This window comes from Saccostrea echinata, unplaced genomic scaffold (assembly GCF_033153115.1).
Source record: "Saccostrea echinata isolate AGI-Se365-2 ecotype Australia unplaced genomic scaffold, CSIRO_AGI_Sech_v1 ptg000018l, whole genome shotgun sequence".
Classification (NCBI taxonomy): domain Eukaryota; kingdom Metazoa; phylum Mollusca; class Bivalvia; order Ostreida; family Ostreidae; genus Saccostrea; species Saccostrea echinata.
Genome location: NW_026889767.1, coordinates 1099052 through 1243230, shown reverse-complemented (window position 1 = coordinate 1243230; position 144179 = coordinate 1099052). Strand labels below are relative to the sequence as shown.

At 32.0% G+C, this 144179-nt stretch overlaps 2 protein-coding genes and 1 pseudogene across 2 annotated transcripts; all 3 read right to left on the bottom strand.

The window, feature by feature from the left end:
* Positions 1-63204: 63204 nt before the first annotated feature.
* LOC133189425 (receptor-type tyrosine-protein phosphatase epsilon-like) lies at positions 63205-72241 on the bottom strand (annotated as a pseudogene).
* Positions 72242-75714: 3473 nt separating this feature from the next.
* On the bottom strand, positions 75715-77043 carry LOC133189372 (uncharacterized). Its single transcript, XM_061324756.1, has 3 exons — positions 76802-77043; positions 76197-76520; positions 75715-75846 (listed from the first exon to the last, which is right to left on the bottom strand). The coding sequence occupies exons 1-3, from the start codon at positions 77033-77035 to the stop codon at positions 75808-75810; spliced, it is 597 nt and encodes a 198-aa protein (XP_061180740.1). The 5' UTR covers positions 77036-77043; the 3' UTR covers positions 75715-75807.
* Positions 77044-78556: 1513 nt separating this feature from the next.
* LOC133189424 (uncharacterized) lies at positions 78557-104426 on the bottom strand. The gene is made up of 3 exons (XM_061324796.1): positions 104420-104426; positions 102184-102393; positions 78557-78825 (listed from the first exon to the last, which is right to left on the bottom strand). Exons 1-3 carry the CDS (start codon positions 104424-104426, stop codon positions 78557-78559), a joined length of 486 nt encoding a protein of 161 aa, XP_061180780.1.
* Positions 104427-144179: the final 39753 nt, after the last annotated feature.

Genomic DNA, 144179 nt, shown 5'->3' with positions numbered 1-144179 from the left:
GACGAATTGCCATGGATATAGAAGAAATAACAACAGTTCCTGGGTGTGTAAGAGACCCTTTATTTGGCGAGACGTCTTTTCACTGGTCTTTAAATGGGAGCAGGAGAGATGGTTTTTGTTTGCCAGGATCTGACTTTGATGTTATGTTTTGGAATGATAATATGGTAGTGATTCCAGAAAATGGTGCAAGGGAGCATTATCTTCCAGCTCAAAATTTGACAATTAAAGTATATCTGAAATGTGTAACGTGTCATCCCGGATTTGTTTATTTGAAAATTGTGTATAGTTCTGTTGCTAATGATATAACTGACTTCGACAACATATCTCAACGAGTTTTGAATGCTTTGAAAACACATGGCACTTTATTTCCATCCATATCCGTTGAAGGAAATGATGTGTATCTCCTCAACTTTATGGTTAATGAATTTTTACAATACATGATGACAAATTTATTGCATTTGCATGGACCGTGTCTTATGTTTTCTTTCGTTGAAACAGAACTTGACATCGCATCTTCTTTAAAAGGCAATTTTTGGCCTCCAACAGCTACAGAATGGATCACCAGATCTACTATTTGGCCTCAGATGGATGTCATTCAAAGTATTGTCAATGGAGGTTGCCATTTCGTAGCCGTAGGAAGCAGACAATCCGCACATCCGAATCGAGAGTGGAGAATATCGTTCTCAAAAGCAGAAAATATCTTGATAAAATCTTTCAACCATTGTCAATTTCTAACATACGGCTTATTAAAGCTATTTTTTAAGGAGGTTGTAACTGAAGATGGTGAACCCTCTTTATGCTCATACTTTGTTAAAACTGTGATTTTCTGGCGAGTGCAAGAAAACCCTTTAGATTGGTCACCGGAACACCTTCTTTCCTGTGTTTGGATGTGTTTTAAGAATATTATACAATGCGTATACAAAGGTAATGTCCCAAATTTTTTCATCCCCCATAATAACATGTTGAAAGGGAAGTTCAACGAATGCTCCCGACTAAGACTTTTTAACAGATTGTATGTTCTCTATGAACACGGAATAAGCTGCATATTTCTTTCTAAATCAATCAGATATGCTTTAAAGCAGGAAAAACGCATTATCTGCAGTACAAATTTAGAAGCTGTAGAATATACGGAGATTCGCAATGATTTGCATTTCTTTTCAGGAATTGATTATTTTCCATTATTTCCTTACATAACTTTTGGTGCAGACACTATATCGTTTAATACCGTGCATTGGTTTATATGCAATTACACATCACATAAATTCATTACAAGTGAATCATTTGTAGTAGCAAACAAATCTCTGACAATGTATTTGCATGATCAGATCTTCAGAAAAGTTATAAAGGACCAAGACCAGACTAACAGAAATGTGTATTTCAAATGCAAACTTGCCCCTAAATGGTTACAAATCTCAGCTCTTATTGGGGATTTGAGCATGCCTCTCTACAGAGCAATGTATATGTATATGAATAGATTATATGAAGATGCGGTTGCTTTACTTCGCCAAAGAAAATGTTTGCTGAAGAAACCGTACGTGATTTACAATGGACAAGTTGATGGTTCCGTCTATATGGAACACTTCAGTGGGAAAACATTGCAGTATAAATGTAGGAAGGCGGTAACTATGGATGTACTAATACCAAGTGATGTTCTACAGAAATACCTTGACTTTGACACATCTGCATTGCAAAATAATGGATGGTCAGTTTTACGAATTCCTCCTTTTGTTTTTCTGCATATGTTAGAAATATTATGCTATGATAAGCTTATTAATCATGACAAAAGACAGAGAGCCCTTCACGAACTCTACTTCCTTGTTCATTTTGACAATGGCATGTACGTCCCTAAACATCTTCGAGACATTTCTTGGGGTTTACTTGGGATCTGTCAGTATATATGTGGTGATTATCAAGGATCGCAAAATTCTTATGCGAAGGCTCTTGAATGTGAGGATGCTAACAACATTAGGGGTGCAATGGCACAAAGATTACAATCCATTGCAGATTATGAAAGCCGTTTACAAAATAGATAAAAGTATTAACTCCTTTTGTAGTCTTCAGTAATTCTAATGGTATCTGTCCGTAATTTCAGCTTATGTTCACAATACCTTAATCTATTTTTTTTTTTTTTTGTATGTACATTTCAAAACGTTTTAAATTATGATGATTGTTTGTTGTTACCTTATCGTTTGTTTTGTAAGCATGCAAAAATAATTAAAATGACTCTTCTGACATAAAACACTGTGCTTAGCATTTTAAAGCATTTATCAAGATGGAAAATAATAACATTTATAGCTATCAGAGGAGCGTAATTTCCGGAGATCAGTCCGTAATCTGTATTTTAAAATTTCAATCCGTGTAAGATATAGAATTTCCATAATACCATAGCAAAAAATACCTATAAACTACAGTAAATTATTGTTTACTATATTAAACGATTGTTTGTTTACAATCAATGTAGATTTTTTTAAAGTTTTGTTTGAGTTAAATGTACATTTAATTCAACTGTTAATATCACACCTCTCTAGATGTGTGTGCTTGCTTGAAAGACACTGGAAGGGATTATTGGTATTAAGATAAAACCGCCTTAAGATTCACAGACCATTATTTTTTGTTGGGTCGGACATTTTCAAGGACTGCGTCCCGATTCCAACTTTTTGAATGTTTACCCCCCCCCCCCCCCAAATGTATTTATTGACATATCTTATAATTGGCAAAATTAAGTAACAGATGGTCATGAGTTAATTGTATTACAAGTAGACCTAAAGATTATATTTTTTTCTTGTATTATTTTATGCTTCAGATTGAAGCAATTATGACAATAGATAATCGATAAGTAGAATTTGATAATGGAAATGTTCAAAGTAATTGTAAAAATGTCCAATGGTAAATTTTCATATGTGACATCATTAGTATTATGCTGTAATGACACTTATTTGTATAATAGTGGTTTATCCTTGTTGGATGCCCATTGTGATGCTCAGTAGAATTTAAATAGCTGGGCCCGGTTATTCAAAAGTTTTTTTTTTGTTTTTTTTTTAAATTTAACACAGTGGTTAAGGATAACTATGTATTAAACCTTTATCATTTGAGAAGCTAATGCAGTGGTTAAATTCTGTTGTTCAAAAGCAATTTAACACAATGTTTAGCTAACACTGTGTTAACATTGTGTTCACTGCTTAATCACTCACTAAGCACTTAATTACCAAAAAATGCACCTCTCTTCCTTTCTAAACAATCATGGCTGACAATCCTGACATCATCTGCTCAAAAAAGGAACAGGAAGGCAAGAAGCACCAATTTCTCATTAAGAGAGATAGAAATTATTAAAAATCAAGTGAAACTCCATCCTAGTACAATGTCGCAGGCAGTCCGAGTGGTTGCCACACAATACGAAAATAAGGACTAAGTTCTTTGATTAAATTACATTTTATTGGCTTTGTACAAATCTAAAAATTTCAAGATTGCTCGCTGTTTTGATTGAATGGCTTCCTGGACCAAATGGGATCTACAAAATTATTGTAAGTTACATGCATTATAATACTTGCATTTATAACATACTAACTGGATTCGTGCTCGTGCATAATATTAACTGTATACTTTATATTTTCTGCATACTGCATTTTACTGCAAATACTTTAGCATTTTACTGCAAATACTTTAGCATTTTCCTGCATACTGCATTTTACTGCAAATACTCTGGTATTTTATTGCATACTCCACAAAATATACGAACTATTTGTGTACTATACACACGTACTTTACACCATACAGTATAGCTACTACATACTTTAATATACTTGTTTACTATTAGAATAATACTTGAAATGATAGCATTGCACAGATTACTCAATCACATCATTTACATCAAAATCAAGAACTAAGGTCCTTGGCCATTTCAGGAAACTGTATAAGATAAAAAAAAAATAAATTAATAAAACATACTTACCTCAGAAGAGATGTGCAATTCTGGTCAAAGCTTTATCTTTATGAAGAATACTACCATAAATACTCGAGGAAGTCAAGTCCGTCTGCTCTACTCGATTGCTACACCCAAACTGACTACAAAACGGCACGGGATTTAAATCCGCCAAGTAAATTCTACTGAACAAATAAAATATTATGGAACACAGTTATGACATTCAAGTTAGTTATTTTCATAGCGAAAATTGTATGTTAAAATATATGGAACCATGTTTGGACGTTAATTGTGACATACCATTCTCTTTTCTGCTTGAATTTTCAGTAAGGCATTCTCGGCTATACATAATTAGCGTCTCTCATATAGTAAAGTAGATTCTCATAGGTTGTCAGATTAGCTCATCAATACTGAAATTTATACAGCTTTTCAATCACGGGTGGAATACACATGGGGTGAAAGTTGGTCAGACCTCAACTAGTGACACAAGGAACCAATGCCATCGTTTCTTACAGTAAAGAGGTGTGGCGCAAGGTTATCATGACTTGATGTTGGACGCTAAGTGTACTGTTCCTTTTTGTGGCTCTTTCTAAATGATTTTTGATGTTTTGATGATTTCCCCAAATAACATATATGCCATATTGACAAAATATATACCTTTTTTCTCAATTCATTATCAGACCAACTGTCTTAATTGGTATGTAGTCAAAAATACGCTGTTTTCTGAGTCCAGGCGTATGAATAAGGAAATTAGCGACCATATTTAATCACCGCGTTATCTTCTCAATCCACCTACCGTAGATGAATTTAATTTAACACAGATTTAACACCTTGCTAACACATGCACACCTTTGAACAACTCTTAATCATATGGTTACTTTAACACACTAGTTAATACAGAGATAACACTGTGTTAAATGTAACCCACTTTCGAACAACTGGGCCGAGGTCAGTAGCTATATACATGCAAGGTGAAGTCAAGTTTGTCTTAGATAGCGCACTTTATCCTTGTCCAGCGGGAGTAGTTCCACATTTATGTCCATGGATGGTTAGATAGGTGGTGACTGAATCTCCAGTCAGGGTAAGTGCAATTTAATTACATTACTAACACTGAAAGGTAATTCACTGTATTTTTATATATTGAACTTGCTCTATTTGTATCCTCAGATAGTCATTATATTCGAATTGTATACGGGAATTGTTACTGATTGCCTAACAGTGAGTTTAGGCTTAAAAGTAATTATGTTGCCTCTTAACTTAATATGTTATGGCTTACATTATTTTGCTTTGCAGTATCAAACGATGTGATTCATACTAGTAAAAACTGTATATTTTAACACTCAAATGTAAAGCACTTACCTGTTCTTACAGGATGACCTACACCATTCAGTCAAAGGAATCGTCACTGGAAGGTGTAAAAAGGTGAAATGCCAGAACTCTCCTATTCAGTTACCTTTCATTAGACTTTCAATCACCTTTATGTTAGCTGAATGACAGAGGTATTTCCTGTGTAGGACGACCCGTTTTGGGCCCTGTTGTATTGTGTCTGAAACATTTGTTGACGGTTCCTGTATAACTACAATAGAGTGCTTGCTGAGTGGCGCATTGCCTCTGTCCGTGGTGGCAACCTACAGTGTAGATGACTGCACGAGGGCATGGCACGCTTTGCGGAGGCTTGATGTAAATAACTTGATTTCCTGATTTTCAAATCAGCACTGGTGAACGATTTAGACGCTTTGGAATGTCGACGACGTTATGGCGATGTACAATGGGCGTGTTATCCACATTCACTGCAAATTTCGTTCGTTAAGCTGAGAAAGGACGTAGAAGGATGTAGGGCACAGGGGCTCCAAAATGGACGAAAATAGATATTTTTGTAACGTACTGTAGTAATTTGTTTACTATACACTTACACACCATACTAAAATTTGATTATAGTTTAAGTCTTGGTTGACCCATTCAAATGTTACAGAGTAGAAGCTGTTTTATTATAGATAAAATTGACAGTAAAGAGGAAACTGTTAAGGTCTGTTTCTTTCAAGAAGATTGGATCCTGCTATCAAAAGTAATACGGATTTTTTATCAAGTATATTTTTAGAATTTATACACATAGCTCAATTAAAAATCAAAACAAAAACTGGGGTCAATGCGCTTCCTTTTGCGCTACAGAGAATTTAGTTTGACCTTTTTGCACTGTAAATACATCTTAGACATAAACCAATTTTTAAAGTTTTTACCTCCAATATTTTTTATTCAAATTATTAAAATGTGTGATTCTTTTTACATAGAATATTTATCACACTGTAATAATGACTTTATGAGTTTGTACAAGCCAGACGTCATAATTTTTTTATCTCACATGTTGAATACTATCATAAAGTTAATCAAAAAAAAAAAAAAAAAAAAAAAAAAAAGATCGTCCGGGATTTGAACCCGGATCTCTCGCTTCCTAAGCCAGCATCATACCCCTAGACCACGGAGGCACTTGTTTACACAGCATATTAAATGCAAAGAGTAAGTCACATATAATTTTTATATTCACATTCGATATTGTCAAAATTTTACACAATTCATGTTGTCTATTTAGCCTTTGCTAAACAGTTCTAATAGATGTAATTAGAATATAAAGTCCGCCGACAACCTGAATTATACGTAATAACTCTCCACATGCCCCTGTGCTAAAAATAGTACCAATCGACTCTTAATACAATGAATTTTAAAAAAAAGGGGGAGGGGTTACTTTGAGAGGGGCAAGAGAGGGCCTAGAGAGTTATGGTGTAAAATTTCATTGCAAAAGCTCAAAAGCTTCTTGGGATATTGCCCGGAAATGAAAGTGTTACACACAGACGGAATGTATGAATTTACGAACTTGAAATTTGACCTTTTGACCTCAAACTCTATAGGGGTCTTTTTTGGGCCACAGGGTGTTGCTATGTAAAATTTCATTGCAAAAGCTCAAAGGATTCTCGAGATGTCGCGCGGAAACGAAAGTATTAAAACAGACAGAATTTATGAATTTATGACCTTGACGTTTGATCTGTTGACCTCAAAATCAACAGGGTTCTTCTTTAGGCCATAGGGAGTTGCTGTGCTAAATTCCATTGCGAAAGCTTAAAGGGTTCTCGAGATATCGAGCGGAAACGAAAATGTTACAGACAGACCGAAATACAGACGGACGGACGGACGGACAGAGAGACCCAAATTAATATCCCCCACTTTCAGTGAGAGCGGGGGAAAATTACTCCGCATGTTCAATTATTTGACCTTTTTGTAATCAAAAACTTTCATTTTTCTGGCATTAAAAATTTAACAAGCTAAAAAAAAATCATTTGAAAGTAATGACATTTTACTGAATTTAAGAAGAATTGCTAAACGTATCTTATATATTCAGAAAAGAAAATTAAAAGTGGGGGTCTGTGATGTTAATTTTTAGATATTACTACAATAGTGCTAATTTTAAGCTTAAATTAGAGCTATTTTTTTCTTGATTTTTCACAATATATTTGCTATATTTATCAAATATGATGATAGAATTCATGACAGTTTATTTGATATATAATTTAGTACCAGTATAAAACAGTTCACTGCACAAAATAACTCTGTGTGCAGACTGCATGTAAAAAATAGGAATCCAAACTTAACATACTTTAAATACTTCGAAAGAGAAAAAAATGATCATTTTCTTTTAAAAAACCTTCCGCCACAAAATATAGTTCCTCACTTAATGCTTTTGGTATGGAATTTAATCATGGAGTTTCAACTGACAATACTTTAATTGACGTTTTAAAATCCAAATTTATAGTAAGAATGAAAACATTATGCGGAATTTTTGAAATATAGGTTAAGATAAAAATCTCCCCAAAAGCTCTGAAGCGAACCCCGTTAAATACACGTTTCATGAAAGAAATGCTTCCACACCTTTCTGATTGATTTTCGTGATTTCAAAAATGAAAGGGACTGGCGCTAAATCACATGCTTCTAAATCTTCGCTTTTGTGATAATTTATGGCGTTGATTCGATCTCAGTAGCGACAATTTTTTTCCAATGCGGCATACTATTAAATAGGCTGGTATAAATACATGTTATATCTATTTTACTTCAATGACAAACATTTATTAACGTTTAATGGCCATCGATTTTATCGCACGCAGAGGATCTTTCCACGATAAATAAATATTGAACAGCTATTGAATGAATAGCAAGGTATGCTGGCCTCGTAAATGTTGAAATTTGACTTTAAACACATGGTTCAGGTCAAAAGACTATGAGATATTAAATGGACTATGACAAACAAATTGAGAATATGTTTTTAATAACAATGATACGAAATTATTTGTTTTGAATTTTCTTCAATAAACACAATATGCATGGATAGTTAAAGAAACTTGCATCTGCAAAAATCGGGATTATTTCATACATATTCAATTTATTTTTATGTCAAGGCAATCATTTTACAGTACATGTATGATTGTCAAAAGGTTGAAGACATTTTTTTTTTTACTTTGGAGTATATTTCTATTTTATAAGTATGTGAGGAAATAAATGCATTCTTTTAAAGAAATTTAAAGTTGCTCCGTTGTAATAGCTGAAAGTAACTCAGTCCTTACGTAAAAGAGATAAAAATATAACTAAAGTTTTCAGAAAAGTCGTTGGACGATTATCGGAAAATGAAAAAAAAAAACTTGTACATGTATTAGACAGTAAAGCTTCCCTTATGAGAGAGTGGCCTCTTTGTAGTAACGTTATATTTTTGAAAGAAGTCACAATGAATCTGTCTTTGGATCCAAAATTCCTAACAAATAATTTTGTTTCTACAGGTTGTGATAAAGGTTTTTACGGCCAAAACCGTTCGCCATGTGGAGGTTTTAAACACTCCGATATTGTAACTGGCTATCGTATATTAATTCCTATTTTAAGTCCATTAACAAAAGTGGGCTTTGAAAATGTAAAGTCACACATTTCCCTTTTCAACATATATCTATTTGTTCTTTCTCTCTGCCCAGTATCATATACAAAGGTTTGGAATATAGCCTTTTGCAATGCGCTGCATAGTGTTAGGGCATTAGCAAAATACAAGGGTCACAATACTTCAGAGCTTGAACATATTGTTTGCCTACATTTCATAAAGAAATCAAATTTTAAAAAGGCATAGATAACTTTTCAACTTTAGGACATGCTGAGGTTTTTGCATTTAATTTTTTTTTTCAATTTTGTTAAATTTGCAAAATTAAAGATCATAAACTTTCATATCTAGTATTATTTTCGCAAAGTATTTGGTATTGCTAATTTATAACCATTCGAGGAAAAAAAATGGAAAAATCAACTTTTCCAAAAAAAAAAAATATATATTAACTGTAAGATGATGAAAGCTTTTATACCCCTAATGCAGTTTTAACTGGGTATAAATCTTGAAAACAATGGTTGTATGTTTTAAATTTCAAGTGGAATGCAAAACGACGTACAAATTTTACTTCTTCCAGAAATCTAATCATAACGGGCTTCATTGTTCCCGGGAATGTAATGTTAAGTGTAAAAGAAGACGTATGACAATGTCATTGGATTCTGTACTTTCGGGTGTAAGAGAGAATTTAATTCAGAAACGTGTGAAAAGAGTTGCAGTTCATCATGTCCCTCAGCCTTCAACAGACACTGTGGGGAATGTGAGGGGGATGTCAGGTTGGTAAATATGGGAACTATTGTAATAAAACCTGCTGCAAAAAATTGTAAAAATTGATGGCGTAAAAACAACGGTTTATGCCATTCCGAATGCATCGTCGAAAAAATTGGATCTGATTGTCTCAGTATGTGTGGTGATGGGCGTTTTTCCGATTGTCATCAGGCTGATGGGAGTTGTACTCTAAAACAGGGATGGCAGGGTCAAAACTGTGATGGTAAGTCTTTGAAATGAAACCTTACACTTTAAAAAAAATATTCATAGATTATTTTATGTGCTTTTAAGAATGTTGTTATAGAGCTAATGAAAATTTAGAATGATTTGTTATTGACCAAATATTTTGCACCACTTTATCAACATGTAGAATGCAGTCAAACTCATTATGGACAAGTGTATGACAAACAATGGAGTCTAACCTGTTAAAATGGAACCTGTTTTTTTTTTTAAACAAGGGTCGTGTAAGGATGGTTTCAAAAGCTACATTAAGGATGGCAAACTTATTCAAGTTAAAAAGTAGTGTTGTTTCTTTATGTTTAGCCTGACAATAAAACATGTATATAAGTGAGAGTAAGTTTAATTTAGATATATTTTTTTTTAAATCCACACCGTTCTGAGTACTTTCTGAAAACATTTTCTTCATCTTGAGTTAATGTTACAAAATACCAGGAAGTTTAAAAAAAAAAAATTAAAAAAAAATCTTTATGAAGTTATCTAGTATTATATGAATATTTAAAGAAATAGAAATGATTTATAGTTAAAGATACTTTAACTGAGCTTCATTGTTTTGGCCTTGACAATATAGGTTCATATTTCATTCTCAAACTGTACATTGGTTTATGTTTGTATGCTGTTGATCTATGTTTGGGTCTTAGGTTTGACCCGGCGCGGCGAACGAGAATCGAACCGGGCCTTCCCATCACGAAGCGAGCGCCATACTATTAGGCTACCGTGACCAGTTCTGTACATTTGTAAAATATGTACAATGATATAGGACAATGTATTTAGAGGTCTAGGTCAATACGTCTCTTTATTTAATCCTTTTATAGATTTTTTTTTTTCTTTTCTATCCTCGATCTTCATTAAGCTTCGTTTTTGTTTTTTCCTATAGAATTTACATTTGCTATAAATTAAGTCGCATATGCATGACATTTTACGGGATTAATAAGTGCAATTTCCTTCTTTCCTATATTTTTTTTCTCAATTAAATTTTTTATCGACTTAGGTCTGTCGCGGCCGAGATTCGAACTCACGACCTCCCGATCACGGAGCGAGCGCTCTACCGACTGAGCTACCGTGAACGGTTGAGAGAGAGAGAGAGAGGGAGGAGTCTAACTAACCAACGATAGACTACTTATGCAAATCTACTCTCTTTTCCTTTGTTTATTATTTTTTCATCATATGTCCTTGAAATAAAAACAAAGGAATGTGTATATGTTGAACATTCATACCTATATATAAAAATATATATTTTATGTAAAATAAACAAATAGTTGTTTTATTCATGTGGAATTTATTATGTGCATTACATTTGCTTCAAAAAGGTATATATATATATATATATATATATATATATATATATATATATATATATATATATATATATATATATATATATATATATATATATATATATATATATATATATATATATATATCTTAATATGCTATCGACATATTCAGTTGTTTAAGTGTCCTGATCTCTGAACACTAAATAGCTCTAGCTGCAAGGTAGAATTAAGCATTTAAAGCGATCTGCCCTTGGACCTACGATAGACTTAACTTGAATATACAGTTAATACGAGAATTTGTAATAAAAAAAAGTATTCTTAACATTAAATAAGACTAGGATAATGTAATTGAATACAGTATTTTCAATCATTGCCAATATATGTAAACAAGTCAGCAGTGCTTACTGTTCAGTAATGTTCCTCCATTGTTTTTGAACAATTTTCTGGGGAAAAAAGCCGGTATTTACTAGTTAAGATGAACACCTCTGTATGATTAAATGTGCTCAAATTCAAAAAAAAAAAAAAAAAAAAAAAAACTCTATGTTGTTTATAACCTACTTAATATATCATAAAACGTGCTACATGTGAACGAATTTCTTTTGTTTTATGTATTACGGTCGTAGGCAACGTACAGAATGTAATTTTCCAATTGATAATTTGCTAAGGTATTCGAAATAAAAAATCATAGTACCATGAGATTTTCTTAGACCCAAAAAAAAAATCGACCAACATAACCAGGAATTTAATTAAAATAAATCGCGGAAATAATGGTGGTCGTCATTAAAAAACAAGAAAGGATGTTTGCACAAAGGAAATAGTGTAAAACTGAGAACTTAATTTGTGGAATTTTGTTCCGTATTTATTCTGAAAACACCCAAGGACAATTTTGTAGAAAGGTTTCAGTTTGTATTAAACTCATTTGGATAATTGATGAGAGACGAGGCACTGACAAACAGACTTTATGAAGTCTGCTTGTTAAGGATTAAGGTAAATTGATTGTGATAGTAGTGTATATAGTTTGCCAAAACATTCTGTCTTTCCATATTTGGTTTACAGTTATTTATTTAAATTGATTAATTGAAAAATGTCGAACGATGAAGTTTACCTCAATATTGCAGAAGACATCGTTAAAAAGACAAAATCATAATAAAATCGGTTCATTTTTACATTTCTCGAGATCACCCCTGGCACAATGCTTTGAGTGTTTGCTCATAGGTTTTGGAGTAAGGTGCTTATCCTTACGTCGCGGGTTCATACCACTGTAAGATGCAAGAAGGCTTTCTCTCTGTAGGTGCTGGCGGCATGAAAAAGATCCAATACTACTCTTGTTTTATCAACTTGTTTGTCAAATGCTTGCATCGTTTTAAAAAACTGTTCGTACGTAGTACGTATCCTTGAATATCGAATCACTCTATTTGCACGTCATAAGGCTATATTGATATTTAAGTGAAGGACGTTGACAATCTAAAAGCTACAGTCATCACGTTTATCATCAAGTTTTGTTGCAAGGTTACCTTCAATGTCTTTTTCTAGTAAAATATCCAGATGTGTTTGACTCTGTGTTATCTTTTATTACGAGTTCACTGAGTCGACATTTTATAACCCGTTCATGTTAACAGGAATGTTAGGATTTTACACAAGTACTTATGGTTTAAATAATGTTTGGCAACTACATTATAACAGACTATGACGTAGCTAAACTAAGTGGATTGAGTGGATCAATCTATTTTCATGAGTCCTAAATGTTGACAGAAATGTTCAAACATTTTGATATTTTTACAGAAAATGAAGAATTTAAATGAATTGTTTAAACTTTATACAAGTACTGATATTTAGCTACATTATAAGAGGTTATGACGCAGTTAAACTGAGTCGTGAGGCCATATGTCCATCCTCCTATTTAATTCTAACATTTCACTCCTTTATTTAATTACGAACATATATATATATATATATATATATATATATATATATATATATATATATATATATATATATATATATATATATATATATATATATTTCTCTCAAAAGTATATTCTTTATGGATTGCTTAAATGCACTTTAAATAAGACTTAATACATCATCACTTCTTAAATATGAAAACTTGAAAAATGACCCCCCCCCCTCCCCCCCAAAAAATCGTTTTGTCCTTCAATAGAATACATATTAAATTTCTCAATTATAATTACCCGGTACCGTATATCTGGTATTTTGTACAATTGCCAAATATTGTAAAATACCAGAAATCCGCCAAAAAAATTCTTAAATTTCATACATATTTTATGAACGCATAATTATTTTTAATTTTTTCAACCGCTGTCAAATGTGCATGTGTGAAATTATTTTCTTTAGTTAGCCAGCAAATCTATAACTAATAACTGTTTATTAGACGCAGATTTATAGCTCGCTGGTCTGATAATATAACGATAAACGACCAGAGAGCTACATTGTCATCATATTAAAATGTACATTTGCTGCGCACAGAAAGTGAACTGTTTCTCGATTTATTTAAACTACATCTCAAAATATGAATAACGATGTGTTCCGTAAATATTCTTTTACTATTTCAACAACAATACATTTCCCATAACTGTTGTTAATTTATGTAACCCTTTTGGGCGTGAAATTGAGACCATCTCAAATTTTGCCTGCCACTTTTTTACTGCCATTTTGTAGGACAACACAAATCGACCCAATGCGCTTTGCAAATGTCAACCACAAGAATAATTGCTACTGGTTTAAAGAATATTTTTTTAGGAAATCGAGCTTTCGTGCAGTTGAGGTAAGAATTTGATAAAAAATAATTCAAGAACCGATACCAACTTTTTGTGCGCAATAAATACACAGTAAATCAACCTATAGGGAACACGCTTTATAATGAATTGGCGCTTAAGAAGAAGTAATTTCAATTCCCGCAGGCTTTGAAATATATTGCGAACTTAACACATGTAACATTCCAAAAAGTCTTCTTTTTTTTTTAAAAGAATTCTTAAAAAATATAAAGAAAATGTGTAATGTTGCTACCGCAGTGTAAAATATACATGCAGTCTCAAATACAGGTTGACTTAGCATCATGCAGTGCCGATTTATGCAACGCGAGTCAACGTTATCTGGTCCGTAAGAAATAATTGGGGGTTGGAGCGTTTGTATTTACTCTGGTTGAATTACTTGTCAGAAAAAATATATATCAATAATAAACAGAAACTGGAAAAGAGTTCCTCATAGTGCTACGCAGAATTTTCCGTATGCTCGCTGCGCCGCCTTGACGTAAAATCCATTTTTTCGTCCTTATTAGATTTCTATACCGCGGTTATTTTTTTTAATGATCTCCGTATTTCTGATCGAAATTCTAACAAACCTGCACAAATTGAAGTCAATTTGTAATTGGAAAATTATATGCATAAATTGAATTATTTTCCCTCTTACTATGGGTTCATTGGGAGTTTGAACGTTTGTGTTACATATTTTCAATACCTAATTTTGTCAATACGCCGAGTACCCCTACCATTGACACATTAATATACATGTACCCTTGAAATGAAGAAATAGCAAATTGGTAAAATATTTCTTGCTTTTATTAATTCTTAGTGTTTATCAAACGTATATGCAAATTATCAACGAAGGACGTTTATTAGAAAGAAGATTATACACAATTTTTCAATAATTTCCAAACAGCCCTCGTATTCACCCTGAACACTGTCAAGCCAGCTGTCTTAGAAATACATAAAACTCTGCAGTATTCTACCAAAGTCATTTACTGTAAATGTTTTTGCGGTTTAGTTAAATCTCAACAATTCAATACAAAGAAATTAATTTTACTAACATTCAGATGTTAATTTACAAAATAATTCCTTGTTATACTGTGTATCGTTAGTTAGAAAATATGGATTCAAAAAGAATGAATGTTTCAGATGTAGGTGTAGGATTTATTTCTAATTGCAGGAATATGGCATCATTATCCATTCTTTCTAGATCCGTGTGTAAGGGCCTGTGTAATATTATTGGCAGTGACCGGGAGGTACGAACAAGACGAATTGCCATGGATATAGAAGAAATAACAACAGTTCCTGGGTGTGTAAGAGACCCTTTATTTGGCGAGACGTCTTTTCACTGGTCTTTAAATGGGAGCAGGAGAGATGGTTTTAGTTTGCCAGGATCTGACTTTGATGTTATGTTTTGGAATGATAATATGGTAGTGATTCCAGAAAATGGTGCAAGGGAGCATTATCTTCCAGCTCAAAATATGACAAGTAAAGTATATCTGAAATGTGTAACGTGTCATCCCGGATTTGTTTATTTGAAAGTAGTGTATTGTTCTCTTGCTAATTATATAATTGACTTCGACAACATATCTCCACGACTTTTGAATGGTTTGAAAACACATTTCATTCTATTTCCATCCATATCCGTTGAAGGAAATGATGTGTATCTCCTCAACTTTTTTGTTATTGAAGATTTAAAATACATGATGACAAATTTATTGCATTTGCATGGACCGTGTCTTATGTTTCCTTTCGTTAAAACAGAACTTGACATCGCATCTTCTTTAAAAGGCAATTTTTGGCCTCCAACAGCTACAGAATGGATCACCAGATCTACTATTTGGCCTCAGATGGATGTCATTCAAAGTATTGTCAATGGAGGTTGCCATTTCGTAGCCGTAGGAAGCAGACAATCCGCACATCAGAATCGAGAGTGGAGAACATCGTTCTCAAAAGTAGAAAATATCTTGATAAAATCTTTCAACCATTGTCAATTTCTAACATACGGCTTATTAAAGCTATTTTTTAAGGAGGTTGTAACTGAAGATGGTGAACCCTCTTTCTGCTCATACTTTGTTAAAACTGTGATTTTCTGGCGAGTGCAAGAAAACCCTTTAGATTGGTCACCGGAAAACCTTCTTTCCTGTGTTTGGTTGTGTTTTAAGAATATTATACAATGCGTATACAAAGGTAATGTCCCAAATTTTTTCATCCCCCATAATAACATGTTGAAAAGGAAGTTCAACGAATGCTCCCGACTAAGACTTTTTAACAGATTGTATGTTCTCTATGAACACGGAATAAGCTGCATATTTCTTTCTAAATCAATCAGATATGCTTTAAAGCAGGAAAAACGCATTATATGCAGTACAAATTTAGAAGCTGTAGAATATACGGAGATTCGCAATGATTTGCATTTCTTTTCAGGAATTGATTATTTTCCATTATTTCCTTACATAACTTTTGGTGCAGACACTATAGCGTTTAATACCGTGCATTGGTTTATATGCAATTACACATCACATAAATTCATTACAAGTGAATCATTTGTAGTAGCAAACAAATCTCTGACAATGTATTTGCATGATCAGATCTTCAGAAAAGTTATAAAGGACCAAGACCAGACTAACAGAAATGTGTATTTCAAATGCAAACTTGCCCCTAAATGGTTACAAATCTCAGCTCTTATGGGGGATTTGAGCATGCCTCTCTACAGAGCAATGTATATGTATATGAATAGATTATATGAAGATGCAGTTGCTTTACTTCGCCAAAGAAAATGTTTGCTGAAGAAACCGTACGTGATTTACAATGGACAAGTTGATGGTTCCGTCTATATGGAACACTTCAGTGGGAAAACATTGCAGTATAAATGTAGGAAGGCGGTAACTATGGATGTGCTAATACCAAGTGATGTTCTACAGACATTCCTTGACTTTGACACATCTGCATTGCAAAATAATGGATGGTCAGTTTTACGAATTCCTCCTTTTGTTTTTTTGCATATGTTAGAAATATTATGCTATGATAAGCTTATTAATCATGACAAAAGACAGAGAGCCCTTCACGAACTCTACGTCCTTGTTCATTTTGACAATGGCATGTACGTCCCTAAACATCTTCGAGACATTTCTTGGGGTTTACTTGGGATCTGTCAGTATATATGTGGTGATTATCAAGGATCGCAAAATTCTTATGCAAAGGCTCTTGAATGTGAGGATGCTAACAACATTAGGGGTGCAATGGCACAAAGATTACAATTCATTGCAGATTATGAAAGCCGTTTACAAAATAGATAAAAGTATTAACTCCTTTTGTAGTCTTCAGTAATTTTAATGGTATCTGTCTGTAATTTCAGCTTATGTTCACAATACCTTAATCTATTTTTTTTGTATGTACATTTCAAAACGATTTAAATTATGATGATTGTTTGTTGTTACCTTATCATTTGTTTTGTAAGCATGTAAAAATAATTAAAATGACTCTTCTGACATAAAACACTGTACTTAGCATTTTAAAGCATTTATCAAGATAGAAAATAATAACATTTATAGCTATCATAGGAGCGTAATTTCCGAGATCAGTCCGTAATCTGTATTTTGAAATTTAAATCCGTGTTAGATATAGAATTTCCATAATACCTTAGCAAAAAATACCTATAAACTACAGTAAATTATTGTTTACTATATTAAACGATTGTTTGTTTACAATCAATGTAGATTTTTAAAAGTTTTGTTTGAGTTAAATGTACATTTAATTCAACTGTTAATATCACACCTCTCTAGATGTGTGTGCTTGCTTGAAAGACACTGGAAGGGATTATTGGTATTAAGATAAAACCGCCTTAAGATTCACAGACCATTATTTTTTGTTGGGTCGGACATTTTCAAGGACTGCGTCCCGATTCCAACTTTTTGAATGTTTACCCCCCAAAAATGTATTTATTGACATATCTTATAATTGGCAAAATTTAGTAACAGATGGTCATGAGTTAATTGTATTACAAGTAGACCTAAAGATTATATTTTTGCATACTGCATTTTTCTGCAAATACTCTGGTATTTTATTGCATACTCCACAAAATATACGAACTATGTGTCTTATACACACGTACTTTACACCGTACATTATAGCTACTACATACTTTAATATACTTGTTTACTATTAGAATAATACTTGAAATGATAGCATTGCACAGATTACTCAATCACATCATTTACATCAAAATCAAGAACTAAGGTCCTTGGCCATTTCAGGAAACTGTATAAAATAAAAAAAAAATAAATTAATAAAACATACTTACCTCAGAAGAGATGTGAAATTCTGGTCAAAGCTTTATCTTTATGAAGAATACTACCATAAATACTCGAGGAAGTCAAGTCCGTCTGCTCTACTCAATTGCTACACCCAAACTGACTACAAAACGGCACGGGATTTAAACCCGCCAAGTAAATTCTACTGAACAAATAAAATATTATGGAACACAGTTATGACATTCAAGTTAGTTATTTTCATAGCGAAAATTGTATGTTAAAATATATGGAACCATGTTTGGACGTTAATTGTGACATACAATTCTCTTTTCTGCTTGAACTTTCAGTAAGGCATTCTCGGCTATACATAATTAGCGTCTCTCATATAGTAAAGTAGATTCTCATAGGTTGTCAGATTAGCTCATCAATACTGAAATTTATACAGCTTTTCAATCACGGGTGAAATACACATGGGATAAAAATTGGTCAGACCTCAACTAGTGACACATTGACCCAATGCCATCGTTTCTTACAGTAAAGAGGTGTGGCGCAAGGTTATCATGACTTGATGTTAGACGCAAAGTGTACTGTTCCTTTTTGTGGCTCTTTCTAAATGATTTTTGATGTTTTGATGATTTCCCCAAATAACATATAAGCCACATTGACAAAATATATACCCTTTTTCTTAATTCATTATCAGACCAACTGTCTTAATTAGTATGTAGTCAAAAATACGCTGTTTTCTGAGTCCAGGCGTGTAAATAATGAAATTAGCAACCATATTTTATCACTGCGTTATCTTCTCAATCCACCTACCGTAGATGGATTTAATTTAACACAGATTTAACACCTTGCTAACACAAGCACACCTTCGAACAACATTTAATCATATGCTTACTTTAACACACTAGTTAATACAGAGATAACACTGTGTTAAATTTAAACCCCTTTTGAACAACTGAGCCCGGGTCAGTAGCTATATACATGTAAGGTGAAGTCAGGTTTGTCTTAGATAGCGCATTTTATCCTTGACCAGCGGGAGTAGTTCCACATTCATGTTCATGGATGGTTATATAGCTGGTGACTGAAGGCAGGGTAAGTGCAATTTAATTACATTGCTAACATTGTACAGTAATTTACTATATTTTAATAGCTTGAACTTGCTCTATTTGTATCGTCAGACTGTCATTACGAGGGACGATCAGAAAATTCTGCAAGTATATCAATAAAATAAAAAGAACAATATGTATCAAAATGTAAACTAGTTTAATCCTTCAAAGTAACCCCCTTTTACATTCACACACTTTTGCAAAGTGCATACCCATGATTTGAAAGCCCCTAGGTAGTCTTCCCTTGGAATACTGTCTAAGCACTGATAAACAGCACTACCAACTGCACTGCGCGAAGTATATCGGCGTCCAGAAAACATTTTTTAAGTCTAGGAAATAGAAAAAAAAGTCTCAGGGACTAAGGTCGGGAGAATATGGGGGATGGGGAAGCTGAACAACCTTTTCATCCTTCAAAAAACTCTGAACTATTTTACTCTTATGAGCTGGGGCATTATCATGAATGAGCTTGATGTTCTTCAAACCTGACTTTGGTCTTTTCTTTTCATAAACTTTTTAATTTTTTTTCAGTACATTATTTATTTTTGTAAAAACGTCGAGAGATAACTCGACCTTGCGGAGTTGGATTTGCACAACTGGGCCACTAGAATTAAGGAAAATAGCATACAAAATTTTCTACGCACTCTGACACCTTTTTGCAATTGCAGGACGCTCACTATTCTTTTTAACCCACATCATATCGTTAATTTTTTCTTTGCGGTTCAAAAAAGTATATCCAATTTTCATCACCTGTTAGCAGGTCAGCAAACTTTCTTCTGTCACAGTTTTTATATATTTTTAAAAGTTTTCTGGCAAATTTTTAAGGCGTTGACTTTTGTTCTGGTGTCAAGAGATGCGGTATCCATCGTGCACATATTTTACGCAGGCCATTTTCTTAACTGCAACCACGTTTCCATCAGTAACGGCTGTCTTTGGTCGCCCTGGCCTTGAGAAATCTTTAACGACCTCTACGCCATTCTTGATCTTTTTCAACCAGCGACAAACTGTGCTTAATTAAGCGGCAGAATCTCCATAAATCTGACAAATTTCATTTAAAATTACTTTTGAAGGTATATCAAGAATGCCTCTCACTTTTATATAGGTCCTTATTTCAGCCTTCACTGTAGTTTTCAGTTCACTGGGAGAAAATGGTCAGTATGTACGACTACCTCTTTTTTCTTTTGTATATAACTTTTGAAACAGTGAATAAAACGATGAGAAACTTTAGACAGATACAGGTAATGAATGTATCTACCCGTGCATGACATTGATATTTGTCATCTACTAAGGAAACCTATGGAATAACATTACTTGCATTATTTTCTAATCGCCCCTCGTATATTCGAATTGTATACGGGAATTGTTTTTGATTGGTTAACAGTGAGTATAGGCTTAAAAGTAATTATGTTGGCTCTTTACTTAATATGTTATGGTATAGCGTACATTATTTTGCTTTGCAGTATCAAACGACGTGATTCATACTAGTAAGAACTGTATATTTTAACATTCAAATGTTAAAGCACTTACCTGTTCTTACAGGATGACCTAAAGCATTCAGTCAAAGGAATCGTCACTGGAAGGTGTGAAAAGGTGAAATGTCAGAACTCTGCTATTCAGTCAATTTTTTTAGACTTTCAATCACCTTTATGTTAGCTGAATGGCAGAGATATTTCCCGTTTCGGGCCCTGTTGTATTGTGTCTGAAAGATTTGTTGACGGTTCCTGTATAACTACAATAGAGTGCTTGCTTAGTGACGCATTGCCTCTGTCCGAGGTGGCAACCTACAGTGTAGATGACTACACGAGGGCATGGTACGCTTTGCGGAGGGTGGATGTAAATAACTTGATTTCCTGATTTTCAAATCAGGACTGGTGAACGCTTTAGACGCTTTGGAATGTCGACGACGTTATGGCGATGTGCAATGGGCGTGGTATCCACATACACTGCAAATTTCGTTTGTTAAACTGAGAAAGGACGTAGAACGATGTAGGCACAGGGGCTCCAAGATGGACGAAAATAGATATTTTTGTGATCACATAACGTACTGTAGTAATTTGTTTACTATACACTTACACACCATACTAAAATTAGATTATAGTTCAAGTCTTGGTTGACCCATTCAAAGATTACAGGGTAGAAGCTGTTTTATAGATAAAATTGACAGTAAAGAGGAACCTGTTAAGGTCTGTTTCTTTTAGGGAGGTTGGATCCTGCTATCAAAAGTAATAAGGATTTTTTATCAAGTATATTTTTAGAACTTATACACATAGCTCAATTAAAAATCAAAGCAAAAATTGGGGTCATTTCGCTTCCTTTTGCGCTACAGAGTATTTAGTTTGACCTTTTTGCACTGTAAATACATCTTAGACATAAACCAATTTTTAAAGTTTTTCCTCCAATATTTTTTATTCAAATAAATTATGGGAACAAGGACAGTCTTATTTCATCTTGAATAGACACATTAAAATTTGTGACAACGAAACAAATTTCAAACAAGCTAATTGAGATAATTTGTGCCTCTCGCTTAGGGAAAAAAAGAAGAAGAGAAATTTCGGAACCCCCCCCCTCCCCCGATCTGTAGAATTATTAAATGTATACTTGTATATTGAAGCAAATAAAAATGCAAATATGGATATAAAGATTTGATTGCTTAATCTTTAAAATGTGTATAGAAGATTCTTTTTATATAGAATATTCATCACACTGTAATAATGATTTTATGAGTTTGTACAAGCCAGACGTCATAACTTTTTCATCTCACAAGTTGAATACTATCATAAAGTTTATCCAAAAAAAAAAAAAAAGATCGTCCGGGATTTGAACCCGGGTCTCTCGCTTGCTAAGCAAGCATCAAACCCCTAGACCAAGGAGGCACTTGATTACACAGCAGATTAAATGCAAACAGTAGGTCACATATAATGTTTATATACACATTCGATATTGTCAAAATTTTACACAATACATGTTGTCTATTTAGCCTTTGCTAAACAGTTCTAATAGGTGTAATTAGAATATAAAGTCGGCCGACAACCTGAATTATACGTAATAACTCTCCACGTGCCCCTGTGCTAAAATAGTGCCAAGCGACTCTTAATACAATGAATAATTAAAAAAAAAAGAGGTGGGATACTTTGAGTGGGTCGAGAGAGGGCCTAGGGAGTTATGGTATGAAATTTCATTACAAAAGCTCAAAAGCTTCTTGAGATATCGCCCGGAAACACAAGTGATACACACAGACGGAATGTATGAATTTACGACCTTGAACTTTGACCTTTTGACCTCAAAATCTATAGCGGTCTTTTTTAGGCCACAGGGTGTTGTTATGTAAAATTTCATTGCAAAAGCTCAAAGGATTCTCGAGATATCGAGCGGAAACGAAAGTATTAAAACAGACAGAATTTATGAATTTATGAACTTGACGTTTGATCTTTTGACCTCAAAAACAATAGGATTCTTCTTTAGGCCATATGGAGTTGCTGTGCAAAATTTCATTGCGAAAGCTCAAAGGGTTCTCGAGATATCGAGCGGAAGAGAAAATGTTACAGACAGACAGAAATACAGATGGACGGACGGACGCACACAGACCCAAATTAATATCTCCCACTTTCAGTGAAAGCGGGGGAAAATTGCTCCGCATGTTCAATTATTTGACCTTTTTGCACTCAAAAACTTTCATTTTTCTGGCATTAAAAATTTAACACGCAAAATAAAAATCATTTGAAAGTAATGACATTTTACTGAATTTAAGAAGAATGGTTAAAAAGTATCTTATATATTCAGAAAAGAAAATTAAAAGTGGGGGTCTACAATGTTAATTTTTAGATATTACTAAAATAGTGCTAATTTTAAGCTTAAATTAGAGCTATTTTTTCTTGATTTTTCACAATATATTTGCTATATTTATCAAATATGATGATAGAATTCATGACAGTTTATTTGATATATAATTTAGGACCAGTATAAAACAGTTCCCTGCACAAAATAACTCTGTGTGCAGACTGCATGTAAAAAATAGGAATCAAAACTTAACATACTTTAAATACTTCGAAAGAGAAAAAAAATGATCATTTTCTTCTTAAAAAAAAAACCTTCCGCCACAAAATATAGTTCCTCACTTAATGCTTTTGGTATGGAATTTAATTATGAAGTTTCAACTGACAATACTTTATTGACATTGTAAAATCCAAATTTATCGTAAGAATGAAAACATTATGCGGAATTTTTGAAATATAGGTTAAGATAAAAATCTGCTCAAAAGCTCTGGAGCGAACCCCGTTAAATACACGTTTCATGAAAGAAATGCTTCCATAACTTTCTGATTGATTTTCGTAATTTTAAAAATGAGAGGGATGGGCGCTAAATCACATGCTTCTAAATCTTCGCTTTTGTGATAATTTATGTCGATGATTGGATCTCAGTAGCGACATTTTTTCCCAATGTTGCATAATATGTAATAACGTTTTATGGCTATCGATTTTATTGCACGCAGAGGATCTTACCACGATAAATAAATATTGAACAGCTATTGAATGAATAGCAAGGTATGCAGGCCTAGTAAATGTTGAAATTTGACTTTGAACACATGGTTCAGGTCAAAAGACTATGAGATATTAAATTGACTATGACGAAAACAATTGAGAATATTTTTTAATAACAATAATACGAAATTATTTGTTTTGAATTTTCTTCAATAAACACAATATGCATGGATAGTTAAAGAAACTTGCATCAGCAAAAAAAGGGATTATTTCATACATATTAAACTTATTTTTATGTCAAGGCAATCATTTTTATAGTACATGTATGATTGTCAAAAGGTTGAAGACATTTTTTTCACTTTGGAGTATATTCTATTTTATAAGTATTTGAGGAAATAAATGCATTCTTTTGAAGAAGTTTAAAGTTGTTCCGTTGTAATAGCTGAAAGTAACTCAGTCCTTACGTAAAAAGGATAAAAATATAACTTAACTTTTCAGAAAAGTCGTCGGACGATTATCGGAAAATAAAAAAAAAAAAAAAAAAAAAAAAAAAAAAAAACTTGTACATGTATTAGACAGTAAAGCTTCCCTTATGAGAAAGTGGCCTCTTTGTAGTAACGTTATATTTTTCAAAGAAGTCACAATGATTCTATCTCTGGATCCAAAATTCCTAACAAATAATTTTGTTTCTACAGGTTGTGATATAGGTTCTTACGGCCAAAACCGTTCGCCATGTGGAGGTTTTAAACACTCCGATATTGTAACTGGGTGTCGTACGTAATTCATATTTTAAGTCCATTAACAAAAGTGCGCTTTGAAAATGTAAAGTCACACATTTCCCTTTTCAACATATATCTATTTGTTTTTTCTCTCTGCCCAGTATCATATACAAAGGTTTGGAATATAACCTTTTGCAATGCGCTGCATAGTGTTAGGGCTTCAGCAAAATACAAGGGTCACAATACTTCAGAACTTGAACATATTGTTTGCCTACATTTCATAAAGAAATCAAATTTTAAAAAGGCATAGATAACTTTTCAACTTTAGGACATGCTGAGGTTTTTGCATGTAATTTTTTTTCAATTTTGTTAAATTTGCAAAATTAAAGATCATAAACTTTCATATCTAGTATTATTTTCGCAAAGTATTTGGTATTGCTAATTTATAACCATTCGAGGGAAAAAAAGATTGGAAAAATCAACTTTTCCAAAAAAAAAATATATATATATTAACTGTAAGATGATGAAAGCTTTTATACCCCTAATGCAGTTTTAACAGGGTATAAATTTTGAAAACAATGGTTGTATGTTTTAAATTTCAAGTGGAATGCAAAACGACGTACAAATTTTACTTGTTCCAGAAATCCAATCATAACGGGCTTGATTGTTCCCAGGAATGTAATGTTAACTGTAAAAGAAGACGTATGACAATGTCATTGGATTCTGTACTTTCGGGTGTAAGAGAGAATTTTATTCAGAAACGTATGAAAAGAGTTGCAGTTCATCATGTCCCTGAGCCTTCAACAGACACTGTGGGGAATGTGAGGGGTAATGTCCGGTAGGTAAATATGGGAACAATTGTAATAAAACCTGCTACAATAATTGTAAAAATTGATGGGGTAAAAACAACGGTTTATGCCATTCCGAATGCATCGTCGAAAAATTTGGATCTGATTGTCTCAGTATGTGTGGTGATGGGCGTTTTTCCGATTGTCATCAGGCTGATGGGAGTTGTACTCTAAAACAGGGATGGAAGGGTCAAAACTGTAATGGTAACTCTTTGAAATGAAACCTTACACTTTAAAAAAATATATTCATAGATTATTTTATGTGCTTTTAAGAATGTTGTTATAGAGCTAATGAAAATTTAGAAAGATTTGTTATTGACCAAATATTTTGCACTACTTTATCAACATGTAGAATGCAGTCAAACTCATTATGGACAAGTGTATGACAAACAATGGAGTCTAACCTGTTAAAATGGAACCTGTTTTTTTTTAAACAAGGGTCGTGTAAGGATGGTTTCAAAAGCTACATTAAGGATGGCAAACTTATTCAAGTTAAAAAGTAGTGTTGTTTCTTTATGTTTAGCCTGACAATAAAACATGTATATAAGTGAGAGTAAGTTTAATTCAAATATTAAGATTTTTTTTGAAATCCACACCGTTCTGAGTACTTTCTGAAAACATTTTCTTCATCTTGAGTTAATGTTACAAAATACCAGGAAGTTTAAAAAAAAATTAAAAAAAAATCTTTATGAAGTTATCTAGTATTATATGAATATTTAAAGAAATAGAAATGATTTATAGTTAAAGATACTTTAACTGAGCTTCATTGTTTTGGCCTTGACAATATAGGTTCATATTTCATTCTCAAACTGTACATTGGTTTATGTTTGTATGCTGTTGATCTATGTTTGGGTCTTAGGTTTGACCCGGCGCGGCGAACGAGAATCGAACCGGGCCTTCCCATCACGAAGCGAGCGCCATACTACTAGGCTACCGTGACCAGTTCTGTACATTTGTAAAATATGTACAATGATATAGGACAATGTATTTAGAGGTCTAGGTCAATACGTCTCTATATTTAATCCTTTTATACATTTTTTTTCTTTTCTATCCTCGATCTTCATTAAGCTTCGTTTTTGTTTTCTCCTATAGAATTTACATTTGTTATAAATTAAGTCGCATATGCATGACATTTTACGGGATTAATAAGTGCAATTTCCTTTTTTCCTATATTTTTTTCCTCAATTAATTTTTTTTTATTTTTTATCGCGGCCGAGATTCGAACTCACGACCTCCCGATCACAGAGCGAGCCCTCTACCGACTGAGCTACCGTGAACGGTTGAGAGAGAGAGAGAGAGGGAGGAGTCTAACTAACCAACGATAGACTACTTATGCAAATCTAATCTCTTTTCCTTTGTTTATTATTTTTTCATCATATGTCCTTGAAATAAAAACAAAGGAATGTGTATATGTTGATCATTCATACCTATATATAAAAATATATATTTTATGTAAAATAAACAAATAGTTGTTTTATTCATGTGGAATTTATTATGTGCATTACATTTGCTTCAAAAAGGTATATATATATATATATATATATATATATATATATATATATATATATATATATATATATATATATATTATATACATATATATATATATATATATATATATATATATATATATCTTAATATGCTATCGACATATTCAGTTGTTTAAGTGTCCTGAACTCTGAACACTAAATAGCTCTAGCTGCAAGTTAGAATTAAGCAGTTAAAGCGATCTGCCCTTGGACCTACGATAGACTTAACGTGAATATACAGTTAATACGAGAATTTGTAATAAAAAAAAGTATTCTTAACATTAAATAAGACTAGGATAATGTAATTGAATAGAGTATTTTCAATCATTGCCAATATATGTAAACAAGTCAGCAGTGCTTACTGTTCAGTAATGTTCCTCCATTGTTTTTGAACAATTTTCTGGGGAAAAAAGCCGGTATCTTATTTTGAAATTTACTAGTTAAGATGAACACCTCTGTATAATTAAATGTGCTCAAATTCAAAAAAAAAAAAAAAAAAAAAAAAAAAAAAAAAAAAAAAAAAAACTCTATGTTGTTTATAACCTACTTAATATATCATAAAACGTGCTACATGTGAACTAATTTCTTTTGTTTTATGTATTACGGTCGTAGACAACGTACAGAATGTAATTTTCCAATTGATAATTTGCTAAGGTATTCGAAATAAAAAATCATAGTACCATGAGATGTTCTTAGACCAAAAAAAATCGACCAACATAACCAGGAATTTAATTAAAATAAATCGCGGAAATAATGGTGGTCGTCATTAAAAAACAAGAAAGGATGTTTGCACAAAGGAAATAGTGTAAAACTGAGAACTTAATTTGTGGAATTTTGTTCCGTATTTATTCTGAAAACACCCAAGGACAATTTTGTAGAAAGGTTTCAGTTTGTATTAAACTCATTTGGATAATTGATGAGAGACGAGGCACTGACAAACAGACTTTATGAAGTCTGCTTGTTAAGGATTAAGGTAAACAGAATCAGCCTGTCATCTATCCAGCATGGTGACATATTTCTGCTCCCTACATGCAAGATAAATAATGTCAACATGGAAAAAAACATATCAGCATGCAAGATAATTATGTCTACATGCAAAAGAATTATCTTAACATGAAAGCTACTAATCTTTTCAGATAATTTGATTCTAAAATGGGAAATTCACTTACAAACGTCAGTATCTCACATCGTACAAGACTAAGATAATGTAATTGAATACAGTATTTTCAATCATTGTCAATGTATGTAAACAAGACAGCAGTGTTTACTGTTCACTAATGTTCCTCCATTGTCTTTGAACAGTTTTCTGGGGAAAAAAGCCGGTATCTTATTTTGAAATTTACTAGTTAAGATGAACACCTCTGTATAATTAAATGTGCTCAAATTCAAAAAAAAAAAAAAAAAAAAAAAAAAAAAAAAAAAAAAAAAAAAACTCTATGTTGTTTATAACCTACTTAATATATCATAAAACGTGCTACATGTGAACTAATTTCTTTTGTTTTATGTATTACGGTCGTAGACAACGTACAGAATGTAATTTTCCAATTGATAATTTGCTAAGGTATTCGAAATAAAAAATCATAGTACCATGAGATGTTCTTAGACCAAAAAAAATCGACCAACATAACCAGGAATTTAATTAAAATAAATCGCGGAAATAATGGTGGTCGTCATTAAAAAACAAGAAAGGATGTTTGCACAAAGGAAATAGTGTAAAACTGAGAACTTAATTTGTGGAATTTTGTTCCGTATTTATTCTGAAAACACCCAAGGACAATTTTGTAGAAAGGTTTCAGTTTGTATTAAACTCATTTGGATAATTGATGAGAGACGAGGCACTGACAAACAGACTTTATGAAGTCTGCTTGTTAAGGATTAAGGTAAACAGAATCAGCCTGTCATCTATCCAGCATGGTGACATATTTCTGCTCCCTACATGCAAGATAAATAATGTCAACATGGAAAAAAACATATCAGCATGCAAGATAATTATGTCTACATGCAAAAGAATTATCTTAACATGAAAGCTACTAATCTTTTCAGATAATTTGATTCTAAAATGGGAAATTCACTTACAAACGTCAGTATCTCACATCGTACAAGACTAAGATAATGTAATTGAATACAGTATTTTCAATCATTGTCAATGTATGTAAACAAGACAGCAGTGTTTACTGTTCACTAATGTTCCTCCATTGTCTTTGAACAGTTTTCTGGGGAAAAAGGCAGGTATCTTATTTTGAAATTAAATAGTTATTATGAACACTTTTGTATGATTAAATGTTCTCAAATCCCCCCCCCCCAAAAAAAAATATCTATGTTGTTGTTTATAACCTACTTAACATATCCTAAAACGTGTTACCTGTGATCTACTTTCTTCTGTAATATGTATTACGGTCGTAGGCAACATGCAAAATGTAATTTTAAATTGATAATTTGCTATGTTATTCGAAATAAAAAAATCATAGTACCATGAGATTTCTTCGATAAAAAAAATCGACCAACATTACCTGGAATTTAATTAAGATAAATCGCGGAAGTAATGGTGGTCGTCATTAAAAAAAACAAGAAAGGATGTTTGCATATAGGAAATAGTGTAAAAATGAGAAATTAAATGGGAAAATTAATTATGTAGAATTTTGTTCCGCCTTTATTCTGAAAATACCCAAGGACAATTTTGAAAAAAAAGGTTTTAGTTTGTATTAGAGCTCATTTGGATAATCGATGAGAGACGAGGCACTGGCAAACAGACTTTATGAACTCTGCTTATTAAGGATTAAGGTAAAAAGAATCAGTCTGTCATCTATCCAGCATGGTGACATATTTATGCTCCCTATTTGCAAGATTAATTATGTCAAAATGCAAGAAAAGCATATCAGCATTCAAGATAATCATGTCTGCATGCAAAAGAATTATCTTAACATGAAAGCTACTAATCTTTTCAGATAATTTGATTCTAAAATGGGAAATTCCCTTACAAACGTCAGTATCTTACATCATACATGCAGAATACAACATAATTATGTTGACATGCGACTTTATTAGGTCAACATACGAGTATAATGTGTTTACATTTAAGATATCTATGTCAATATGTGAGATAATTACTGTATGATGATATGCAACATATTTAAGTCACAATGCAACAAAATTTCGCTTACATGAGACATTTTTAGGTCAACATATAACATTAAGATAAGAAATCGTCATTTTTAGGGGACTCTTGGCATAATTAAGGTGCATATTAACATAATTATCTCACATTTTGACAAAAAAGTTGATGTCAACATTATTATCTTCCTGGTCGAAATAATAATCTTAAATGTTGACATATTGCATGTTCAAATAAATAAATTGCACGACATCGTAATTATGTTGCATCTATGATGTCAGACACTGGCGTTAGTAATTAAATTTAACCACATGAAAAGCAGATTCTCAAAAAAAAATTGTAACCTGCAAGTCAGCATTATTTTCTTGCATGTAAACATCATCTTCGATGTTGACGTACTTTTCCTGCAAGCTGACATAATTTATCTTTTATGTAGGTAGCTGCAGAATTGTACCTCTCCAGAAAAAAATTGACAGACCAGAGAGCTACAGAGCTTTTTAAAGAGAAAAAAATGTGTATTTATTTCGCACAATAACTTGCGCTCGATTTTGGATTTATTTCTCCGAATTTTAAAACTGCCATATCAAAATATTACTAATACTAATATTCAAAAATTATTATCATCATGAGCATTATTATTACTATTATTATTTTTAAAAGTTTGTAAAAGTTTAAATTGTGTAATAGATCGGGACACTGACCTAGTATACAATTTTTAAAATGTAATTTCAAAAGTTATGCATACTAACCTGTTATGAAAAAGGAAGTGTATGATATTATAAAGAAAAAAAAATAACAATGAAATCAAGTAGAAAATTTAATCATTCTCATATCAAGATTTATTATTAACTTATTGATGTGTCGCATTAAACTGTTGTTTTCCTATCACATGACTGTTTATGCTTTAAATTGTAGTGTTAATGTATAAATCTGAGTGCGTATCTCCTTTTAAAAATACCATTTTCACTTCTTCAATCTTCTGAAAAGGCTTATCCAGTTACTATAATCAACACAAAGAAAATGAAAATGTATTTGGTTGAGAGGGTTGAGGGGGGGGGGGGGTCGGGTGGAGGGTTGATATCAAAGTGAACAAAGGAACACTAACTGCAGTAAAGATTTTTTCGATAATAACTATATGAAACATAATAAAATTTAAATTTGTGTTTAAGGTGTGATATCTTTAGTGATGAAAAGTGTTCAAAGATGTTGATGTTTCAATATAATTTTCTTCAAATTTAGAGGCCCATTTGTTTTTACTGCTTTGCAATGAAAGATATGGACATTAAGCAGCGCAGTAAAATATGACCACAGATTTAAAAAGAAATGTAAGGGAAGATGATGACGGTCATAAAAGGAAACTATAGAGAATGCGTATGAAAACTAAAAAAAAAAAAGAAGAAATATAAGGAAATAATATTAAAAGAAACAGTTAAATCTAAAACATATTTACGCTTCCTGCAATAAAAGAAGGGGAAAATGTCGGAAGAAAAGACTTTTAAATTTACAGTGGGAGAAAAAAAAATGGATTAATTACAGTCTGATGATAAAATGCTAAAAAAATAACAGTTTTATAAAATGTTTATAAAAAAAAATATGCTAACCCTAACAATTTACTAAAGTTAACTATAGTTTACTTTATTTAATTCTTTGACTCTTTTATTTACTATGAGACTTTTTTATTGCTTTTTTAAAGGTTTAAAGCCTTAATATTTCTAAAAATTTATATTAGTAATGTAGATTTTTGAAATAATATGTAAATCACTAGTTATATTCCCTTTTAATATAAGAAAATTGTGATGTGAAAAAAGATAAAATATATCGAATTGATTCGTATTAAAAATACTTTGATTAACAAATTTCAATATAGCGAACCCTTGTTAAAATAAAAAAAAAGTGATAAATTGTTTCTATATTTTTGTAGCTTCTGGAAAGTGCTACTGCTTGAAATAGTATTTGCATTTTAGTACTTGATATTTCAAGTATATGGGGTCAAGTTTAAATATATATGACCTTTACCAAGGATTGTATGTATTTATTAAATAATGCTCTCGATTTCAGGAAAGCAGCAGCACTTATCAAGCTAAGAAAAAAAAAATCTTTATGCATATTCAAAAAATGGTCAGGATTCATTATGCGTATGCTCTCGCGGAAAGGCGATTTAATGCCCACTCTGTACACAAAACACAATAAAATCAATTCATAAAATTCTCTAAATAATGATTGAATAATTGCACTAAACAAAGGTTTCACAGTGGAATTTATGGACTATCTAACATCTGAAAGTGATTTTCGGTTTATTAATAAACTTCATTTTTCACTGTGAAAAAACTATTTGATTTGCCTTTCATTGCAAATAAATTGCTCCATATTTTGCCACGATGACGTCATGTCTACAAGTGCATTGCAATCAGTGACATGTTAATACCTTGCTGAATGGATTCAACTAGCGAGAAAAATGGTTTTGATGTAGATCATTGCTTTTAATAGGGCAGGGATTTAGATCAGATAGTGAAAATGCACAAATTCTTTGGATTTCTTCTCTGTCCTTGAATATTTAGTAGACAAACTAATTACACGGTTAAGATAAACAAGGAATGCCTCTTCCGAAATGATGAAATTCAAATCTCCTGGGTAAGGGTTTTTTGGTGCATGTGCGGACATCTGTGGAATATAAATTGTGTAAATGCATTATTTCTTTATAAATCTATCCTGGGTATTAAATAATATATGCATGGTTATTATGAGCACGGGTGTCTGTTTTAAAACTGTGAATATCTACGTTCATGGAGTAGGGGTTCCGGTGTTTGGAGGGGGCTTTATTGATTTTATAGTGAAAATGCATTAATTTTTTTTTCCGAAAACTTCGAAAATTTTTATTCTCTGCTCCTGGGTATTTAGTAAGTAAATGAACTTCATAGTCATAATAAACAAGTTTGCCTCCTCCAAAATTGAGAATTTCATGACCCCTTGAATAAAAAATCAAGGAAACAATTAAGGTATTCATTAAAATAAAGAAAGGATGTTTGCAAAAGGAAATAATGTAAAAATGAGAAATTAAAATGACAATTTAATTATGTAGAATTCTGTTCCGCCTTTATTCTGGAAAAAAAACAAACAAACAAAAAACAAGGACAATTTTGCAGTTTGTATTAAAAGCTCATTTTGATAAGTGATGAGAGACGGGGGCACTGGCATATGGAGTTTCTGAACACTGCTTATTAAGGATTAAGGTAAATTGAAACAGCTGATCATCTACCCCGCATGGTGACATATTTCTGTTCCCTACATTCAATATAATTATGTCTGCATGCAAAAGAATTATATTAACATGCAAGCTACTAATCTCTTTAGAGAGTTCGACATGCGACTTAATTATGTCAATATTCGAGTTTATTGTGTTTACCTGCAAGATATTTATGTCAATATGCGATGTTGATATCTGCTTAGTTAAGTCAGCATGCAGCCAAATCATGTAACATGCGACCTTATCAAGTTAACATGCAACATCTAAATGAAAATCGGAGCGCAATTTGTTGTGGACATTAACAATACAGTTTTCTTAATAGGTGGCACTGTACCTCTGCGGTCTGTCAATGTTTTTTTGTTTTTTTTTTGTACTCGGGGAGGTACTGTTCTGTGGATGGTATGTAGGGGGCAAGAATATGCCACTATAACTCCGTAGGTTTAAGATTTAAAATTCAAATTGAAAAAATAAACTTTTTGATTGCTAAGCATTAAAAATGAACTTTTAAGGGTAACGCAAAAAAAAAAATTAAACATGAGATCTTTAAAATACCTTTGAACATTACAGACATCTCATCTGATGCACAAATTTTAGTTTACATTTTTATAATAATAATAATAATAATAATAACAATTAGTAGACTAATTGTTCACAGAACAATTGGGGGTCTTTCCACCTTCTTTAAATTTTTATTTTTTTTTATATATTTACCTCTATATAGATAAATATCGAAAGAAAAAAGAAACTGGAAATGACTTGAAATATAGGAAAAATTAAAATTTTTAAAAATATTAAGTGACCTTGACCTTTGACCTTGAACAAATATTCAAGGTCAAAGGTCATGAGTCACATTGCACTTGACCCAATGGTTCTGTGACTTTTAGTTTTAAAGTTATCAGGTTTAATAGTAAGCGCAAAGACGTTAAAGGGCGATAACTCATATAAGAGGTCATCAGATCCTTTCGCACTGAATAGATTGAAGTTGTGTCTAAAGACCCTTAAGACATTAGTGAAGGTTTCATGTCTCTACAGTTAACGGTTTCGAAGGAGCAGCGATACGCAGCACATTTAAGGCAACGATAAGGAGGCGGGGCCTAATTTTTACTGAATATGCTTACTATGACATCACACAAAAATACATGTTCTTCAAATTACCACAAAATGAAATGATACGCTATCTTAAACTGTTAGATAGCTTTAAACTACATCAATACTTACTATTGCGTGTATTTTTGTTCTTGGTTAAATCCCACACAGCAATATATAAACAATTCACTGATCACAATGCACTTGTCAATGTGACGTCATATCGTCAAATTTGAGGCAGTTTGTATGCAGTGAGAGGCGGATCAAGTTATATTTTATACAATGAAAAATGTGTTTTGTAATTAGATAAAATATTATTTGCAGATATCTAAGAGGCCATTAACTTGGATGCAATGTCTAGTTTATGATTTTATTCATATACTTACCGTACATTCTCTAGACAAGTGTTTGATTGTTTGTTGTTTAACGTCCCTCTCGAGAATTTTTCGCTCATATGGAGACGCCACCACTTGCTGGTGGAGGGCTGCAAATTTTGTCCTATACTCGGCACTTACGGCCATTGAGCAGTGAGGGTTTTTTTTCGTGCCAGCACCTACTGCGACACGGGACCTCGGTTTATACGGTCTCATCCGAAAGACCGGTCTCCACGTCCCACAGTGGGATTCGAACTCGCGACGTAAGGATCAACTCCTTACTTCGCGACTCTAGAGCACACGCTCTAACCACTGCGCCACGCGGTCGACTCTAGACAAGTGAAACTGACGTACATTTGTATGCAGATTCATTGAAGGGTAATAGAAGGGTCGTAATAAGACGATATATTGCAAGGGTATATCCTCAATGAATTACGACAAACTTTTACACATAAACGGAAGAAGTATGAAGGTATTTGAAAAGTGCTGCGAACCTGATGAAATATTGCAAATGAATTAATTATATCTACATTTAATGTACTTGACCAGCAAAATATTCAACACACGGTCTAACAAATGTAATTTTAGCAATTATATAGTAAAATTTATATAGGTTCGCAGCACTTTTGACAAACTACAAAGAGTGTTGAAAAAAATTATACATTAAACTTAGATTTTTAACTTGGTTATGCACTTGCGATATTTTAATTTCTAGATGACCTCAATACTTCAGGTATGTTTGCTAAAATCACGTGACTGTCACATTACGTGTCAAATCTAAATAAGAAATATAAATGTCCTCAACTTGTAGTTTTCAGCCACATTACATTTGTACGTTAATAATAAAGGCCTAAAAAGAATCGCCTATCCTTGTAAAGAATGTGTTTTCTGTCTAAAAAATTCGCCGATATTTCCATTTGGCACCTTAACTGTACTGCGTAACAAGGTTTTTAGTGAAAGGGGTAATAACTTTTGAAGGGGACAATCTTAGGGGACAAGTATAAAACCTTTGAAATAGTTTTAAAAGGACATATTAAAGATGCAAAGATATAAAGTGTAGGCTGAAAGACAGAAGAGATATAATAAGAGCTTAATTTCTCAAAATTTTTAATTTTTTGTAAACATCAAAAACTTTCAGGGGCAATGACTCATTTCGCAATGAATAGATTGAAAAGTCCTATCAAGTAGTCGAAAACACCGGTGAAGCTTCTGTATTTCTACGGTTTACGGTTTCGAAGGAGTTGCGATAACAATCTTTTATTGCAAAAGGGGATGTAACTCCTTGAGGGGTCAAAGTTCGTATATGCAGGGTCAACTGCAAACATCTTTTAAGGAGTACATTGTTATGGACTATAAATCTTTTCGATAAATCTTGAAACTCAAAATCACACGGCGGAATAATAATAAGAAACAGAAGAAAATCAATAGGTCTTTCCACAGACCTAATAATAAGAATAATAAAGGTCTTCCTCTACAGAAGACCTTCTTGTTATTCTTAGGTTTGTTTTTTTACTTTATAATTATGTTCCCCAAACGAAATTTGTGGATATTTTGTTTTTAAATATTATTATTGTTTTTACATCTTATTATTATTATTATATCACCCCGAACGAGATCGAACAAAAGCAGGAACAAAACAATAAATTTCTAAAGATTGATGTGTTATATGTAAAGGCTTGTTTATTAACGGATCGAAATAGAGTTAATGTGGTTTTGTATTACGGCATGGAAATATTCCCTCGCTATAACCAAATCCTTGAAAAAAGAACAAAGAGTACGTGCAAACAAATTTATTATAGTGCTAAAAAAGTGCAAAGAACATCTGCACACCTGCACACACACAACACGCACACCTACAGCACGCATACAAAAAAACCAAACAAAATAATAATAAACACAAATAATAATAAAAATAATGATCGTATCAATACACCGACTATAATATCGTCATACCAGACCCGACAAGTGTTTCATTGCCATGTGCAAATAAAAACAAAATCAAAGACACTGACTGGCGAGACCACAGCGGTTGACCCAAGACGTCACCGTATACTGTTCATCACTGTTCATAGACACACAGTTGGTTACTCATGGAATTACGGTTACGACACTGTCCAAAGGTCGCACATCGCTCTAGCCGTCAACGTCTTAGTACTTAGTATTTCCTCGAATGTCTCAGCACCTGCTACCTTAAACACGCACATACACAGCTGGTCACCTATAATAACACATTATTTAAAGGTCTGGGCTTCCATAGTCGGTAATAAATGCATTCATACAGGATACTTGAATATGTCAGGTACATTATTTAGTACAAATAAAACTTAACAAAGTAATGAATTAATACCCTTTTCTCTAAAAAAAAAAAAAAAAAAAAAAAAAAAAAAAAAAACCTAGCTAACAAAATTTACAGTTCAATCTCACCTCTGCCATGTTTCTCAAAATTACTCTATTGTCCACACAGGAAAACTTCTCGAACACACACAAACCATTCAGACCAAATGCACGCAGTCATTTTTCATTTTAGGGCCGTTACACACGGTAAGGCTTGCCTTATAAGTCTAAAACCATACGTTTTGCAGGACGTACGGCTCTCGTGTCCACACGTTAAGGCAAGAATTACAAGATTATATATAACATTTCCATAAATCCCACGTGTTTCGAGCCATAAATAGTGCATTCAGTCATTAAAATAGAAGAATAGATTACTAGGCTTTTTAATGATTATACCAACAAGTCCATTCACACTTCTTAAAAAGAAGAAGAGATAGAACAGAAGCTTTTGTGGATATTTCAATTAGCTTATTCGAAAAATACTTTGTGTTCACTTCAATATACCCACGTGTATGATTTGATAAAAATAGAATGACATTTGGACAAATGATTTTCATTGGTTGTGAAGAAAATTTCAGCTAAGTCTTGTATTAAGAAATAGAGCAGTGTTCTCTTTGTAAGTCAGACTTGTAAGGGTCAAAAAACCGTGTATTAAGGGTGTACACACGGTAATGTCCATGACTTATAAGGCAAGCCTTATCGTGTGTACCGGCCTTTACACATTTTTACACACACCTTCACACTTCTATGGCCTACTCAGAACTAACTTACACGTAGATAAATTGTTAAAACCGGTCTGACAGCCGTGCCCAGCTAACCGTACCGACTAAACGATGAGAATGAACCTATGGTACACCATATCCAATATAATCAAATTAAACAAAATTGTGACGTGATCAACTGATCTTCCAGTTTCTTTATTTTATTTTTTTTTGTCCCAATTAGTTCTGGTAAACACATGTATTTAAACAAAAAAAGCTGATATGTATTTTCTTTTAATCATGAAACACTTCTACATCAGTTACACTGCAGCCATATTCACCTTCAAATAGCGTGTCTATGTATACCCTCTTTTTATCAACATCTTCATTCTTGCTTTATCTTATTGGAAGGATAGTACGGCGAAAATTCTCACTGTGTGTCTAATACTACATACTTCCCCGTCATCAAGATCTTCTTTGTTACATGGGTGGTCATCAATCATGTATGTTGCTAGTAGAGGTGTAGGAGATCGTGGAATATACCACAGGCACCTGTGGAATAGATGATGTAGCACCACCCCCTCCGATATTCCGAGAAGAACAAGGTACAGTTTCAATACAAATCTGGCCCTGTATTTTTCTAAGATATGAAACTGATGAAAGAAATTAAAATTCATGTTCTCTGAAATGTTGAAACTCCATGCACTAAGATCGAACAACTCGTTTTTTTCATTTAACTTCCTAAATGCTAATTGTGACGTCATAAACTTGTGCATTTTCCCGTATTTTCTTAAAAAGTTGCAGAAAACTATTGAAGTGGGCGACGGCTGTGGCTTTTTTTCTCAAGGAAAATGCCCCCAAGAAATGAGTCATTTTGAGGCTTTTTCTGCTTAAAACTTAGAAAAATTCGAAATTAGTTACGTCAAATTTACAGAATGGTCCTCCTTTATGCCATATTCTTTCTTGAATTATCACATTCGTATACTCAACGCGTATTTATGCCAATTTTAACACTTTTTGAAAACATTAAATTTTTAATGCACAATAAAGCCAAAACCGTACCTTCTACTTTTTAGACACGATTACTTATCAAAAATACATGAATTCTAAGCCTATAAGACCTATTTTCCAATATCTGATATCATTTCTCGCTTTTGCTAAATTTTAATGATTGGCCCTCTACGGTAAATAAAACTACTGAAGGTAAGAAATTAAGTCTTTACAAACATGCTGGAGTCCCCGCTTCGAGGGAGATTTTCAATGGGGATTCTCGGGGTACACCATCCTTTCGTCAGATGTCTGTAGAAAACACTCTTAAAAATCAATTGCCTCTTCGAACTTTAGAAAGCGGCATGTCTGTAAAAAAAAAGAGTAGCCCCCCCCCTACGAAATAAACATATCTTTTATTATGGGGGGACTTTGTTTTTGCAAAAAAAAAAAAAAAAATGAATAGGATGCCATTTGAATTGAATATGACCCCCCCCCCCCCTTTTCCAAAAAAAAAAAAAAAAAAAAAAAAAAAAAAAAATCCATGTATTCAAAGGGGAATACAAGAATTATGTAAATGTGAAAAAAATAGACAGATGTTAAATACGCCGTAATTTGAATTTATAATTCATGACACCTCTTGAATTACCTTGTACGAAGCGAAACCAAGTAAAACATATATAACATACATGTGGATGAATGTACACATGCCAAATCCAAAACAGATGATTTTTCCAAAATTTAGTTTATTAACCCAAAATAGTAAAATAATTTACCTATTATCAATGTATCTGCATTTATATGTATTTAAAAAGAAATAAATCTATCATGTTATTTTCCTTTTCCTATTTGAAGGGTAAAATATTTTTAGGCTGTTCAATAATTCTTATTCTATTTATTCTTAATCAGGGTTTCAAAGCATTAACTCTAAATATTATAACAATAAATAATTTCAAAATCATTTTTAGTTTGCATCATTCATAAAACTAAAAACTTCAAATAATTTATTTTGGTAAGAATATCCAAAAAGCGTAAGATGCAATAATTTGTTCAGTGCCTTGAATTATAGTTATTATTCAATCAATCAAACCGTGCTTAAGACATATTTTTATCAGAAAAAAATGTTCAATTTTGATTACTTTGTGAAATATAGGTAACACATGTTAACTGTATCTCTACCCCATTATAGGGCCTCTTAATGGATTGTGATAGTAGTGTATATAGTTTGCCAAAACATTCTGTCTTTCAATATTTGGGTTACAGTTATTTATTTAAATTGATTAATTGAAAAATTTCGAACGATGAAGTTTACCTCAATATTGCAGAAGACATCGTTAAAAAGACAAAATCATAATAAAATCGGTTCATTTTTACATTTCTCGAGATCACCCCTGGCACAATGCTTTGAGTGTTTGCTCATAGGTTTTGGAGTAAGGTGCTTATCCTTACGTCGCGGGTTCATACCACTGTAAGACGCAAGAAGGCTTTTTCTCTGTAGGTGCTGGCATGAAAAAGATCCATTACTACTCTTGTTTTATCAACTTGTTTGTCAAATGCTTGCATCGTTTTAAAAATTGTTCGTACGTAGAACGTATCCTTGAATATCGAATCACTCTATTTGCACGTCATAAGGCTATATTGATATTTAAGTAAGGGAAGTTGACAATCTAAAAGCTACAGTCATCACGTTTATCATAAAATTTTGTTGCAAGGTTACCTTCAATGTCTTTTTCTAGTAAAATATCCAGATGTGTTTGACTCTGTGTTATCTTTTATTACGAGTTCACTGAGTCGACATTTTATTTCATAACCCGTTCATGTTAACAGGAATGTAAGGATTTTACACAAGTACTTATGGTTTAAATAATGTTTAGCAACTACATTATAACAGACTATGACGTAGCTAAACTAAGTGGATTGAGTGGATCAATCTATTTTCATGAGTCCTAAATGTTGACAAAAATGTTCAAACATTTTAATATTTTTACAGAAAATGAAGAATTTAAATGAATTGTTTAAACTTTATACAAGTACTGATATTTAGCTACATTATAAGAGGTTATGACGCAGTTAAACTGAGTCGTGAGGCCATGTGTCCTTCTTCCTATTTAATTCTAACATTTTACTCCTTTATTTAATTATGAACATATATATTTGTTTTTTTTTCCTCAAAAGTATATTGTTTATGGATTGCTCAAATGCGCTTTAAATAAGACTTAATACATCATCACTTCTTAAATATGAAAACTTGAAAAATGACCTCCCCCCCCCCCCCAAAAAAAAAAAATCGTTTTGTCCTTCTTTAGAATACATATTAAATTTCTTAATTATAATTACCGTATATCTGGTATTTTGTACAATTGCCAAATGTTGTAAAATACCAGAAATCCGCCAAATAAATTCTTAAATTTCATACATATTTTATACACGCATAATTATTTTTAATTTTTTCAACCGCTGTCAAATGTACATGTGTGAAATTATTTTCTTTAGTTAGCCAGCAAATTTATGACTAATAACTGTTTATTAGACGCAGATTTATAGCTCGCTGGTCTGATGATATAACTATAAACGACCAGAGAGCTACATTGTCATCATATTAAAATGTACATTTGCTGCGCACAGAAAGTGAACTGTTTCTCGATTTATTTAAACTACATCTCAAAATATGAATAACGATGCGTTCCGTAAATATTCTTTTACTATTTCAACAACAATACATTTCCCATAACTGTTGTTATTTCATGTAGCCCTTTTGGGCGTGAAATTGAGACCATCTCAAATTTTGCCTGCCACTTTTTTACTGCCATTTTGTAGGACAACACAAATCGACCCAACGCGCTTCGTGCAAATGTCAACCACAAGAATAATTGCTACTGGTTTAAAGAATATTTTTAGGAAATCGAGCTTTTGTGCAGTTGAGGTAAGAATTTGAAAAAAAATAATTCAAGAACCGATACCAACTTTTTGTGCGTAATAAATACACAGTAAATCAACCTATAGGGAACACGCTTTATAATGAATTGACGCTTAAGAAGAAGTAATTTCAATTCCCGCAGGCTTTGAAATATATTGCGAACTTAACACATATAACATTCCAAAAAGTCTCTTTTCTTAAACAATTCTTTAAAAAAAAAAAAAAAAGAAAATGTGTAATGTTGCTACCCCAGTGTAAAATATACATGCAGTCTCAAATACAGGTTGACTTAGCATCATGCAGTGCCGATTTATGCAAGGCGAGTCAACGTTATCTGGTCCGTAAGAAATAATTGGGGGTTGGAGCGTTTCTATTTACTCTGGTTGAATTACTTGTCAGAAAAAATATATATCAATAATAAACAAAAACTGGAAAAGAGTTCCTGATAGTGCTACGCAGAATTTTCCGTATGCTCGCTGCGCCGCCTTGACAAAATCCATTTTTTCGTCGTTATCAGATTTCTATACCGCGGTTAATTTTTTAATGATCTCCGTATTTCTGATGGAAATTCTAACAAACTTGCACAAATTGAAGTCGAAATGTAATTGGAAAAAAAATTATATGCATAAATTGAATTATTTTCCCTCTTACTATGGGTCCATTGGGAGTTTGAACGTTTGTGTTACATATTTTCAATACCTCATTTTGTGAATACGCCGGGTACCCCTACCATTGACACATTAATATACATGTACCCTTGAAATGAAGAAATAGCAAATTGGTAAAATATTTCTTGCTTTTATTAATTCTTAGTGTTTGTCAAACGTATATGCAAATTATCAACGAAGGATGTTTATTAGAAAGAAGAATATACACAATGTTTCAATAATGTCCAAACAGCCCTCGTATTCACCCTGAACAATGTCAAGCCAACTGTCTTAGAAATACATAAAACTCTGCAGTATTCTACCAAAGTCATTTACTGTAAATGTTTCTGCGGTTTAGTTAAATCTCAACAATTCAAAACAAAGAAATTAATTTGCTAACATTCAGATGTTAATTTACAAAATAATTGCTTGTTATACTGTGTATCGTTAGTTAGAAAATATGGATTCAAAAAAAAAAAAAATGAATGTTCCAGATGTAGGTGTAGGATTTATTTCTAATTGCAGGAATATGGCATCATTATCCATTCTTTCTAGATCCGTGTTTAAGGGCCTGTGTAATATTTTTGGCAGTGACAGGGAGGTACGAACAAGACGAATTGCCATGGATATAGAAGAAATAACAACAGTTCCTGGGTGTGTAAGAGACCCTTTATTTGGCGAGACGTCTTTTCACTGGTCTTTAAATGGGAGCAGGAGAGATGGTTTTTGTTTGCCAGGATCTGACTTTGATGTTATGTTTTGGAATGATAATATGGTAGTGATTCCAGAAAATGGTGCAAGGGAGCATTATCTTCCAGCTCAAAATTTGACAATTAAAGTATATCTGAAATGTGTAACGTGTCATCCCGGATTTGTTTATTTGAAAATTGTGTATAGTTCTGTTGCTAATGATATAACTGACTTCGACAACATATCTCAACGAGTTTTGAATGCTTTGAAAACACATGGCACTTTATTTCCATCCATATCCGTTGAAGAAAATGATGTGTATCTCCTCAACTTTATGGTTAATGAATTTTTACAATACATGATGACAAATTTATTGCATTTGCATGGACCGTGTCTTATGTTTTCTTTCGTTGAAACAGAACTTGACATCGCATCTTCTTTAAAAGGCAATTTTTGGCCTCCAACAGCTACAGAATGGATCACCAGATCTACTATTTGGCCTCAGATGGATGTCATTCAAAGTATTGTCAATGGAGGTTGCCATTTCGTAGCCGTAGGAAGCAGACAATCCGCACATCCGAATCGAGAGTGGAGAATATCGTTCTCAAAAGCAGAAAATATCTTGATAAAATCTTTCAACCATTGTCAATTTCTAACATACGGCTTATTAAAGCTATTTTTTAAGGAGGTTGTAACTGAAGATGGTGAACCCTCTTTATGCTCATACTTTGTTAAAACTGTGATTTTCTGGCGAGTGCAAGAAAACCCTTTAGATTGGTCACCGGAAAACCTTCTTTCCTGTGTTTGGATGTGTTTTAAGAATATTATACAATGCGTATACAAAGGTAATGTCCCAATTTTTTTCATCCCCCATAATAACATGTTGAAAGGGAAGTTCAACGAATGCTCCCGACTAAGACTTTTTAACAGATTGTATGTTCTCTATGAACACGGAATAAGCTGCATATTTCTTTCTAAATCAATCAGATATGCTTTAAAGCAGGAAAAACGCATTATCTGCAGTACAAATTTAGAAGCTGTAGAATATACGGAGATTCGCAATGATTTGCATTTCTTTTCAGGAATTGATTATTTTCCATTATTTCCTTACATAACTTTTGGTGCAGACACTATATCGTTTAATACCGTGCATTGGTTTATATGCAATTACACATCACATAAATTCATTACAAGTGAATCATTTGTAGTAGCAAACAAATCTCTGACAATGTATTTGCATGATCAGATCTTCAGAAAAGTTATAAAGGACCAAGACCAGACTAACAGAAATGTGTATTTCAAATGCAAACTTGCCCCTAAATGGTTACAAATTTCAGCTCTTATTGGGGATTTGAGCATGCCTCTCTACAGAGCAATGTATATGTATATGAATAGATTATATGAAGATGCGGTTGCTTTACTTCGCCAAAGAAAATGTTTGCTGAAGAAACCGTACGTGATTTACAATGGACAAGTTCATGGTTCCGTCTATATGGAACACTTCAGTGGGAAAACATTGCAGTATAAATGTAGGAAGGCGGTAACTATGGATGTACTAATACCAAGTGATGTTCTACAGAAATACCTTGACTTTGACACATCTGCATTGCAAAATAATGGATGGTCAGTTTTACGAATTCCTCCTTTTGTTTTTCTGCATATGTTAGAAATATTATGCTATGATAAGCTTATTAATCATGACAAAAGACAGAGAGCCCTTCACGAACTCTACTTCCTTGTTCATTTTGACAATGGCATGTACGTCCCTAAACATCTTCGAGACATTTCTTGGGGTTTACTTGGGATCTGTCAGTATATATGTGGTGATTATCAAGGATCGCAAAATTCTTATGCGAAGGCTCTTGAATGTGAGGATGCTAACAACATTAGGGGTGCAATGGCACAAAGATTACAATCCATTGCAGATTATGAAAGCCGTTTACAAAATAGATAAAAGTATTAACTCCTTTTGTAGTCTTCAGTAATTTTAATGGTATCTGTCCGTAATTTCAGCTTATGTTCACAATACCTTAATCTATTTTTTTTTTTGTATGTACATTTCAAAACGTTTTAAATTATGATGATTGTTTGTTGTTACCTTATCGTTTGTTTTGTAAGCATGTAAAAATAATTAAAATGACTCTTCTGACATAAAACACTGTGCTTAGCATTTTAAAGCATTTATCAAGATGGAAAATAATAACATTTATAGCTATCAGAGGAGCGTAATTTCCGGAGATCAGTCCGTAATCTGTATTTTAAAATTTCAATCCGTGTAAGATATAGAATTTCCATAATACCATAGCAAAAAATACCTATAAACTACAGTAAATTATTGTTTACTATATTAAACGATTGTTTGTTTACAATCAATGTAGATTTTTTTAAAGTTTTGTTTGAGTTAAATGTACATTTAATTCAACTATTAATATCACACCTCTCTAGATGTGTGTGCTTGCTTGAAAGACACTGGAAGGGATTATTGGTATTAAGATAAAACCGCCTTAAGATTCACAGACCATTATTTTTTGTTGGGTCGGACATTTTCAAGGACTGCGTCCCGATTCCAACTTTTTGAATGTTTACCCCCCCCCCCTCCCCCAAAAAATGTATTTATTGACATATCTTATAATTGGCAAAATTAAGTAACAGATGGTCATGAGTTAATTGTATTACAAGTAGACCTAAAGATTATATTTTTTTCTTTTATTATTTTATGCTTCAGAATGAAGCAATTATGACAATAGATAATCGATAAGTAGAATTTGATAATGGAAATGTTCAAAGTAATTGTAAAAATGTCCAATGGTAAATTTTCATATGTGACATCATTAGTATTATGCTGTAATGACACTTATTTGTATAATAGTGGTTTATCCTTGTTGGATGCCCATTGTGATGCTCAGTAGAATTTAAATAGCTGGGCCCGGTTATTCAAAAGTTTTTTTTTTTTTGTTTTTTTTTAAATTTAACACAGTGGTTAAGGATAACTATGTATTAAACCTTTATCATTTGAGAAGCTAATGCAGTGGTTAAATTCTGTTGTTCAAAAGCAATTTAACACAATGTTTAGCTAACACTGTGTTAACATTGTGTTCACTGCTTAATCACTCACTAAGCACTTAATTACCAAAAAATGCACCTCTCTTCCTTTCTAAACAATCATGGCTGACAATCCTGACATCATCTGCTCAAAAAAGGAACAGGAAGGCAAGAAGCACCAATTTCTCATTAAGAGAGATAGAAATTATTAAAAATCAAGTGAAACTCCATCCTAGTACAATGTCGCAGGCAGTCCGAGTGGTTGCCACACAATACGAAAATAAGGACTAAGTTCTTTGATTAAATTACATTTTATTGGCTTTGTACAAATCTAAAAATTTCAAGATTGTTCGCTGTTTTGATTGAATGGCTTCCTGGACCAAATGGGATCTACAAAATTATTGTAAGTTACATGCATTATAATACTTGCATTTATAACATACTAACTGGATTCGTGCTCGTGCATAATATTAACTGTATACTTTGTATTTTCTGCATACTGCATTTTACTGCAAATACTTTAGCATTTTACTGCAAATACTTTAGCATTTTCCTGCATACTGCATTTTACTGCAAATACTCTGGTATTTTATTGCATACTCCACAAAATATACGAACTATTTGTGTACTATACACACGTACTTTACACCATACAGTATAGCTACTACATACTTTAATATACTTGTTTACTATTAGAATAATACTTGAAATGATAGCATTGCACAGATTACTCAATCACATCATTTACATCAAAATCAAGAACTAAGGTCCTTGGCCATTTCAGGAAACTGTATAAGATAAAAAAAAAAATAAATTAATAAAACATACTTACCTCAGAAGAGATGTGCAATTCTGGTCAAAGCTTTATCTTTATGAAGAATACTACCATAAATACTCGAGGAAGTCAAGTCCGTCTGCTCTACTCGATTGCTACACCCAAACTGACTACAAAACGGCACGGGATTTAAATCCGCCAAGTAAATTCTACTGAACAAATAAAATATTATGGAACACAGTTATGACATTCAAGTTAGTTATTTTCATAGCGAAAATTGTATGTTAAAATATATGGAACCATGTTTGGACGTTAATTGTGACATACCATTCTCTTTTCTGCTTGAATTTTCAGTAAGGCATTCTCGGCTATACATAATTAGCGTCTCTCATATAGTAAAGTAGATTCTCATAGGTTGTCAGATTAGCTCATCAATACTGAAATTTATACAGCTTTTCAATCACGGGTGAAATACACATGGGATAAAAATTGGTCAGACCTCAACTAGTGACACATTGACCCAATGCCATCGTTTCTTACAGTAAAGAGGTGTGGCGCAAGGTTATCATGACTTGATGTTGGACGCTAAGTGTACTGTTCCTTTTTGTGGCTCTTTCTAAATGATTTTTGATGTTTTGATGATTTCCCCAAATAACATATATGCCATATTGACAAAATATATACCTTTTTTCTCAATTCATTATCAGACCAACTGTCTTAATTGGTATGTAGTCAAAAATACGCTGTTTTCTGAGTCCAGGCGTATGAATAAGGAAATTAGCGACCATATTTAATCACCGCGTTATCTTCTCAATCCACCTACCGTAGATGAATTTAATTTAACACAGATTTAACACCTTGCTAACACATGCACACCTTTGAACAACTCTTAATCATATGGTTACTTTAACACACTAGTTAATACAGAGATAACACTGTGTTAAATGTAACCCACTTTCGAACAACTGGGCCGAGGTCAGTAGCTATATACATGCAAGGTGAAGTCAAGTTTGTCTTAGATAGCGCACTTTATCCTTGTCCAGCGGGAGTAGTTCCACATTTATGTCCATGGATGGTTAGATAGGTGGTGACTGAATCTCCAGTCAGGGTAAGTGCAATTTAATTACATTACTAACACTGAAAGGTAATTCACTGTATTTTTATATATTGAACTTGCTCTATTTGTATCCTCAGATAGTCATTATATTCGAATTGTATACGGGAATTGTTACTGATTGCCTAACAGTGAGTTTAGGCTTAAAAGTAATTATGTTGCCTCTTAACTTAATATGTTATGGCTTACATTATTTTGCTTTGCAGTATCAAACGATGTGATTCATACTAGTAAAAACTGTATATTTTAACACTCAAATGTAAAGCACTTACCTGTTCTTACAGGATGACCTACACCATTCAGTCAAAGGAATCGTCACTGGAAGGTGTAAAAAGGTGAAATGCCAGAACTCTCCTATTCAGTTACCTTTCATTAGACTTTCAATCACCTTTATGTTAGCTGAATGACAGAGGTATTTCCTGTGTAGGACGACCCGTTTTGGGCCCTGTTGTATTGTGTCTGAAACATTTGTTGACGGTTCCTGTATAACTACAATAGAGTGCTTGCTGAGTGGCGCATTGCCTCTGTCCGTGGTGGCAACCTACAGTGTAGATGACTGCACGAGGGCATGGCACGCTTTGCGGAGGCTTGATGTAAATAACTTGATTTCCTGATTTTCAAATCAGCACTGGTGAACGATTTAGACGCTTTGGAATGTCGACGACGTTATGGCGATGTACAATGGGCGTGTTATCCACATTCACTGCAAATTTCGTTCGTTAAGCTGAGAAAGGACGTAGAAGGATGTAGGGCACAGGGGCTCCAAAATGGACGAAAATAGATATTTTTGTAACGTACTGTAGTAATTTGTTTACTATACACTTACACACCATACTAAAATTTGATTATAGTTTAAGTCTTGGTTGACCCATTCAAATGTTACAGAGTAGAAGCTGTTTTATTATAGATAAAATTGACAGTAAAGAGGAAACTGTTAAGGTCTGTTTCTTTCAAGAAGATTGGATCCTGCTATCAAAAGTAATACGGATTTTTTATCAAGTATATTTTTAGAATTTATACACATAGCTCAATTAAAAATCAAAACAAAAACTGGGGTCAATGCGCTTCCTTTTGCGCTACAGAGAATTTAGTTTGACCTTTTTGCACTGTAAATACATCTTAGACATAAACCAATTTTTAAAGTTTTTACCTCCAATATTTTTTATTCAAATTATTAAAATGTGTGATTCTTTTTACATAGAATATTTATCACACTGTAATAATGACTTTATGAGTTTGTACAAGCCAGACGTCATAATTTTTTTATCTCACATGTTGAATACTATCATAAAGTTAATCAAAAAAAAAAAAAAAAAAAAAAAAAAAAGATCGTCCGGGATTTGAACCCGGATCTCTCGCTTCCTAAGCCAGCATCATACCCCTAGACCACGGAGGCACTTGTTTACACAGCATATTAAATGCAAAGAGTAAGTCACATATAATTTTTATATTCACATTCGATATTGTCAAAATTTTACACAATTCATGTTGTCTATTTAGCCTTTGCTAAACAGTTCTAATAGATGTAATTAGAATATAAAGTCCGCCGACAACCTGAATTATACGTAATAACTCTCCACATGCCCCTGTGCTAAAAATAGTACCAATCGACTCTTAATACAATGAATTATAAAAAAAAGGGGGAGGGGTTACTTTGAGAGGGGCAAGAGAGGGCCTAGAGAGTTATGGTGTAAAATTTCATTGCAAAAGCTCAAAAGCTTCTTGGGATATTGCCCGGAAATGAAAGTGTTACACACAGACGGAATGTATGAATTTACGAACTTGAAATTTGACCTTTTGACCTCAAACTCTATAGGGGTCTTTTTTGGGCCACAGGGTGTTGCTATGTAAAATTTCATTGCAAAAGCTCAAAGGATTCTCGAGATGTCGCGCGGAAACGAAAGTATTAAAACAGACAGAATTTATGAATTTATGACCTTGACGTTTGATCTGTTGACCTCAAAATCAACAGGGTTCTTCTTTAGGCCATAGGGAGTTGCTGTGCTAAATTTCATTGCGAAAGCTTAAAGGGTTCTCGAGATATCGAGCGGAAACGAAAATGTTACAGACAGACCGAAATACAGACGGACGGACGGACGGACAGAGAGACCCAAATTAATATCCCCCACTTTCAGTGAGAGCGGGGGAAAATTACTCCGCATGTTCAATTATTTGACCTTTTTGTAATCAAAAACTTTCATTTTTCTGGCATTAAAAATTTAACAAGCTAAAAAAAAATCATTTGAAAGTAATGACATTTTACTGAATTTAAGAAGAATTGCTAAACGTATCTTATATATTCAGAAAAGAAAATTAAAAGTGGGGGTCTGTGATGTTAATTTTTAGATATTACTACAATAGTGCTAATTTTAAGCTTAAATTAGAGCTATTTTTTTCTTGATTTTTCACAATATATTTGCTATATTTATCAAATATGATGATAGAATTCATGACAGTTTATTTGATATATAATTTAGTACCAGTATAAAACAGTTCACTGCACAAAATAACTCTGTGTGCAGACTGCATGTAAAAAATAGGAATCCAAACTTAACATACTTTAAATACTTCGAAAGAGAAAAAAAATGATCATTTTCTTTTAAAAAACCTTCCGCCACAAAATATAGTTCCTCACTTAATGCTTTTGGTATGGAATTTAATCATGGAGTTTCAACTGACAATACTTTAATTGACGTTTTAAAATCCAAATTTATAGTAAGAATGAAAACATTATGCGGAATTTTTGAAATATAGGTTAAGATAAAAATCTCCCCAAAAGCTCTGAAGCGAACCCCGTTAAATACACGTTTCATGAAAGAAATGCTTCCATACCTTTCTGATTGATTTTCGTGATTTCAAAAATGAAAGGGACTGGCGCTAAATCACATGCTTCTAAATCTTCGCTTTTGTGATAATTTATGGCGTTGATTCGATCTCAGTAGCGACAATTTTTTTCCAATGCGGCATACTATTAAATAGGCTGGTATAAATACATGTTATATCTATTTTACTTCAATGACAAACATTTATTAACGTTTAATGGCCATCGATTTTATCGCACGCAGAGGATCTTTCCACGATAAATAAATATTGAACAGCTATTGAATGAATAGCAAGGTATGCTGGCCTCGTAAATGTTGAAATTTGACTTTAAACACATGGTTCAGGTCAAAAGACTATGAGATATTAAATGGACTATGACAAACAAATTGAGAATATGTTTTTAATAACAATGATACGAAATTATTTGTTTTGAATTTTCTTCAATAAACACAATATGCATGGATAGTTAAAGAAACTTGCATCTGCAAAAATCGGGATTATTTCATACATATTCAATTTATTTTTATGTCAAGGCAATCATTTTACAGTACATGTATGATTGTCAAAAGGTTGAAGACATTTTTTTTTTTACTTTGGAGTATATTTCTATTTTATAAGTATGTGAGGAAATAAATGCATTCTTTTGAAGAAATTTAAAGTTGCTCCGTTGTAATAGCTGAAAGTAACTCAGTCCTTACGTAAAAGAGATAAAAATATAACTAAAGTTTTCAGAAAAGTCGTTGGACGATTATCGGAAAATGAAAAAAAAAAAACTTGTACATGTATTAGACAGTAAAGCTTCCCTTATGAGAGAGTGGCCTCTTTGTAGTAACGTTATATTTTTGAAAGAAGTCACAATGATTCTATCTCTGGATCCAAAATTCCTAACAAATAATTTTGTTTCTACAGGTTGTAATATAGGTTCTTACGGCCAAAACCGTTCGCCATGTGCAGGTTTTAAACACTCCGATATTGTAACTGGCTGTCGTACGTAATTCATATTTTAAGTCAATTAACAAAAGTGCGCTTTGAAAATGTAAAGTTAAACATTTCCCTTTTCAACATATATCTATTTTTTCTTTCTCTCTGCCCAATATCATATACAAAGGTTTGGAATATAACCTTTTGCATTGCGCTGCATAGTGTTAGGGCTTTCGCAAAATACAAGGGTCACACTACTTCAGAGCTTGAACATATTGTTTGCCTACATTTCATAAAGAAATCAAAATTTAAAAAGGCATAGATCACTTTTCAACTTTTGGACATGCTGAGGTTTTTGCATGTTACATTTTTTTTTTCAATTTTGTTAAATTTGCAAAATGAAAGATCATAAACTTTCATATCTAGTATTATTTTCGCAAAGTATATGGCATTGCTAATTTATAACCATTCGAGGAAAAAAAAAGATTGGAAAAATCAACTTTTCCAAAATATATATATATATATATATATATATATATATATATATATATATATATATATATATATATATATATATATATATATATATATATATATATATATATATATATATTAACTGTAAGATGATGAAAGCTTTTATACCCCTAATGCAGTTTTAACAGGGTATAAATCTTGAAAACAATGGTTGTATGTTTTAAATTTCAAGTGGAATGCCAAACGACGTACAAATTTTACTTGTTCCAGAAATCCAATCATAACGGGCTTGATTGTTCCCAGGAATGTAATGTTAACTGTAAAAGAAGATGTATGACAATGTCATTGGATTCTGTACTTTCGGGTGTAAGAGAGAATTTTATTCAGAAACGTGTGAAAAGAGTTGCAGTTAATCATGTCATCAGCCTTCAACAGACACTCTGGGGAATGTGAGGGGGGATGTCAGGTTGGTAAATATGGGAACTATTGTAATAAAACCTGCTGCAAAAAATTGTAAAAATTGATGGCGTAAAAACAACGGTTTATGCCATTCCGAATGCATCGTCGAAAAATTTGGATCTGATTGTCTCAGTATATGTGGTGATGGGCGTTTTTTCCGATTGTCATCAGGCTGATGGGAGTTGTACTCTAAAACAGGGATGGCAGGGTCAAAACTGTAATTGTAACTCTTGAAATGAAATCTTACATTTTTTAAAAAAAAAATTCATAGCTTATTTTATGTGCTTTTAGGAAGGTTGTTATAGAGCTAATGAAAATTTAAAAAGATTTGTTATTCACCAAATATTTTGTACCACTGCACAACATGTAGAATGCAGTCAAACTCATTATGGACAAGTGTATGACAAACAATGGAGTCTAACCTGTTAAAACGGAACCTGTTTGGTTTTTTTTAAACAATGGGTCGTGTAAGGATGGTTTCAAAAGCTACATTAAGGATGGCAAACTTATTCAAGTTAAAAAGTAGTGTTGTTTCTTTATGTTTAGCCTGACAATAAAACATGTATATAAGTGAGAGTAAGTTTAATTTAAATATTAAGATTTTTTTTTAAATCCACACCGTTTTGAGTACTTTCTTCATCTTGAGTTAATGTTACAAAATACCAGGAAGTTTAAAAAAAATTAAAAGAAATCTTTATGAAGTTATCTAGTATTATATGAGTATTTAAAGAAATAGAAATGATTTATAATTAAAGATATATTTTAAATTATGTGTTTTAGAAAAAGAAGCTAGCTTTTGAATTGAAATATTTGCAGTTTTTATGGCACCACAAGAAAATGTTGATTCAAATAACTGTTCAAAAATGTACATTGAATGTAATCTGTTGCAAAGGACAAAGGAAGGGTACCCCCCCCCCCCCCTACTTCATCACGAAAATAAAGAAGATTGTATATTTGCTGAATCTGGGAAATTGGATAAAGGAGTCTATTAAATAGGTATTCATTAGGATGTACTTTGTAGGCTGTCTGTAGTGTTAGTCAGTCTGTCTGTTCATGCATTATAACTTTAACTGAGCTTCATTGTTTTGACCTTGGTATGCCCTGGTTCATATTTCATTCTCAAACTGAACATTGCTTTATGTTTGTATGCTGTTGATCTATGTTTGAGTCTTAGGTTTGACCCGGCGCGGCGAACCAGAATCGAACCGGGCCTTCCCATCACGAAGCGAGCGCCATACTACTAGGCTACCGTGACCAGTTCTGTACATTTATATATATTCTATATTTAATCCTTTTATAGATTTTTTTTTCTTTTCTATCCTCGATCTGGATTAAGCTTCGTTTTTGCTTTTTCCTATAGAATTTACATTTAATTTTGTTATAAATTAAGTCGCATATGCATGACATTTTACGGAATTAATAAGTGCAATTTCCTTCTTTCCTATATTTTTTCCTCAATTAAATTAAAATTGGATACGAAATATTTTTTAGAACAATTTCATGAAATATTTGTTGCTTACAAGTCCTTGCAATTTTGTTTCAATTGTCGGTCAGGATAAATGAATAGAATTTTTTAAAGACATATGATCATTTAAACGAGTATAAGCCTGCCGAATATTGATTGCCCTTTTCTTTCTTTTTTTTTTCTATTTAGACAATCAACCACACGAGAGAGAGCAGTAAATACACCGAAATTTAACGAGTTCTGTATTACTGTAGTTCTCATAATAAGTTTTATCTTAACATATTTTTTTCATTGTGCGGTAAGTTTAATACGAATTAAATCGATTAGAAATCTTAGCGAACAATTACACTATTATTTTTTTTTATTTTCTGGAAAAAAAAAACCATCGGCGTTTTATTGTACATCTTAATGTTACGGGTATGTCAGACAAAAAAGTGCATAAAAGACAAGACAAGACAAAGACAAGACTCAAATAAGGAGCAGTAAACCCAATGCAGCAAGAAACGCAGATACAACTATATATTATAGAGCGGAAGATAATGCTAAATACCAAGATCTTGGACAATAAATTCAACCCTCTCATTATGATGAACTCAAGTGAATGAAGGTTTAAGTATATATACCTTCAGAATCAGTGTTTTTGATTTGGAATATTTTACCATATTTTACAAAGTAAACGATTGCTGGAAAGATAGGCTATCTTCGAACGAGCTGAGTTATATTTGCTCTCTTTAATTAGCTTTGTTTTATAATTCCAGTTTGCTGTATCTTTTTTTTAATTGTTCGATTTAGAAATCAAATATAACGAAACTCTATAAAGTTTTTTTATGATATACATGACGATTTAGTATATATTTGTCATAAGTGATAGTAGAAAAAAAAATCTTTTTGTCATTATTTCAACTGCTATATAAATATGAGAGAGAGAGAGAGAGAGAGAGAGAGAGAGAGAGAGAGAATATGATTATACAATTTCTATGTAGATATAATAGCTTAGTTTGCTTAAGTCTTCTTTCTTCATTTGTTTGTTGTTACTTTTTAAGTAGAAGGGATACGTATTTGTTTTTCATTCTACATCATTCGAATTAAAACTGTAAACCAAATATTCATCATGATTCTATCCATAGGAACTACAAATTCAGATTAGTAGGAGATGAGGCTAAACTGTCTCTTCAAAAATCTAATCTAACAAAAAAAAATCGATATTGTTAAATTTATCTTAACAACTAAGGAATGAGGGAAGAAGATTGAATATTTTTCACATTCTTAGCAGACTGTTCATGCATTTAGCATTTAAGGCTTACTAGCAAAAAAAGTTCTATCAGAAATTGCAGTTGGGGAAGGGGTTGAGCGGGTTTCAATGGCAAAGCTTTTTTTCCATTAAAATGTGCATTTAGTATTTAATGAAAAACAACACCGATTCAAAGTATTAAGCACAATATATATATATATATATATATATATATATATATATATATATATATATATATATATATATATATATATATATATATATATATATATATATATATATATAATTACTAATGTCTCAAAGAACTTGTAAAAGCGTTAAAAAATCCTGTAAAATGTAAATAAATGATAGTGATAAATCTTTGTTTTCTGAGAAAAAAAAAAGATAGAAAAGATCGGACCATACAGTTTTACGCAGATTTAAATATCTGTTACTGACGAGTGTTTTGAAATGAAGTCGCGATTTTTAACATACCCTACACCTTTTAAAATGATTTATTTTTCAATGGAGTTATGTTAATGCATTTGCAGTTATAATAAGACAATTGTGTTTTAAAACGAAGTTTTCTTTATAATTCATTTTCATAATGAAAGCTGAAAGGCATTGGATATGTGAAATAAATACTCCTACATCTTCACTTGAAAGGTTACTAGTTGTATTGCATTGATTTATAGCCAACGCTAAGTTGTTGAAATGGAAAACAAAAACAGAATTTAAGGGAAAAAAATGATCTTGGGTTTGGGGTTGGGGGTTCAACAGTGCCATTTCAAGAAATCATTTAGCAAATTTTATAGCTACTATTATGCCCTTGTTTAAAATAAATTATTTCCTCGTTTTCATTTTAATTGCGATATTTAAAACATATTGTCGGATCTTTAATTTTGACTTCGGACTCAGTACACTCAGTTGAAGGAGAGGATTCTCAACAGACGTCGAGAATGGATGCTTCCTCCCCCTAGGTCCATGAATCCACTTGTGCTGTTTCCAGGGTTCGTGGTTTGTACCTTTCTCAATTATATATTGTCCATACAACTTTTTAAATTAACGATATGTCGTTTTATGCATCTTTTTTTCCATTTTGGCCATTGGGCATTTACCTTTCCTGATGGACATTCTGTTCAAAGGAATGTTGTCGATCACTTTATAATCTGCCCTTGATATTAAGAAAGAAAGATCTCATACTGGATGCAAAATTCAGTATACAAATGTATTATTTTATTGATGCTATAACAGATAATGAACCTAGAGAAAATTAGAAAAAAATATATATATCTCGACCAAAATCTGTCCAACATATCAATTGTATTTCAAATGTAAAAACATTAAGCAAAATACCCAAGTTTCGAGATTATCTGCCTTGGTGCGCTCTTTCGTTTCGGAGGGGAGTTTTATTTCCGCGTAAGCAGGCAGGTGTTATTCATATTGGATATCATACTGGATCATCGATATACCTGTCTATCATAACTGATCGTCGGGATGTACTTATTACCGAATTAAATTAAAGGCGTCAATTTTTTCTACAATAAAAAAAACGGAACAAAAGAAAATAAAAATCGGAACAAAAGAAAATATCAGTGGATAAAACATCAAATGTGGGAATAGATCTATATCGAACTCTAATAAATACACACGCACCTGATTATTGTACGTCGGTATTCTGAATGACTCTATTCCTTATAGGCCTAACTACTTCAATGAGCCCAATAACTTTTTAGAAAAGGTTTGTACAATCAAAGAATTATTTTTTTTTACAAAGACTCTGACGGTTCCTTCGTTTTCAAGTATCCTAACTGAAAGTAAATTTTGTAAATATGTATAGAAGAGTTTTATAAAATCATCAAAATGATCACTCCTTAGCATTATCATCTTCATATAACATCAAATGAATTGTAAAAGCCATAGTCATTGTTCTTTTATTTATGCAAGTTTGTATACATGAACAACCTGTCCCACTGTCATGCTAATATAGATACTTTTTGCGCCTCCATCGTAGGAGAGTTACAATCTCGAGACTCGCGTATTCCAAAAACTGAAATAAAAACACATTTTTTGTAACACAGAAAAAGGTAAAATTGTACAAGGATATTAAAGGAGTAATAGTTTCAGTTTCTTCCTCCCTCTAAAAAAGGCTTGGTAGACGTGTTTTTTTTTTTTCTTTTATTTATTTTCTTTATGCAACATCCACAAAGAAATAAAAAATGCCTAATTTTCATCTTTCGCTTTTAGAGGGGGAGGGGACTCAAAGAACAAAAAGTAATTAAAAAAAGGCAAAATTCTCCTAGAAGAAACTTTTTTTAACATTTAAAATAAATAAATGACGTAAATCATGATCAAAGCGTTTCCGTATTCATATTGTTATTGATTGAAAGATGAAGAATTGCATACTTCGAATTTAAAAAAAAAAATAAGATAGTTTATGGTACAAAATATATAGGTCCCTAACAATTTTTAAGATTATAGACAAAAATAAAAGAAAAAATAATAATAATAATAATAAAAAAAAAAAACCCAGATGTATTTGTTATATGTAACATTCAAATATATCATTTTTTGGTATAGTTCATCAATTTAAAAAAAAAACCATTTTTGTACATATACAGTATATGAGTAATAAATATAATGCTTAACACTAAATTCTTTTAGTATGAAAGACAACCTTTTTTTTTTTTTTTTTGTTTTAATCGGATTTATGTAGTGAATGCGTTATAAATCCATTTATCACAGCGCCCCACGTGGAAGGATGCGCGCGCAATATATGCGCAAGCATTTGTACATTCCATTCTCACACCATTTCCAAATGTTGCACGTTTAGGGTTTGCTGTGAATTTTAAGAAAATTTAGAATATTGCACAATGACATTGTCAAAAGACTGTGGTGTACAAAGACGAGGTTTTTCTGATTGTTTGCACTAATTGTACCGTTAGTGTACTTCAACATGCTAGAGTTTTTGACTTCGCGCCGAAGGGCTGTAAGGAGCGTATGGACGTTAGCCGAGGCTCTTACTTGTAGGAGTATTGTTGCTGTAAATATTGACCAAGATGTCCACAACATCTATAGTCGCCAAAGCCAAACAAGGCATTACAAAATGGAGAGAGAGAATAACGTCAATACCAGCAATGAGGAGGACATGCATAATACTACTACACAAGCACAAACGGTATGTCATCTTGTATGCCTACATCAATTATTAGTATCATGTCTCACTGTTGTATCAATTACATTTTTAAAAAAATGCACAAGAAAATACTAAATGTTCAGTTAATCGATCATTCTGTTAAAATCAGTGGGAAAAGGCAAAGAATAAGCTAATCATTACAATTGGTTTTATTGTATTTAGTAGAATCTAAATTTAAGCACACCCCCTTCAACCACAGAGTTTAGAGCAATATTAATATAATTATGCACACGTTAAGATTGGGTTCCATAAAACTCCCATTGACTTGAATTAATTTAACCTCATACTCTTAAGATCACGCACTCGGCATCGTCGGTCATTGTTCCGATGTTGTAAGCGCCCGAGTATATACTTCATGGAGCCTTAATGTTATTGATATATGAGGCTATAATAATAAGACTAATTTATTTATTCACCAATCAATGAGCTTTGAAAGGGGGGGCATATATATATATAATTTATAAAAACAATACAATTACGTTTATAGCAAGTAATGGCTGCATTACGTGCAATATTAACCTGATCCTCACTTGTAATATTTAACTGTCCTCGCTAGCATCCCTCATACAATTGAAAGACTAGTGTTTTGATGCCAAATATCGTTACTTATTGTGTACATATGTGCACATTGTTATAAAATATGTATTTTAAGCTTGTTCTCCCTTCGATTAACATCTTCGTGTCCTTCCTCAACAAATCAGCAACCCCGGCCTGGGGAAACACTTTTTGAAACAGAAAACCTTAAATTTCGTTACTCCTAGGCATTCAATTAATAAACATCGGTCATTCTTAAGTAAATATTAAACTACTTCCAATATTTATGCATGTCATGTTCCACCAAAGCAAGAATTAGGCGATGAGTTGAGAAATGGTTTTAATTTAATTTAGGGCGCATGGAGTGAAGAGCAAATTAATTAATTAATTAATTGAAATTAATTTCAGTAGATCTGTATCAAGACAAATTCAGTATATGTTGCTGAGTGAAATATCTATGGGCGAATGGCTGTTCCTTTTTCCTTAACACCTCTATCAAAACCAGGCCCATAAATCATGGAGGGGGATCAATATCCACATAACAATAAACCCAAAAATTTTATAGATTGAGGGCCATAATCGGTATGATAGCACCATTGATAAGATCTTTACCTGGCAAAATGGATACAAAAAAATCGTTTTTAGACTATTGTCTAGAAAACCAGATGATTTTTTTTGCGTACTTGGCTTCGAATAACTCCTATGTCAAACGCCTTCCATTTGTTGTTACACATCGTCACAAATAAATAAATAAATGAAGTGATTAATAAATTAATTAAACACAAATGAAATATTATCTTTTTTCAATCGTCAGGTCACAACCTGGTTCGAAATATGAAACGCATTTATTTATCTTGATGTCTTTCTGTTTTGCAAGTTCAGCTCACGCCAACATTTGCTCAAAATTGATGACACGTTTGGCGATTTTGGTCAGTATTGGGAATTCTTCAATGCGTTGAACATTTGTTCCCGTCACAAAAATTAATTCATCTGGGTTTGGAAATTGATACATGTCAAGTTTGTATTCTGACGAAAAGCTAATTAAACCTAAGATTTTGCTGATAGGAAGGGCCAATAAATCTTAAAAGTCACTTCAAATGAAATGCAATTCTTTCAGTGCCGTCTTACCGCGCTGTTACCAGCGTTCCCATAATGCAATGACTGGCATAAAAAATGCTGATTAAGCAGTAATATTCTTTAGTTGAGCACGGTAAGCGCAGACGGAAGGCATACTGGCTGCGGGAAAGCCAGCATATGATTATACACCTATAATTGTAGTAAAGTTATTTTGGTTACGATTAGATCACACAACTTTATAAACAGACGTCAAAATATGTAAGACCTATACAGTTTGATTTGATGTTTAGTATATTTATAAATGACTTATACACGTTTTTAGATTTTACCTTATTAAATTGAGATCTCCATCTTAGAATTACTTGATCACACTTCACATGTGATCATCACTGAAGTACTATTTCATTTATCAATATTACTTACATATACAGTGTCAAATTTTACAATATACAAATACATGTATAGATTATTTAGTATGTATACACATAAATTGTTTGTACTGTTTGTAATTGTAGAAATCATGCTTGTTGTTTGTGATGCCTGAAAGGGCCCTGATTTGGAAATAGAGAATCTTATCTACCTTACTATCATCATCAATAAATAAATAAATAAATAAATAAATAGTGTATTCCATCTCATGTTCTCATTAATGTTAATATGTATCCAACAGTAGATAATTAACTATCTTTAGTAAGAAAACCTTTTTATACTAAGCACTTTAAGTTTAAACTCGGCACTGCATAAGTACAACCCCTTTATATAAAACGAGTACTTCCATCACGTAGACGTTAAACTGCAAGAGGGGGGGGGGGGCAGTAGGGTAAAGAGGCACAGTTACTCTCTGTATTGTTAATTATTAGTCATGCACCATTGTTTACGAATCAGAGCAAACATTCCTGGTAATTTATTATTTATATTAACCTTAAACTAGATGTGTTGCGTCTCAATATAAATATATGCACTATACATGTAAATTATATTCTTTTAGAACTTGAAAAGCTACTTACTTTCATGCGAATCAATTCTATTATTTGGAAGAGAACAATTTAAATGTTATCATTCATAGATTATAAACCCTGCAGTTCAATAGAATAAGAAAGACATTTGAACTTATTCTCTAGATATTTGGTTCATCTGTTCATTTTAATCACAGGCTTCTATAGCAGTAAATTTTAGTATGTTGTAACAAAGCAAGAGAGGAATGTGCTAGAATGGGGTTCCTAATCCGATATTCTATTGCGGGGCAAATGACCTTGGCTGTGCATTGATAAAACTGCCGAATCCTTAAATAGTTCAGTAAAGTTAACTATAGGGTCGTTTCCAGATGTGATGGGTAGTTCGATCAGGAAAAAGATCGCAAAAGTAATTAACTCAGTTACCAAGCATAATTAATCTAGTTACAACAGAGGATATTTTATGTATACAATTCGTCTGGCAGTAAGAAAAAAAATTTAAAAGCGGGCTTAAAAACATAGTGAACTGCCAACTTGATTTAATATTATCATTTATAGTAGTAGTATCATTGATAAATATTGTGGGGGTCACGGCTGGTTTTGTGAGTAGAGTGTTAAGCTACCCCCACGTTTGTGGCGGCGTGCATATTACATGAGTAACTATGCACGTTTGGCGGATTTAGCTTAACACAATTCATCTCGACTAGCGCCGCTGTGAACAGGGCGCAGCTGCAACATAATTATTTTGACAACTGGTCAATGGAAAACAATTGACAGAACATTGATTAATTGAAATATTGTTTGGCTTAAACATAAACTTACTACAATTCATTGAATTGAGTGAGTATTGATTGATTGAACATTGATTGATTGAACATTGATTGATTGAATATTGAAACATTGATTGATTGAACATTGATTGATTGAATATTGATTGATTGATTTAATATTGATTGATATTATTGAAAATGGATTCATTGGATTGAAACTTTTTGATTGATTCAACTGAATATTCATTAATTGATTGGATATTCATTAATTGAATTGATAAATTTATTGATTGATTGATTGAACTTGATATTGATTGATTCAATTGAATATTGATTGATTGATTGAATATTGTTTTATAAGGCTGGCGCACCGCAAAATTTGGAAAGCAAACGCCAGTCTTATAGTGTAAAAAATGACATGTGTTTAGTTAATATTGATTGATTGATTGTTTGATTGTTTGCTTTGATTGGAGGTGTGCCAAAAACCAATTGGGTCGGCACCCACTGAACACATGTATCTTAAATAATTGATCTGCAACCAGCCGTGGCCATATGATGCCAAACTTAATAAATAAATAATTAAGAAATGGTGTCACTTTTTTTTTAGTGGTAGTCTGTGATAAATATCTCGGAAGTCATTCTGCGATTTTTTTGAAGAACATCTTATGATTTAAATTATTTTACCTAATGACAGGTGAAAAAATGGTTCCGAAGTTGTTGTTATTATTGTATGCTTAAAAATGAGGAAATGTGAAAAAGTACAAATAAGAACAGGTTTTGTTCCTCATGATTTTATCATTATTTTTTTCTTTGGACCTAAATAGGTATACCAAAAAATTTTAAAAGATTTCCCTGATTTCAAAATGTGTCCCCTAAATGCCGCAAAAATTGAACTGTTCCAACTATTGCAAAGAGTCATTTAAAAATTAAATATATCAAAAGAAAAAAAAAAAAAAAAACGTTCATGAAATAAATCTATCGGGGCATATCCTAAAAGAATCATACCCATATATTTGAAGGTCATTTATAACTATATCCATGCAATCTTAAATCTTAAACCCCATATCAAAACAAAAGTTTAATTTAGTAAAAGCAGTCATTAAATTTTCAAAATGGGTTATAAACACAAATCATATAACAATGACATAACAAATCATATGATGAAGAATAGAACCATTTAAAAATTCTTCGCACCACGATATATTATTAAGAAACTTTGGACAATAACCACGTTTAGACTGGGCATGGATATTAAGCAAAACTTTTTTTAAGCGCCGTTGCATTGTGCATTTTTTTCAAGTATACATTAAAAGGTTATTTGTTCTTTGTCAGGGTCTTTATGAATGCACTATTAGTTACTTTCAGAGAAATACTTCACTATTACCAGGTACACATTTAAGCAAAATACAAATATTTGCTAATGAAAAATGCTAAGTGGTTCTCTACTTTGTCTGGAGTTAATGAAGTCCCATTCATGCATGTATATTCTTAGGTGTTTGCATACACGCTGTCTGAATTCAGATAATCAAGGACCGTCTTGAAGCAAAACTCATATTCTTCCTATAAATTAAGATTAAACTTCCATATTAAGTTATTCATTTATTCCTTTAATCAAATACTTTCAGTTAAAACAAGAACTTTATATGAGTAAAAAGATACCTTGGTAGATATCATTTCCGGTCTTCGACACTGCAGTTGCTGAACTATGGTAAACAGATCAACCTCATCATCTTGTTGTAGTTGCTCTATTGCGTTATAAATAGCAATGAATACACTGCAACATATTGCTCCGTCCCTAGAAAAGTTACACTTGTCATTAAATGTTATGTAGCACACAGACATGCTTGTCTATGCAAGAATTCGTTTCACTTATACGAAATTTTTTTTTAGAGTTATATTAAAAAATCATACTAAAGGAAACGCTTATTTGTAAGTATGTATTAGACGAATATATGTACGTTAAGCAAAAACGTTTGATACTCTTGATATTCTAACTTACCTAAAAAATGTATAAAAGTAATTCAAAGAACTATATACGGTAAGGGCGTATTCCTGCCCCCATAATAGTCAAATTTTGAAAATCACTTGAAATGAGCAAAAGTGCATATATTGTATAAAATAATCCAAATTAAGACAATATATTATGAAATTGGAAAAAATAATTGGCTTTTCTTGTTTCTGTGACGTCACAAACTATTTGGATTTCCGTTATTTTTAAAATAGAGGCCAAAATGCACAGAGTTTGTTCAATTTTGACTATAGTATTTATAGAGCGCAAGCTTGCTCAGGTACCATATTCACATATTTCATTGATATTATCATTCTACACATTATATCAAAAGATCTAGTCTGAGCAGACCTGCGCTCGATAATTTCCAATCAAAATACCGACGTAAAATACACTATTTTCTCTCAAAATCATTGCAATTTGGAATTTACGTCATTTTATTGACGTCATATCTAACTAATGATGTCATAATTGATAAAAATATTTAATGCTTTGAAATCTGCAAATATCTTCCTGGTTTAGAACATAATTAAAGACTTCTCCATCAAAGTTTTATTTTGGGGGCAGATACTGGCCACTACAGAATATACATGTAGTCCTTTGTTTAATAAAAACCATAGAAAGCAATCCTTTACTACAACGATCATTTTTTCACTCAGTTAAAAAAAGTACATTTTTTTAAACAGATACAGGTAGGTCATGTGTTCAAAATCCGTAAAGTCCAAATGGGCTTTATGGTAGATTTTTGATCACGTATCCCCTGTTTCTATTTCCCAATAGCTGTTTTAAAATGACACGTTATTTACATTTTTGAATTTTTTATAATGCATCTATATATATATATATATATATATATATATATATATATATATATATATATATATATATATATATATATATATATATATATATATATATATATATTATAATCTTTAACGCGAAATGTTTAATTTTTCAAATCTCAACGGCATAAATTTGATACATTGAAGGCGCATTTGATACATTTGACGTCACTGAGAAATTATGTCAAAACGTTTATGGCGTTTGAAACCTGTGTTTCTACCGCAATAGATATACGGTGCTCAAAAATAAAGGTCCCATATAAGAGAATTCAAATGCAAGTGCAAATATTGCTTCATAACAGGATTCTTTTTATTATTCTAAAAGAAGTACAATGTTTTGCTCATTTCATTTTTCAAAATATGTGTTGAGGTGTCTGAATGTAAGAAAAAAATTCAAGTGAGAAAAAAAGGAATTTGGATTGATTCAGTATTGCTAGGACTCTTTTTTATTGCATCTTAGGAACACTTATGAGTGTTCCCAGTCTTAAAAATGAAGCTTTATTCACATGCAAAAGTTTTGATGTACTTATAAAATAGCATCTCCGAGCATACAATCTACAGGGATAATACATTAATTTATTTGAAATACATGTATATGAACATACTTGGAAACAATGGTTATTGGTCCATCTTGTTCATATTTTCTTTCAAGGCAGAAATGTTTTATCAAATCTGTTATTGTAGAGGGTTCCTTTGGTAGGATCTCATGGCAATTCCAATCAAGACATTCAAATATATGCACTAGGTGTATCTGATCATCCTATAATTAAAAAGTGTGGTTAAGATAGTTCTGAAAAACAATTGAAAATGCTCACAAAAATGCCTCCGAATTCTCAAATAACGTGTATTTATCCATGAATTTTTGTTCAAAGTTTATTTATTATAGTAAATTATATTACATGTATAATGGGAGAGTTATCAAATTTCAAGTATATATAGAACCATCCGCTCTGCATTTTTGACTGAACATCAATTAACAAATATATTTTAGGATAAAATACTCTACATATCGTGGTATATGGAGAAAATTGCATTTATTTTATACTTATGTGGCACTTTTACTCTTCTATTTACTTCAAATGTCATATAATGCATAGCATGCTATCATTGCAAGACATCACAATTCATTTCTGATTCATATCCTATTATTGCACAGTGGTACTCAAGGAAATTTGATTTCTCTAAAATTGTATCTATATTTTGTGTATTTTATGGGATACAAATGTCAATTTTCACACGACCATTTCTAAAACTTTAAAGAACCTTGAATCATATTAAATGCAAGAGAAAATTTTTTTGCACGAAAAGATTTTAATTTCAAGCTTTATTTTGAGACTTTTTTTTTCAATGGAATGACATTTTTAAGAGTTGCTGTTTCTAGTCGAGGATCTGACATTCTTAAGAAAATATAACGTTTTTTTTTTTCGAGTTGTTATAGCATAATTACAATCATGCATTGCCTCAGTTATATTGTTTTCAAATATATATGCTTTTCAAGTATCTTTTTTGTAAATTGCATCAAATTAGTTTTTACCTGATATGCCTTCGAGCAAAATTAATGTTTAAGAAAACATTCGACATAGAAAACAGAAGGATCCCAGTTCAATTTTTGACTTTCAGTAAGCTTTATCTTTTCATTTTTTTTTTCCATCTGCACTGTCTTGTTTATTTTTAAATGAAAATAAGCTCACACGTTTTCTTTTGATTTGAATGTCCGTTTTTCGCAACGCATTTGACATCATTGCAGAAGTTTTCTTTCTGATTTCATATGGAGCCAACTTTACAATCTTCACTCCGTCGTCAACCCAGTCTATCAGCTTTTGAAAGAAAGAAAAAAGTTACACGGATAATCATCACTTTCAAAAACTATCAAATCTGATTTTTTGACATATTAATTACCCCTTTGATTTCTGATAAAGGGTTTAAGGAAACCAAGAATGACGAGTTCTGATCAACCAACAGCCGAACAAGATCAATGGCGGCTCCTGACACTGGATACTGTGCTGAGATAAACTCATCAGCTCTTGTAAACGACTAAAAAATTAATTTCAAAGCGTTCATCGACATGTACTGACCCTACAATTTCCGGGATAAAGAATATATAATTTGTGATATGTACTGAAGATCACTAATTTTTCACGCTATCTAATCTTTGCGAGGTTTTTCGTTTTGTAATTTTAAGCGAAAAGAAAAAAAAATACAATCAATTGTTATTGCTCTTTATATTCTATTATAGTGAATTATACTCGAAGGTGATGTTTTTGGCAAACAGAAAATCTCGTGATAATTCCCGAAAAAAAATAAAATCAAAAGTAAAAATAAAAATACAGTTTCAACTCTATGAATGCAAAGACGTTTTGTTTGGTATATTACACTGATTCAATTTTTGTGTAATTTGTACATCTAAAAACTCAGAGAATATGTTGAAGACCAATGATATTGTTTTCTATATTTGTTAATATTTTGATCATTTGATAAATGATTATTACCGACACATGTACAGCGTTATAGTACTGTCCTCGTCCTTTTACAGTTGAGGTTAAATAAACCAGATATCTTTCAACTAAAATATAATTACAACATATCTTAATATTCTCCTTGAACACTAAAAAATATGCATCGTTCTTTGAAATTTTCATATAATAATCGGTTGTTATTGATAAATTTATAAATATTGAAGACACGTGTATTTTTTTTATTATATCAATGTAAATATACAATGTAATTTGATAACCTGGTAAAATAGAGTTGGTAAAATTAAGCATGGCATTCTTCCGACCTGTTTTGAAATCATCTTCGACGTGATTTAGCTTTAAACTAGTTACTACCTGAAATAGAAAAAGCAGAATGTAGTGCATTTTTCTTTATTAATAGTATAGAAACAGCTTGAATTTTTTTATTTTTTTATTTTTTATTTTTTTTTTTTTTTAACAGAGGACTTTGCTTTTTGGAACATGAAAACAATTCTGTAGATACTCGTAGGTTTAGAGGAAACAGCTGTAATAAATAAAAGAAACTTTCCACATATTGTATATACATGTAGATTAAAAGAACTATGACTAATCTGAGCAAGTAATACCTCTTGGAGCATTTAGGAGAAGAAAAAAAATCTGAATTTGACATTATTATATCTTACCACCCCCCCCCCCCCCCAGGTTGTGATGCATATGCTTGCTTTAATTAATTTAATATATAAATATAAACAATAAAATGGCTTTCTTAAGGTGTTTTATGAGAATTAACGTTGCAGTTGCAGAAAAAGTAACATAACCCTCTAACGCGGGATATGCATTTTTTTCTACAATAGTTGCAACATAAATTCCCATACAAACAATCAGAGAAAGTAAATTATTTTTTCAATGGATTCTATAATGTTATATAAGCACAGGTTGTATACTCGACCTCTTGAAAAATGGCGGCTACCTTGACAAAGACAGAACATTGTAGTAATGATTCAAATTGAAATTTGTTTAATGGATAATTAACTCTCTTTAATTAATAGTTACGTTAGCATAAACTTTGCAATACCGACTTTAATTTAAAAAAAATGAACGACTTAGCTCCAGCGTGTAGTGTAATCTACATTCGTGAGTTAATTGCATTGTACCTTAGCTACTGACAATCAGTAAATGCTAAAACAAAAAGTAAAGTTGGTAATCAATGACTGAATCTGATATTTCTTCGCAGAATAAACATTCTGCTTCAGTAATAGTGCTTTAACGCATATATGAGATTGCTTTTAATTGGCTTCCTCATTTAATTGAACCACATTGTTTTCAAACAAATATTCCATTGTTGCACACATATGATTCTGTTTCTATATATTTTTATTAATTTGATAGCTTCCTATTTATAAAGCATATTTGAGCTATGTCTCTGAATCTTTTAAATGCTTATGATATTTGTGATTTATATAATTTAAAAACCATTGAGATTACAATAGTTGCAACATTTCAAAATTGCAATGCTCACATTGAACTCATTTCTAAGTCGCTTCCTTGTTTCCGGTCTCTCTGTTTCTCCATATAACTCAAAAAACTCTCTCCTGCTGACAAAGTTCCTTTTACTTTTAAAATATTCATGTAGTGCATGGTAGAGGAAAGCATATTGATCCTAAAACACATTGTCTTTAATTAAATCATCCAAACACACCAATACACATTCTGTCAGTTAAACAAAAAATGATTTGGTATTTGAAAATTTTTACCAGCTTTAATACTTACTGCATTTTGAACCATAGTCATTCTATCTTTACGCATACTCTTTACAAACTCGATGACATTGACTTTACCCTTTTCGTCCCCGTACCTGGACAGAACGTCCAAAGCAATAAACGTTCCTGTTCACCCTATACCAGCACTTTAAGACATAAAAGAAAATTAATTTCAAAATACAGGTTTTTCCTCCTTGTTTTTCTAATAGTCCTCATAAGAAATTGCGATTGCAGGATAATTCTCAAAATGCAAAATTACAGTGCAGGAAACTAATTTTGTTACAGCATCGATGCTGATTTGAATGCTTCCTTTGCTTGCTGATTTGAATGCTTCCTTTGTTTGCTGATTTAATGCTAGTAATCCTTATCCTGATGCTGTTTTATAATTAGGTCAATGCTACCGGAAGTAGCATCATGCTACCGGAAGTAGAAAATGAATTTCAGCATTGCCGTTTAAAGCAATAAAAGTGCCTTTTACAATTATTTGATCATAATATCTCACTATGTATTAATAATGTGAATATTTTAAGCAATATTCTTTCTTTCTTTTTCAATTTTTTACTGAATTAAAACTCATTGATTTTCTGATGCTAGTAGGATAATGCTGATTTTATGTAGGTCAATGCTGGTTTTATCCTTTGCTTGCTGATGCTGATCCTGGTAATGCTGTTATTTAAATGCTGATGCTGATGCTAGCTCGATCCTGATGCTACTAATGCTTATGCTGATGCTGGTTTAAGTAACAAAATTAGTTCCCTGCACTGTAGATGCACCATTTTATAACAAAATGATAACAACAGAAAACTTTGTTTAAAAGCTAAAGAGATAATTGAGCACTTATTTATCTCCATAAATTTTAGATACACATTCATTGTTTTGCTTATCAAACAGGCAGCATTTTTACAGCATTAATTTCACTCTGTTTAACGATTTTGCAGCTTTCTTATTTATTGATTATTATTATTTATTAAGTACTAGTATTAATAACATATACATATATATTCCGTAAACATAAGCAGTCAAATTTGTCCATGAATCATGTGTTCAAATGAATAATTAATTACAGTTATTTTAATGCTTGTTAATGAGCCTACTGCAAGAAATTAACAAACGTTTTAAAATCAGACCTGCAATGTACAATGATTGGATGATTTGATGGTCTAATTTTGTGCCGGAAGTGACGATGAAAGAAGAGCAGGGATAAAGGATTTGGTGTCCTATGATCTGGCCAGCTTGTGAAATGAAACTGCACCACCGTCCTTGATCCGCTGACCTGATTTATAAATCAATGTAGGTTTTAAATGTTTCCAACTGGAGCAGAACTAATTCAAGTTGCGGACAGCTTAGTTTGACAGCTTAGATACATGTAGTATTATAAAACCTACCTTCTTCTTGCGCAAATTAATTTTCCTGACAACATGATAAGCATATATTTTCTCTTCAATCAACTTCACAGAAAATTGGTCAATATTTAGTTCACTCCCTTCGTCTGGCCAATACTGATGGCATTTCACCTAAAATGATAAGTATTGATTGCGATTATTAATTACATACAATGATTTTATACATAAAGAGGAATCAGAACTGTGTTGTTGAGAGATTAAGGCGACAGAATAAATGATTTTCTGTTCTTCAAACCTTTGGTCCCTCAATAAGGTTGGCAACATAACGATATATTCTACATTCTCCTGCCAAATCATTCTCCAATGGTCAACAATAGTGTTACATTGGGGACCTTAAAGAAAGTGCCAATACAATTTTAAGGTGTATTTTTTCTATAATTATTGAGTTGCTTTGTAAATGGTTGTCACTGTAAGAAAAAGTGTTTGTTTGGATAGAGATTTTAACAAAATGTCAAATTTATCTTCTATCATGTGTTTAAAGAAATACCTTGACATGCAATATACTCTCGTCTCCCTGTCATATTCTTTAAAAAAAGAAGAAATAGCTGATTAAAACACTTTCCTGGACTTCTGATAAAACTGATAATATTTTAATTATTAAGACAATGGTGTGTTGATTAACTTACTTCAATGTAATTTGCATTTATATAATCTGAAAGATATCCGTCCTTTGTTTCCAGAAGAACTCTTGAATGATCATCTTTAAAAAGAATAAATAAAAGAAAATAATTGAATGTTTTAAATTAAAAAAAAAATACTATATAGTATTTTTATCAAATTAGTTATTTCATAATGTAGGTAATAAAATTCATCTTATTAAACAAGACGTTTTCATGCATGCAGTATTCAATATTTTCGATTCAAACCAAATTCAAATGCATAAATCCCGTAAAGTTCTATAGCGTGCCTTTCATCACGTGTTTCAAGTCTTTGTGATCATTGATCATAAATTGGTTCTTAATATGAATTTCAGCATGATTTTCTTAAAGTTATTTTCAATTTGCTAATTTATCAATTAAAACCAAGAGCAATGTTAGCAGTTCAAGAAACATGACATAATTTTATTTTTTCAGAGTGATTCAAGTTATTTTCATTGTAAATGAAATCAAATACCACATTCAATGTATTTGTATCTTATTTCTATCTTTGAAATCCTGACACAATAAAATTATATACTGAAAAAATACATACATGGGAATACTGTTTTAAATCTATTTTTCGGCAAGTTTTCTTCTAGGTGTGAGGTTGTGCATTCAAATCTGACTCCATAAGGAAGCGACTTTTTAAAAAAAAAAAAAAAAAAAGGTAGTGTGTAATGCCCATAAAAGTAAAACAGATAAAATAGTAAAAATATGAAATTTATGAACACAAAGGAAGAAAATAAAATGTAATTCCAGCATATAAGGTTAAACAAGTGGAATGAAACAAGTTTGCTGATGATATTTTACTTCACGAAAATTCAGGTCGTATTGAATACAGTTATACCTTGAACTCTTTGATAAATCCTGCATTTTCATTTGTTTCTCTTTGTTTGATAATATTTTGGAGATCCTTTATACTAATGTCCATAGCCATTGACAAATTATTATAGTAAACGGCTTCTTCCGGTTTCTCTTCATAGGGTTCTTCTTCAGGGTCTTCAATGGGGACAGATAAAAATGCCATGTTGGTGTATCCTTCGAAAGAAAAACAAATGATTTTGTATCACATTATGAGTCTTGAAAGTATGGTTCAGATTAAATATTTAGATTTAATTAATACTTTTTTTTCATAAACAATAGGCATTTTGATTATTATTTTCACAAGAATTGTCTTTAAACACACAAATAACGACTCTTGATTTTTAATATTTGTAAAATATAATTTTGTCGTCTTTGTTCCATGGAAATCAATAAAGATATTTTCTTTTCTTTTTTTATTACAAAGTTTTCTATTAAGTTGCTTAATCATTTTGAACATGTTAGTTTTTAATAATATGTAAGTATGATTCAGAGTTAAATGTATAATGGTAAATAATTTATCTACCCGTTGTGTTTATACTAGAGGACATATGGATTTCCAAGGTTGAGGAATTGTTACTCTCTGTGTGTCTTCTTATCCTTAGTTCAAAGTAAAAATAATAATTGAATGAAAAAAAAATCAGGTTACAGAGCATTAAAGGCGACAATTGAATGATTAAAAAGCATTTACTACATTTAGATAAAGGTTCCATTTAAAAAAAAAATAATTAAAAAAAAAAAAATAATAATAATAAATGATTTATATAACATTCATATTAGAGAATACACTCGGTTTTCTGGAGTTTAATTTAATTCAAAACTCTATGTCCGACTTATAGCCCATTCCTTAAATATTGGTATTTTTCTGGGCGGTTTAATGTAGTAATTTTTAAACAACTCTGATAATTATCATTAAAATGTCTGGACGTATTATTTTTTATGTATTCTAATAATTTACTTTAAAGTACAAGTCTTCATATTTTTAATTACTTATCATTTATTTATTTGTAGTATTGTGTATTATTTTTTTAACTAATTACTTATCTACGTCTTTCAATAAATTGTGACTTATTACAGATCTATGGTATATCGGTAAAATTGAAATACGAACCCGAAATTGCGATTGAAATATATTCTTATGTACCGTCTTAAAATAATTTAATAATAGACTTAAAATTTATTAATTAAAAAATAATTCAGAATAAAATTCTTAACTCTATTTAAAAAACAAATGAATCAAGTGTGGCATTTATTATCAGAAAGAAATATGGCGTGGACATTGAGCACTTCAAAATTATAAATTTTAGCGCCAATTCGCAACATTATTTGAAATATAGGTGTCAACCGATTCTGGCAACAAGTTTTATCTACTTATAAACGGATCAATGGCAAATCCTTCCAATAAGAGCTTAAAAAATACTACCCACTTTTAGTCGGACCGACTTACAGGCGAGTATATAGGGTTACATCTATTAGTCATTCTAATTCTATGTGTGATGTATAGTATTACATTTGCAATGAAAATAAATTTACTATCATATGTTCCATCGTTATAATATCTTTTAATTAATCAAACAGATGTCAATACAATACTATTTGTCGTATTTTTTTGGTATTTACTAATGAAAAAGGATATATAGGTAGGCTATATTAAATTTGTCATGCAATGTATCTTGTATTCCGGAAAATCTGGATTTTTTATTACCGAGAAAAAAATAAAAAGAGAAATCAAGGCAAAAAAACCCAAACATTTCAATAGATCGAAGTTGATTGTTGGGCAACCATACATAAACTAGAAATAGGTGAGATATTTTAGGAATGACTCTAATTCTTGGCCAAATTATTCGAGTATAACCTGGTTTGGATCAGTTTACGCTTTATAATCCGCGAAGCGGATTATAAAACAGCGTAAACTGACCCAAACCAGGTTATACTCGAATAATTTGGCCAAGAATTAGAGTCATTCCTTATAATTTAATTTTAAAATCATTAAATAACTATGGGTGTAAAATTTCGTTACTTTTTATCAGTTCAAATTTGCCGCTCAATAATACAACCATAGTAACGGAAGTAACGGAAGTGATGGGAATCGAGGGGAGGTAAAAACTGATACATAGGCATAGCAGCCATGTTGTTTGGTTACATGTGGTAAGATCGAATTATTGTTTGAAATTAAAGGTACATTTATTAAATCTGGAATTTTCCATGAATCCCGAGGACTGGAAATGAGAGGATTGTATGGATACAGATGATTCAGCTGGTTGTCAGGGGGGTGTGTCCCCATACCAAACCAGGTTATACAGAAATAATTTGTGTTCCTTTTTGGATATTAACCAATCAGAGGCTAGTATACAAACAAAATTAAATTATTATGTATTGTAGTATTAACAAAGGTGTAATATCATGGTCTGAACTAACTATCATTTGTTGAGAAATTAATTACATAAAAAAGGTGGAAAATATTCGCTATCAATCTCATAGATATTGTTATCAATATAAATCGTGAAAATGGAAACAAAATATGGAAGCACAAAAAGTGGAATCAGGTGCTTAAGAGGAGTTCGCATTCTATTTCAACGTTAACCTCTAGTACTGATCAGATAATAATATCCAGCATAAGTGTTAAGTAACAAACAAACTTGTAACTTAACAAGACCGAACAATAGGTTTTATTTACAAACAAGTTGTTTATATCTACCAGTAAATTTGCGCACTGTGTGTACTTTATACAAGATAGTTAAATTTGGTTAAAACTCGACTGCATTTAATGTTTTGCTTTCATAAACAAACATATTTCTCATTATTACTTCTAAATTATCAGGATCAATTACAAAAGGAATTATTTTTAAATATGATATGAGTAAACAAACCTGCATGCAGTAACTGAAACTATCACAACTAGGAAAATGACTAAAGCACCACCAACCCCAACACCAAGAACCGTTATACATTGTAGGCACCTCTTTTGTACTGCTTTTATATGTAGCCGACGTCTGAAATTCTTGAAGATATAAATCAGATTATAGGTTTTTCTTAGTGATATAAATCAATAGGTTTAGGAATGTGGAAGCATGATATAAATATTAAAAACATAACAGAAAAAGTACGTGCAGATTGATGACGGAGAGGTTTTTTTTTAGGGGGGGGGGATCATTTTTAAAAGATATTGATTTATAAAAGAAAATATAATTCATACAAAAAACCTAGTTTTTATTGTACTATGTTAAACCAATCATTAGGCTTTTGGAGAAACATTTCAATCGTGCAAATATATATATAAGGTCTACACATTATCAATTTAGTTTGAAAATAAAATAGTTAATACGGATTAATATATTTTAAAATATGTATTTATTTTGGTCCAGTTAAGCTTTTTTCGTATTTATTTTTATTTTTACAAGCTACAATAATAGCTTGATCCACGTCTCAAGTACAGAGAAACTGCGTGTCAAACTAAGAAATGACGTCATCTCAGTAAGTACAGCGCGATCAAGCTGGCTTTCATTCTATATACTCAAAGTGCTATTTTGGTAAGATAAGTTGCACATCCATTTATCTTTATAATATTTATGAGAAACGAAAGTATTTCAGTGTGTTTTAAAAAGGACATATAGTATTTATTTATTGAGATTCATTTGAATTGTTTTAAATTGAAGTCATAATAGCTTTTCCGAACCTCTGCATTGGCTGACGTAGATATGGGAGCCCTTAACCTAGCTGCGTATGTCTGATATTAACAAATTGTTGGGCCATTATTTACCCACTGAGCTGTGTGTAGGTTTTTTTTTTGCGTTTTTCTCGATCAAGGCATGGAGCACACGGTTGGTGTGGCCGGTCTGAAAGGGATGCTCACTGCTCCATGGCACTTATCCAATCTCTAATGATTTTTTTTTTTTTGGGAGGTCCGTGTTTGATTTCTCCCAGTTTGTTTTGTTTACATGGACTTTAAACTTAAATATTGTTCGTTATCTCCATATTTCATTCAATAAATGAAATTATCGTGATCTTTAGCCATTACCTTTTGTGCATTTTTCATCTGTAAAATCCCCAGAACATCCACCAATACATGATCCATTGTTAGCAAAACATGTCAAATTATAACAATGCTGGCTACATTTTACTTCGCAGAATTTACCATAAAAGTATGGACTACATTCTTCAAATACAAATTCACAAAGAGAGAAACCATCAGTAAGTAGATATTCTATATATAATTGAAATTATCCTTGAAAGAATTCGTTATGTGTAGATATAGCAAGACCAAACCAATTAAATACAAGACATTTTTTTCCATTCAAGACAATGGCCATGTAGTTTCTATTTATAAAATGATTATTAAGAAGAATTTTTTGAGAACTCAATTTTTTTTTTTTTTTTTTTTTTTTTTTTTTTTTTTTGGTTATACACACATTAATTTTCCAAACAATTTCATTTTAAATGTATTTTTGGAATATTTTTGGAATTAATATTGCGATTTCTTACAGAAATTTATTGACTATATTTTACCTGTACACTTATCCTCTTTCCATCCCTCTGCGCAACTGCAGTTTCCATTAAAACGTAAGCAGCCCTTTGAAAGACAGCCAGATCCACAGTTTTCGTGACACTCCGTACCAAATTTACCTTCGACACAGCCATTATCGCAATAGCCTGTAACTCTGTTGCACCCGTTATAACAACCGGGGTTACAATTTTTATTGCAAGTCTCCTTGAAGAATCCAGTGTCACATCCATCGTTGCAAACTCCAGTGATATTATTGCACATTCGACCTTTGCAGTTGATGCTGCACTTCTCAGAACAATTATGCCCAAAGTGCGAATCATTGCATTCTGTAGAAGGATTTATATTAATTTCTAATTCATGAAAAACTGCTTGGAAAATGCACTATAAAATATATATATATAAACAACAGACCGTTGTGACAACAGATAAGCAGACCTCTGTTTTTTTTTTTTTTTTTTTGGTTAACCGCGTAATCGTTGACATCAAAAATATCGCTGGCATCTATGCAAACTTTACTACAATTTTACTATACTGTTGTTACACTAAAAATTGAACATCCTGTTAATGTTCCGTACTTATTATTTGCATAAAAGCTACAGACACTTACTGTTACAAAAGTATCCTGTCCAGTTTGATTTACATCCATAATAACATTCTCCAGTATGGAAATCGCAAGTGTTAAATTTACAAGATGGACTACATGTATGGTTACAAAATAGACCGTAGAAGCCATCCTTACATCCAGTACACGCACCATTAACTGCATCACAGCTCTGGGAATTACATTTAGAACTACACTGATGTTCACATTTTGGCCCATAATAAAGGTCTTTGCATCCATTGGTACAATATCCAGAAAACTGATAACATGTTCTATCCCGGCAATTTTCACTACATACTGTAGCTAAAAAAAGGTGGGATTTTTTTTTAAATATATACTCATATGAAATTAAGATCGAAGGAATTTGTGTTAGAATTCATATTTTTCACACAATTTAGGTCTAATTTATTCACTTACGACATGAGCCATTAATGATGTCGCAAGTTGAACACTGACAGTCTAAGCAAAACTCGCCAAATTTTCCAATGCTGCAGCCTGCAAATATTGCATATAATTTACAAAATCAGAAACACTTAAGCATATCACACTTATAAAAACGCTGCAATATCACGTTGTCGAAGACCAAAGTTCAATTAAATCGTAGAAAGGTAGTCTGTGAAAATAATGGAAAATGTGTACCAAACCTAAAGAACCGTCCTTTAATCTTGTGGCTGTTGTGCATTTTAAGATAAGGATAGTCGCCCGCGTGGCGTAGTGGTTAGAGCGTTTGCTCTAGAGTCGCAGAGTAAGAAGTTGATCCTTACGTCGCAGGTTCGAATCCTACTGTGGGACTTGGAGGTCGGTCCTTCGGATAAGAGCGTATAAACCGAAGTCCCTTTTCACAGTAGGTGCTGGCACCAAAAAGATCTCACACTGCTCAATGGCCCTGAGTGCCGAGCATAGGTCAAAATTTGCAGCTCTCCATCGGCAAGTGATGGTGTCTCCAAATGAATGACAGATTCTCGAGAGGTACGTTAAACAATGAACAAACGAACAGTCAAAGGGTATAAAAAAGGATGAATATCTGATTTATTTTTAACTATATTAGTTTATCGTTTTCAAATATTGCGTATTATTAATTTCTTTTTAAACGGTATGGTAACGTTATACAAAAGAAAATACAGTTCTATTTATAATTAAGAATTATGGTGAGCGCGATTAGAACTCAGAAAATTGAAAATCATAATATATTTAGATTACACATTCAGTAGAAAATAACCGCCAATTCTAATCTATTATTGCTGAAATCTTATAATCTTTTAATCTGCTATAATCTTATTCCTGAAAAGAATTGAATATATTGTAAATAATGAAAAAAAAAAAAATATTGAGTGAAAACACCACAGCTAAACTTTACCCTGGTTAACCAATAAAAAATAATTTTTTTTCGGGGAAATTTTGATGATTTCTTTGATACTTTTCTTGCAAGCACATTGAACCTGCATTATTTTACTTTGAATTATCATTAATATTTAGAAATTCTACAGAGATAACCAGCTTTAATATGTGTATGTTTTGCTGAAGTAAGACAGATTGCTAAAAAAAATTATAACTGTTAAATTATTCCCCAAATTAATGTTCTACCTACTAGAGATATCTAATGGAAAAATTGAATTAGCACAAACAATCTACTTTTTTAAATCAATACCCTCAAACGTCAACATCCTGCAATAATTTCAAATGTTGTACTGGACATGATATATTGTAGGAGAAGCAATAGTCCTACGTACAATATCAAATTATCACATCCACACATATGCTCTAGGAAAACAAAATACCATAAACTTCTATTTCGCAAATTTCCAATACAGCACCATCCCCTTCCTCATCTTCTGAAGCCTCATACGTCGTCTCAACAATGACATATCTTGCTGTGTGCCTGCAAGGAATGTCAATCAAAGCTGGGGGTATTTCTAATTCTGGAGTTTCGTCTTGGTAACAGGGTGTCCTAAGCAATGTTGATGATACATTTGCTGAGCTGTTTGATACATCTAAGTAGAATTGACGAAATCGGTAAGGAGGCCAAAGTGCTAAAATTATATATTTTAGAAAACTGATTTGATAATATATTGATGCAAACAACTACTAAAACAATAAATGAATTAATGATAACCAGGGGTGTTACAACGCAAAATGTAATAACAAAGCAAAATATAATAAACTGGGATTATTACATTTTGCGTTATAACATTTTGCATCGAGATCATCGCAGAATGTAATAACGCAAAATGTAATAACGCGATTTTTGGATCATTACATTTTGCGTTATCCTATTTTGCGTTGGGGTTAACGCAAAAAGTAATAATGAACTTTTTGGTTGTTACATTTTGCATTACTTTATGTTTGTGTTTAGGACAAGGTAAAGTGTAATAAAACAAAATGTAATTAATTTTTCTTATTGTGTTCATTGCAAAACATTACAAAATTGAGTTAAACATAAAAAAAAAATGGGAAAGCTCGAATTACTAAATAGACAGATATGACAATGAAACAAATGTTATGGCTTTTACGGACATTATTAAATCTAATTGTAGATTTTTTTTTTTTTTTAAATCAGTTTCTAACATTTTTATTCGAATACTTATGAAACATTAACTTAACTTTGATTGACATGTCTATTTATTTAAATCAGTATGTATTATATATCCATCACTAGTATTCTTAATTGCCAAAGATTGACCTATGGGTCCATTAAAAGCTCTTCTTATGCATGTTCGACGTGCATGTGTACATTGGTTAGAAATTAAAAGTGCATGTGTGTGTGTCTGGCAAGGAGAAGCGATTGAAGGGGTTAGTTCGTATGTTGATCTGTGTATTTTTATGCGCATGCAAAAACTATCCATTTTATTATTGAAGAGAGAGAGAGAGAGAGAGAGAGAGAGAGAGAGAGAGAGAGAGAGAATTTTATTTTTGTTGGTGATTTGTAAAACAGTATGAAATCTTTATTGTTAAGAAACCCCCTTCCTGCTATATTTAAACCTGCCAGTAAAAATAAATCGATTTCTTTTCTAAATTTGATGCATGTGCCTATTAAAAAGCAAACTGATACACTGTTCAACGAAATACCCCCCCCCCCCCCCACACACACACACACTTGCGCACGCACGTTCTAATTTGCAACACCTATGATTTGATTATCAACTGATTTTAATGGCTAATGAAATCAATATATGATGAAATTAGGCCTAATGTAAGAATTGTTTCTCGTTTTGTTTTATTTCTTTCCGTTTATATTCTTCTTTCACTACTCAATTGAAAATTATTCTAAACCTGACTGACCCAAATGTGTGTTATTACATTTTGCGTTGTTGCATGTTGCTTAATTTCAACGCAAAATGTAACAGCGTTAAATGTTATAATCCAAAAAAATTGTTATTACATTTTGCGTTATTACATTTTGCGTTGATCTTGATGCAAAATGTAATAACACAAAATTTAATAATCCTAAAAAATCTGCTTTTACATTTTGCGTTATTACATTCTGCGTTGATATAGACGCAATATGCTTTAACGCAAAATGCAATAATCCCGGTTTATTACGTTTTGCATTGTTATTACATTTCGCCTTGTAACGGGTGCATAAGAGAAACAATGTTTTCTGAAAATGTATGATACCTGAGTTCAAAAACGATCATAATTACCGCCTGGAAGATTTATAAGGAGTTAAAGTGTTTTACAGTTTTGGCACTATGCACTTCCTCACTTTTGTGATTGGTAAAAAAGCACAATATAAAGATTTTCTATTCTTTCATTGTTAGAAATGCTCTTTAAGGCAAAGGAGATGATTATCTGGTGTGTTCGTCGGACAATTTTTCAAGATTTTCAAGCCCGCGTGGCGAAGTTGTTAGAGCGTCTGCTTTAGAGTAGCGGAGTAAGGAACTGATCTTTACGTGGTAGGTTCGAATCCACCAAGGACCTGGATACCGATCCTTTGGACGAGAGAGTATAAATCGAGATCCCGTGTCGCTGTATGTGTAGGCACAAAAAAAGATCTCTCTCTACTCGATGGCCCTCAGCGCCGAGTATAGTCCTGGTATAAATTTGCAGCCCTCCTAAACAAAGTTGTGTCGTCTCCATATGAGTTAAAAATTCTCGAGAGGGACGTTAAACAACAAACAAACAAATAAACAAATAAAATAAATCAACATAATTAGCAAAGAAAAATGACAATGAATCCTAACTAGCACTTTGTTTTTCAAGACAATTACTTAAAAGTGTTTATATATTAAAATGGTAAAACAGAAACCGTTTATTGCATGCAAACATTACAGCTTATATCAATTCTTCTGCTTGTTTGTTTGTTTATTATGGGTTTTTTGTATTGTCTTTCATATTGTAGGACTCATGTCCGTTAAAAGTTGATGAGGAATTTCAAAGCGAAGAAATACTCAAGAATAACACGGTCTGATGTGTGTATTCAGGTAACTGTTTAAGGTTGATGCTAAAGGCGGTAAGGCGTTTTTAAAAGCTACACTTGTACCTATTTAAATATGGTTGAAGTCTAAGTTCATAGAATTCAACTGTTTTAATTTAAACCTTTATAATCAAAAATCTGTTTCACATCTTTCACCTCTGGAATTCCTGAGTGTACGTGTTTATCAGGGACCAACACTACGGTAGCCTCCAAGCCCGGGACAACTGAAAATTGAGGTCGGGCTACTAAACATATCTTCAAGCTTGTCCTGCGGGGCTACTGCAATTTATTACCGTCTTCCTTGGAAGACGGTATACAGAGTTGAAGTATTTTACAGTTTTCGGACTATGCACTTCCTCTCTTTTGTGATTGGTAGAAATTGCATGATGAGAAAATTGTCAATTATCTCATTGGTTAAATGCTGCTCAAGGCAAAGGAGATAATTTTCTGATGGTCTAATTTTCGTACGACTTAACAATTTTTCAAGAATTTCAATCGTAAAAAAATATGACAAAACGAACAGTGGAAATTGGCAGCAATTAATTCGAAAGAACATGCTAGTTTTTTTTCTTTTTTTTTCTTTCTTTTTTTTTTATAGCAATTACCAAAAAGTCTTTCTATATTTTCATTGTTAACAGAATTGATCTTTATTGCATGCAAGCTTTACAGCTTACAAGTATGTATTCTTTTTCCCTTTGTTTTGCACTGTCTTTCTAATCTCGGCAGCACTCGGCAACACCTCGGCCGATTCGTACGTCATCTACATAATTATCACAGAGGTGACGGAATCAGTCGACTTTTGCCGAATGATCTCAGTTTACGGAGACAGCCGAGCATCTGTTAACGTTTCACTAGTTTCACTTGGTAGGGATTACATGTATGTCAGAAAAAAACTAATGAAGAAATACAAAGCCAAGAAATTTTCAAGAATTATACAGCCTGATAGGTTTAGGTCAGTTTACTGTTTAAGGTTGTTGCTAAAGACGGTAAGCTTTTTTAAAAAGCTCTACTTGTTACCAACCACTCTGACTCACTCTGAGCAATTGTAAAAATCAATTTAAAAACGTACAAGTCCCGATTTTGTTAAGTCCTTTATGGTATTCCGAATCACCCCGCGTTTCGCGATTCTTAGTAATTTACCTTATCGCTGTAACTCACATGACACATCCACACGTGTGACAACCAACCAATTATTAAAACTTGGTATAATATTCTTATCAGATACAAAAAATAAAGAGATGAACATCATCGTTCATTTAAAAATTAACAATATAATTCATTAACTTATCCTTATTGAAGAAATATTCGTGTTGAAATCATTGCATGATTTTCCTCATCAATGTCATAGTATTGTTGGTGGTTTGGACAAGATGTATTAGGAATTGACAGATTGATAACTGACATTTTTAAAAGCTTCCATGAGCATTAATTGTTTTTGATAACACCTCAAAATAAAAAAAAAAAAAATACTGCATTCGTAGTCTCCTTCAGTTTGGGTTATTTCTAATCATGTGTGTATATGACCGCAACTGGACAAATTGCACACGCTGCACACTTGTTGAATATGTAAGATATTTTTGTAACAATAGCTTTCTTTAAATGCAAAGAATATTCATAAAAGTTAAAGTATGACAAAGCAACAGTTATTAAAGACTAGCCTGAGGTAAATTGGTCAATGTTTGTCTTTTTATCATAAACTGAAATACATTTCACACAGATCTATACAAGCATGCGTACGTTCATTTTATATAGAAATATGTAATAATTTATGTTTTTGATGTCTTAACTAAACATTATCAAATAAGTTTAATTCATTTTCATACATTTTTTATCATCATAATTATTAGTTTTTGTAACCTACGAGGAGTATGAGTATAGGAGTATACAAATTTTATTTTCCATATTAATTGTTTTGCATTGAAATAAAACTCCACAATATTTAAAAAAAAAAAAAATGAAATAATTATATTAACAGGACAACATATATAGTCAAGTAATTTTTGTAACCATTATTTTGTTGGAAATTGCTATTCTGCATGATACACTTCTGGCAACGCTGTTTTGCAACAGTGCATGCGGAAGGGGGTGTGATTAAGTTAAATTAAAATCAACAAGTAAAAATCAATAAGCAGATAATTCTTAATTTTTGCAGAAAGTGCCAAATAACCAGTTATAGATTTTTTAATCAGATTGCTTCCAGTCAAAATGTAAAAGGTGATTCGGAATACCGTAAATGACTGTAAATGCGGAATATTTCAATTTGAAAAAAGTCTTTGGTTCAATCACGAAGTGACATATAATTTTACCCTAAAATACAGCCAAAATGCAGGATTTGGCATCTCAATTTTTAAAATTTTCCGGGGGAGGCCCCCGTACCCCACCAGCAGGAGGGGGAAACCCCCTCCCGCACCTACCCCCTCATCGCTACGCGACTCGGCCAGCAGCCTTTGCTGGACAACTAATTCATGATCAGGGCTAGTAGAAATTAGAAATTGCTAGCTCGGCGGGCGACTATGGTTTCAAAGTTACTGTCTATCCCTGTTTATGCCCTGCGCTGTTCATAGATTTGTTTTTAGTTTTTATGGGATCGATCACAATTCCTTATCTCCACCTTTTTTATTCACAAATTGTACGAGGCATGAGTTTAACCCTTTCACATTCAAGCATTTTTGGCTAAATTTAAAGGCTGAAATAAGATTTTCCAAAAATGCTTCCTAAATAAAAAAAATACACACCTGAAGATTCATGTATTATATATGAAAACATCTGTCTGTATGTCAAGATAGAAAAGATGAAATTATATTTGGGTTGCCATGGCAGCGTTTTGCACACTGGTTGGAAAAAGAGCACAAATAGCACAATATTTCTGAAACAAAAAATTATTGAAAACTTGACTTCAATTTTTTATAGTTTTTGCTGAAAGTTTAAATAGGAAAAAAACTAACCTGTTACACAAATAGCTTCAACATTCATGTTTTCACGAATAGTATAATTTTATGGTAATCATGGAGACACTTTTTAAATTAATAATGCTTAGCAACTAGTCCATATGACCAAAATTTGAAATTTTCCACTTTTTTAACAATAATCTTTGTTTTAACACATCATTTAGCATCTATTGTTATAAAAATGTTATAATAACATTACTATATTCAAGAAGCATATAAGTAGTGCATAAAATATTTATTGCCGTTACCATGGAAATAGATACACATGACTACAGACCTTGTGTGAAAAGAAAGGAAATTTATAAATTATTTTTCTCTAATAATTGATATTTTAGTCACTGAAATGCACATTAATAATTCAAACAAGTATTCTTGAAACATATAATTTATCTCACATTTCTGTTGTATAGCAACCAATCAGTTAGTATGTGATAGAAACGTTACAGCCCCACAATTCAAAATCTTTGAGGAAAGGGGTATGTAGAATTTTCCCTTTGTCCTATTTTTTTTTTTTTTTTTTTTGTAATGAAGTGCAATTTAGTTTTGAAGAGGTACCAGAAGTTCCTACTTGAAAAGAGAAATTTAGCGACCCAAAATGTGTAATGACCTTGACCTGATGTCATATTGTTAAGTTTAAGGTCATTTGCTAAAAAAATGTTAATATCATATCTTGTCCTCAATTTTGATATGCAAATATATCCAATTTAAACATTTGCCAGTTTGGAGTTTCAGAGTAGCCATGACCTTGACCTTGGGTCATGGGCAATCTGAGTCAACATCACTTTTTTAATCTCTGTGGTTTTCTGATATCATTTTTAAGCAATGATCAACACAAATGTTAGCATGGGAATGCAGTTGGTGATTCTCAACCATCAATGAAATGGCTATACTCTTACTGTATTCAAGTTGGCCAAAGGTTGCTGGTACCCCATGAACTGAACATTCAGCGTTATTCTTCATGAATTTCTAAAGAATTATGAAATAATTCACAACCGTGATATCTTTACTGTGAAGAAACAAAACTTTCTCCCACGAAAGATCGACTTGGATTTGTCAACACTTCCCATGTTACTGTTGTAGTGCTGAGCACTAGTTACTTCTTTTTACAGTCTGACCATTAATTTACAGTTCTTTGACAATGTTCAATTGCACACCTATTATAGATAGGAGAAATTTCAGTCTCTCCACTGACCTCCTTTCAAGCAATTCAAAGTCTTTAAAGCAACAAGGCTTAACACTGCTTATTTGATTTAACAGCATTTATGAGATAGTTTTCTTCTTTAGGAGATCTGTTGCAAAATGGGTGGTATAAAATGAATCTATATACATGGTATGAATTCTGTATTCCTGGTTGAAGAGTTTCCTACTTGGATCACCACATTGTATGCAAGTCCTTTCGTTCTGCTGTAAAGTTCTGTTTTCTCCGTGCCAAGGCAAAAATGCACAAGCATAACCAGTAATGGAATCTGCTAGCATCCACAACTTGAAACCAAGATGTAATGGTTTGTCACATTAATTCCCTAACTTCTGAGAGGTGATGCTTTGATGCTACCATCCATTCGTCTCCAAATGCTTATAGCTGAAACAAGGCCCCTGAATATGGATTTCACTTGTTCCAAAAGACAGTGCTCTGTTGTAAGCTTATCATCTAAATAAAAAGAAAGTGATATTTTATATAAAATTTATACAAGTATGAATTAAGTATATAATTCACTTCCGTTTCTATTATTTTTTAAAAGTTGCACAAAGGAGACTTGCTAAAATACATTCCCATGCTATAATGCTTGCTGGAGTCAAGAACAAGGTTAAAATTTTTGCCCTTCACTGTAAATGTCAGATTTAGATGTGCAAAATAATCTGGGTATTACATTAGCCCTCAGTAGCTTGAAAAATCTAACTGGTGATTAAGATTGTTTGTATAGATGTAGAAATTTCCTCAAGAGACAGCACAAAAAAGACTTGAAAATATCCTTAAAGCTATATATGGCGGTTCTGAGCTAAAAAAAAAATAATAAAAATACGAAACTGAATGTAGATAAACATGATATATGTTAATTCTAATGTAAAACTTTGATCCCCTTTTGTAGCCGAACACTATCCTAAGGGACCATCATTTAAACAAACTTGCATCTGCACTGCCTTGGGATGCATGGATATTAATATTGTTAAACATTCTTGTAAGGATTATTTTAACAATTTTTCCTACTGATTTCCTGTTGTGCCAAAACCCTAGCTCTTGGGTCATGAATGAACAAATTTGAATCTACCATATGTAAGGAAACTTTCCATCAGTTTTATGTTTTATTTATATTTTTTTTTTTTTTTTTTGGTCAGTTGAAGCACATCTTTTTTCACTTTGTTATCAGTTATTCTTTGTCAACAATATTTGGTTTATTCCTTGTCAACAAGCCATTGTAACAGGATAATGATAATTATTTCTTGTCACTTTTTTTCTGTAAATATTGTCCATGGTCTTTTGTATCTAAAAGTTATACTGCCCAGTTGTAAGCCAGTTTGTCCAGTATACACTATAAGTTCATAATTCACTTTTGTTTTGTTCTAAATATAAGTTACCTGTACACTTCTTTAACAGCGACCCTGGTCAATGTACCAATGCTGTTGGCATATGATAAAAATCAGAGCCTCTGCATGATGATCAGTGGCAATACACATACTTGACATTATTTCATGGGTCAGAAACAGAAGAAAATCAACTGGTTTCTGGAATCTTCAATTACCTTTCTAAAAATCACAAAAATATATGCATTGGTAGTAAAAACTGAAATAAAGATTCATTCAAGCTTCTTAGTCTTGAAGATAAACAGACAGTTTTGACAAAATAACTAATTGACTTTTATTTGTTTATTTATTATTGGTAAAATCTGTGTGCATTTTCATGCTAACTGTCAAACTCAACTATTTTGCCCTAGTTTGCTTCTTTATACAAGAATGAAGTAAATGGAATGAAAATAAGTGCATTTTTTACTACCTGATTAAGAAAGCATTCTGAATGCCAGGTCTTAGGAGGCAACGAAGACAATCGGGGTTCTCTTATTCCCTCATCTCTGTCTTCTGGACATCTGCAACTTGATGTTGACTATGAGAGCTATCTCACTACTGGCCTAAATAATTACTGATAGTGCCACTTTTTACTGATAATTTCTGATATTTACTTATATTATACTGTTGGTATTGAGAATTTCTTATATTTGTTGATATTTTTACTGTTGTTACTGATAATTGCAATTGGTTCTGATAACTACTGATATTTACTGTCGTTTTTACTATGGGTTCTGATAATTTTTTATATTTACTGAGAGTTATTGTTGGTACTGAGAATTGCTGATAATTACTGAAATTATTTTCTAAGTTAACTGAAAGTATGTTTTGGAGTGTGTATTTATCTTAATCAATCAAAACTGAAAATTATCATATTGATATGAAAAAATGGATTGGTGATTAACATGTAAAGCCCACAACTTTTAATTATGTCAGGTGCCTGACTGACAAAAATATTTCATCTTAAAAATTAATCAACATTATGAACATTAATTATTTTGTGAATAGGTTAAAACAAGCATGGTTGTTAACTTTTCTTTTCAAGAACAACATATCGTATTTATACGAAATGTTTAGCTGTGTAGTGAAACGGGCATCCGTTTTCACATTCTACCATGCCATACATGACAGTAAACAGTATCCCTCAGAGTGTACCTATTTATACGAGGAAACAAACCAAAGTTAAACGATCTGTTAGATTAGAAAAATATTGTACGATATCTTTCAAAGCGGCCTCAGTAAGAAGTATCTCCTTGCTGCAGTGGAGTTTTTTTCTCTCCTGCGTATAACATGTATATAACTGTATAAAGATCTACTTTCACTTTGAATTTTAATTAGCCGGAATGATAGGGGTTTGATCCTTCAAACTATTTGTCATTTTATTCTGATTCTTTGAGAAATTATCCACTCTTCTTCTTCTTCTTCTTCCTCTATCTGGCCTCCTTTGAAGATATTGCCAGTTGGGTGTGCGTATGTTTTGTTAAAAGAAACTTTTTTTGGTTGTTTATTTGTTTGTTTGTTTGTTTTTTTTTTTTTTTTTAACTGGATAAAAGAAAGGATTGTTTAAGTTAGTCTTTCTGAGTCACTCGAGATTTAAAGATCTCAAATGATTCTGCTACCGCGATGTCCTCTGGCAGGCTATTCCATTTTTTAACGGTTTTGCAGAAGAATGACCACTTTCTACAGTCCTTGGTTGCAGATGGTATGGCAAGAGAGTGTTGTTTTCTGTGCCGCAATCTTCTTACAGGCTTAGTGAAGTTGTCCTCTGGTCTAAAGGCTACTTCGTTGTTAATTATCTTGTACATCATAATCAAGTTGGCATCTTTCCTTCTACTTTTTAAATGCTTCCATTCCATTCCAGATGTTTAATCATTTCTTCCACGTCCACACATTCTAGCAAGTGCATTTCGCATGATCTTTTACTTCTGAATCCATGCTGGAGTGGATATAAGATGTTATTTTTTTTCTGCATGATTCATAATATGGCTTGTTACAATATGTTCCATGATCTTACAACACACACATGTAAGGGATATTGTTCTATAGTTCTCTGGTGTGTATTTTTCTCCTTTTTTAAATGCTGGTGTCAATCGGGCTTTTCTCCAGTCAGATGCCACTTCTCCCTCAATCAAGGATTTTCTAAATATTAGTGTCAGTGTTGGCGCAAGCTCGCTGGCAAGTTTCTTCAGGACAGTGGGCTTGATGTTATTAGGGCCTCCAGCTTTGTGTGCATTTAAGTTTTTGAGTAGTTTAAAAACTCCTGCTTCAGTGATGTTAATGTCGCTTGCTTCTGGATAGTCGGATGGTTTGCCTTTCATATAATTGCCTCTTTTGAAGTCTTCCTTGTTAACCCTTTCGATGTCTGAGAATACAGACTTGAACTGTTCGTTTAAAATGTTAGCGATTTCTATAGGATCAGTTTCAAGTTTGCCATTCTGTTTTAGACTGTTTTGGTGACACTCAACCTTTATCGCTCTTTTTATGCTTGATATATGTCAGAATCTTTTTGACACCCCTTTGGCTGTGCTGTCTTCAACATCTGGATTGAGTATACCCTCTATATATTACCAATATGCTTTCCTAGACTATTTCTGGGTTTGATGTTTCAATTCCTTATACTTCCTGATGTCATCTTTATGGTGTGGTTTCTTTTTTTGCTTGTAAGCCCTGCCACGTCTTTTTATGAGTTTCCTGATGTCCCCTGTTATCCACGGCAATTTATCTTTCTGTCTTGCTAACTTAGTTGGAATATGTGTATCTATAGCTTTCTCTAAACCTGATCGAAACATTTTCCATAAATTCTGTATATCTCCCCCTTTTTCTTCCTCGCCTTTGATATTTCCATAGAGTGTTTTCATTTCTTCTGCCACGCTTGTCCTATTTGCCTTTTCATAGAGTAGTATCTTTCTAGACTTCTGTCTATTCCTTTTCATATCTGTGTCTTTTCCATGAACACTATATCATGATCAGATATACCTGGTGTTGTTTCTACCTGTTGAACCCTGTTTGGAATGTTTGTTATGAATAGATCCAATATTGCCTCATTTCTGGTTAGTATCTCCACCATTTGTGTGAGTCAATTATCATCCAATATATCTGCGAGATGGTGGTGATTTTTCGTATGCTGGATTCCAGATTTTAGAAATTTATCTTTCCAATTCCATCCTGGCAAGTTGAAATCACCCCCAATCAAGATCTGTGAGTTTGGGCTACATGCACGTTGAACTGATGTTTCAAAAGCTGTTAGGTTTTCTGATGCTTTAGGATTATAAAATGCACAGACTCAGAGATCTTTCTGTCCACTTTGCTGTATATGGGCCAAGACAATCTCCCCTGCTGTGTCTAATTCTGGCATCTCTGAGCTCTGGAATTTGTTATGAATAGCAATGAGCACACCTCCACCTACACGGTTTGTTCTATCTTTTCTATAGAATTAGCTGTTCTCGATGCTCGGAATTAACAAAGTCTCTGTTGCTATTACTACATCAGGTTTTAAGCTGTCTATATCATTCTCAATCTGGTGTTGTTTGTTTCTGATAGATTGACAGTTTATGTTCAGTACTCTAAGCGGGATAAAGGGTTTTCCTTTACTTTGTTTTGGTTTCCGTTCTGGTGTAGATGCATGAATAGGGATAGGTATGGGTTGCATCTCTCCAGTTGGATCATCTATGTTTGTTAGGAGTGAGAACTGGTTTGACGTCTCTAGTGTTGTGGTTCCATAGCAAATGTCACTATAGTTTGCGTTTCCACAAATCAGACAATCCCATCTCACAGATCCTCCCCCACTTATCAGGATGCTGTATGTCCCACTATGGATGTCTTGGCAGTGTATGTGGAACAATTGATTACAGGTGTCACATATTATTGCTCTGTGTTCCCATGTGACTGGTTCATCACACGTACCACACTGGAAAACACTGCTACCACTTTGGCATACTGGGCCTGGATTTGGGTTTACGTCGTTGGAAGCGATCAATAGTATGAATGCTAAATATGTTAGAAAATTATCTCAACAATACATCAAAACAATCTTCTTCATTTTCTAACAGAAAATCGCCAGAATCCATTTGACATGTTTGATATGCCGAACGTTCAGTTAACAATGCCGGAAGCACTTATTAGAGAAATACCGACATCTTACGAACGAACGTAACTCGCCCTAACTTCCCGTATCTCGGTAGTTTTCCCGGGACCAGTTATTGCACCTAGTTTAAAATTAATAAATCTGAAAAATTAAGTATATGTGTATAATAGAATGGACGGTATTTTAATCACTTTGTAAACGATAACTTCTCCTGTCTAATTTTCTGTAATCACTTACAATGTAATTAAAAGCGGACAAATAGAAGAAAATACGCCAAAATACCTGTACCTATGACGGGCTAGGAAACGCATTTGTCATGCGTCAGTGGTTATATACGTATACATGTATATACTACTGTGCGCTGTGTTCATTTGGGGAAAGTTACGTTTTATAGCATGGATGAAGTCTAAACTCATACCCTGTATAAATCCATGCAAAGGCAACAAGTTACCAGGTGATGCGCTAATAGTGTCTCGTATTTAAAAGTGTACGTTTATGTGTTTGTAAGAGAGAGGGAGAGAGAGAGAGAGCACAATGGACAATAATTGTTGTAATGAATTATACAATGTAGCATTGTTTTCTAACGTTTTAGAAATCAACCATTAAAAATCAGAAAATAGTTGGTACTAACTTCTCCGGAAAACGTAATATTTTGAAAGTGGTCGCGCGTAGATGTTTGTGTACTTTGGGAGGGAGAGGGAGTCGAAGCTCAACTAATCAAATCAAATGTCCATTTTCATTACATTTAAGTAAATACATGGAATACTACGATCCATATATTACAGTCCTTATAAAAGTGGAATGGGGCAATGCATGCATATGCAATTTTTTTTTTCCATATCGTATCTAGTAAAAGAAACTTCATAAAGAAAGAAGGGTAGGTTTTTCTTTATGTGAAATATCACTTCAAAGAAATATACGAGCATTCATATGATAGACAGTGTCTTCTTGGATGATGTATTATGATGTATTACATGTATGTTGCAATCTTCACTTTATTTATCTTTCGGCTGCCTTTCATGATATATATTATATCTATATAGATATGTGGATTATAAAAGCTGCAAATTATGCATTTGGGTAGGGTCACTGACGTAGCATCGTTTTTTTTAAAGGGGGGGGGGGGCAGCCAGAGAAAAAAAAAAATTCAACTTGCCTTAAAAAACCTGACAAGCAAAAAAATCTTCTTTCGGTACCATTTTTTTTTTCATACATTACTACATTAGCCTTATTTGACTGTACTGCAACAAAAAGGGGGGGGGGAGATAAGCATTCGTTATTCGTCAGAATATAAAATTACAAGATACACTGTATACGTGAAGGGTAACTTTGGCCCCGCACTCAGAGTAATTTCGACCGAAGCTCTAATGCACAGAGAAAAAAAAAACTATAGTCGAAATTATAACTTGCGTCATCTCTAAGAAAAAATATCATAGATTGATTCAAGTATACTGACAAAAAGATACACTGTAGTTCTCAAAATGTGAATAATTTGAAGATATCACGTGCATGACGCTGATTCACTGAGTTGTCAAGGCATGCTTCAAATGTACCTGCACACACAGGCAAATAAAAATAACAGACGAGTTTTCACTGATGTGTAGAAGTAGTTTCTACTGATTTTTTTTTCTTCATTTTTTTAAAACAGTCATGAATTCTTTCTGGTAAAAGTAATATTGCTGCAGATATATTTATTATTCATTAGTCGAATTAGAAACATATAATTTTCGTTTTTAAAAGTGGGAGGGGTTGGGGGAGCCATAGAAAAAAAAATCAACTTACAAGAAAAAATCTGACGAGCAAAACAAACAAACAAACAAACAAACAAAAACAAAACAAAACAAAAACAAAAAAGGGGGTGGGGGTTTAAAGTCGAAAATCCTTTTTTCATGGGGGGGGGGGTCCAACTTTTTTTGGAACAAGATTTTCTTCATACATTTTCATATAAAAATTGGGTCGGTAGATAGGTAATAAATTTTTTTCCACAAAATTTCAACATTCTTATTGATGGAGAAAGAAAATTCGGGAGAAAAAATTATCGTTTCCTCAGTTAAATTAGCTTTGAGTCGGGTCATTTTTACCCAGTCGGTGAGGGCAAAGAAACAATTTTTTAAAAATGGTCTAACCTAATTTGGCTGATACCACGTGTCTGGAAATTACTCACCGAAGCAGCATTCATGCGGACAGGGGTTACTAAGGCCAATTTTTGTTGAGCTGATTTGCATTGCATTTTAATTTGTAAAAAACTGAATATTTTGAATGAAATGTGCATGAGTTTCAGTTGCAAAAACATTTTCTTATATATCACGTCAGGAATAGCTATTGGTTAATTTTCTACACAGATATTGTCAGATGTGATAATTCCTTGTAATGGCTAAGAAAACTATCAAAATAAAATTAAACCCGGCTTCAATATACATATACTTGTATTATAGCCATATCATGAATCCGTGGGAAAAAAGCCCGTTCATAATTTTTCGGTTGAGAAGGCTTCTTCTTAGATGCATACGATCCTTCCACGTAATTTTGCTCCAGTTTTTGCCCCACCCCCTTTCAGCTCTTTGATTTTTATTCATTAAATATTTCGGATTTCCAACGATTCGGCATGAGCATTACTGTAGATTCCTAAATATACGCGCGCTATAAACTCGCTAGATAAATCACCCATTCGCGAATTATTGTTTTCGCGATTTGACGCCCTTCGGCCATTTCGCGATATTAAGTACTCGCGTAAAATAAGGAATCTACTTAAGAGACATAATTTGTTTAAAGAGACACTGTGAGGGACGGGAAAATTGACAGAAGTAAAATTTTTGCAAGATACATGCAAATTTTATTCATTTCTTGAAAGCATGGCCGTAGGAACCGGGGGGGGGGGGGCTCAATAAAAACGTCTGATGACCTTTTTTTTTTTTTCTTTGCTTGTCAAGGAATTTTCGGTAGTCGATAGTCAACTGAAAATGTATGGCTGTGCCCCCCCCCCCCCCCCAAATGAAATTGCTTCCTAAGGGCCTGGAAAGTATTACGTTTCAGAAAATTACAGGTTTCAGAACCTAAAAAATCTACTTTTGTGGAGAAAAATATAAGTAAAAATAATTCTACATGTAGTTTGCCCCAACACGAAAAAGAAAACTTAAAAAGTAACACATGATATTGACTCACTATGTAACTTTAAATGCGCCTCTGGTGCATCAAAATTGGCACCGTATATGGTTTACATGTACAAAGTTTAGCCAGTAGCATGAAAAAAAGGCCATTGTTTTATGTTTATTTTTTTTTAACTCTCCCTCGCCCTCTTTTTCGTAAGACAGAATCTTTGCATGCTTCAAAATGAGACATTTTCATTTTCCTTTTACATATGCATTTCCCTTTTCGGAACCCCTTGGCTCGTTTAAATGTCCATTGAAATGTGTCGTAGCGTCACGGTAGCGACTACGACAAGAAGTAGTTTTGAGGTATCCTGCGGAGATTTTATCTTTTGAAATCGTAATAACATTGAAGAATTTAATAATGCAAATGTGAATACAATGAACGATCCCTTTTTTGGTTACGTTCGTTCGTAAGATGTCGGTATTTCTCTATTGCCCCCCCCCCCTTTTTTTTTCTTCTGCGCAAACCGTGCGAAAATTCAAATGTAATTGGCTTTTAAATGTGGATAATGTATAGGGTTTATTCAACTGACAACTTTAATAAAGAAACCAAACGAAAGCTACATTCTTCTACTTTTCAAAACTTAATTTACATTTTCCTATTACGCTTTTACTTTTTGTCTATACGTTTTTATAGTCGATTGTTTGTGTTTTACGCCAATACCAGTTTGACCACTGCATTAAACCCAGGATTTTTTTCATTTATTTCATTACATATCTGCGAAAAAATTATATGAATAGTTTCACAAGAGGATCCTGATTTTTAGGTAATAAGTTTTATTTCGAATCATTACTTTTTTTTAAACGACAACAAGAAAAGTTGTAGAAAACGCACATTAATGAAAATCCTAATTTCGGAGTTTTTTCTCGCAGTTAAGTCAGAGTTAACAGTTCATTAAGACATTAAATATTTATATTTCATAATTGTTTTGCATTTAATTAAATTTTACAGAGTTTCACGATTAAAATAGTACCCGATTTTTTGAAATCCGTTAATTCTATGCGAAACTATTAATTTTTTTCAGCAACATGTAAGAAAAGAAGATGTCTTTTCGGTCAGATTTGATCGGTACGAACGTGAAAGGGTTAAGGACTGAATGATGACACGTGCTAAAGACATGAGTTCACATTTTTATTCGATGAATAACAGCTCGTTATTTTCTTTTCCAAACCATTTTTTTTTCTGCTTGTACATGTACACTATAGGTGTATATGTAAGAATAGGTCTTTCAAAAATAGTATGGTTTTCTAATTTATAACCAACTGAACCTTGGGTACGCAAATTTCACATCTTCATATTTAGCTAACTGTCCGATCATTTTAAGACTCAACTTAGAGAAAAAGAGGTATTATCTTGCCATTTTGAAGAATGTGTCTTTAAGTTCTTGCTTCCCTTGCTAACCATTAAGCTATTTAAAGTTCTTGAAAGAAACATACAAAAGTCCATAAAGTTCTTTTGAGATCCGAATACTAAATTCAAACTGCGAGATACAAAGTCTTAATTTGCCAATTAAAATAATCTTTGGAGACCAGGCAATAATTATTACCTAATGAAATGGATTTTGTTGTTTTCTTAGAGATTTAATATATATTCTGTATGTTTTGTTTTTTTTTGTTTTTTTTTTGTTTTTTATCTTTTGAAACCGATCTATTGAACTGCTGGTCAATAGACTGCGATCTATTAGACAGGCCGGCAACGTATTTCAGAAAATCCGATCCGGGTTTCGAATTTATATGTAACATTGCGCAGACGCTAGTGGTAAAAAATCATTTTTTTGTGATCTGTTGATTATAATTTTTATAGATTGATTAAGATTACAATGGTAGGATATTTTATTCTATGAGAGTTACATTAATTATATTACAGATGCACCACATCTAGGTATATGATGTGAATGCATAATAGTATGGGAACCTTCTGTAATATACAATTGTGAACACGAAATATTGAAAATGGAATTAGGTAATAAAACAATTATTTATGCCTGAACAGTCAATAGACAAGATTTTTTTCCATTGCTGCAGGGAACAGCTCAGTGTGTTCTATTGCCCTCGGTCATTGCCCCTGCACCTCGGGAAAAATATTCTGTGGATCTTTTCACAAAAAATCTGACTATTTATTTTTATCTTAAGTAAAAACTTATGATAACAATTCTGAAGAAAGTCGTAAGTGCAATATCCGTCGTAACTTTACGATAGCCCCATCCCTCTCTTAAGTATTTTAAAACCCATTTTATTGTAAAAATAAAACCGCAAAAAAAAAAACAAAATACACGTTAAATTGAAGTTTTAAAAGCAACTTCCAGAAATATTTTATATTTTTTCACAATTATTTTCGAAAAATTAAATGAAATTCACAACAAAATATTTACGATATAAGATTCACTTAAGGTTTTCGTATGACCTACTTTTACGTCAGACTTATGATTGTGACGTCATATCTAAACTTCCTTGCTTCACAAACGATTGCATTCTATATTTGTCGTCAATAATGTTTGTTATGCTGACAAATGTTGAAAACAAAGTTATACTTTTATTTTTACCCACTTATCTAAGGATTATAAAGCATATTGAAGTCGTTGCTGGGGATGAAATCTATCGTAAGTAAAATCTTAAGTTCAATCTGCTACGAATACGTTCGTGAAACGCACTTCAGATTTGTCGTAAGAGATTCTTAAGTTAAAATTATGCGCAAAAACTTAAGATTTTTTGTGAAAAGGGCTACTGGTCTATATTGACTGCTCAGGCACTAATTAATTGTATATCATTTTATCATACAGAGTTTAGGTCCCATGCTCAATATAAAAAAAGAACGTTTTATTTTATGATAAAAAACGATGTTAGGTCATAAATCTCCCGAGAATATAACAATTACGTTAATAGAAACTTTTCTAAAACAAAAAAATGAGGCTTATTTAAAAAAATCACTGACGTTATAAATCATCTATTACAATCAACGTTATGAATGAGAGACATCGTACTAAATGTAAATCGTATTTCCATCGCACAATACTTGTATCGCAATTGTCACCCTTTTTGTTTTACATTCGAGGGTAAGTCTTACTACATTTCTGTTAATTTGAAGAACACTCAAGCAATCGATGTATGTCGTTAGACAATCGCAATGACTCGTATGACACTTGTAATAGTCCACAAAAGTCAAAGGAATGTCGACGACTCTCTTAGAGATTATGTAAGAACGCAGAGCTAGTGTTTTCCTATGGTCTACGAATGCTTGAAAGAACCGGGTACGTTAAGTATAACAGAGCGGCCCTGTCTCCAAATTTGATTTCAGTTTTTTACAAACATGCCTACGATGTGTCCTTTCAAAATCATTTTATTTTTTTTTAATTATCACAAACCGTTTTTCCATCAGAGGTCTCGAAAAATGGGGAGTTTTATTTAGAAATTACAAATTTTGACGTGATAACGTCATCACGGCGTTACTGATTTTAACGTTACGTTAAAAGAAATCTGTAAATTCTCTGAACCGGAAACTATTTACTTTAACCTGCCTTATGTTCCAGAAAACAATTTTGAACTTTTATTTCAATTCATCGTAATGTATTTTTGATAGCTGGAAGGAGTAAAATAATTTAAAGGAAATATAATTTTATTACAAACGATTTCATCAGACAAGTAATGAAGCTTGATTCATCCATACAGACGAGACAAGGTAGTACTTCTTTTAAAATTGTGTTCGTATCAAATTTATCATTTTTTTTTTAATGTAAAAATGTCCTAATGATTTCTTCAATCAATTTCCGCATTGCCTATAAAGTTACATTAGAATTTTTAAAGATACATGAATCAGTATTAAAAAGAAAATTGAAACGTCCCATATAAAGTTGTCAAAATTGGATTTTTGGCAATGAAAAAGTCATCAACACCACTTCCCTTTTCTATTCCAAAAAATGGCAGCACTATTAATTTCGTTTTTTTTTCTATTTTTTTTTTCTTTTTTTCTTTCTTTCTTTCTTTTTTTTTTTCTTTTTTTTTTGATAAACATATAAATTACTCACTATTACGGGGTTACGAGGTGTCTTAAACTGCGTTAATTTTTTTTTTCTCTGATGTTAGGATTTCTTTAAAAGATCGTTATTTATTCATTCCAGTGGATGCGCTTTACTGCACGGTTCATGTAAAATACCCTCACCAGGAACAATCCCAAATATACTTACACACAATCACTTTCTATGTTAAAACCACAAGAGGAGACCGGTTATAAGAGTCCTGATTAATGAGGCCATTCCAAGTTTTTTTTTCTTTGTTTAGCGTCCATCCTAACCTACATGTATCTTCCTATCCGAGAAAACACACAAACCAAAAGGGGGGAAAACGCAGCATTTTCAGAACAGGTCTAGAATTTATTGTTATCATTTGAGACCTCTCCTTGCCATAAAACTTAGTTAAACTACTAGTTTATTGAAATAAAAAAAAAAAAAATAATAATACACCACTTAAAAAAGAGAGATGTCAATCCCAGTAGAGTAAAATGCATTTCAGGGATTCGTATTTGTTGATTTTAATTTGAGTTAACTTTGTGTTTGCGTTTCAAAGCTTTTTATTTATCAATTTTAATTTGTGTTTGTTTTTAATTACATAACCTCAAAAACAATTCGTCCGCGTACACTGCACATAGAAAAAAAAAAACTTGGAATGGCCTTATTATAACTTACGTTTTACAGACCTTGAAAAATTTGGCTTCAAATAAAAACAGTGAATCTCCGAAGGCTTAAAAAAGAGTGTGCGATTTGTTTAGATCAATTTTTCGATGAACAAAATATTTTATATAGCCAATGCTAATAATTTAATTTTAGAGACAAACACATTACTTTGCATGTACATACTCATTATTTGATTAACAAAATCGAAAATCATATGCCTAAATCTGCTTAGTGAATTCGACAGGAAATGCACACGAACTCTCGGGAAGGGATTCAGAGGCCTGTAGTACACTCTAACGGGCATAGTTCCCTAAAACTAAAAGTTATAAAAATAAGGATATAATATTATATGTATGGTTTACATATAGAGTTTATCCGCGTCAGCTATGAAAATATGCGCTTGTAGTCTTCAAAGCAATGCAGCATGAAACGGCAGACACTTGCATTGATATCGATCAGTAAAAGATCGATAGATCGATCAAAGGTCACAGTCCAGTGGGGAGCCAAAGGAAATTGGAAAGGGGTGTATTTAGTTTTAAATCAAACTCTTGATATAATTTTTTTATTGGTACTCATTTCAGTACATTACAAAATACAAATAATTGAAATGCAGAATAACAGAACACTCACATAGAAGAATCAAAATTCACTTTTACGTCCCTTTTTATAAGTTACATAGAGATTTTATTTCTAGTTCAGTTATCAAATTATACGAAGTCTTATTGTTATTTTGTTACTTGTGGGAACAATACGCAAAACACGTCACAGTGCTTCTTTATAGTTATCCTTGCCATTCCCGGGTTATATCACTAGCTTGATTATGTTTCTTTTTCATGTAAATGTCTGATAAGAAAAAAATCTTTAAAAAATATACCTAACAAACTGCTGACATGAATTGCAAGACGATACATCACGTCATCTACTAAGACAAAAATTGCATTAAAATAGACAAAGATTTTCTTTAGAACTCCTCCCTACAGTCGTAGGTAAGATACATGTATTTGATATAATTATTTCGGTGACAATGATAATTTTATCACTTCCTTTGGATACATTAACTCTCTGGGGCATTTCCTTGTGCATTTGTCCTTGTAGTAACGATAAAATACTTTTAATTTTTTTTTCTGAAACGGATTATCAGCACAGACGGACGTTGAATCTTAAAAATTTAGCGAAAATGTGCAACGCCGTTTTCACAGAGGTGATATTGGACAGGACGCTCCTCCAGCTCCGATGAACATCTATTGGAATATTAAACATATTTCCTATGAAATATATTACTATTATTTTATGGATAATCTGGAAAAATCCTTTTAAAAATACTCGCTTACATCAAGATTAACAATAGTGTACATGTAGTCAATATGTACATTCGTTTTGTATACAGATAAATATCTATAGAGTATTTTTTTTTCTTTTTTTTCATTTCAAGACTTGGAATGCCTTAAAATATATTAGGAAAACAATCTCTGAAAAAAAAAAAAATTACGAGTTAAACCATCGATTATGGAGCGGAAAGGGGGTGTCTTGTCCATAAGTAATGCAAGATCGTGTTTGTATTTCTAACAGAACTGCATGGGAACAGGTTATCTTTATTTATAAGCAATGAAAAAGGTTGATTGTATCATGTTTCACATAAGTTTTCATAGAAAATACCTAAAGCGTACACCACTGTATACGTTTTTTAAGCCTTATAAACTTGGTCAACATAATTATCTAAAATTCCTTGTAAATTATAAATTAATTAAACCCAATTTTACTTGATAACACTGATGTCAATATTCCGATCAGCACGATAAATGTATATATAATTAATAAGTGTAAATGCATGTAAGAACTTTTCCATTCCCAGCTGCTGACCTTCAATAAGTAGATGTAGGCCTGCAGTGGCAGATTTAGAAGTACACTTCCTGATTATGCGATAAAACACTAGAATCTTTTCTGACATAATTAATTTTGTCAAATAAAAATCTGCAACAATACAGTGACAAGAATAACACGTTTTGAAAAGAAATGTTCAAATGGTGACTGTTATACAATCATGTAAGCCAAGCTTCAAATCTACCACCCCCCCCCACCCCCCCACCCCAAAAAAAGTTAGCTATTGTCTTTTGACATTCATGAATCCCAGACATATATAAATTGAAAACGAATAAAACATACTTAAAAAAGCTGATGCTTTTCAATAAAAATGTTAAAAATAATCTTTTCTTGAAGTCAAATAAAGTCAATGTCCACTATGAAAGAGACGCGCGTTTTAATTGGAGGTACATTGTACGTATGTAGGATTAAATGTAAATTGTTTGTCTGAACCATCCCAACTTATGTCGTAAAATTACTTTTTCACGCTGTAAATATTGATTGAATATTTATCATAGTTGCGAAGACTGAAGAAATTGTTTCAAGTACATATTTTCAACATGATTGCTCTTTGTGACGTCATTTTTTTTCAATGCATTGCGTCACTAATTTACATGTCATGTCCCATAGTAAATTTCACTGAAAAAGGTTCATATGGTTTTCATTTGCATGAATAATTATATTAAATTAATTTTTTTCAAATGCAAAAAATTGAATTTAAAAGACAATAAAAAAAATAATAAAGCCTTCAGATATAGAATTAAACAATTAATTTCTTTAAAAATATAGATTTTATTGTGGAGAAAAGGTGACGTCTATCCAAAAATGCAGCATTTTTTACTTCAATTTTTTGTAAAAACGGATGTGGCCGCACTTATGTAAGGTTATTTTTTCTTTTTAATATTAAAAATCGTAGTGTATTTGTTCTGTCTGCAAAGTTTCGCATACATACTTGGATGCGGCCATATCGAAATATAGACTTGAAGAGGAGAAAAACGTCCGAAATAGGGGAATTCCGGAATATTAGACCGGTTTTGAACGTTATATAAATGAAAGGGCACGTGAGTTGAGAAAAATTTATTCCTATTTCACACACAGGGAAACCTTAACAGTTAATTGATACAATTGATAGAATGTTATCGTGCGTTTAATTTTTGCCGATTTTACAGGGCCGTAAATCGGTCTTAACGTACCCAGCTCTTCTATTATGAACATAATTGGTATAAATTGGCCCAAAATATAATCACTGCAACAATCTGAGCGATGGACCAGAATAGCTACGATTTTGGAACTTGCAGTTGATCGTGCCAGGTAAAGTCATGTAAACGTTTTGCTTAAAGGGTCTGTTGTTTGAATGTTCTTTGGTCAAGATATATCTGCTTTAAATACATGTAGCTCTTTTTTAGAGTCTTCATTACAACAGAGGTGCTTTCAGAGCATTTAATCTTCAAAAGCGCTTCATTTTAGGTGTATATGATATGCGAAATAATTAAGGAAGATGAACCCATATAGAGACTCAAAAGCTTAATAGGAAGCATATCTATTAAAGCGTTTTATGGAATCCTTGTTCCGAATGAGAATGTCCACTTAAAGTCTCGCAAATTTATTTATACATGTACATTACATGACTGTGTACTAAACTTATTCAACTGTGTTTCATATTATGAGATCATAATTAATTAGAAATATTTTTTTCTTCATGCTTACTTTCACTTCTGTAGTATATTTTGACGGATTTCAAGCTATAGTAGTCTTTTAGATCCACTTGAAACCAAGCTTTTGAGGATCCTAAAGCAGTGTGTGAACATAGCTTATAGTCTGTCTGAGTTCTTATACCATCAATTGCCAGCTTTGCATCCCATGATTCATGCACTGAACTTAAAGATACTTTTGTCGTATTTCTCTTGCTTAAATTCTCTGAAAAGAAATGTATTTCATGTAATAATAATAATATTAATAAAAATAATAACAGATTTCTAAAAACAGGGAAAATTATTGCTAAAATATTCATCAGGAGACAACAAATAGAGTCAGAAGATAGATATGATTTGAAAAGGTTAAGCCAAATACTTTACTTTTGCAAAAGGTTGCAGTGAACTGTCACATATACTATCTTGGAACTTCTAAAGATCTTTTGTCTAGTGTCTAATCAGAACAAACGTAACGATCCTGTAATCTTGCAGACATTTATTACCGTTTGGTTCATTTTCTTCACTGTTTGATTTATCAGCAACTTTATATGAAATATGGAGATAACGAACAGTAATCAAGCTCAGTCCATTAAAACAATACAAATCATGAGCATAGCAAATACGGACTTCCAAAAAGATCAGAGATGGCATCAGGTGCCATGGAAGACTGGGTATCCCTTACCGACCGGTCACTCTCCATGTGCTCCTTGTCATGATAGGGAAAAAACGGAAAAAATCTGTAGACATTGCAGTGTGTAAATAATGGCCTAACAATTTGTATTAAAAATGTCAGTCAGTATTTGACTTAATGACAGGTTGTATTTGTTGACAAGGCCATTGTATCGACCATAAAATAATAATAAATTCGTATGAGACTATTGATATCCCTGTTTCATCAACTTGTTTGTCTTTAACTTGCCTCGTTTTAGAAATTGTTCATACGTAGAACGCGCCCTTGTGTATCGGACAAACGGAGAGATGAAAACCCCATATGCAGGTGATAAAGGTATATTGCTACATAAGTAAGGGAAGTTGGCGTAAAAATCGAAGTCATCACGTTTAATAAAAAAAAAAAATAATTTGTTGTAAGGTTTTTCTAATAAAAATTCAAATATGAATCATGTGTGTCAGACCCTGTGGTATCTTCCATTTCAAGCTCACTGGGGGTATATCGAGTCGATATATGAATGAAATTAACTATAAATAGTGTATTGAAAATAATTCGTCGATATATCTAAATGTCGATTGGTTGATTGCTGTTGTTTTACACCGAGTCGGCAATAATTCAGCAATATTTCGGGTGGTATCTAGTTGAAGGCCACAGCAAGTGTTTTCTTCTCAGGTAGAATTTTTGAATAAATTCTTCTTCATATGAGTACAAAAATAGGTCTGCTAATAAGTGGGCACAATTGGTACCCAGGGGAATTCCAACAGATTGTTTGAAGACCTGATCTCTAAAAACTACATAGATATTGTCAATCAGAAGCTCAAGCATCTTTTTAATATCAACTTCAAAGTACTTGTGTGTACAATCAGAATGTTTCCTAACAAAATATTTTTGCAAATGACCAATGACGCGGTAAGTATACTTACGATTTCCATTTTTATTGAAAAAGCAGCTGCCTATGATGATTAAAAAAAAACCTGAACTTCAAATTATCGTAGGGAATGGTTGTATAAAGTGTTGAAAAGTCGTACGTTTTGATGTTATTGATTTCAGTAAAATTTTGTGATTTCAAATTTTCTAAAAGTTCTTTGGAGTTTTTAAGCATCCACATCTGATTTACACCACTTCTCGAATACACTGTTGTACAGTACTCCTGAAGTTTCTCCTTCACTGCTGTAAATATCTTAGTTAGGAGTAAAGAAAGGGGCTTGGAAGAACATTTACTGGGACCACCTATTCTTCTTTATTTATAAGGATTTTTATGAAGTTTTGGAATCCAGTATAGGTATGGTATGTCAGATTTACATTGAGTGTCGGGAATATTAAAAAAAAATATTTAAAACTGACACATCGTTCTGAAGAATTGCATTCAGAGCTATTTATCTTCCTTCCACCAATAAAATACTTAAAATTCGTTTGTATGTTATGCAGAAAGTATGTGTGTTTTTTTTTTATTACATATATAATGATGTACATATATACGGCAGAAAAGGTATATGTAACTATGACATTATTTTGGAACTACCGTTTTAGTACACTTGAACTTGGAAATACTGTATCTATGTATGAAATAACCAATCCTCACGTGACATGACGGATATTGTATCCGATATATTTAATAAATGACACACCCATAACAAAAAATACTATAGTAAACTATAGTAATCTATAGTTTACTTTAGTTAACTATAGTAAATTAAAGTTCCAAAGTTTTTACCATAATAAACTAAAGTACCAAAGTTTTCACTATAGTTAATCAAAATTTCAAAGTATCGCTATACTATACCAACGTTTTCACAACAGTTTATCAACATATTGAAGTATTTAAATAATTTTTCGCTTATGTTTCCTTTTTTAAGGGGGTGGAGTTGGGGTTGGGTGGAAGATGGGGTTTTACATGTTAATTTAAATTTACAAATCACATTTATTAATTAAAAAAAAAACACATTTTTACTGAAGTTGATGGAGAATGTATTTTTGTTCTTAATGACGCGGATTTTATTTTAAAGCTTATTATTAAAAAATCCATAAAAAAAGACTTACACTGCATCTGCATTAAATTAAATACATTAAAATGTTGCTCATCTATGGCGCGACAGACAACCTTACATTAAAATTCATTTCTTACACATTCTTTAAGGGAGGGACGGGGTTCAGAAAACGTTTTCTGAAGCTTTTATGATTTTTGAACATTAAATATAATAAAATATCAAGAATTATAATCAAAAACATAATTCCATTAGTTTTTCTATAATAAATCAAAGTATCAAAGTTTTTACTATAGTAAATCAAAGTTCCAAAGATTTTACTATAGTAGTTCAAAGTTCCAAAGTTTTTACTACAGTAAATCAAAGTTCCAAAGTTTTAATTATAATAAATCAAAGTTCTTACTTTGACACTATAGTTAACTATAGTTTACTATAGTATTTTTTTGTTATGGGCCCCATAACGTAAAATACTAAGGGTATTACATGATAGTAATTTTATTACACCACCTTTATATATTTATGAACCAACGCAAATCTAACGTAACTATTCAATAGTAATTGGACATTTCAACAATATTCCTTTCATTGGTTAGAAAATGAAAGGAATTCAAATGCTTTCAATTGTTTGAAAGCATAACCATAACTGTAGAGACCATAAATTCCGACCATTACAGTTTGAAGTCAAGAATTGGACACAGAAAAAAACTTATCATTTCTATACATACCATAACTGAAGACGGGTATGTAGAAATAGCTTAAGATGCCAAGCGAAAGGTATATGACAGCCATTTCAGATATAAGGAAGTTAAATACATACAGGACGTATTTCAAATGATAATATTTCAAAACAAATAAGAGATACGCTTTAAAATTTCGCCTTGTTATCACAAGTAAAACACCGAGAAGTCGCTCGGTAGAACATCTGTGAACGGAAGATCGTAGGTCCAAACCGTGGTCGCAACTTCCCTTTTCCGATTACAATATAAGTGGCATTTGTTCCTTTGCCAAACGCTCGGCACTTTAAAGTGAATATCGCATGTCACACAGATGAGACCAGTGGCGAATGAATGTCTAAATGTGGAACCTTTCACCTGTAGTTGATATTCATATGAGTGTAAAAAATTCTCGAACTTGATTAAAACAACATATAATCAATCAATCAATTCACAAGTCCAATCGGTGATGACAAAATGTTTTGTCTCCGTCTTCTTGTCCATCACTCCTTTTCTTTGGATCAGTTGCTCCCACCTTGTCATTACTGGAAATAAAAAAAAAAAAATCGGGCTTGACAGCAATGACTAAAACTTTAATTGCATGAGCTGTATCAATATATCTAAAATAGTCATTGTAAAAACCTCTTGGCTAATTAGCAGTGCATTTCTTTCTCATTGTAATCTTTCATAAGACATATAGCGTTTAGTCCCTATAAGTAAATCTATGTATTGATTAACACGGAGTGGTGGCTTAAGTTTGTTGGAATATGATAAGATCCCCAGTTTTACCCTTTACTGTTAGATAAATATTTTCTAGTGTTTAATTGAACCTTCAAGATAACACAGCTGCAAGTTTTAAGACTTTTTTATTGTAATAAAAAAGTGTGTACATCTCTCTGCAGTAAGAAACCTTTCATTTCAGTGTAAATCAAATCTGACTTCTGACAAACAACGCATATCATAAGTGTAAAACATACCATACATGTAACAATAGACCGAAATAATATGCGGAAACATATCCAGTATATGACAGACTTACAACCATTTTGAGGAAGTAATTGAAGTATTTGAATACCAATGGTCACATACGTACAATACATTATCATTTATATTTACATCAAAAGGTGATGATTTGCTTCCTACTTAAATAATTCACATTATTAAAATACAGATTACAATACAGATATCTAGGAAGAAGGAAACACTTTTGAATCGAACATCACTGAGTGTCCTTCACCAGTAAAAATATTATATTGCAGTCTACATTTGTCAACACATTGAATGTATATATTGAAGTAATGAAATTAAAAAAAAACATTTTTGAAGTACAATAATTCATATAATTCTAGTTATTTATGATCTGGTTTGATCACTCTAACTTTTATTGTTCTACTGCGCGTACATTTTTTTTTTTTTTTTTTTTTTTTTTTTTTTTTTTTTTTTTTTTTTGCTGCGACGTTATAATTTTAATTACATGAATTTGGAAATGGAAGATTCAAACAGTTAAAACAAATTATTAGTGTGATTTTGCCTTCTGTTTGTAAACACAGAAACTACAGATAATAGCGAGCGCAGCGAGCGGCGCGAAACGCCGCTCGTCACTGCGAGCTCTAAAGACAAGGCCTGGGCGAAGAGAAAATTCGGACTATTGCACAATTCATTCAATAGAATTTTTTTCCGCAAAATTCTGGACCCACAATGCATCGCTTGTTGGTCTCGCTTCTAACTTCGTTCGCGCGGTAACAACAACTAAAAATTCACAAAAAATAAACTCACCTTAATTTAATGGATATTGGATACAGATTGTAGATTAAACATTCTTTGTTAAAATCTTCGCAGTTTTTAAACTTTGTTTATGGAAATGCAACTAACATACGACGTCATGTGACGTCACAGTCTAGACGTTCCAAATATCTCGTGCGGTTTGAAGAGGCGGATCTTAAAATGAAGTGAACAATGCGCTCGCCCCAACGAGCGCACCGTCAACATATTAAAGTGTTCCCTTTCAAATAAAATCGAAAGTAATAAGTGTTATAATAATAATATGTGTTGTAATAAGTGTTTTACTTTTAGTGCACTTTTTCATGCAGTGAAGTATTTTGGGGCTCATTATGGGCTGATCGAGGTCTGTCCATTGTCTGTCCATCCGTTCATCTGATCTAGATTTGTTAACTTTTCACATATGACTTCTTCAACAAACTTGAAGTATCATTTATAATTAAAGCAAAAAATAAATAAATGAATGAATGAATAAATAAATAGATAAATAAAGGACTATGCCAGCCCCACCCCTCATTACATGGGAAGATTATTAACAGAAAGTCAATCATAGGATCAGATCATTTCCAAATAGTTTCAAAAACTACTGGACCAACAAAGACGAAACTAAGAGGTAGCTTGATTTCAGTTTGTAGTACAATCATTTTTCATGAGAATATATAAAACTTTTGTATGGATAATTCTTAATTAAAGAACATCATATTTAGTCACAAATGTATTTATAGTCATAAAATCCATATTCCTAACTACATAGTGCTGATTCAACTCTTTTTCAAATTATAGTTATTAAGGGTATTATTCATCTTGGAATATATCATTATTTCCTGCATATGGGCTTTATATGTCCCTATTTAGTTGAAAGGTAAGGGATATTAACAGATAAGTTGATGATATAATAATATCAACAATTCCATTAAAATTCATCAATTCCCCAATTCTATTGTCAATACAATTCGTCGAAAGGTCGAACTTTCGTTAACGGATGATTTTCACAGAGCAAAGCCAGCACGGACATCTCCAAACGGAGGTGGCTTCAGGTGCCATGAAGGAGTAAGCATCCCCGGTCACACCCACTGTAACCTCTTTGTCATGATTTGGGAAAAGGAAAATCCGCATAACTTAAAAATAATTCGTATGGTTCAAATGTACTTTTTTCGATATCTTTACTTCTCTTTAAAAAATCCTGCGGGCCTCCAGATCAGGCAAGACTAACGCATTAAATATACAAATGATTTTCATCAATTACTCATGGGCTTTCCACTTGCCTAGTGATAAGACGTTCACTTCGTGATCGGGAAATATATTTTCAATTCTCGTTCGTCGCGCCTCGTCAAACTACAGACGTATAGCCATGGGTAGCGTTGGCTTCTTCAGCAAGCGCCAGGCGTTACAATGAACGCTGCACAGTTAAGGGTTCTATGAAAAAATCAACGGAATATAAGTGCATACATACATACCTTTTTAAACTGAATTTATTTCTGTAAAGCGACTATATTATCATATGACTTTAATATTAATTGAAATGACATCGCTCTGTACTGAATTTGGTTTGGTCACATTATTTGGCGGTCACGTGATAAATGTATGTAATGTGTACTGTATGTAGGTCATGAACAAATATTAATATCGCAAGGACATACTCTAGTTAAAATAAAAAAAAAAAATAAGTAATAAATTGTTTCTACATATCTTGAAGTTTATGGAAAGTGCGGCTGGTTTAAATAAAATTCGTATTTTATTAGTTTAAATTTCAATTTAATAAGCTCTACTCGAAATATGTGTGACCTTTAACAAGTATTTTATGTATTTATTAAGTTATGATCTCGATTTAAGGAAAATAGCAGCACTTTTCAAGTCAAGGAATGTTTACATTATGTATATTGAAAAAATGGTCAAGATCTATAAAGTGTATGTCCTTTGCAAAAAGGCAATTTATAAATGAAGCACCTCTGTGTGAAACATGCAAACCCTGTACAAAAACATGGTAGAATTAATTCAATAGGCCTACATTCTTCAGATATTTTTTTGATGATGACACTAAACAAAGGTTTCAGATTTATATTAATGGTCTACCTAACATTTGCAAATATTATTTTCTTTAATAATAAAATGCACTTTTAACTGTAAAACAAGAGACCCATGGGCCACATCGCTCACCTGAGAAACTTTGGCCATGCTGTTCTTTACCAGGTTTCTCCCCTTTTAATATACCTATTGTGGCCCCTCCATACCCCCCGGGGGCATGATTTGAACAATTTAGAATCTACACTTCCCCAGGATGCTTCCATATAAGTTTCAGCTTAATTGATCCAGTGGTTCTTGAAAAGAAGATTTTTAAAGATTCTTCTTATATATTTCAATAAAAAAAACTTGGATTCCCTATTGTGTCCCGCCCTACCCCCGTGGTCATGATTTGAACAATGGATGCTTCCACTTAAGTTTCAGCTTTTCTGGCCCAGTGGTTCTTGAGAAGAAGATTTTAAAAGAATTTTCCTATATATTTCAAAGTAAAATATTGGATTCCCTATTGTGGTCCCGCCCTACCCCCAGGGGTCATGATTTGAACAATTTAGAATCTACACTACCCCAGGATGCTTCCATATAAGTTTCAGCTTTTCTGGCCCAGTGGTTCTTGAGAAGAAGATTTTTAAAGATTTTCTTATATATTTCAATGTAAAACTTGGATTCCCTATTGTGGCCCCGCCCTACCCCCGGGGGTCATGATTTTAACAATTTAATACCTACACTACCCCAGGGTGCTTCCATATAAGTGTCAGCTTTTCTGGCCCAGTGGTTCTTGAGAAGAAGATTTTTAAAGATTTTTCTTATATATTTCAATGTAAAACTTGGATTCCCCATTGTGGCCCCGCCCTACCCCCGGGGGTCATGATTTTAACAATTTAATACCTACACTACCCCAGGATGCTTCCATATAAGTTTCAGCTTTTCTGGCCCAGTGGTTCTTGAGAAGAAGATTTTTTAATGACCCCACCCTATTTTTGTCTTTTCTTGGTTATCTCCCCTTGTAAGGGGACTTGGCCCTTTATTTTAACAATTTACACTCCCCTTTACCCAACCAACCAAATTTGGTTAAAATTGGCCCAGTGGTTCTTGAGAAGAAGTTGAAAATGTGAAAAGTTTACAAACGAACGGACAGACGGACGGACGACGGACAACGGGTGATCAGAAAAGCTCACTTGAGCTTATAGCTCAGGTGAGCTAATAATTATTTGATCCGCCTCTCACTGCACATAAAATGCGTCAATTTTTTCCATGATGACGTCATGTCGACAAGTGCATTGCGATAGAGACTTGTTTATATCTTGCTGTGTGGGATTTAACTAGCGATAGAAATGAATGCATTGGTAAGTTTTTATGTATTTCATTACTGCTATGCAGTTTAAAATCGCAAATATTTCATTTTCTGTTATTGTGAGGAATTGCTATTTTTGTGTGATGTTACAGTAAGCATTTCCAATATTTCTTAAGCCCGCCTCCTTTATGCAGCCTTAACAGAGCTTTTGTATGATGTCATATAGTAATTATTTCCCATATGAAAAAGGCCCATATATAAAACGAATTAACTGTGTTGCGGAAGATGTTACGAAGAAAAGATCGACAACTTTCAAAGGACATAATGTATTCAAGTGATTTGTCGTGAGGTTATACAATGTTGTTCAATAGCATTAATGGACATATTTGCATATTTCCTTATTTTGCTTTCCTTGTTAAACTTTTCAAAAATCGCTTAAATCAGCCTTTTAAACACTGCCACTCTGCGTTTTGGTGTCGCGTTACTTTATTCAGTATTATTTTTATTTTACATCCTTTTTTTGAAATGGTTGTCCTTCGGGGGACGTGCATTATTTTGTTTTTGGGATTAATTTACTGTTACAGTATGTAACTAGGATATTCATTATTTTTATCTGAATTGTGATATAATTTACTGTAAAATATTTTTAAAAAAACCCTATTTTTTATGTTAAAATTCTTAATGCCGCTACATTATACCTTAATGTCAATTTTCAATCGGTGATGATAATCACAGTAACAGAAATATGCATTTGAGAAATATACATGTACGAGGATTGCCCATAAAATTCGTAGATAAATGCTATAATTTTCCTAATAATATGCATTTTGCCTATTCTTATTGATATTATTTTAATATAAACTATGAATAAGTAAATGTTTAAATATTAAATCAACAAACACTATTTTACGAAAGTTATAGGTGTAAATAGATTGGATACGCAAGCCACCCCGCCCAGTCTAACGTTAAGAAGATAACGTCATAAACATAGATTATGAATCTTTATAACATATTCGTGGACACATGCTTTTTTTTTTCTTTATTATGCAACACTGCTAGGTTTGTGCGATAATATTTACACCAGACCATAATTGAGTAAATTTTCAAAATTCAAAACAGTATTAGATAATTTAGAGCATCATTAATATTAATACTTCATATACACAGAATGTGCAGTCCAGTCCGACGGTGCGATAGATTTATAACAGCATTATGAATAGAAACATCCTATTTCCACCAAATATCTATTTCTTGTAGTGGCTCTGAAATTGTAAACACCTTTTAAAAATCATATAATTATACTAATTTCAAATCAATTAATTATATATTTTCCAATTTTTTCCAGTTGTTTCAGAGCTCTCATTGTCGATTATTTTTCTTGCCATGACGCCCAAAAAATTCTTATTGGCGCCTAAAATTTCTCCATAAGGTGTTAAATTGGCGACCAATTTAAATTAATTTTGCGATCCTCTAATGCAGAAACCGTAAATATTTTCAAATTTTTTTAAAGAGGGGAAAAGAAATTTAAAAGTAAAAGGCATGTCGTGTTTTTCTTTGCTACCCTTTTTTTTTATTTTAAGCCAGGTACGTGCGAACAAACTTTTGCATCACCAGTGCACACAGAGCTAATGTCGAGCACATTAGACAATAGCCGACCCGCGTAATTGTTGGCTTCATGAGATTGAAAATTGTAAAACGCAGAAATTGGACGGGTTGTGTGGTCAGTCATTTGTCAATTAGATTTTACTCATTGGAGATATCATATAGACATTAATGGTAGGTTGTAATTGTACGAAAGAGCATAAAGTGTTAATCGTGTAAACAATCCTTGATAATATTTTAGTTTAATATTTCATCAGAACTAAGTTTCTTTTTTAAAAAAAAGAAATAGATTAAATGTTTGAATACAAGTTGTTTTTTAATCGTCGCAAACGACGACCAATATGTTCAATCATTTCACATTCTAGCCGGTAAGGAAAAAGCTATACTCCGTGTAATGACTTGAGACGATGGAACAATCACCAAAATTACATAATTTGCCATCTATAAATTTTCCAATGCTTAGCTTAGTTAAGTTATTTTTGATGCCCAGTGTGGTACATATCATGGTAATGTCTTTTAAAACTGCCCCCTCCCCCTTTGAAAAAAACCGCTCTCACACATTTCAACAGAGTTTAGTATTTCAGGATTCTAAATCCAAAGACTGTCATTTACAATTGTTCCCTAGTTCTAATTCAACATTGTACCATTGAGAATGAATACTGCCCTAATTTGCTTTTGTTTTGATAATAACACATTTTTTTTCTCTTAGAAATATGATGCCAAAAAGAGGAACTTTTACTCTTGATATTCTTTCTGCACAATTACAGGAATTTGCTTGCAAAAATTTAATTTTTGGGGTATATTAAACATTATATACAAAGATTTTAGAAATTGTTAGAACGTATTCTTGTGTTTCGAATCAGCATGGAGACACAAACTCAAATACTTGTGATAATGGTGTATTGTTACAGAAAATGAGAAAGTTGACGCTATATAACATAGATTTATCACGTTTTTCATAAAATGTTGTTCCTAAGTTACCATTAACGTCTTTTTATACAAAAATATCAAAACATGAGACAGATGTGACAGAGTCTGTAATATCTTTTAGTTCAAGTCCACTGGGATATATCGACTCGACATATAAATGAAAGAAATCACCGTAAATAGATAGTACGACGTCGAAACACTTAGATCTATATGTCAAGTTGAAGGCTTCATGTATAATTTTTTGAATACATTCTACTTCATATAAATAAAAAAAAGGTAGGTCTAGTAATAAAGGGGTGCAATTTGAACCCATGGTAATTCCGACAGATTATTAGAGGACTTGATCTCCAAAAACTACATTGTTCTCGTGATTCAGGAACTCAAGCATCTTTTTAATTTCGACTTCAGAGTACTTATGTGTATAATCAGAATGCGTTTAATGAAATAATTTTGCAAAAAGAAAAAAATAAATAAATAAATAAGTAAATAAATAAAAAATAAAATAAATGACTAGGTATATGGAAATAGATTGACGGATTCCATATTTATTGAAAAGCAGTTTTCTATGATTCAAAAAGCCTGGACTTTAATTCTCGCAGGAAATGGTTGTATAAACTGTTGTTAAATACATCTTATGTTTTGATTTTATTGATTTTGGTAAAGTTTTGTGATTTTTAATATATAATCATCAGATTAAACTTAATGCATTTTAATGCTTCTAAGTGCCACGGAATCAAAATTTGAAGTCTTTAAAAAAAATGAGCATTCCGAATTTTTTAAATTTCAAATATACTTTTTAAGTTTTAAAAATCCAAATCTGTTCAGATATTTTAATTTTATTTATTATCAATAAAAGCATATGGATAAACAATCCAAAATTGTCTTACCTGTTATAAGTGAACGTAATGAAATATTATTTGATTTTTATGATTTTATGTTATATTTATTGTTTTTATCAAAAGACAATATAATTTTATACACAGATAACATATGTGAAAGAACTTCCTGTGCAGCAACCCAGAGCTCGACAAGAAATGACTTATCAGCTGATAGGGTGATCGACGGAAAAATCCATCAAAATGAATTTAACTGTTCCCATACAGCTTTAAACAAATCGGTGGCATGGGTTATGGTGGACCTAAGAAAAGAATATCAAGTGAAAAACGTTGTTATCTATTACAGAGATGAAGCTAAATCTAAATGTAAAAATATGTTTTTGTTTTTTCTGTGCTCTCAGATTATGTGTTCCAATCATGCATGTACATGTAGCTAGGGGAGCAATATACTTATACACTCTACGCATGTAAATGAAAAATGGTTCATAGCCTGTTGTAATGTTAATGGAATGATAGATCTTCGTTATTGTATGATATTAAAAAATGTTAAGAACATAAAAAAATGTTGCTACCTAGAATAGCAAATCAGTTCAATCATTCAATCTTTTAAAAAGTTAACGTAAAATTTAGAAGGATTTCTTTGGCATGTATTTGATATACACATGTTTATGACAAAGACAGAGACACTGGAATAATTTTTTTTTAATTTTTTTTATTTTTCCCTCCATCCTTATTTTGAAAGAAGAAAAAGTTTAAAAAAAAAAGTATACTTGTGACATTAAAGTCTGGTGACAACAGAGTGCATCGATATCAATTATTCTGTCTACGTCCATTACACTCTTATTTTAAAGAATATACCGTTGAAATATTTTAAATAACCAATTAGTTTTCTCCTTTAAAGGATTTTAAAAAAAAAAAGTACATTAAGAAAAATAATCCAAGAAAATTCATCTTTTACAGCAAAGTGGATACCATACCGATTTAGGCAATATAGCTTAGAAGTGTCCAATTCCTCTGGAACACATCAGTGGATCGAATGTTTCAAAGATAATACAACTTATCCTCTTGTGCCTCAAAGCATACAGAATATCTCATGTGAAATAACAGCTAAATACCTTAGAATTACAACAACGTATGACGCACCTGAAGATGGTCCAGTCAGAGGTGCTGTTCTTGAAATATGTGAAATTCAAGTTTTCGGTAAGAAATGTACTTACATGTATATCATATACCTAGTAATGTAACAGCCCTCAAACAGGCGTTTTGGACTTGGTGAGACAGCATCTTGGAACTAGGGCTGTCTCGCCCTCAGGGCTGAGATATCTCTGTCTCAGCCAGTAATCAAGGGGCTGTCTCGCTCTCAAATTTCAATCGATTATTTCTGTTTAATTTGTGTGGATTAATAATTATAATCTTTATATTGAAGTGTTAAAGATAAACATTTTGAATATAGAAATTGGACCTAAATCTTTAAATATTATTCATTTTTGTTAGAATATTGCTTAAAATGTTTTTAAAAATCGCCAGATGAGTACTTGTTTCGTAAGAGAGGTAACTCTTGTATACTTAGAACATCAACTTTGCGTGTTTTGAAAAGAAATGGACGTTTATTTGTTTGACAGTAAGACAATACCATTTTTTTTCTCTTTATGTGTCATTTTATAGTTTAATATATTGCGTAAGTAAAACAAACAGTTACTATAAATTTCAGACATATAAAGATTCGTTGAACAATACGTAACCCAGTTCGATTCAAAATGAAGGTTGAGTTATATAAAGTTTGGGAACTTTAAACATGTCGAGACCATTAGATTTTCTGACGTCAGCATAAAGAATGGGTGGACATGAGTGTACAGAAAGAATGCCGTAAATGAAAATTTTATAAAATGTATATTTCTTTCAATCATATAAATCCCCGATATGGTACAGGTATAAATTTAAAACCCTCTTTTCAAGGAAAACTAAATAAATATCGAAGACATGGGGCCCAAAGACTTCTTGAAAATAAAAAGATAATCAGGTTCAGGCGTTTTTCATCGTCCGAATACATAGTCAGCGCATGTTTGTCGGCTGTTCTTAAGAAAACTGTGGGTGTATATTGGACAATATAATATCATATTGAAAGGAGAAGAGACTACAAACTTGTGTTCATACTTAATTTTACAAAAAAAAAAAAAAAAAAAAATGTTCAAAACAAATTTATCGCTTTCCATTGTTATGACTGCGTTTTACCTTGATCGGACTTCGATTTACTTCTTGAATATTACAGTTCATCACGTGTTGTCTACCTGCCTGTAAGTTACGTTGTATTCTCAACCTGACCTCGATCTAAATCACGTCCTTGAGCGTGTTTGGTTGCCAATTTTAGAATGTAGCAAATGTTGTTATAATTTTGCATGTCCTCAAATTTTGATTTTTTTTTTTTATTTTTATATTTACATAGATGTAATTGACCATTCACTTATTAGGATTTCTAGAGGGAGAAAAAAGAAGGAGAAAGAGAGAGAGGTCGACACTGATGCCGACTGATAGCCCAATTACCTATCAATATTGAATATGTTACCTAAAACCACTCAGGGTGCATGTCAAATTCCGGACGGCGACATTAATGTATCGTTGCTTTAATTTTCATTCATAGCAACAAGGCATTGCTTTTTGAAAAAAAAAAAATGTTCTACCTAATATAACAAATAAATGTATATATGGTTCTTTCTATTGCTTGAAGAATATTTTGGATTTTCCTCATTTACAGCTTGGTAGAAGAATCGCAAAAAGATCCACAATAGGGTGTTGAGTCCACGCATTCTTTGCATGTTAAATTATATTAGCTATCTGTTTACCTCACCGACTGTTGAATGAGTCCCAATGCATTGTAGGCTATTACAAATATTATCGATTTATATTCTCCCTCACTTCGTTCGTCCGGATATAAATATATTCTATTCTAATTAATAACAGGAAAAGACTAAAGTAGGAGTGCCACTCGCTATAACCTTTAATCAATTAAAATACATTCTGTAAAATTATTACACAATTATGATATTTATTTATTTATTTCAGCTAAATATACATAAACTGGTATTCAGACAGACAATGTCTCTTTCTTAAGCGTGAATATACGTATTTCGAGGTTATGGCGAGAGTCGATAAAGAATGTGATTGACCTAATGTATTTATAACTTAGTCACGTGTTCTGTGAATATTTATTAGTAAACAAAGAATTGAATTTCTTTTATATCCTCCCTCAATTCGTTCCTTCGAATGTAAAGTAAAACAATTCTAAATAATAACAAGAAAAGACCAAAGAAGAAATGATACTCGCTATAACTTTGAGAAAAATGGTAGCTCTTGTTTTATAAAATTTGAATTTATTTATTTGTGAATAATATACATTTAAACATTCTTAAATTTTGCTTTCTAATATTCCAAAATTTTAAGATACAGAAGCTTGTGTTTTAACACTACATATTTTTGATATTCCTATCTTTTGCAACATCGGTACGACATCTGCCGTGCTCTTTTAGCAACCTGTCACACACAATTTAGCTGTTGCAGTAGCGCCCCGCTCCTCAAACTGTGTAAACAAAATGTTTTACTGTTTACTGTTTATGCTAATCTGTGATAATGCATCTAGAAAAAAAATCTCTAGCTTTCGTATACGAAAGTGGACGATTCTGTGCAACTAATTTGTATTTTTTTGCTATTTAAAATATGTGACAGATCTAAAAATCTTTTCATCAGAATCAAAATTCAAAATTGCCAAGTTGATAAAGTTTAAAAGCCATTTCACTGGACAAGTTGATGAACCTCTCTTTGAACCAATAACATTGCTGTCTTTTCTATAAACGTCTGTCTCTCCGCATTCAATATTCATAATGACATATGCATCGTGAAATTTTACATTTGACATTTTTTTTATATTAGCAACCTCACCGTACTGAAGAAAACCCTCAAAACACAATAACACCATTTCACAAAATTTAACATTGAATAGGGGTTTAAAAGATCTGAGCGAAACTCCTTCACAATCTACTGTAAATGCGGTTTGACGACCCCTCGAACCAAACTGTGTGTCTTCGACCTAACGGCCTCATGCAAACAGTTTTTTCTTGGGTCTGACAAAAATGCCCTCAACAAAATCAATGAATGTATATTGTCTAAAAGGACCTTTGAGCACGATTACTATTCGTTATCTTTAATTTTAATTGTTTGTTTCTCCAATAGAAAAAATATATAAATCGATCGATGCCTCGTGTAAAAAAAATATATATATATAATAGAACCTTTTGTGATAAATAAAACATAAATAGCTTTCAAAAGGAATATCCATACTTTTATTATAGAAGATATTTGAAAAAAAATAATATGATTTAAAAAAAAAAAAACGCCGTTTAATTTACTGTTCTGATTTGAAGTTTTAAGATGAAACGGTTCTTGGTAAGCAAAGGGAACAAAGAGAGACTTGCTTTTATATTGAATAAATATTTTGAACTTTGACCATATTAAGCTATGTCGAATGTCATTATTTCATTCAATTTCATGATAATTTTAAAGCGGTGGTGATATGCAGTCCTAATTGTGAAGACATGCAATGCCATGATAACGGATACTGCACTAGAGGATGTAATCAGGGACACTGGGGAGATGAATGTCAGAATAACTGTCCATTAACGTGCCAAAGTAGAGCCTGCAATAAAAGTAACGGAATCTGCAATTCTTGTAGCAATGGATATTTTGGGGATAGATGTGAGAAGAATTGTTCTTCGTCGTGTTTTGAACAAAAATGTCACAAAGACACTGGCTACTGTGTAAACGATTGTGTTCCCGGTTACTTTGGCAATTACTTCAATCTTACTTGTGGTAATTGCAGTATTGGGTCATGTGACAGATATTGCGGAAATTGTGAAACTTGTAACACAGGATACTATGGTGACAGATGCAATATAAGATGTAGTTACACTTGCCTTAATCAAGGATGTATGAAAATAAACGGACATTGTAGTAATGGTTGCAGCAGCGGTTTCTATGGTGAATTCTGTATTTTGCAATGTAATGAAAACTGTGCACAAATCGACTGCAGACAAAACGGAACTTGTATTGGTGGATGTAAACCAAACTGTACAGAAGAAAAATGTTACAGTAAGTTTTTATTTTGCATTTATTTATTTCAAATGAGCTTTCAAGTGAGCTTTCAAGTCACATTTTGTCAAGCGTCCGTCCGTCTGTAAACTTTTCGCATTTTCAACTCAAGAACAAACGCACAGTTGAGTTAAGGCTAGGTACAGGCATTTCTATGCAAATAGACTAATCAAAATGCTTAAGGACCATATCTATTTTATAGAGAAAGTTAAAACTTATTGTCTAATACATACTTGCTACTCACGACATGAGAAAGTTAGTACACATTATGACGTCATATATGACTCCATTGTTCTTTACTACACAAGATATCAAAAAATTCTTCGGCGCAGCTATTTAACTGAAACAAGGTATATTTAGAGGCAAAATATGCCAAGAATTGCATATATTGCTGCACAAATATCAACAGCTCATGATCAGTTGTATAATTTCTGTTTGTAAAGTTTAAAGCTGAATCAGGGTAAAAATGTACAGTCCAGTATAAGTTTCCTCAAATTCCAATCAAATGTCAATATGCCTAGGATTTGTGCAGCAGTTTTATTAATCTATAGAATATTCTTCTTAGCATTATACAATTTTTAAGTAAAATTAAATAGGGTAATCCCTTGCACCGAAGTTGTTTTGTTGATGTGTTTTATTACCTCCAATAGGTAGGAACAATGACTTCATAATATGACGTCATAATGTGTACTGGCTGTAACATATCGTTGGTACTACGCAGGTAGGTTAAGGCTTCCCGAAGAAATATCACAGTGCACTCTGTGCCTTCACATCTCTGAACTACCAAAATATGACGTCATAATGGAAAATGACGTCAAGTCACTGCAAACTTGAGGTGTTATGACGGGGAGAGTGTCATGAACTTTATACTTTATTCCAAACTACATGTAAAATGCTCGATAGGTATTGCAAAATTCACGGGTCGTTAAAGGTTTTTTTAAGTCTTATATGTCCGATTATTTTAAACATACACCGCTTATCTACCCTTGATTGAAATTCCGCATGTTCAAAATGCTTATGAAAAATATACTTTTGAAATGCACTCTGTTTTATACCCGTGGTTGGAGGTAGAATTTATTTTGTGTGTATAAAAGAGTCTGGCGCAGGTGATTAATGAGGATTAATCTGAGAATTTTTGTGGAAATCTGTAAGAAGAGGTTGTTCTCTAATTGAATCTTGCTTGGGAAAAATGTGTGTTGGCTTTATTTTAATACAGATTACGATATTGTGTGGAAAATACCCTCAAATTTGTAGGTAAGTTGAATTTCTTACGAAATATTTTGTACCCAAGTAATACTATAACTTTTCCCAAGCACATTTCGGATACACAAGGATACGATGAGTTTATTTATATAACAAAATTTTAATAATTATTGTGTTAATCAGCTGCGCCGAAGCGATTTATATGAAACACTTCCAAAAATTATAAATGACCGTCACGTGATCAACAAAGTCATGTGATATCATAACAAATATGTTAATATATAGCCGAGGAAACTCTCTACATAAATTGGAAGTACTAAAGTTCAATACTTATAAATTAAAACCAAAACCGACCTCGCAATGACATATTATGTTTTGAGCACATTTTAAAGCTTCGGGAAGCCTTAACATAGCTGCGTAAGTATGCATAATATAAATCAAAACTTTGACTGCATAATAAATATACCTCTTATGCATTTTTAGTAGCTCATTTGCATAGAAACGCCTATACCTAGCCTTAACTCACATGCGCATCGGCATGGGCCAATTCCAACCAAACTTGCAAACAAGTATCCTTGGGTGAAGGGGATTTCAGTTTGTTCACCTTCTTCCAAGGGAAGATAATTATGAATTAGTGAAAAATACATGGCGTCTTTTAAAACTCTTCTTCTCATGAACTACTAGGTAAGAAAATATAAAATTTACCTGGAATCATTCTTAGCTAGTGTTGATTCAATTTTGTTTAAATCTTGATCCCTGGGGTAGGGTGGGGCCATAATGGGCGATTAAACTTTTACAAAGAATACGTAGGAAAAATATTTAAAAATCTCCTCCTCATGAATATGAAAGCCATGCTTGACCATATTTATATAGTAGCATCCTTACGTAGTGTAGAATCAATTTTGATCAATTCATGATTCCGGGGGTAATGAAAATCAAACAACAATCAAAATTTTACCTAGGAATATATAAGAAAAATCTTTAAAAATATCCTCAAGAACACTAAACCCTAATTTTTCAGATATTGATGTGGAAGCATCCTGAGGTCTAATTGTTTATATATTGCTTAACGTCCCTCTCGAGAATTTTCCGCTCATATGGAGACGCCACCACTTGCCGGTGGAGGGCAAGAAATTTTGACCAATACTCGGCACTTACGGCCATTGAGCAGTGAGGGATCTTTTTTGTGCCAGCATCTACTGCGAAAAGGGACCTCGGTTTATACGGTCTCATCCGAAGGGCGGGTCTCCACGTCCCGCAGTGGGATTCTAACCCGCGACGTAAGGATCAATTCCTTACTCCGCGACTCTTGAGCGGACGCTCTACCACTGCGCCACGCGGGCAACCATTCTAAGTAGTTAAAATTCAAATCATGACCCATGGGGGAGGGTGGGGTCATAATGGGCAATCAAAGTCTTACATTGGAATACATAGGAATAAATTATTAAATATTAAAAAATTTCCTCTCAAGAACAGCAAGCCATGATTAATAATATTGATAAAGAAGCATCCTATGTATTATAGATTCAAATTTGTTCAAATCTAGACCCCTCTGAAGTAGAGAGCGGCCACAAAAGGTGAACAAATTTGTAAAAAGGAATTTTATAGGATATATTAATAAACAAATCTTCTAAATAACAGCAAGGCCATGACTGGTCATACTAATTCAGAAATATCTTCAGGTAGTGTTAAGATTCAAGTGTGGTAAAATCATCCCCGACCACTTTTATATTTAAACTTTTTCAAAGCTGAACCTATTTCTGCTTTTTCCTAGCCAAAGTGCTCAGGTGAGCGATGTGGGCCATGGACCTCTTATTATTAATATTATTATTTTTAATTGAAGTTGTTTCCCTTTTCAATCAATTTTACTACCTGTCATTTTAATGAATTATATGCATCACTTAATATTTCAGGTATTAGGAAGTCATAATCACTATGAAACACAGTGTAGTTCAAAATTTGTTTTAAACTGATGAACGAATACTAAAAGTCTAACGGTTTTTAAATTCTTTTCGTTTCTTTTGAAGTAATCAATCCATCGTCAGGGAGCTGTTCAAATAGAGACGTTTATTCCGCTTTGTATGGAGTTACAACAATTCTCTTCATAAGTATTTTTTTTAACGTCCTTTTCATTGTGAGGTGAGTTTTCATTAGTTTCATAATTACATGTAGAACAGCTTCATGTTATCAATGCAAAACTAAAAAAAAAAAAAAAAAAAAAAAAAAAAAATCGAGAAATTTTGTCTAGTAATGTTTTCAAATATATTCTAGGCGATTGGAAAACATTCATTGGATTTTATATTTTAATGTTACAGGAATGTCAGGCAAAATATTTCAAACATAGAAAACTCAGAGACGATTACTAGTCGAAAGAATCAAACCCCCGATTCAAATACAGCTATATATGACAGAGTGGAAGATAACACAGGTTATCAAGAACTTGGACAACTAAGTCAACCCTCTCATTATGAAAATCTTCACTGAATGTAAATCTACTTTTTCTCGCCCTTTTGAATTTGTGCATTGTCTTGGAATTTCTCTTTTCATTTCACAAGCTGAAAAAAAATGTTATTTAATAAATATTTTCAAATGAACCTATTATTTGCTTTCTATTTTGAATTCAGTTTTCCGTGCCAGCAATGGTATCTGTTGGAAATAACATAACAATCAATATTATTATTCAAAATAACATTTACAACGACTTAGCATTTATTGGTCATGCTCATATGATTAGATAAGCAACATTATTTGTCCAGTAGAATATTTGATTTTTAGCTTATATAATTTGTATTTTTTTTTCTACAAATGATTGATATATTACTTAATAGGTAAGTGCATTGATAATGCTAACGATCCAAAACATTACAAATTTGCTTCATAGGTCAATTTGAGTCATTTTAAAAAAAAAAATTATGGACTCAATCTTCGAGATATTGCTTTCTGTTTAACAGAATAAAATCTTAGAAAATCTTAGAAAAAGAAATACCTAAAAAATATTTTGATGTTGACGCATTACTTTGTATGATATAAGCTCTGTGGTAAAGGGATTCTCAAGGGATTTTTCTCCACCCCCCCCCACCCCCCCCACACCCCACAAGAAAAAGAAATGTTTCGCCACGTTTTAATATTCATTTGTAGTTTTAGCGTATTTATATATTTAGATATATTTCAAACAAATATTTATACACACCTAACACGTACTCTCCATAAAATTCGCAATGTTTTAGATTTTAAAATTACTTGGGGAAAAAATATACCACTTGTCAGTATATTAATTAAAGACAATGAATCTGACCGTGATTGACTGATTCTGACAAACTAATTGATCCGGGTATAGAAAGTTAGTGTGGTGGAAGTGAATCAACCATTTCATCCAAAAGTATTCTAAAGATATGCATTGAAATAATATTATGGGTTTGCGGGTCCTGTGAAGGGGGAGGGTGGGTAGTAAGTCTCAAATGTGATAATTATGTAAGTAAATATTTTAATGTTTTGATTTAAGATATTTATTGTTTTGATATCGTAGCAAATTTCTTTCTTTTTTGAGAGCTATCAGTATTAGCTTCAACTTTCCAAACCTTCAACTGATAGTCTTGGTATATCTATAGTCTTGGTATATCTATATATACACTGATATGTAGCATACTCGTGATTCATGTTATAGGCACATTCTCATCATCAAAAATGTCATTTTCATTATATCTTTTAGTTTATTACCTCATCGTCTCTCTGTCCACCGAAGATTATATCAATCCTTTCTCTTTTATTCAATCTCTTGTTGAACTGTCTACTTGCGGACTTTTGCGAGAAGCGCTGACTTGTACAGTCGACGGTTTTCTTTCACACTAGGACAATAGGACTGTATACAAGTAAATAATGTTAGTGCCCCTGACACCATACCTATAACCACTATTAATGTTTTCATATCTATTATCAATTCCGTACTTCCGTACATAACGCAGATTTAAATGTCAAAGTAAGCCATCAACTGTAAAAGTCAGCGCTTCTCGCAAAAGTCCAATAGTTTGTTACCGAGATTGACAAAATCGTTACCGGATATTGAAAAAGCAGCGTTAACGCAGTACAGTTAAGGTGCGCAATGAAAATATCGACAAATACTTGTGATTAAAAGTGTATTCATAATCAGGATGGCGATTATTTTCAGTACATTATTTATATCGGACAATTGTAATTATGGTTAATAACTACATATTGAGGACGATTAAATTTTATATTTAAACTTGTCAAGTGATGCGGCAGTCACGTGATTTTAGCCAATTACTTGCAGTATTGAGGCCACCTACAAATTTCACTAGTGCAAGGGCATAACCAAGTTAAAATTCTAAGTTTAGTTTATAAATATTTTCAACACGCATTGTAGTTTCTGAAAAGTGCTGCGATCCTATATAGATTCTGCTATTTCATTGTTAAAATCGTATTTGTATGACGGCATGCTGTATTTTTTGCTGGTTAATGGCATTAAATATAGGTATAATTAAATTATTTTCAAGATTTCATCAGGATCGCAGCACTTTTCAGATACCTTAATACTTCTAAAGCTAACTATGATCCATTGAGTGTTAGACCCTTACATTACCCTCCGATGTACTTGCATACAAATGTACGACAGTATCAATTAAATAGGAATTGTACGGAAAATATATTAATAAAATCGTAAAGAAAACATTGAATCCAAGTTAATGTCCTATGAAATATCTGTAAATAATTTTTTATGTAATGATAAAATACATTTTTCGTTGAGAAAATATTACTTGATCCGCCTCTCACTGCATACAAACTGTGTCAAGTTTTACGAAATGACGTCACATCAACAAGTGCATTGCTATCAGTGACTCCTTTATACCTTGTTATGTGGGATATAACTGACGATAAAACAACATGTTGTAGTAAGTTTTAATGTAGAGCTTAAAATTGCAAATCATTTTATTTTGTGGTATTTTTAAGAATTGTTGGTTTTGTATGATGTCATAGTTAGTTTTTCCTGTACAAATTAGCCTCCGCCCCCCTTTTTGTAGCCTTAACTATGCCGCGAAAGTCAGACCAATATAATCTAAAAATTACAACTCGGAAATAGAAAGCGTGATTCCGGTTTTACTATTCGTTTGTGGCGTAGTGCAAATAAAGGTCTGCTTAAATACAATGATATACCCCCGATTAGACAAAACATTACATTAAGTTGAATGTTAATATGAGATTTGTGGTCTGTTTGCAAAATAAGGTGTTGAACAATGTCTCTAAGGGGGAAGTTTAGTCAACTTAAAATATTCAAAGTATATTTCCATGAATGTCCTCTATATTGAGACGTAACGAATTGAATAGATATGTTTTTCTTCTTTCAATCTTGCAACTGTACAATTTGACTAGGAAATGGCACTTAAAGTTTTAAATCTGCCAGGAACAAAATTTTTGGCAAAACAAAAGGCATAGAAAATAACATGTTCCTTTGAAACAGTCAAATATGAAAGAGAGAGCAAATTTACCACTGTCTTTTTTCCCAAAATAACTTGACGTGAAAAGTTCCTCGGAATGTAAATGTTGCGCAGATTAATGTTTTCTTAACACAGTTTTATACATGGCTTAAGATATTGTCAGCATGTCTTTATATTGATGACTTTTTTAGTCTTATGACTTTTGTGCTTTTCATTTTACACTGTGTACTGTTCCAAGCATGTTTATGGCTCTTTTTTTCATTAGCACATTCTTTACTTTAATTTAATGCAATTATCCATATTGGACTAACAAAACACTAGTGCTTTTCGATTAAGAATTAGATATATGACACTCGAGATTTATGTCGTATTACATTGTCAATTTTATTGATAACTTGCGCTGTTTTAAGAGAGAAAGAGAAAGAGAGAGTCTTTAACTAACAAACAATGATATACTACTTATGCAGATCGATTTATTTGTTTTCACATTAGTAGAAATATTATATGTTTTCATAATATATATCAGTTTGTTAAATAAAATCAAACAAATTAACAGTTCCCCTCTTTACCAATAAAGAGTTTTCAAACTTCTCATTGTTTAAATCTTTGCCTTCAGGCGTTGGTACGCAGAAAATATTGCAATGTAATATTCAACATGTTTCAAACTTGTTTTTTAACATAAAAATGTAACATATAAGCTGTACATTTGGTAAGTACTGAAACACAACATCATTGTTCATGTTTCTAGTTATCTCTTCGCCTACAAATAATACGAAATCAACTAAAATCTGTTAAATATCAATTTAACAGATTTAACAAGGTATTAACAATTTCTCCTTTCTAGACTAATTCAAGGCAATTTAATTGCTTGGAATTAAAATATCTTCTAGTACGAAGAAACAGATCAAGAGAGTCGTCCTTTACAAGACAGCCATATGAATGAAGACCGTATCGATTCAGGAACTACATGTACATGTACAGGTTAGAAGTATCTAATTCCTCTGATACACAACAGTGGACGGAATGTTGCAAAGATTGCACACCAGATTCCCTCATACCTTCAAGCATACAGAATATTACATGTAAAAGAACAGCTAGATACCTCAGAATTATAACAAACTATGACTCTTATGAAGATGATGAATTCTCTGAAAGTGGTCCCGTACTTGAAGTTTGTGAAATTAAAATTTATGGTAAAAATTTAATTATTTCAGTACTAAAAACCAAGCTCTCTGAAATATGTAAATATGTTGTTTGTTTGTTAATTTAGAGTTACATATTGAAGGACAAAAATACATATATACATGTACATTTTCTAAACTTGATCAATTACTCCATTATTATGAAAATCGCTTTATTGCGTCTGAAGAGTTGATTACATGTACACCCCCCAAAAATATCTTCATTGTATTTAATATGCGCTATACATGTCACTTAAGACCATTGGGAAATCAGGGTTCTTAATATTGCCAACGCCTAACGGGAAACAGTTTTAAGGTCTCATCCGAAAGACTCTTTTCACTTCTAATGCCGGGCGCTTGACGAAGGAATAGTCACTACCAATGTTTGCAACTTAGGTTTTGACATGGCGCGGCGATTCAGAATCAAACCCTGGCCGTCTTGACCACGAAACGAAACCAAGTTATGAAATATATGACATGGTGATTTGTGGGCTATCCTAGCATACAGAGTATATGTGCTGACGTTAAAGTCATTTCTGTTATTATTTTACTGTTTTGGAAATCAAAGTACATGATTGCTCTTATTTATATTTCAATATACGTCTTCCAATATCTGGTTAATGAGTTGCAAATTGTATGAAAATACTCCTCGTAAAGTATAGAAGCGGAAAATAACAGATAAAAGATTTTCATCTTGTAGGTTTTAGTTGAGGTTAATTTTCTTATTGAATGATAAATTAATTATGAAAAGAAATTTAGAAAGAAACTTATTTTTTTCTAGGAAAAAAAAAAAAAAAAAAAAAAAAAAAAAACATGCGTACCAAATTTCATATATAATTTCTTAAGTACATGCACGTATATCCTGTTATGAACAAGGAACTGTGTGATATTTATAATAAAAAATAATATTGAAAGCAAAATGAGGAATTATTAATTTTTTATATTTTGATTAACTATCTATAGAACATTTATGTAACACATTCAAGTGCTGTTTCCTATCATAAATTATATGCTTAAAAAAGTCTATTTTCAGTGTTAAGTGTTAATCGTTAATGTATAAATCTGAGTAATTACGTCCTTAAGAAATAACGCTCACTTGTCAGTCATTCTTTCAAAACTTGAGTATTTATATTTTTATTGTGATTTGTTTTAAATTCAATTTAAAATCGTCTATCAAAATGGCTGTCCTGTTGGGAATGTTGACCATATTGTTGCTCGAAATTATTCACTGTTACGGTAAAAACTGGATAACATTTTCTTTTTTCTCTCTGAACTGTCTTTCATTACCATGTGTCATTTATATAAATCATTTTTAAAGAGAGCTTAATGTCTGAAAAAACGAAAATATGCGGGTTTTTTTTGTTTTTTTTTTTGAGAGAGAGAAATTAAATTAAGCATTTGATTGATTGATTGTATGTTGTTTTACGTCCCGTTCGGGAATTTTTCACTCATATAGAGACGTCACCATATACCGGTGAAGGGCTTTGAATTTAGACATTTACTCGACACTCGGGCCGTTCAGCAGTGAGGGGTTTTTTTATATCGCGCTAACGGGACACGGGACCTCGGTTTTTAAGGTCTCATCCGAAGAACCCACAACTTTCACTTCAAAGTGCCGAGAGCTTGGAGAAGGAACTGTTGCTATCCATTTTTTTATTGACTAAGGTAAGGCTAATCGCGGCGTAATTCAAACACACGACCTTCCGATCACGGAGCAAGCGCACTTCAAATACCACATTTAACCAGATTTGTCCAATGATTACAATCAAAACAAAGAAATGTACTTCGTTGAATATAGTTAAGGGTTCGGGATTTGAATCCATGTGAATCTGAAAAGTTCAAATAATTGGAGAAAAGACTTTATTCAAAGTAGTTTGAAAAATTGTGCTTAAGAAGAGACTCTCATAGTTATGAAAAAAATGTTGATACTTGTAGGTTGAATTTAATTTTACATATTTAAAGGCCAATTTATTTTTGAATACTTTGCAATCAAAAAGTAATTTTCATAGTTATAATTCTACAATGAAATGCTTCTATTCATTTATCTTTTTTATATCTTTACACTTACACAATAATGTATATAAAAATATTTTTGTATTCGCTGTTAACATACAAACATTACAGCACTCAAAATTTAGAGTAATCTTCATCGTTGATTAGCGCAATTTTAAACTAGGGCACTCAAGTCATGAAAACGATCTTGATTTAAATATATTGTGTGTGCACAAAAAGTTGACATCAAGCAGAGCAAAGGTAAAAGTTCTGAAAGATGATTACAAAATGGAATAAAATTTAGATTAACTTGATTCCAATTTTCCCAAGGCTAAATGAGATATTTAAATCTTATATATTTGCATGAGAGAGAGAGAGAGAGAGAGAGAGAGAGAGAGAGAGAGATTTCTTTTCAGACATATTGTTAAAATTGATGATCATCACCAAAATGAGCTATGTAAAAAATACACACTACTGCAAGTTCTCATGCAGTTTATACCCTGCAGATTTACATATGCATGGGTTTTTAAACGAAATGGTAGAGAAGATGACTGTCATAGAGTGAACAAAAGATAGTATGTATATATGAAAATAAAGTAAAGGAATACATGTAATATGTAAACAGAAAAAAAAAACCACAGTCGTATTCATAAACATTTTACTAAAAGCATTTTAACTCGTCTGAAAACTAAGACAGAGAAGGAAAAATGTCGAAAGGAAAGATTATCACAGTGTATAAGGATTTTTACAAAAGAAAAATTTCACAAATATTACAAGAACATTATCATGAAAGGCTATCATAGGAAGAAAAAAAATATGTGTATATAGACCACTGTTGGAAGGTTTAACAGATAAAACGCAGGACTGACAAACCTTGAATTCCGAGAGTACATTCTATATTTTATCAAAAGTACGTATGTCAAAAAATATTAAGGATGCCATGACAGATGTCACATTTTCTGGACACAAGGAATATTCCATTTGTGAATCTGGTAACATTCTCCGTTCCCGTGTGTGCACATGTATATACATAAGTAGCACATCAGTATCGACAGCGCATGGCAGACAATGCAAGCTAAGCACACACCTGAAATCGTGGTAAAAACGATTAATATTTTTTTCCTTTTTATAACGTTTTAAGGTTCTGCTTACCTTGAGGTCTTCATCACTATAGATTGTAAAGTTTCTGCAAATGTAATGAAAGCATTAAAGGTTAACATAGGATCTTTTTTCTTATCAATACACAGATAACATTTGTGAACGTACTACCTGCACAGCCACACAGAGTTCTGTAAGAGAAGGTTTGTCTGCAGATAAAGTTATTGACGGAAATACCAAACAAGATTACAAAAGTTGTTCACATACTGCTGTAAACGCAACGTCAGAGGCATGGGTTATGGTGGACTTAAGAAAAGAGTATAAACTGCAAAAGGTCGTCATTGTTTACAGAAATCAGGATGGTAAACGAAACGTATATTTTGCAGTAAAGAATATTTGGAATTTTTTAGGGTAACGAGATTTATTTAGTGGGATAATTCAAGGTATCAGCAATGTCTCCTTTCTAAAACTAATTCAAGGCAATTTAATTGCTTGGAATTAAAATATCTTTTTTTTTAAATCTCCAGAACAACTAGTTCGAAGAAACAGATCAAGAGAGTCGTCTTTTACAAGACAGCCATATGAATGGAGACCGTATCGATTCAGGAACTACAGGTTAGAAGTATCTAATTCCTCTGATACACAACAGTGGACGGAATGTTACAAAGATTGCACACCAGATTCCCGCATACCTTCAAGCATACAAAATATTGCATGTGGAAGAACAGCTAGATACCTCAGAATTATAACAAACTATGACGCTCCTGAAGATGATGAATTCTCTGAAAGTGGTCCTGTGCTCGAAGTTTGTGAAATTCAAATTTATGGTAAAAAATTATCTAATTCACAGTACTAAAAACCAAGCTCTCTGAAATATGGAATATTTTTTTTAACAATCGAATAATTCAGATTTACAAGTTAAAGGACAAAAATGCATAGGTACATGTACATTTTCTAAACTTGTTCAATTACTCCATTATTATGAAAATCGCTTTTTGCGTCTGAAGAGATGATTACACCCCCCCCCCCCAAATATCTTCATTGTATTTAATATGCGCTATACGTGTCATAACTTTATAATTATCTCCCTGAGTGTCTTCAGAAAGCTTTGTATATCTTCTTTAGAGTATTGCACTGTAATTTAATATGTAAATTACGGCAACCAAAGCGAACAATGTAACCCGGAAGGTCTAACGTGCCAAAATCGGTGATCACCTGGTTACTTTAAAAGATAAATCATCCATACATTTCTTTTTTTTAAATTTGAAAAGTATACCGATCATTATATGAACTACAGTCTAGAATTTTGCACAAAATCACGCCTATCTATACGCAACGTACATTTATATGTACTTCACAAATATCCTTTCCGATTGATAATCCCCCAAGATATTTCAAACTCATATATAATACCAACAAATGTTTCCCAGAAAAAAATCTGCATACATTACCAGGCGTTTTGAACAGACATCAAATGATGAGAATATCTCGTGATTTTTTTTTCTTAGAGAAAATTAACAAAACTATAGTTTTAGCTGTATTTAATGCATTAGTCATCTAATTAGGGATTATTTGGTATTGACCTGTCTTTGATAAAATAATTTTATACTTTAGCAAATTAGATGCGAATAATATTTCTAATAAGAGGACCATGCGTCTTTCTTGTCGCCAAAGAATCACTAGTTTATCAGGTTGTGATAAGTTTAAGCCTCCCTGGAACCCTTTTGGCCTTCTGTGACCAAAATTAAACTACCATTCGTTGAGGTATATATAATAATTTTCACATTCTGAAACTTGCCTCCTAGGAGTACAGTAGTAAAGAGGAAAAGGAACATGTATATTAAATTTCAGCATACAGCTGTATGTACAACATATTCTCATCTTGTGGCATGATATCTGATTATTCAGGACATAAATTTTATGATAATCGATCACTACCATGAGTGGACTTAGAAAAAAGAGCCTTCATTTATTAGATGGTGACACTGTCGATATGTACATAATAGCTAGTTTCACTTCGCATATAAACGTTGGTAATCTTCATTTGCTAGTTTTATCAAGCGCACATGTACAGAAGAGTATATTAGTTTATTTTTTTTTTCATTCAAACTTTTCATGTTATAGTACGTAACTTACAATTAATTAATACCAAACACATAGTACTAATTAGCAGAATGAGATGAGAAATTGCATCGAAATCACGAGATGAATTGAACTATCATAGAAATGTATCATCAAATGACATTGGTAAAAGAATTTGACAATATTCTCAGGCTTTTGACTATTTTTTTCTCGGGCAATTAAGGGTGGGATTCATTAATAAGTTCAGTACACCCTCCTATTCATTTAAACAGGGCAACATGTCAAAAAAGTATTGATTTTAAGACAGCATCAATTTTACAAAAATGCATAAAAAATGAGTTGATACATTAACTCAATTTTGAATTTAATATATATATATATATATATATATATATATATATATATATATATATATATATATATATATATATATATATATATATATATATATATATATATAACAACGATAAAAATTTACGGCACATTTTTTTTATACTGGAGCATTGCGCAAGTATCACTCCCTTTTCAGTCGTAAGTTTTGAAATTTTTCATGCGATTTTGAAAAAAAAAAAGCGCTTGTGTGAAACATTTGAAATCGATACATTTTAAAGAAATGCCTTCTCTTATTATTTTGGCGAAGAAACAATATGCGTTTCAATGCAAATGAATGAGAAATATTTAAATTTTATTCTGCCTGTTTTTTGAAGAAAAAAAAAAACCTTTCTGGAAAAAGACATCAGGGTGAATTTAAAAAAAAATGACCACCAAACTGAATTTTTTTGGCAAAATTCAACTACTTATAACATATTTTTCACTTATATCATCATATTGCAAATGCATTCTAGTTTAAAATCCTGAAGTGGCAATAGAATAGACAATTGGAATAAAAAGTTTCAGAATTTTAATTAGTAAAATTTCTTTTGAAAAAAGAAAATATCATTACACCTTAAAAAACTTTCTAAAATACATAATCACAAGAAATTATAGTTTTTTTATGCTTCAAAATGGTAAAAAGGGTATAAATGAATAAATCTAGACCTTGAATGAGTATCTTCTCTTGTACATGTGACAAAAAATTGGGTTTTTGATTGTTATTTTACATTATTTTTTTCAATTCTGGTTTGAAAAGTTTCAATATGAAAAAAATATGAAGCAATAAAATTCCCCAAAATTCACTTTTTCGTACGTTCAAGTCAATTCTTTAAATCTAAGCCAAAAAAGAATTGTTATATACGAGTTCTCTTACAAAAAATACCAGATTTTGAAGTCACCCTATGTTACATTATTGTGTTGCACTCCTGACATCTGAAATGTATTTTATTCAACATTGTTTTAAAAATTATAACACACAATAACCCATTCTTACTTTGTAAATCAATTTGTCGTGTTGATATTTTTCATCGTTTACAGCAGGTTTTTCATATTTTGAAGACCTTAAAACATGATTATTTGCAAAGTGTAATATATATAAATTGTATTTAAAATATATGTGAGATGATGAAAACTATTCCCTGAATTGACTGTAAAATTTCTGTAATTTGTTGATAGACATAGTGTTTTGAACATCAAATAGTATCAAGCATTTTTTTTCAACTTATTTTTTAGAAAAGATAGTTAAAAAGCATCGGTAATTATGAAGCAGTTTTGTTGCTCTCCTGACTGCAGTAAAGTTTAAAATTAAAACCATAGAACACAAAAATTCACAAAGTGTTTGCAACATCAAGTGGTAATGAAATTGTGTAATACTTATAGTCCAATACTTCATAATTAAAACAGATGAAAGTATTTAAAATTCGCATTTTATCTGAAATTATACCCTATTTTATGCCAAAAAACTAGCTTAAATGTATATTTAGAAGATAAAATATATTTTAAAGCATATTTTCCTTTAGAAGACAAACACAGTAACCCACCAGAAAAATTTTACTCATCATTTTTTCTTTATCTTTATTCTTATTGGATGATTTATAATTCTAACATATTTGTTGCACTCCTGACCAAAAGCATTGGGGCCTTTAAAGTAGAATTGTGATGTGAAAATTACATAAGAACTTGTTCTGTTGTTTCAGTGAAGTTGAGGAGGAATTACTTGAATTTTATGACAATGTTTTAGTGTGTTTATTTTTAACGTTCATTAAAAAAAATCACAAAAAAGATAAAAACACATCTGAATTGATAAAATTGAAAAAGGAAGGATTTTGATAATAAAACTGTCAATAATATAGCATTAAATTATACAAAAAGATCATTTTTAATTAATGAATACTTCTAAGCATGAATAGAAGTCTTTTCGTCACAGAACTTGAATCTTTAAAAAAATGTGTTGCACTCCTGACCATAGAAATATGGATCTGAAGCACAGACAGATCCTGTAATTGATAAATCTATTTGGTAAAAATGTTCTTTGTGTCTTTATTTTCCAAAATAAAAATCAGAAAATCATATAATGATAATAGTTTTTTAATGCTTGGAAGCAAAACATCAAATGTTGCACTCCTGACATTTTTGGGTATGTACATATACTTGACTCTCATTAATGCTGCTTGTGATTTATATAACATTTTTAAGTTTTAAAATGTATATCAGTTATTATTTTACACTTCCAAAATTCTTTTTTGTCTTAATTTTTTATCAGAATTTTACAATCAATGTTTTTTTGGCAACACTACATTTTTAGCTCACCTGAGCCGAAGGCTCAAGTGAGCTTTTCTGATCACATTTTGTCTGTAGTCCGTCTGTCTGTCTGTCTGCCTGTCTGTCCGTCTGTCCGTCTGTAAACTTTTCACATTTTCGACTTCTTCTCCAGAACCACTGGACCAATTTCAACCAAACTTGCCACAAAGTATCCTTGGGTAAAGGGGATTCAAGTTTATTCAAATGAAGGGCCACGCCTTCTTCCAAGGGGAGATAATTAAGAATTCGTAAAAATTAATGGCATCATTAAAAAATCTTCTTCTCAAGAACCACTGTGCTTGAAAATATGAAACTTATGTGGAAGCATCTTCAGGTAGTGTAGATTCAAGTTTGTTCAAATCATGACCCCCGGGGGTCGGGTGGGGCCACAATGGGCGATCAAAGTTTTACATAGGAATATATAGGAAAAAATCTTTAAAAATCTTCTTCTCAAGAACAACAAAGCCATGATTGGTAATATTTATATGGTAGCATCCTCAGGTAGTGTAGATTCAAGTTTGTTCAAATCATGACCTCCGGGGGTCGGGTGGGGCCACAATGGGTGATCAAAGTTTTACGTAGGAACACATAGTAAAAATCGTTAAAGAAAACTGTTTCTTAAGAACAGCAAAGCCATGATTGGTCATATTTATATGGAAGCATTCTTAGATAGTGTACATTCAAGTTTGTTCAAATATGACCCCTGGAGGTCGGGTGGGGCCAGAATGGGTGATCAAAGTTTTACATAGGAACACATAGGTTAAATCTTTAAAAATCTTCTACTCAAGAACAGCAAAGCCATGATTGGTGATATTTAAATGGAAGCATCCTCAGATAATGTAGATTCAAATTTGTTCAATTCATGACCCCCCCCCCCCCAACCACTTTTATATTTAAACTTTTCAACCTTTCAAGACTGAACTGATTTTTGCTTTTTCCTAGCCATAGTGCTCAGGTGAGCGATGTGGCCCCTGGGCCTCTTGTTTCTGTTGCACTCCTGACATGGTATAACATTTTTTTAAACATCAGCCATGACCACAACTTGATTAAACAAAAGTTTCAACAGTCCACATTTAAAGCTCAATACTTTGAATATTATCAAGAAGGTCTTTATTTTCAACATGAAGCATTATTTTTTATTTCACAGATCTCCAAAAAATATTGAAATTTCAAAATGTCACAAAAAGGTGTTGCACTCCTGACAATTTTAGCATCATTTTTAGGCATAACTTTTTTGTTTATCGAGATATCAACGAGATATTTGGCAGGTATTTAGACACTATCTAAAGACATATGCTGAGACATAGAAATCTATTTTCATTGTCTGTAATTTTAGTGTGGGTTGATAAATATGCATTTGGTATTTTTTTTTTTAATTCACCCATCAGCAACTTAATATTGATGAACACGTAATTCTAAAAAAAGAAAATAAAAATCCAGAGGAAAATTATTGCAGCTGAAAAAGAGTAGGGGCTAACTACTTGTTTCATTCTACCTGATAGCACGCATTTGGATTAAAGATGTTTCAGTTTAATGATTGAAGATGACCTTGTTGATATGAACAAATTTTGAAAAAGTTGTCAGTCTAGACGTCAGATGATTAATTGACAAAGAAAAACTTGTATTGGGAATTTTTTTTCCTGAAAATGAACGACTGGGAGTGATCCATAGTAATGATCCATTTTTGATAGAAGTCACAATGATTCACTCTTAAGAAACAAACATTACACAGATAATTTTCTTCTACAGGTTGTGAGATCGGTTATTACGGCTCAAACTGTTCACCTTGTGGAGGTTGTAAACACTGCAACATTGTAACTGGCTGTAATTAGTAATTTAATTTAATGTTCTTTTTTAAAAAGTGAACTTTGAAGATGTTAAGTTGTGCATACACTTTTCAAAACTACATTAAAAAGATTTTAGATTTTTTTCTATCAATTCTACAATATAGTTTGGGATGAGTTTTGCACTGCGCTTTGTAGCATCAGAGCTTTTGAAAAATACAAATTTTTAATCCTTTTGATCTTGAAAATGATACTTGGCCTACTTTTCATAAAGAAGAATTTAAAAAAAATCGGCTATAATGGGGATGTTGCAGTCTTGTCAAGAGGCTTAAGCCATGATCTTGTCAAATTTGAAAATGAAAAAAAAAAAAAAAAAAAATAATAATAATTAAACTTTCATACATAATATTCTCTTTTTTTCAGCAAAATATATGGCAATGCCAGAAAAGTGTAAATTTTCATTGAAAAATATGGACTTAAAAATTGTTTTTATGCCTTAAATTAACTTACACATTTCTTGTATAAATATCAGTTTCCCTAATTCTTTATAATCATGTAGAATGTCAGACTTTATATTTTTTATGCAGTATGTTAATAGATTATAAAATTAGATATCAAGGATTAAACAATTTCAGATTCAAATTGAAGGCAAAATAATGTAAGAATTTTAAAAAATTCAAGTGGAAATTAACACTTTTTACAAATTGATCTTTATTGATTTTTAAAACTGCTATTCGGAAAAACATTGTATAGTTTCTTTACAAGAAAAGATGTGTTTTTTACTACCAACATTTACAGGGATATTACTTTGTATATTAAAACAAAGGTGTCTGTTACAAAACAAATTTCTAAAAAAAAAAAAAAAAAAAAAAAAGTTTACTATAAATTTTAAATACCCATAGATCTTCCGATAATGTATGGGTTTAAAAACGTTATTTACAAAAATACTCTTTGATTAATATACATACAATTTGCGCGTACAAAAGGGACTTCTAAAGCAAAAAAAAAAAAAAAATGAAAATAATGCTCTTTTTAAATTAAAATTGTTTATATATATATATATATTTGATTGGATTATATCAAAAATACGTTGAAACGTAAAAGATTAACTTTTTAAAATAAGATATTATGTAATAATATATATATATATATATATATATATATATATATATATATATATATATATATATATATATATATATATATATATATATATATATATATATATATATATATATATACAGACCCTGAAACGTGCTACTACCCCAAAAAAGCGTGTGACTTTCGTGCACTTTTCGTTTCGTGCAAACCGTGTAGCGTTTCGTGTAAACCGTGCAGCGTTTCGTGTAAACCGTGCAGCGTTTCGTGTAAGCTCCAAAGCGTTTCGTGCAAACCCTGTAGCGAGCGTGCGAGAAGCGTGTGAGAAACGTGCGACTTTCGTGCAAGAATCGTGTAAGAACCGTGTGAGAAACGTGCGACTTTCGTGCAAGAATGGTGTGAGAAACGTGTAGGATTCATTCGGAAGTCATTTTATTTTAAATATGGCTATTGAAGGATCAACATGTCATTCTGCGTTCTTTGTAACTAATATTATTCGGATATATCATAACGGTACCGGTGGTATTTTAAGAAAAAAAAGAAAAAAAAAAAAAACGGAAACAACAAAATAAAACTACTCGGTAATGTATACATATTTGTTTGATTTTATTTCTTTTTTTTTTATTTAAATAAAGATGGAAAGAAAATGTGTTCAAAATAATTAATTATATGCACATCAATTTTAAGGTATTTGATTCAATACATTTTTTTAAAGGGAGCAATACTGAATATTTTTTAAAAGAATATTCATCAGGAATCCGGTCCTGTCCTTTTCATTCATTTATTTGAATCTCTTCACCATTTTACAATTATGGTATATAGAGATTACAAGAACATATGGGCGATTAATACAAAATAATAGATAAATAAGACAGGCGTGAAAAATAAAATACAAAGTTTAGTGCGTTGCTATAAATGTGAAGTATAGGAATTCAAGGCCGGGTTGCACAATTAATTTTTTTTCTCTATAAACGAAGATAATTTTCTTATATTACAAGATTGTGATACAAATAATTTTGAAACGATGAGTCTTTTATACTTTTTATATGCATAAAATTGGTTGATTAATAATTGTCTTATAAATGAAACATAACTCACATGCATCAGCAGATACAGGGTTAATATTTCCGGGGGGGGGGGTGTTCAAATGAAAACATAAACTTTGAGTTTTTGTTGTGTTAATAAGTTTTTATAGATATTTTCTTTTTAAAGAAAATTATTGCTTTTTACCGGGATGCCCCCGATGCACCCCTTAAAAATATATTGGAATCTTCTTTACATTTCCGACATTCTTCTTACGACTGTGATCAAGGTCATTTACAACAGCGATCACGGGCTCCGCGTGCCGGGAACTGAAAACTTGTTCTGCAACATGTATTATCTCTTGTCAGTCATGGCTAAGATGACACCCGTCAATAACGATTGATTTTTAATTCATGAAATTAAATGGTTTTATTAGTATTTAATGGGTACAAATAAATAAATTCTTAAAATTTATCCGATTGTCTGTAAACGGTGAATTAATCAATTCGTGAATAAAAAATATAAAGAAATAAATCCTGAATAATTATATACTAGTTGTTTTATTACTCAAGTAGATCTATAGCATAATTTAAAGTTTTTAGGACATTGGACATGTATACATGATTGTATATTGAAGGTATTGTTAAGAGCCGCGACTATTGATTACATTTTTTTTTCTGTTTAGACGGGGTTTAAAATCAAGGATTTTACAAGGTGGTGGGTATATTGTTTTTATTTGATAAACACAATGCCTCAAAATAGAACTAAAGACTTACAAAACCTATCCCCCGGCTTCTCTACCGTATTAAATTTTAATGATAAATCAAAGTTGAATTCTGTAATGAAACGATATATTTACAATTCTGAATAAAGTGCATTTAATGAAATACATGTATCTGGCCCCGCCGAAGATATGGATATCCTTTATTTCTTAGAACGGGCACTTGTTTCCATAATTTTTTTTTTTACCAATGTTATACTTACTGAAAAAAACGTGCCCGTTATATTTAGCCATGTGCAGAAGTAAGATTTAGGTAATCTAACCCCCCCCCCCCCTTTCCTGCACAATGTTTTTTGTTTGATTCAGTGTACGTATTACCTTTGCAAATTATAAAAAGAACCTTATTTAATCAAATAAAAGTATTTATTTACTTAATCCAAAAGTGAATAAATCAATCAATAATTAAAAAAAGAAAAGAAAATCAATCCGTTTACATAAAACATACGCAGTTTGATCAATATATTTTTTTTTTCAAATCAATAACTGGGTTTATAAAAATAAAATAAAATTTAAAAATAAAGTAATAAAACGACTTTTTAATATCAAACTATAATTGTAAAAAACATTGATTGCTGTAAAAGATTATGAATTACAAATATATTTTTTTTCAGTCCGTAATTTAGAGTCTAGTGAAAAAGGTTTCTACATAGAACGACAATAGGCATTTCACTGGGCGGTTAACATACTCAATGACAACTATTAATTAATTACAACTTAACATTGAGTATTTTATCCGTTAACATAGTACTGGTATAGCGAGTTCTAATCTTAACTTAATCTGAATGAATGCAATTCTTAACTTATCTTTAATTAATCCGTAATAATTTAAATAAAGTCCTAGAGATTCCGAATAGAAAATCCAGATCGAGGCCAAAGCGTGTGAGAAACGTGTACAAAGCGTTTCGTGCAGGCTTTCGTGTAAACCGTGCAGCCTTTCGTGCAAAGCGTTTCGTGTAAACCGTGTAGCGTTTCGTGCAAACCGTGTAGCGTTTCGTGTAAACCGTGCAGCGTTTCGTGCAAACCGTGTAGCGAGCGTGTACATTTCTTTCAGCGTGCGTGTGGGGTAGTAGCACGTTTCAGGGTCTATATATATATATATATATATATATATATATATATATATATATATATATATATATATATATATATATATATATATATATATATATATATATATATATATATATATATATATATATTTGAAGAAAGCAATTATGAAAAAAGAAATGAAGAATACATGTACGTCCGTTTTTTTTTTAAAGACTTCGAAAATGCGAATAGGCAAGAACACCCATAAACATGTTTTAATATTTAATACATTACTGTAGATAGCATGGCAAATATTCTGAATTCCATTTTATATTTTCTGTTGGGATATTTTTTTAAAATTATTTTTAAAGTTCGGTTCATATTGATAAATAACAAGAATACAATAAAATAAGTACACGGCTTAACAAAAAAGAGTAAACATACATAACATGGACATAGTACACATGGTACCTCAAGGAGGTAAAAATTTGAAGGATTATTTGATTGAATGCTTGATTGATTAATTAAATGTTGTTTTACGTCTAATTCAAATATGTTTCACTAATATAAAGACGGAACCATATATCGGTGAAATATTTCAAATTTAGACCTTAACTCGGCCATTTTTGTGCCAACGCATTCTGTGAAATTAGGTTTCTGTTTTTAATGACCCTCAAAGAGCAATATGATAAGTGTCTCAAATGGCCCCTTAAAATAAAGGTCTTAATTTTACTTTATATAAGCTTTACTTTGCACAGCTATACATATGATCTTTATTCATAATTTTTAATCTTATCAAAATGCCATTAATTTAGAGATATGAAATTATAAAGTTCACCTTTTCCCACCAATATAACGTATTTTATATGAAAATGCTTATTTTTAAACAGTTTTTCTTCCAGAAAATATTGAGCGCACACTTGAACAAACTATATTTTTACCAAAGATGTATCTATCCAAGTTTAATTACTGACAGAAGAAAATTGCATGTTCAAAGCTGCGCTCTATGTTTCCCATTAGAAAAACGTCAAGAAAAATGTACATTTTTGTCTTATTATGATTTGATTGTAGAAATAGCTTCATTTTTCACGTCATTTACAGCCTGTGAGTACATTTAAATATGAAAAAAATGTATTGGAAATATCTCTTATATAATCTCTTCTACAAAATAAAAAAAAACAATTATACATGTCCGAATCACATTCTAAAATGCTGATGGGGGGGGGGGGGGGGGGCAAAATTGACTCTTTTCATATATGGTCCTTTCACTTCAAAGCGCTGAGTGCTTGGCGAAGGATTTCAACTACGTAGGTCAGTCGCGACCAGGGTCTAAACCCACAACCTTCCGATCACTGAGCGAGGGCTCTACTGACTGACGGTCAAATGGATATATAATGTCTGTAATGCAAGTGTAATGATAATAATAATTATATCACATTCTTTGAACATACTTGTGACAATGCTTATACAATCCTCACTTCATTGGCTGTTTGTTGTTTAAAATCCCAAATCATCAATGATTGTTCAAGAATGTTACAGCTACCTTTATATACCTAAAAGCTTTTTTAACCTAACGTGCTTTTTTGAGCTAATCAAATGCACATTTTGGAAAATCTACTTTAGGAAGTTCACTTTGTTGCTTTCTTTTTAATGACAGACTTATAATGATAATAATAATAATTATTATAATAATATATCAGTAATAGTTAGACAAATTTAAGGTAGAACCTATGTCGGAAAAGTCTTTGTCACAAGATTTTCAGACTTTTCAAAATGATAAATTACCACTCGCTTATCAATCAGTTAGAAATATATGGTATGTTTCTTTGTTATCAAAGGTAGTGCAGCGTGTGCAACTTGGAATTATAATTTTTACACTGCTACTACATATTTTTAGCCATTCTTAGGGGTACTGGTCATAAAGAGAATATAGAAAATCACAAAAATACTTCTTCAAACATTGTCGTTTATAGTCTTTATTAACTTAACCGTATTAAGCAATATTATTCAAAAATAAATTCATTTTTATTCAATTGACATAAAGATTAAATCCACATTTCAACGAATATAGGCAAATTTTCTCAATATTTTTTGAGTCAATTTACCACCTAGATGTGTAAATATTTTTCAAAAGTCTTTGTTAGATTGTTTTCCATTTTTTTATATTATGAAGAACATACCCAAAAATTACAAAAAGTGATTAAAATGTATACCTTTCCCCGCAAAGTAATGAGAGACACTCTATTTATCAATACAAATATACTTCTTTTTTGACCTTTTTTGCACTTACACAGGATTTAATTATTTAATTAAATTTATTAACTGTTTAGGAGACACGTTCAGATTCACAATGTCAATATTAATCAAAAGAGTACATGTAATTTTTTTTTTCATTTAAAAAAGATATTTTAGGGAACCATCATTATTAAACACCAACCATTATGAATAATTAAAAAATAATTATGAGAAGGAATGCACGTCATTTTATGATAGACATCAAAAAATTTACACAAAATCTTTAACAGATATTAACTCAGACACATTTCATCAAGATAATGTATTATTTAGATTTCTTAGGATTTTTACATTCCTTCAAAATAATTGCATGCCATTCACATTATCACAGTTGTGTAATTCCATTACATGAGACAATATTGGATGAAAGCCGTAAAGTACGGAAAAAAGTAACATTAAATTAATTATGAGGTAATAATGGATCTAGCAGCAAAAAGACAGACTAAGACTATTTACTTGATAAGACGTCATGCGACGTAGGTTCTACGTTAAACAGAAGAACACATTATTTTTGGATATCTTTTGAAAAAGCTTTCCTTCTTGTAATTAGTCAATGATAAAAATTCCAGTAAGTTTAAAACATAAAGTTAATAAACAGGTCTTATGATATAACCAAATATTATAAGAATATTTTGGGGAATAAAATGCATTAAAAATACAGTTTAAAGTAATGTAGTTCATAATAGGAGCAAGGGCTAAATTCTTTTGGCACTGCACCAAAATTTAATTCAAATTAAAGTTACAGTACCTCTGATATATTTGTGCGTAGGTTACAAAGAACTACTACTCTCAAAACGTTATCAGGAATTGTATTATTTTATCAACCTGGGAAATCCAGCAAAAATATTAAATAAGGATTTCATTTAGGATGCACTTTGTGGGCGATCTGTTGTGTCAGTCTCCTTATTCATCTATTACATTTTCCGATGTTTAATTTTTCCGGCTATGACCTAACCAGTTTTAGAGCTTAATAACAATGTGCACACTGGTAAAATGTGTGGTGGAATAGGTCAATTTTTAAGTTTAAGGTCAAGGTCGAGATAAGTTATATTCTCTTATATTTCTATTCTCTTATATTTAAATAAAATATTTTCACTTTCTTCAGTATGGTTCATAAGTCGTTTGTTTTAGTTTTACTTTTTGCATATCTAATTTGTAATTATTATGTGAAAAAGAATTGTATAAAATTTTAAAGGATGAAAAGTGCCAATTATTTTTTCTCAATCATATTATAATTGGATACAGATCAATCTTGTAAAATAGAGAATAGAGATACATGTAAGCAATATTATTTTTATAGGATTCATTACCAAAAAACAAATATAAATCAGTCAAATGTTGTTGGCCATGTATCTT

What these genes read in the sequence shown, in the direction of transcription:
- LOC133189372 (XM_061324756.1), bottom strand. Translation starts at nt 77,035, where the DNA reads ATGGATGCAAAGACCTTTATTATGGGCCAAAATGTGAACATCAGTGTA. An exon ending in GACAGGATACTTTTGTAACA is followed by an intron (nt 76,521 to 76,801) that starts GTAAGTGTCTGT and finishes ATCCTTCTACAG; the next exon opens with AATGCAATGATTCGCACTTT. An exon ending in GAAAGAGGATAAGTGTACAG is followed by an intron (nt 75,847 to 76,196) that starts GTAAAATATAGT and finishes TTGTATTTGAAG; the next exon opens with AATGTAGTCCATACTTTTAT.
- LOC133189424 (XM_061324796.1), bottom strand. An exon ending in AATATACTACAGAAGTGAAA is followed by an intron (nt 78,826 to 102,183) that starts GTAAGCATGAAG and finishes ATATAATTTTAG; the next exon opens with CACTTTGGCCTCCTTACCGA.